The following is a 105314-nucleotide window of genomic DNA, read 5'->3' on the forward strand; positions in this document are numbered from 1 at the left end:
CTGACTAAACCTACTATCTTCAACAACACGCATAAAGAAGACTCTTAAAGTCCCGAGAAATGTATTGTGCTTAGATAACGCACACGACTAACTTGTTTTGTGAAGACAGTCAGAGACAGGAGGCGTTACTTGAATTCCTTCGACAGGCTGTTTGTTGTCTGAGGAGCAGAGGAGCAGAGGCCTCAACAGCACTACGACAGCTAACGCTCACCCAGATAGACACTCCCCCTTGTGTCGCAGGAGAGTAACTGCAACTTCAGAATTTGTACTCAAAATCATTGCACAACCTTTTTCCACAGACAAATATATGAAATAACTTAACAATTCTGACCCTACATTACATCACATAAACATTATTGTTGCTGCTGTAGATACAATAAATTGTCACAGGCCTATGTGAAATACAAAACAAATTTATAATTTAATAAAAATGTTAGAAATTTAGAATTTTTTTAAAATCCAGTTCTTTAGTGATGGAAAAGAACTAATAAGAGCATGGACAAGATTTTTTTTTTAAACAAATTTTCTATACCTGCCCCTACAGCTGGCTGGATAAAGACTGACTATGGGAGGATGAGAAAACTGCATTTCAAATTCATTCATACGCCTTGTTTTATCTGTGTTTTGTGATCTGTGTTTTTATGGGACGTTGTAAATATGTGAAAATGCATGACAACAACAGCCCGCCTCAGTACCAAATGCCCCCAGAAACACTTTTAAAATATTTCATACAAACTTACATTAAGGTTGTGTCTTTATTGTTGGTCTGTGATGGCAAACTGCACCTAAAGGATATCCACAAATATGTATATCTGAAGCCCTCTATTGGATAGTTAAGGAAATGCGGCAAATTGTCTCCACTATTTACACAAATCGTTCCTGTTTGCCCTTTGCACAGTTTTTTGCAATACATAACCTCTGGTACAGCAACAACATCTAATATAAAAATGCCTGTATGCCATAAATATGATCAACTTTACTCTAACAGCATCACACAAGACCTGAAAGGAGATCACTGGTTTCTAGATAACTTTGAGCAACAATCAGGAAGCCTTAACAAGACAAACCCAGATTCCTGCAGCTGGAAACTGTACAAACAAAAATGCAGTCTCACTTTAGCTATAGGTATTTAAAGAAACGCTAACCTTGAGGGGACCAGCTTTGTGTCCCCAGATGGGATGCGAGTCGTCATAATGTGAGTGTGAGAACACGTCCAATAAAACAACATGTATCATTATTATGACAGACCGTTATGCCACTGATAAAGTGGGCAATCTTGCAAGATTTTTTTTTTCTCAGGTAATTACAATGCGTGACACTTCTCACTTTGCTTTCCAGCCTTCATAACAACAAAGGCTGGAAAGGACATGTGCTCCTCCATGTGAGTCTTTGTCCTGCCTCTCTCTTGCACCCATCCATCCGTGTCACATGACAGGCTTCACCTCCCACAGAATAACCTGCATCAGCAGAACCTGGGGAGCGATAAAGCCCATCTGAATGCCCATCCTTTCACCTTCCATTGCCTTTGACTGTGTAACGCACATGCTTCTTGTCATACATAAAGTGCAAGCGTATCAGGAGGACCAATAGGTTTTGTCAGTGAACAGTATCAGCAGCGGCACGTGTGAGAGATCCTGTTCTATCTTAAGCATGATGGATGAATGGGACCGTAATCTGCGCTGGTGATCTTGACTGTATGCACTCAAATGTGATAGCACAATTATCCTTGGAATAAAAAAAAAAAAAAAGGTGAAAACTGATCCACTGCCGCTCCAATGAAGATAATAGTTGGTTTGACTGGATTTTTCTTATTATCTAAGGCACCACCTCATGCAACCAGCATTTGGGGGAAAAAAGACATTTGAAAAAGGGGGCACAGCTACATTTTGTCCAACCCTGGCTGCTCTCACTTGCTTGCAGGGGGACTGTGGAAATAGTTGATTTACATTTGCACATGCAGCAGAGAAAATCTGAACCAAAGACATACACGTGTGCTAAAAAAGGAAACAGATGGACAAATATAGCAGTCGAGAGTTGTGTGGTAATGATATTACATAAGCTAAGCCTATTTGTGGTGCAAACAAGAATATAACTGATCTATTTTTACTGTAGACATTAGTTCATGAAGGTTTTAGTTACATTCAGCAATTTGCTAAACAATAAAGTGGATTTGCTGAATTTAAAATATCTTAACAGTAATATTTCCTTCCTTCATTAACATGAAATCTTTCCCCTTTCTTTATTGCTGTCCCTCTTTTTTGTGCTGTTTTAAGTATTTGAATTATTCATTATTCTAATCTATTCTCTAACACATCTCTCTGCAGCTACAGTATCTCCTGATCTTTAATCCAGACAGTCCCGCTTGTTTCTTTTCCACTCTCCAGATGTGTGCAGTCTAACTCAGCCTGAATAATAGTTGTCGACAGAGTGGAGAAGCGGAGAGCATCAGGGCTCCTGATTCCATTCAAAGTGTCTGATTTTGAAATGTATTTTTAGTTTGAAACAAGGTGATATTAAAAAAAGTATTTTCTTACGAAAATATAAACTGAACAAGTAATGTGGTATCATGCAAGATAATCTGTAGGCCATGAAATACAAATAGTTGAATTAAAATCTGACACTTTCACTGTATTTACTTTTTTTTTTAACAATGACAATGAGTAGATTCAATTTTTAGATGTTTTCTTAAATTTTGTGAGACTGAAGATAGCAGAAAATACAACTGATGAAGAATCACACCCATATCAAATAGTCATATTTTCATATTTTTTCATATATTTTCATACTTTTATACATGCTTTTAATTTCAATGCCAATAAACAGGGAATGTTTTACCAAATCTCTGTATACCTGATGGAGCAGGTTGTTTCTGATTCTTTCCCTACACTGTACATGGTCATTTTGTGCTATAGAGAAAAAGGATTTTAAGGGAAAGACTGCTTTCTTGATGACATACAAAAAAGAAACCCCAGCCAGACCTGAGCTTGGATGTTGCTGAGTTTGACCCCTAGAAATCCCTTTTTATTTTAAGGTAAAATGTTTGGCGTTTTTGCCTTTATTTGTCCGTGCATAGTAAAGATAGAAGATGTTGGGAGAGCGAGTGAAGGAATGACATGCAGTAAATGTCTGGCCAACCATGGTCAGGTCAAGGTTTATACAGGCATTTTAGACCATGTGCTCTTCACCCTAATCACTCAGCCATATAGGACCACTCCAGAAAGACATTTTTTTAGGATATCAGTTTTACAGTAAGGTGTCAGTCAAACTCAACTCCAGATACAGAATATTTCACTGTAACCTAGTGTATTTGGTTTTTGAGTTTCCCCTGACTGGTTTCGATGACATCATATTACACCTCTCCTCACTTCAGTATCTCAGTTGTCAGACACTTTGTCAGGCGGATTTCACATCTCTCTCCTGGTGCATTGTATATCGAGCATGTTGAGCTCCTGCAGGCTACCGTCTGGCACTCCTTCCAACCTTTCCTCTCCATCATCCTTCCTGTCACTCTCAGCACTTTCACACTTTTCTCTTCCTCACAACAACTCCTTGTTCTAGCAACAACCTCTCAAAAGCTTGTGGGGAAATTATAATCACATGTTCGAAATAGGGCAGCACTTATTGCTGTTAAATTGCAATTTCCTTTTAATGTAATTGATGAAATGCTGTCTCTAATTTAAACTTTAAACTAATTTAGTTTTTCTAAAATTATTGTTACAAACTGGTTCTATCTTATATCCTTTAGACCAAATCCAAAAACTACGCAATACACTTCACTTTGGAAATAAAATTTGAAGTGGGTTAGAAAGTTGTAAAATGTATTGACAAAGTAACAAATCAATCAATAGTCGACTGAAGCAAGCCAAACGAGAAGAGCCAGGCTGTTATAGACTCCCCAAGGTGCAGGTTAGGGGTAATAAATTTGACTGATTACAGATCAGATTAAAATGTTTCCATCTGAAATGGTAAGTGACAGAAGAAGTATTTAATATAAATAATATTAAATACATATACTGTTGACTTCTTGGGTGCCTCATACATTTTTTTGTCTGTAGTGATTTTTGTGAAATGGTGTAACAAGGAGCAACCAGCAATTCAGTTGTTGAAAAATAGTGAACACTGACATGAGTAACATCTCCATTTTCCAGCTCTGTTTCCTGAGAGCACAAACCAAGTTCACCGCCATCCAATGTGACCCCTGAACCAGGACCCTTGATGGGCTCTCGCAACACTTGCTTCATAGATTTCATGTTGTACTTTGCAAAAGTCAATAAAAATAATTATTTTCCAAAACTATATTTAGATATCTATTGTATCTAGTGTATGTATCATACACTGTATATTTTTAGTTTTTATAATAAAGGCCTTGGTGTTGCTATAGCAACTCCAAGTTACTGCCTGGTGCTGCCACAGTCTTACATCAATGTCAGACCAGAATTAAGAGGCTAAAATTATTGTGGGACTGAAAGCTTTACTAAAAGCTCATTACCGTAATGTAGCGACATGTATTTGGACTTGGTCTGGCTCGTTAACATCAGCTCTGAAAAACGATATCTACGTCATGCAACTTCTGTTCTGCTCTCCTGCCCGGACCCTTTCTGTCATGCTGTTTCTCAGAACACCTAAATTGGTACTTCCTTCCTGCTGAATTTCGAACATGAGGTCTGTCCCACTCACAGGATCATGAGTCACACCACTTTGCAGGTCAATGTCTTGTAAAGTGGAGCTTTGTATAAGAGTCATCATCTGAAATATAACCATAAGAAGAAGACAAGTCCAATTTCTGTCTGCAAAAATATAAATTATGGGTGCAGCATTTCCTGTTACATCTAAATTTTTTGCATGGCTAAAGATGCACAAAATGGGGAATGAATTGGCCGCTACAGAGGCCTCCCTCGAGTGACTCATGGCCATTTTGAACATGTGTAAAGGAAAGTAAAAGTGGGCAAGTTTCCCTTTTACAATCCCTCTTTTTGATCCATTTGGAAAAAGGGGTGAATTAATTTGTTATGCCCTTCATCCCCTCCTTGATTACCCTCACTAAGATTAGGATGTGTGCCCACGCATGCTGTCAAACCTCTCCGGATGAGACACACAAGCCTGGAAGGTCAGCCATACACACTCTAAAACATTTAACTGATAAATTACATCAGTTCAGGTTTCTTTAACTGTCTGTATGCCAGACGGTAAACTGAATTCATAAGAAATGTGTTTTTGGCAAAGTGAGATGATCAGCTAATGTCACTCATCATCTTTTGGCAGGACATTTTAGATGAAGGCCAGATGGATGAAATCACTCTGCCAAAGTATCGGATAAATAAATGCCATTTCTGTTGCATACAAAGTCCGATGGTCTCACCAAAACATCACATCAAATTTCCATGGGGAAATTTAAGTGAAACTGCACTGAAAATGACATGTGCCAATGAATGAAATGTATGTTTGAAAAGACTTTCAAGTTTTTGGGTCACACGATTAATTTAATGTGGTAGTAATGCATTGAAAAAAATTAAGAGACTGTCATCCGATGAAAAACAACCCCACAGTTCATGTGGGCAAGCAACATATTATAACATAGCTTTGTTTTCATCGAGACGTCGTATCATTGGATCATTCACTGATTAACCAGTTATGCCTGTGCAATCTAGAATCAGTTTTCACAGTGTGTCAGTGAGGGGTTGTTTCTCACTGAGATTATCATCTTGTATTGGACTCTATTATATTTCAAAATCTTCGGATTATTTTTCAAACAACAGATTGCACTTCGCTGCCGTAACAGCCCCTTCCATATAAATCACTGATTGATTGCGTAACAACATGAGTGAATAGATTAATGAACCACACATATGGCAATGATACTTACAAAGTAAAATAAATAATTTAAAAATAGTGAGAATAAAAATCCCTGGTGATTCATCGTGCGTGGGAGATAACGATAGAGGGACGGGAAGATAGTGAGAGACAGACAAAAGACATAGCGGGGAGGTGGGCGGAGTGGGATGAGGTCACTTCCACCTTGAAGCAAAGCTCCATAACCACACGCGCACACACATCCACACACACTATAACATGCAATTTATATCTCTCCCTTTACTGACCTGCCTCCCTGGTTAATTTCTTGTGTGGTGCTGTCAGCGGGATCATTTTTTACTGGGTCCCATACACACTTGGACACACGTGACTGTGGCTCTGAGGTAGACATGCACAGGATGGAGACCTTGGGCTTCGGCATCCTACAACACGCTAGGAGTCAGTTACATAATAATGAATTCTGTCATTTAATTACCCAAAAGCTGCCTCAAGGCAAATTCACAGTGATAATGTGTATTTAAAAAGAAAAGGGCTCGGGAAGGCTTAAAAATACATTCAAATCTGCAGAGAAATGATGCTTTACTCCTGATGTGACTTGGTTTTGTTTCTGTCCTCATTCCCTTGATTTTTTTTTTTTAAAGGCAAAACTGTGAATAATACACTCTGGAGGAAAACTTTTTTTTTATTATTATTATTAACTGGCTTACTGGATGTACTGGAGTACGTGGTAGCACTAACAGTATCTACTGTACCTCAACTACATAAAATGCTAAAGTGTGTCACTCAACAATGGTTTTTTTGAAAGTATTTTACCAGGATACAATAGGTCAAATTTTACCATTTTCTAATTCAGTGGTTTTACAGGGACTGTAATTTCTAATGGGCACTTTACAGAATGAACCATGTTCCATATCAGAATCAGAATCAGTTGATTGGCCAGGTATGTTTACACATACAAGGAATTTGACTCCGGTTGCTACTTCACTCTCAGTCAAAGGATATATAGCCCACATTTATTATGTGAGGACTGAAAAAAGATGTTCTAAAAACACTCATCTTCATTGGCTTGTTTATGTGTGCCCAGAAATTTTGAAACAACAATGGGCAGTACACCAAAAATGAAAAGTAACACTCTCACTCGGTCAACCTGCATTCTGCAAGAGTAGGTGGCACACTGTTCACATTTTCACTATTTCTAAACTTATAAAAAAAAAAGAAGAGCGGATGTTGTGCAGTTAGGCTAGTTACCATGGCAGCTCTCATTCTTTGTTTTTGTGTAGTCTGGAGCCACTGAAGCTTTAGGTTTCATTGCTACAGTTATCAATAGAAATTCTGCTGAATGGTCACATTACATTAGAAGAGAAAGAAGTCTAAAGCCTTTGTCTTTGTTAATAGTATTTCAATTCTACTGTAATGTATGCACCTTCAATATGTTAATGAGGTTGTTATGTAGCCATTACCAACTTTGTTTTTGTTGTTGTCATGTTTATTACCTGGAAAAAGGCACTCACTACATTTACTGTGTTTTTTTTTCATAAAATAAACTGTACACAACAAACAGTCGCTCACAGGTCATGGTCATGGAAAGGTTATCAGATAAGCAGGTTACATATAGAACAATAAATGTGTGTGTATTTACCTCGAGAAATGCATTCAAAGCACGCCAGTGATACATTTAGTAATTCTGTAAAATTGAAAGTAGGCTTTGAGCAGTTGTGTCAGTACCTGTTGGTAAAATACAGAAAATGTTAAAAAGGTGTCAAACATTTTGTGAGTAAACCTCTAGGAGCAATGAGAAAAACACATTTCAGTGTAAGGATGTTTTTAACCACTTTCTTAGACTGTGTTTCAAATAAAAAATATTAAAAAGAAACATGAATTAGTTAATATTTTACAGTTCAATGGAAAATACAAGTGCCTGGCTGATAGAAAAAAGGAGGAAACAGATGCAAACATGCTCGGTGAGTACAAAATCAATAGCGTCACATTCATTAATCAATATTCATTTAAGTTGTCTCAACAGGTTTGTGATCACGTGGATGTCACATACAAAATTAAAAAAAAGCTCAAAACTTATTTGTGTTCGACATTAATGACAATCTTAGTATGCCTGTATTGAATGTATGCCTGTGTTGTTTCACAATTAAGAAAATGGTGCAATAATTACTTCTACTATGCATGAGCAGTGCAAAATATGAATGAAAGCTGTACATCTCAAACATTATTACAGCTGTAAATCCAAGGTTTCAAGTTAGTTTATGTCAATTAACAGTTAAAGGTTTAGTTTTAATAACCATGCACTGTGAATAGGGTTGTTATTTTCATAAGATCTGCAGCAGTTTTGATCTCAGGCTACATATTCAAAGCCACATTTGATGTAGGAATAGTTGTACATGTCATCTAGGTAAGTACTCACTTTGTCTATTGATCCTGAAAAGAAAAAAAGAAAAAAAAAAAACTCCCACGCTCCAGACATTAAACGTTGAAGTCCCTTTGTAGTGGCCTGCAGGGCTAAAAATAGCCACCACAGCACAGGATGAAAAACGTGATGATCGATAATGTTTCTGAAGATGAATGGCATAGCTCTCTGGCTGTCCTGCCCATATTGTTTAAAAAAAAATAAGATACAGCATGAACAGATGGTCATTGCCCAAGTGTCTCATAAGAACCTCAAGGGCTGAAAGACAACTGAGCTGAACAAGACAGCTCCTGTAGAAATGAAAGTTCTTAAGTAGCTCATTTTACAGCAACATCCATAATGAGGTATTTTAATACAGCCTCTTTTCAGTTTTATTTGTTTTTTGGCAACGCATTTTCTTCCCATAGCTATGGCACGACGACTGAATTTCTCGGGAGTGGTTCCAATCTAAGCACAGGAAACAGAAAGGCACATTTCTTGACATCTCAAAGGGCCGTGCACTCTAACTGTGACTCAGTCTGAGTATCTTTCACTCTCTCTGTCTCTACACTCCTTGTCTGTGGCTGTAGTGTTCCTCCATTCAATACCTAATCGTTCTCGCTGTCTTTGGCCTGGGCTGGTATGAACCCATTTAACTTGGTGCGCTCCGTCACGTACTGTGACAGGTTTGTCAGACTTGTGTTTCCCTCTTTCCTTTCTCTGGTTTCCTCATCTGGATCCTCATCTTCTTCTTCCTCCGTCCTCTCCTCCCCCAGCATGACACTGCCATTGTTTATGCCTACACTGGTCCGTCGAGCATCTTCAGGAATGTTCCTCCGCAGCTCACGGGTCTTGTTGCGCCTAGCCAGCTTGGTGAGGGATCCGAAACGAAGGTTGAAGAGATTCTCCTCCGAGGAAGATGCTGTTTGTGGTGTTTGCTCGCTCCCCTGGTGGTCGTACAGCTCACAGGCGCCCTTCAGCCTCAGGTTGTTGAGTTTGGTGTCGATGCTCTCCTGGGAGGAAGTCTTGAAACGGCCAGCATCCAGGCTGGCGAACATGGCCCGTTTCTCCGGTGACAGCATGTCGAGGGAGTGAGCACGTTGCTCCAGGCCCAGCTGACGGCGCTCCATGCTGCGGATGGTGGCGGCCCTCTGGAGTTTGTCATGGATCTCAACACTCAGACGCCGCCGCGTTTCACGGAACTCTGCTCGTACGTTTGCCTTCCACTCAGCTGCATGAGCTTTAAACTCCCCGACCTGTGACAACAGTGCCACACAAAGAGGGTCAGGAGAGAATTAGAAAAGAATATGGATTTGGTCCAGAGCAGTAACCTAAAGGGAACTGTCAGTATGGTTGAAAAATAGAATGTCACAAATATTTACCATTGGGTCTTAAAAAGGTAAGTTCACAGTTCACAAATATAATCACGAAAGTGTCACTATTTAAGCCTTTTTATGGTCCCATTGCCATTAATTCACCGTGCGAGCAGCTGGATGAGTGAGATCCTGAGATCATATCTGACTTGAAATTACAGTATGTGCTTGTGGCCGAATCTCAGTGGTTTAGACCAATCAGCATCCTATAAAGGCGTACTGGCGAATTTAGTCCGTGATAGACAAAGTTAGACAGATGGTTCAGCCAATCACCTGCCAAGCATTTTTTTTTTTTTAAACATCCTCAGCATCAGGTTTGACATTTACTATGTTGGATCATTTAAAAAATATATATATTTTAAACTAAAAGATAGTGATCAGTTATAAAATTTACACTTTTGTAAAAACAGGAAACTACTTTTACATGCTTTTTTACTCTAGAGGATGAATATGTGACTGTCTGTCTGGCATCTTGAACATATCAAGCAGCAGAACCTCCAGAAAAGGTCTACACATCAATTGATAATACAAATAAGAGAGTAAACAGAAGGGGCCACTGAGGCAGTGATTGAGTGACATTTTATTTTCTACTTTTCTAATATAATTCTGACCGGTGTAATGAACCCCACCTCCTCTTTGGTCTTTTTAGACAGCACTCGCAGCCAGTCTCCAATCATGCTGAGGATGGCCGCAAAGTACGCTAAACCCACAAGGATCCAGAACCACACCAGAGGTTTGTACCACTTCATGTAATCGATCCTACGGTTTCCACCTGGAGAGAGAAGGAAAAATATGGTCTGAAAAAAGTTACGATTGTTCAGCAAAACAGAACACGGTGACAATTCAGACAGCTCTACCTGCCACATAGTCTCCTATTCCCACCGTAGTGAGCGTGATCACTACAAAGTAGATGGCCTCCAGTGTGCTCCAGCCTTCGATGTGTTTGAAGATGACAGCAGGGATGGTGACGAAGACAATGCAGCCAGCCAGGATGAAGAGGATGGCGGACGTCACTCTTATCTTTGTCTGGCTGATCTGTTTGTGTTTTTGCTGAGAAAACCAAATTGGAGATGCTATTAGAACTAATATAAGCAATACAAAAGATCATACATGATGCAATGAAACAAAGTGGATATACGTTTAAATGTGATATGATTGAATTGTGAAGAAAAACAACAACAACTAATATTTGGAATAATACTTGAATGCAACAGGTCCAAGACCCACAAAGAACCACAACACACAAACAAAGAAAAAACAATACACTGTAATACTTGTAACTCACCCGGAATATCTTCTCAACTCTAAAGATGCTTTTCACAAAGATGGTCCCCAGCTGGTCTCCAATCCCCGCCAACAAGAAGCCAAAGAGTGGGATGCCAAATATGGCATAAAGGATGCAAAAGATTTTCCCGCCTTCCGTGCTTGGAGCTATGTTTCCATAACCTGTCAAAACATGGGAAGCAGGATGAGAAGATGGGGGAAGAAAAATAGTGAAGAAAATGAGTGAAGAAACATGACATTAAGGATAAGAAAAACAAAGACACAAAGCAGGGCAGAGAAGATGACAAGCAGAAGACAATCAAGACTTGCTTATGCAACATAATCAATTGCAGCCCTTATGTAATACCTTAGTTTCTGGAGTAGAGGTCTGTCTTAAATAAGCTCTTACAGAGACAATAATGAGGTTCCCTTTAGAGATAATTACATTAATAGTGACCCTATGGTGACAAACAATGAAGTACACAATAAAAAAGGGAAACAGGACACACAGCAGATTTTACTCAATTCCTCACATTTCAACTGATCTTCCACATCGAGCAAAGATGCCCCACAAATATTCCTCATAGATTTGTATTTAAACTAATTTCAGCATGTCTGATGAATATAATTTGTATGTATATTTCAATTCAGTGCTGGATGATTCTGCATTGTAACTTCTGATACTTCAAAATAATTATTTTTCTGGGAAGTGAAGTAAATGGAATCACCAGTAAATGCTACAGTTAATTAAATCTCTGGAGTGCACGGTAATAACCGGTCGTGGACACTATGTTTTTCCAGCCACTTAAATGACGGTATATGCACTCATTAGAGAGAATAGACATTTTAATACGCAGTTATGGCTCCTAAATGGAACGATATCTCCTTTGTCTCCTTTGATGGAAACTTCCAGGCAGCCAAAGTTTTTTCCACTTGTTGTACTTGTTGGGACCAAATTGCTTCTAAGACTGTTACTAATGATTCTGATTACTTGAAAGTAATGGGAGACGAGTGAGTTCAAAATGAATTTTGATACTTCAGCACATACAAGTCCTTTATTGGCCATTGTGTTGATGTGCCAACAGATGGTATTAGAGTATCAAAGAGGGTATAATTAAAAACCTTTACCGATGGTTGTGATGACAGTTCCAGCGAAGAAGAAGGCACTGCCCAGGTCCCAGTAACTGGAATTGTACGATGTGTCTCCAATAGGCCTCACTCCTGCGCTCACAGCATCTATGGCATGCTGGAAAAAGGAACATGTCTAAATTATAATGATCAGACCCACTCTGGAACAGACAAAAAAAACAGCCTTGCCAAAACATTTAACAGCACCTGGATCCAAATTTCCCATTGAATTCCTACAAACAGGACTATTCAGGGCTATGATTGAATGCCAACTCAGCAGATGGCAGCAGAACACACGTGCTTTGATTTCACTGTAAAAAGTCCTGATGGTGTGAACAGAGTGAGTAATTAACCCACCTCCTCCCAATGTTTCTGTGTACGAGAGTCTGTTACATGCGTTCATGTGTGACCCCTGCCAATGGTTGTGAAACTCGGGATAGATCAAGTGTGACTATCTCCAACAATGAAGACAGAATGAAAGAGGATAAGTAAAAAGCCCTGAGATGGTCCTGAAAATGGGGGAGGGGAATGTGAGGTTGAATGGGAGTTGAATTATTCCTATAAGGCTAAGAACACAGGCAGGGCAGCTACGTGGACTGAGTTACAATTAACTGAATCACTTCAGAGTTATTGTATCTCAGTTGGAGGTTTTTTTTCACATTCTGCTTTTGTTTTATAAAACTGCAATTATAACAAAACAACACAAGCGTTGATTATCTTATTAACAAACAGTTTGCCTACATTGATTATGGCATCTAGATAGTTTTAGCCATTTTGCTCAACCCATATCCAGAGCAGGAACCTTTTTGGCATAAAAATTTAAAGTTATCCTGTAATTTACAGATAATTATCTAATCTGGTCTACATTAGAAAGAAAATAGACGAGAGCACTGTCATTGATTTTTGCAGGCTCTTGTGGGGGCTTCTCAGTATGACCCCCACATTGATAACATCCTTCCCCCCAGAATGCATCATAATGACTCTCACTATTCCTGTGGACATCTGTGCACAAAAATGTTGCATAAAATGTGTTCAAATTATTCAGCATTTGGCTCATCACATTGAGCTGTTTCTCCACTCTCCCCAATTTGCATGTTTTTACAGTTCCCATAGACTAAATCCACACAGACTTTCATTTTCAGTTCAGAGTCCTTTATCTGCCTTTTCTTCATGGTCAGCCTTTTTCTTTAGTCCCTCAGCTTTTCTTCATCCCCAGCTTGTGTCTGCAAAACATTTACTGCATCATTATTCTCACTGATCGCCTCCTGCGCTCTATTATGTCGCCATGAAAAGTTAATCTACTGTCTTGTCTTCTTTCTAATTTCCTTGTTTATGGCATTTTATGAGAGAAGCATTTATTTTTCTCGTCTATATAGAAATAGTAGAATAGCAGCACAGAATTTTGCCTCTTCTGCTGACATGAAAGTCGCTGTGAGGAATGTCTTTGGTAAGGAACAGCTTGAGCGTCTTTCACCAACATTCCTGGGGGATTTAATGTCTATAATGTAGCATTTCATTCAGAGCAACCCCCCCAATCCATTCATGTAAGCTCTCAGTGGGATGCACATCCGGATAATAAAATATGTATTAACTCTCGTGACATACATTTCAAAGCAGAAAGAGTGCAGGACCACTTCTAAACACATCGCTGCACATGCCTACTCATAATCTCGTATGCAATTACCTCAGCTCCATCAGCCCCCTAATGAGACTGATTCTTGGACCTAAAATTAGCCAATTACAATAATGCCATTTCATAGGTTTTAGCAGACACAGCTACTTTATGGTGCCATATCAAAGTGGTAATTATATAATAAACCCCAAATAACCTAATTCTGGAGTCAAGGGGGAGCTATAAATAGCTGCATAATGTATCTGAATACTTTATGAGGGGGTTTATTTTTGTCTCGTGCCTTTTTCACAGCCAAGTTCATGCTGCATTAGAGAAGTGAAAAATCCTCTTGCATACGCACTTGTGAGGCACTAGGATGGTAACTTTGTGTTGCAGCACGTTAATTAGCGAGACAAATGTTGTTTTTGTTTGACACATCATGCTCGCTTCTAATTCCGATGAAGAATAAATGCACAGACAGTTTTGCAGACACACAATCGCCACCGAGTGCTCGTGATGGGCTCTTGACGTGCTAATGTGTCCAATTCTCCACTGCAGGATCATGAGAGAGCAGATAAACCCACTGCAGATTTTTATCCTCTCTGTGGATCTTTCTAGCCCACAGCAGGTGACGGCAGTGATCCAACCAGCATGGTGCCTCAATCTCTCCTTGACTCAACCTAATTGGGATACAGTGCCAAGCACTGTCCTCTGCAGTACCTCCACCATCACTAATATCTATAGCTTCACCGTGACCACCTTGAAGCCTTAAAGCTTATTGTCACACTGGAGGTACATCACAAAAAAGGCTGGTGTGACTTTTTTAGGACTAATAGGAGCAATAAGACGATGATAAATTGACAGGAAACAACCCTAAAGTTTCAAGGAGAGAGGAATTTTCAAAAGAAAAGAAGCGAAGTGGAGTGCAAAAAAAAGTAGTACAATCTTTAGTATTTTTCCTACTTGCATCTGCATGTTCCTGAGGAGCCAATCCCTCACTACTCAGTGTAGCATTTTAATAAAGCAGTCTCGTCTCTTGATAGTGATTCTCTCAAACAAATATGAATCCAACTGTGTTCCATTTGTTTAATAGAAAACCAAGTCATCTGTGCTGCTAAGAATGATGACAGTGTTGGTTGCATATCCTGATGTAGTTCTACAGCAGGTAGTTCAGCGAAAACAAAATAATAGATAAGTGACTCTTCAATACACAAGGCTTGCCTCGTGTCAATAACAGTGTGGCTTCCACATCATGCCACAGTGTGAGTCATCCAAATGACACCAGGAAAGACAATTAGGTCCGCTGTCGTTGTGGGTGCACAGTGGGTGTGTGCACAGACATGTGGAGGTCAACAGACGTGCATGGACACACACTCACACCTATTAGGTCAACACACGCTGTGTAGTGAGCCTTAACAAGAGTTTGCGACGTAACATACCGTCTCCTTCCGTCTCAGGCGCACGCTGCTGCCATTTGTCTGTCAACTCCTCCACCAGACAATTTGACAACAGTGAGTCGCCACTTCTGTGTCCCCACTGAGGATCTTTGGCTGAGTGACAGCCTTGACTCAGCATGAACAGACCGATAACGGAACCTGTTGGAGGACCAGACAGACCCTTTGATGGAGTACTTGTGAAGCAGCATGGCCTGAAGTCATTTTCTTGAGATGGCAGAAAGAAATTGCATCATTTGTCAGCTTGAGCTTCACACAAGGCTTCATATTCATTATTTGTGTAACACTTAGTTTAGGAATACCAGAACGATGATTTACAGAGATTGTTTGACATTTTTGGAAATATACCAATTCATTTTCTAAATGGGACTTAATGTAGCTAAGAAAATATCATATCACTATCATATCTGTACAGTGATTATGAAACTACCACCAGTCAGCACAGCTTAGCATAAAGACTGGAAATTTGAATCTGAACATTTGTCCAGGAGACTCTCTTGTCTGTGATTCAGCTGCTGCTACCAGTCCTTCTGCTCCAAGCTGCAGGAGATGTGGGACTGCTGGCCTGTGCGATGAATAATTGATTCCCTCCGGACCCCAGGCACACCATGATAAAGGTTTTAATTTCCACACTCATCCTTAGGAAATACTGTCAGTGATTTTTACAAACTCATGATAGTGCTTTTGTGGCTCAAAGGTTGAGAACCGTGAGGAAAGAAAAAAAAGAAGATGTCCACTGTGTAAGAATAAAAGAACAGCGGTGGGTGTGGAGAAAGAAGATGAAACAGATCGGTAGTCCAATATTCAGTGGAGCAGTGTTGAAGATGTTAACATCACACAGAGCCATTGTAGTGGAAAGTAGAGCACACCAAACACCATTTGTTTGGCTCTCTTTGGGGTTATTTCTAGTGAATCAAGAGAATGTGAGGGGCCCACTTTGGCACTAACGCGAGTCTTGTTTACTATTCTCAAACCACATGAGAGAAAAAAATGGAAAGCACATTATTCCTAAAAGGTCCTTTTTGCTCTCCTGACATCTGTAGCACATGCTCACAGCTATTTGCAGAGCTCTTTTGAGCTATGCTAATTAGATATTCCTGTAGATATTTTGACTCTTGTTATTGGTCCAGAATGTTTCTTTCTTTTCTTCTATAAAATTAACATACAGGAGTGTTTGATCAATCGTAGTTCCACTTTTTCACTGCAACCCCCTCACAAATCAAACTTTTTTTTCTCCGCCAACTGCACACCGGCACATCTCAAATCATTTTCCAATCCTGCTTCCAGTTGTACATGTCAGCATGATGTAGTGACCTTAAATCTCGACCCATAATTCACTGTGTGATGCCAGAGAGCAGTGTGAAGAAATGCCTTACACTGTGTTATAACGCAGCTGACAGCATCAAAAGACATTATAAAATGCGATAGGAATAGTTCTTCTTGGCGCTCTGCTTGTTTACTGGTCCGGTGCACACTAGTATTAACAAGCTGCGTCGGTGTGATGGGGAAGACTGTGAGGACAGCGCACTCCATGTCAGTTTAAATCAAACAATATGTCACAGTTTTATGGGTCACAGTATCAGTTATGTTTTTAACAACAAGTAATTGTGTCCAGGTTCATATACAAGATATTTAACTTCAATTAATTGACCCCTATGGATGCTGTATTTCATTTTATAAACTACAGTGGACTTTGATGGGGTTTCATGTAAAATTTTACATATTGAAATGTCTGCGTTTCTAAAATGTTGCTGGATCTTTAACAAGATTTTTGTTAAAACAGAAGCAACATCACACAGAAGAACTTGGCTTTGAATGTCTTTTACCGTTGCTGTTGTAGCCTTGAGCTTGTTTCCTTATTTAAAATGTGTGGGTGTTGTTAAAGCCGCACTCTGGAATTTGATACTGCTAATACATTTATTATAGAGGGTTTAGGTATTCAGATACAACTTAGCTATTTCTCAAAACAACTCATTATCTATAATAAGTCGATTACTCTCATTGCGATTTCTGTACACATGAATTTAACAACAAAAAATTAGCATAGACCTGTGAATACAACATGAAGGTCATGATGACTGACCTTATTGTCCATGAGGATAAACTTATTTGCTATTTTCTGGTGCCGCGTCTTCTCATGATGTTTTAGACCCTGTATAAGAAATGTATTGTCTTGGCAACGCTACTGGAAGAAACCTAATCAAACTGCTATTAAGAATGTTTTTAAATTAACATTATTAATAGTTTAAAAACAGTTTTTAGTGAAAGAGTTGTGACTGAGTTCAATATAAGGCAAAGTCAAATCTCAACTGGTTGCCTTGGATCTAGTGAGTAGATGGATGCTGCTCACTCACTTGCATACATATGTGGATAGTAAGTGGGGTTTTTTTATTGTTTTTTTTTTAAAAGGTAGGCTACGCGTAGTCCACTCTCTTGAAAGCAGAGGATGTTGTAGTCGTTGAATGTAGTCAGATTTGGGATGACTGTTGAGAAGCTGACTACAACACCTAAAAATATCCTGGTTGAGTGTCTCTTTTGTGGAGCGACATAACCAAAACTACTCCAACCTCAACACTTACAAAAAGTTTTAAGGACTTAACTAGCTTTTCTGGGCTTTCAACCACATCACATTTGAATGAAACTGGCTAAGGTTATGGTTACTAATATTCATAATCAATACACAAGAATTTATGGTTACATAGCTGAAAACTGCTGCACACATGTTACAAACCCTGAAATTGCAACTGAGCCGAAACGCAATACAAAGCTCCATTAAGCTGAGGGCAGCCCCAGATTCAGGTGATAATTCACCGTAGATTCATCACTATGAGTGACCCCTTTCACATTGTCTTTTGTTATATTGTTCATATAAAAATATACTGATTATAAGTTGCTTTAAGTTGTATTTGTCATTTATACAAATAATCTAAATTAGAGCAATTTTAAACTCATTATTAGATTCTCTATTTTGACTTCAAGGCTTAATTTGCTGAAGGACAACCTGAACATGAAAGGAAGTTACAATCAATCCTTAAAAGATCATGTGACTAGCTAATGAAACTCATAATCGTCATCTATAAAACTGTTGCACTAAAAGTCAGTCCTCTGACTTTCTGCCCTTATCTATCCAGTGAGCAGACTGGCACTCAGCATTGTTTATCAGATCCTTTTCATTTAATTATCCTCCTACAAGATAATCTGTTGATGATAAATGCATCACGTACATTATACGGTTCCAAAGCTGTCAAAACAGCTGGGAGAATAAAACAAGAACATGAATTCTCATCTCCACTTCCAAGCACTCACCTTGATGATGCCATCCAGCTCATCAGGAGTAACACATGGGTGTCTTTCCAGGAAGGAAGCCTTCTCCAGGGTGATGCTGGTCTTCCGGTTGCTCTCAAACGGCTGTTCCAGAGCCTTGAACGCCAGGCCTCCACAAACCAGGTAGAGGACGACCACGATGAACACAGCCAGCACCGTCTTCCACTTCATCACCGAGTGGAGCGCTGCGATCGAGCCGTCGCAGCTGGCGTCCATGCTGGCCACCACGCTGGCGGAGCGGGAGGAGATGGACAGACGTGGCAGGGGACAGTGACCATTGGTCTTTGGGTCGCAGCCCATAGGGTTCTGCATGGTGGCCACACTTGCCTGGACTATGCTTGACTTCACCATGCCAGACTGGGCCTTTTTGGGAGGGACCAAATTGGTCTGGACCGCCACTAGGAAAGAAGGGGAGAAGGAAGAGAAGCCTGGATTAATTAAAGTTTTGTTTACCTTTTTATTGGAGGGTACCAAAACAGAAACAGTAACTTTATAACCAATCGGATCCAAATTAAGTTAATATATAAGTTCAATTACAGTAATATCTCCCACAAATACATTTTCTTATGACCTACACTTCACATCTAAAAACAGGGGCACATTGGTTTATGCAAACATAAACACAAGCTCATTACAGCTATTTTAAACCTATTACCTCCTGTATAAAGCTTTAAAAAGCGGTTTCCTACTCTTACACTTGCTTATTAACAAAGCTATTAGGGAAAAAATGCTCGTTATCCAGCCTACTGCTCTGCCAGAGCTCAACTGCAGCAAGACTCTCTGTCCCCTCAACATGTCTGCCGTCATGAGAATATATTTTGGATTCTACACACTGAGATGGCTCCTGTGAAAAGCCCACACCCCCGCAGCTCCTGCCTTAATCACTAAAGCAGAAAGAGTGTCAATAGATGTCATTAATGACAAATCTGGAAAAACTGAATCAGCAGCCTTAATTAAATGACTGCCTGAAGATTACTCCGATGTACAGAACACAGTAAGATAAGCAGTTACAAAATATTTAAAAGACACACCACTGAAACCCTTACAGTGTTGTTAGGTGGAGGTGAATTGTGAGTTCATCTCTTTGCAGACAAGCAGGATTCCATTTTTGAGTAGACTATAATTGAGGGAGAAGTGCCACTTTCACGCATTGTCTTCTGGGAAGGTTTTATAATAAATGCATGTGTGCTGGAGCAGGTCCACCATGAAGCAAAGAGCATCAAGGAGGCTGCCAAATTTAGATTCCCTTTATGTATATAAAGCATTGTATAAGCTTTTCAGAGCGCCGGTCCTCACCCCTCACGCCCCCACTTCTCTCAGATGGGAGTGCATGGAGAGCCTCTGAGCCGTGGGCGGAGCCTATTGTATAATGATGCAACCCCTCAAAGGTGGGAATGAGACTTGAATCTGGTTGAGGGTGGGGGCCACTTTTTGTTTCATGGGATATGGTAAACAAAATGTACACACACATCACCCTGATGAGTCAAGGACGTCCAGGAAGTGTCTGATCTAGCAGCTATGAATCTTGTTAGTTAATCAATCTTAGAAACAGGGGCTAAACAATCACTTTCAATTTACACTCGGCTATATGGCTCCTAGGGCGGTGGCAGGTTATTTTTAGAACATGAAATGAATTAGAAAATTAAGACTGCAGTGAAACAGTTGAAAGGCTATGATCAGTATCTCATGTTGTATTTGGTGTAGATGTTTTTATGGATGCAGTAAAACATCTACTGGTAAATGAATTGCAAATTAAATCAAGTCCCTAACTAGTCTTATTGAAATGTTAACTGGGTTTCATTTCATCTTGTGAGTGAGTGAAATTGGATAAATGAGATATGCAGCAGGGCAGCTATAGGAAAGAAAGTCACTTCAGTCCATTTGAGTGAACAAAAAAACAGTTATCAGGATAAGAATATAAATCTATTATGTCTTTTAAAGCACAAAGTCAAAAGCAAAACTAATGAACATAATTTGGTTTGCATATCAAATTTCTGAGGCTGTGAGCCATTAATGTGAAATCCTTTTTCAAACCACTGAAACAGCTTCACATTGATTTTTGCAAATTAAATAAGGCCTGAGTGGAAAGCAGTGCCTTTTATCTGATAGTAGCTGATGCTCTCTGTCAGCCCTCACTCTGTGCTTCCAGTGTGTCTGGCTAAAGCAGAGGACACGTTCACAGGAGAGTCAGGTCCATAAAAGGGATGCTCCTCACTTAGCTCAGCTGCAAAAAGAATGAAAAACATATGCGGCTGAAGGGGATGAGTTTGGTGATGAAATGTTGCATCTTCAACATTCACCACAGGACTGAGGGCAGTGTGTAACTTGTGTCTGTCAAAATTTCAGCATGGCAGCTCCCATATCGCGTGTAAGCATTATTTACCCACTGATGAACACAACCCAAAACTAGTCATAGTAAACATAAAGGGAATCTTTGGGTCGGCTCAGGTCGGCTCTTCGCTCAGTTATTCCCTGAAGCACAGGACAGGTTGCAGGCGTTTTATTCACCAGCTGAGACCCAAAATCACGTATGAAGTCAGCCTGAATAAAAAGTAGAGAAGGCTTCCGGCAAAATTAATTTCAAAATAAAACTTTACTGCTGACGTAAATACCAGCATACAGAACATAGCAATTTAAATCAAATTTAGAACACCTCATTTCAAGAGAGACTGGACATCAAACAGGCAGTCTGTAAGATTTTTTTGGGGGGGAGGAATAGAAGAGAACTCAGGAGAATAAGGCAAAGCTTTGTGAAGGTAAATGTCTTAGGCAACATAGCCTACCTTTATTTTGACAACTCGGACGGTGTCACACTGAAGTTATTGAAGCTCTGTTTGCAGCAGCGCTGCCTCGCACAACCGAGCACACGGAGGAGGGAGACTAGAAATACCCAAACCGCTTTGGCTTGTATCGAGGGTCTTTGTGTAGTAAATAAACAAATAAGAGGAATCTCTCAAATAAATAAAAAAAATAATAATAATAATGAATAAGATATTGCGTAAAACTTAAAATCGGTGAATGTAGCCTACTGTGATTGTGTTTCAGATTTCACCATATCTGTAACACCATATATTTAAGAGTGTTTTGAAATGACAAAGCCTATAAGTAAAGTTATGACACAGTAAGAAAGCCGGATCTACCAACCTTGTTCTGGATCCCAGTTCACTTGTTTCCTCGGGGTTTCTATTGGAAATTTCATCTCTGCTTTTGTTCTCAATCAAAACGTTGGTAAATTCATTCAGCGCCAATGTAGAAACACAGGAATACAGAAAAATCACAATAAATTCCTCTTCCTCATCTTCGGCACATCCTCTTTTCGTGGAGGTGGATGTAAATCGCACAGCTGAATAAACGCATCGCGAAACCGCATTGTCTGCCTTTCTTGTAGCCTACCCCCTCCTTTTTTCTTCACGTCGTTTGGACGCTTGGTGTTCGGCGGACAGACTGAGATACTTATGACACCTTTCACTGAGCTGTTGCAACACTTGGTGGTCCAAACCACATCCCATCTCACACTCAAACACATATACCAATGATCATGCCCAGAATTTTACACCCGTAGTGTGTCCAACCAAACAACTTTACGCACACGTTACACTGGCAGCAAGAACAACGGGGAGGGATGCTCTCCTCCTATTAATTCCCAAAAGCGCACTATTCCACCTGTCTTTACTGTAAATAGGCACCAAGCTTTGCATCAGCTACATTTCCACTAATAAATCTAATCCGTTTTTCGATACTCACTCTTATATTTTGTCCTCAAAACAGGATTATCTTCTCATCGTTTGGCAACCGGCGACTGAGCACATGGCGCAGGACGGCAAGTCAGAAATGTACACCAAATCAGTGGCAGACTTAAACCATTACATCATTCACATATGAGGAACAGTGTATTATTTATGAACTTGGATAGTTACGGAAACGTCACCTTCTTCATCCAGTCAGAACCCCTAAAAAGTCAGCTGATAAGGCAGCCCATCCAGGGGAAACAGGCCAAACTAAACGGTTTCAGGAAATAATAAGTAAAACATATGTGACTTTGCATTTGTCTAAAAGGAAATGTAGCTGAATGGTCAGAGTTTTCAAGTTAGGTTGGGCAATAGTTAAAAGAGCATACACTTGTTTTTGCCATCGTCCTGTATTATTTACGTTAGTTTAATGAGTTTTCTAATGGATTCAATAAATAAAAACAGAAATAACAGGAAGATGAGGCAAAACTAAAATTACTTCAAAATATTGGACACCTGTTAAACACATCAATCACTGCTGTAGGCTACTTTGGAATAATTGCAGGAATGAAACGCTCGCTGCTGTTTTTTGTTCCACCTGTGCCTTTCCTGCTGTGAGTGTTTGAGAATTACCAGACCAAAACTCAGTTTTAACTCAGGCTATTTAGACAACAAAATTACATGTAAAGTCAGTGTTTTCAATTTATTTATCAAAACATTTTGTTTTACTCTGGGATAACCGAATTGTGTTTAAGTTTAACAACAATGTCTAAACTGCCAGTTTCAGGTTGCCTTTCACAGTAGCTTATTTTAACATTCTTTTGTTGGCAGATGACGCAAGGGGTTAAAAGGTCTATCAAACAATAAAAGGAACATAGCATAATTAACAATATGATGCTGACAGAATGTTCCTATGACCAACATTTACTTAGCTGAATCATAATTTATAACTGATGCATTGTGTTTTCCCACATTGGCCAGTTTTTCATACTCTCATGTTACTGAAAACGAGGCCACTGAGGGTTGTGGTTTCCATGATAACAGCACACTATTGTCAATTTTTGTTGCAGTAATAAAAAAGATAAGCTACCACTAATATCATGTATGGTGCCGCTAATGGGGATTTAAGACCCTGGTAAGCATGGATGAAACCGAACTTGAATTACTAACCATAGTTATAGCCACATACAGTGCATCCGGAAAGTATTCACAGCGCTTCACTTTTTACACATTTTGTTATGTTATAGCCTTATTCCAAAATGGATTAAATTCATTTTTTTCCTCAAAATTCTACATGCAATATCCCATAATGACAAAGTGAAAATAATTTGTTTAAAATTTTTGCAAATCTATTAAAAATAAAGAACGAAAATATAACACGTACATAAGTATTCACAGCCTTTGCTCAATACTTTGTTGAAGCACCTTTGGCAGAAATTACAGCCTCAAGTCTTTTTGAGTATGATGCTATAAGCTTGGCACACCTATTCTTGGGCAGTTTCTCGCATTCTTCTTTGCAGGACCTCTCAAGCTCCATCAGGTTGGATGAGGGGCGTCGGTGCACAGCCATTTTCAGATCTCTCCAGAGATGTTCAATCGGGTTCAAGTCTGGGCTCTGCCTGGGCCACTCAGGGACATTCACAGAGTTGTCCCGAAGCCATTCCTTTGTTATCTTGGCTGTGTGCTTCAGGTCGTTGTCCTGTTGGAAGATGAACCTTCGCCCCAGTCTGAGGTCCAGAGCGCTCTGGAGAAGGTTTTCATCAAGGATGTCTCTGTACATTGCTGCATTCATCTTTCCCTCCATCCTGACTAGTCTCCCAGTTCCTGCCGCTGAAAAACATCCCCACAGCATGATGCTGCCACCACCATGCTTCACTGTAGGGATGGTATTGGCCAGGTGATGAGCGGTGCCTGGTTTCCTCCAAACATGACGCTTGGCATTCAGGCCAAAGAGTTCAATCTTTGTTTCATCAGACCAGAGAATTTAGTTTCTCATGGTCTGACAGTCCTTCAGGTGCCTTTTGGTAAACTCCAGGTGGGCTGTCATGTGCCTTTTACTGAGGAGTGTCTTCTGTCTGGCCGCTCTACCATACAGGCCTGCTTGGTGGAGTGCTGCAGAGATTGGTTTGTGCTCTGACATGCACTGTCAACTGTGGGACCTTATATAGACGGTGTGTGTCTTTCCAAATCATGTCCAATCAACTGAATTTACCACAGGTGGACTCCAATCAAGTTGTAGAAACATCTCAAGGATGATCAGTGGAAACAGGATGCACCTGAGCTCAATTTTGAGTGTAATGGCAAAGGCTGTGAATACTTATGTACATGTGATTTTTTTTTTTTTTTTTTCGTTTTTGATTTTTAATGGATTTGCAAAAATTTCTAAAAAATCTATTTCACATTGTCATTATGGGGTATTGTGTGTAGAATGTTGAGAGAAAAAATGAATTTAATCCATTTTGGAATAAGGCTGTAATATAACAAAATGTGGAAAAAGTGAAGCGCTGTGAATACTTTCCGGATGCACTGTAGAGATCATCACTAAGTCTTGGCTGAGAATTTTCTCAACTGGCACAGTGCGGGTAACACAGATCTACGCAGTACAGGCCTTTTTCACATGGGACATTTTTAAATGTAACAGTGTGAAAGCAGGTGTCAGTAATCAAATTGATAATGGATGTAGTTCCTTTGGTTTCAGGGTCCTGGTTTTGTCCACGCTCGCTGTTACTGCTGTGGCTTACAAACCCAGGAATGGAGCCATTGTTGATGATATTAAATAGCACCTGTCCTTTTTCTACTATGATAAGATGAATCAAACGGCCAATAATTAGTGGGAATTGTCCACAATATGTCTCAAAGAGCAGTAATGCTCAATTCAACACTGGAATGAGAAATTTGACATCCTCTTTTATCTCTACACAGTTGTCCATAAGTCCCATTTTGTCGTGACAAAATGAAATTCCAGTAATAGTTGTTCTAATATTTTCTTTTATAGGTGCTGGATGGGAATTGGACATTTGATTCAGATAGCACCTGCAAAGCATGACTCACAGTACATCTACGGCTGATGCAAAAATAAACACCAAATATTTTCTGCTATTTTCAGAATATGTGCTGTATACTATTCATGTTTAATGCACGCCAAACATTTGGACTTGTTCTACTGCATTTTAGCGAATTCTGAGTTAAATACCTTTTCTAATGACATTATTTTCTTCTTCATTTTCCCCCTGATAAGAGGGAGTGTGTCCGTTTGTCCTTGTTTTAAGGCGTGTCTTTTCCTCACGCATTAACGCGATGACGTAGACGATCATAGCAACCAGCATGGCGACGGGGGAAGCGTCACTTCGCTCCTCATCTGCTTAAGCGACAATAGGTTGTTACGTTCCTTGATCTTTGTTAACATGTTTACAGTCAAGTACACTGAAGTTTCCGGATGTGTCCGAGCTCTGCCGTCGCTGTCCCGGAATATTTGTGTGGAAAATGGGATACGCTGAGTGTAACGCGACCATGGACTCGAGAATAGGTATGCAAATACTATTAGCACGGGCTATAGCTGTGTTGCTAATAAAGTAATCGGCAGAAGGGAAGCGCCTTCAATTTGTGCTTAGTTAGCGACCGAAAGATAAACTCCTGCTGACTGTGAACACTCACTAATGTGGCTTCAGATTTGCCAAGACAATAGTCACTGCTCACACGGCTTTGTACTCGAGACTTAAGTTGAAATTGAAATCTGAAACCATGTCATACGATGCTTCAGTTAAAGTCAGGATAGCATCACATACTTGGTGTTTTGTTGTTGTTGTTTTTAGGTAATAACATTCATAGATATCCCCCCCCAACATATTTTATGCATCCATGTTCGTTTTAGGGAGCGTATCATCTGGACTGGGGTGCAGCCCTGGTACGAGAGAGCAGACTTTGAAAAGTAGCCGTAAGTGTTGACATGTGCTCATGAGCGTGGGTCATTTGTTGGATAAAGAGCTTCGTGTCATATAATGTATTGTGTGTTTTGTCTTGTGTTTTTAGCTTTCTGTCCGCGCTCCTCCAGCAAGTTGACACAATCCATCATTAAAGACCACATGGTGTCTCATTACAAAAAGGTTTACTCCGCTAAAGGTGAGCAGGCAGGCATACATTATGATCCTGACAGTGACATGATACTGAAGTGTTTAAGCCATGTACTTGTGATACATAATAATAATATATATATATATATATATATATATATTTGTACTTTGCTCCACAGCTGCCATTGATGTCTCTGTCCCCAAAAGCTTGCTACATAGTGTGAAGTGTGAGTATCCAAATATTATAAGATATTAAAATCAGCTTGCATTTCAAGGCATATTATATGCTCTCTCTCTCTCTCTCTCTCTCTATATATATATATATATATATGCACTAGTTGCACTAGTAGTCAGGAAGACATGCATTATGGAACAGACAGAGGCCAATTGCTGCTCTGTCAGTAGCCTCAGTGGGCAGTAATGCAACGCAGTGACCCATCACACTTGAGTACAGGATGCAACTCACCCTCATCTTCATCTCTAATGGCGATCATATTCTCCTCTTATGACTGCAACCACGTTCGCTCTATTGACCCATACGTAGTCCACAGCTGAGTGCAGTAAATCTTTGCCTTGTATCTCGAGAGCACCCAGTGTATCCAGACAAATCAAGTGAATCACAAGGCCATTTGAGGAAATGTCAAAAACTAAATGACTGTAAATTACATTATTAGTTTACAGAACCACCCGTGGATGCTTTGAATAGGTGCATCTAGTAGTTTAAAAAAAAAAAGAAAAAAAAAAAGCAATTAAAATAAACTGCGTTGTTACCACAGTGCAGAGTAGTACATTATCTGTGCCTTTTCCCATTTTTAATACCTGCTTCCAGACAATGACCAGATCAGGCAGGAACGGCTGAGGAAAGGCGGTCGTCCTCAGTCGGCTCACTCGCTCTCCCAGAGCAACAGCGGAACCTCCTGCTCTTCATCCCAGGTAAGAAAACAAGGCACAGTCACTGATGTGTTTAGTCGGTGCTTTATGTAATGCTGAAATATCCCAAAGAAATTTCAGTACTCATTTTATGCCTGATAGAGAAAACTGCATTATTACAAGTATTTTGAAATTCCACATGACTTGCCATTCAGACTTTCTCATTTCAATATCATCTCATTAACTCATTTGCCTTTCAGAGTAGATTATCTGTGCAGTATGATGACAGTCCTTACCTCTGCTCGAGGAGCTCCATGCTGTCCAGCCCAAGGTTCAGCACCACCTTTAACGCCAAGGAGATTGTTTATCCATCGTATAAAGGCGGTTCTCATCACGCCCGCCCAGCGTCGGAAAGGAAGTACCGGAGCTCAGAGGCAGCTTTGCAGAGAAAGCAGTCAGCATGTTCACTGTTGGCTTCGGGGGAACAGGGTTGCTACAAGACCTTCCAGGACCCTGTGCAGAAGACATACAGCGGAGACTTGCTCCAGAAACACTCACAGCACTTTACAGACGACAAACCGTTCACTCCGAAGACCCTGAAATCAGATAAGAGCTCATACCTGTCCAAATATCGCTACTACAGAGCACCACAAAGGAAACCAACTCAGGACTGCAGTTACTCAAGACTGATGCGACAGGAGACATATCATGGAAGGTACTTAACTTAACTTGGTCTTAATGAGTCTTGCAATAGAGATGTGTCTTAAAAAAAAATAAGTAACTTGAATTATATTTTGTTCATGCAGCACAAAAAACAAGGAATACACGCAGGAGTTTGATGAGCCATCTCAGGTAATTTTGAGAATTTTCTCAGATTGTTGAGACATTTTTTTTTTTTTTTTTTTTTTTTACAATCATGACAAATTGTGATATCATAGTGATGTCTTCAAAGTTGCCTTCTGAGACAAATTGTGGCTCAGGGTGAGTAATTGCTCAGACCAAACGGAAGAATTGCACACAAGCTACAGTATGTTTTACAGGAATTCGTTACAGAGCATGAGTGGTCCGAGGATGAGTTCAACGGCACATATCTATCGTCATCAAGACAACAAAGTCGAGCAACCAAGAGCAGAGACCGTTGTTTCTTTGACTCCTCACCCAGGTGAAATCATGAAGTGGAAGTAGTGCACTTCTTTTTATACCTAATGTCATAACTTGTGTATTTTCTTGGATAAAATTGAAAAATAACCTCTGTCTCGTCTTCCAGGGTCCCATTAGAACGTGAGAAATCTCCCAACACGAGGGGTGTATCTGCAGAGTATGTTGTCTCTGATAATGTCTAATATCCACACAGCTTTTAATTGGTTCTAAAAAAAAAAAATTGTGTAAAGATTTGTCGCTGTGAGTGGGAAAACAATCCAGAGTAATGCATTCTATATTAAATGAATGACTTGCATCTGTTTTTTTAATAGGGAAGAAGAATTAATGTACCTGGAATTCATTTCTGCTGTAACAGAAGACATCTTGTCCAGGGGTCACATCTCCGACAGGTATTTTTCCTCTTTTTTTTTCCCCGGGCTATTTTAAATTAGCTACTTGAAATGTTAACATGGCTATGCCATGTTAGAGTGCAGATGTGCAGTTATTGGCATATGTGCAGCCTGGATATACTAGATGCTTTTTTTTGATAGCTTGCGGATAGCTATTTTGCATGCGTTTCATAATTGAGAATCCTTTTTGTCCACTGCAAGGGTCCTCGACCGGGTGATAAAGCAACATATTGACATGAATCTGCATCAACTTGACGTGGTCAGTATATGACGTGTTGAATACACGGCACATGTGGTGAAGAAGTCTTGTTTACAGTTTTTGAACTTCTTCTCATGCACCTGATGCATTGCTTGGTTTCAGGGTAAAATGCACCACCTTCTGGAAGTGCTGCGTAAAGACTTTGAGGAGCCAACCAACACATCCGCCTCCAGCACACGGACGGACAAAAAGGAGACTGATCTGCTCGATAGAATCCTACCACATCTGGAATCAGGGCCGAAACAAGTAAACACCGAAGAACACCATGACCTGTTTCCTTATGTGTCACTGATTAAATATGGCGATTCGCCAGATTTTACCGATCCCTTATTGGCTTCTACACCGTTATGCTCTCCCGGAGAAACTACTTTTCCAACTAGAACAAATGAAAACGACGAGGAGGGTGACAATGAGGAAAAGGGCTCTCCTTTGCTCAGTGAGCGTGTCACCCCTAACACAGGAACCAGCGAAGAGGACTTCCATCTGGCGGACGTAACTGCAACAAATGACGTCGGCAATGAAAAGCATGAACACAGCTCCGCAACCGGTGATCAGGACCAAGCTGACACCAGTTACGATGGCCAATCGAAAGAGCTCGAGGACCTGGGGAGAAATCTGTCCGAGTCGTTGCACGTGTCCGACGCACACTGTGAAAACGGAGAGACCGACAGTGAGCAACTTACAAAGACAGTTGCTTCTGTCAGTGATGATGAGTTCTAACTTTGCTGTATTCAGGGATTGAATGCCCTTTGATATTTTTCTTACCAAGTGAGTGTTGTTCCAGAGAGAAATACATGTTTTACAATTCTGAGAGTATAGTTTTGTAAAAGAAAAATTATTTCACACTGGTTGTGTTTTCCACATTTTACAAGCACCACAAAAGAACTGGTGTTTTTTTTTTTTTTTCCTCCAGAAAAGCACAATGAAAATGTTACAGAAGACTTAAATGTCTTGTTCGAGATTATTTCAAATGGGTCCATACTTGACCCATAGTGGTTGAGCTGTAATTGACCTCTAGAGGTATGACACCTTTTTTTGCTCTTTGGGAAATATCATGATTTGCAGTGTAGATGGGTGGTTTCCTTTAGTTTGAGTGGATTGTCACGTCAGTTTTAAGTATGATGTAGCTGAACTTTACATGTCCAGAGTTCTAGATAACAAGAAGAAAAAAAATATATATATATTTGGTGTGTTTGACTTGAGAAATGCCTCGGACATGTAGCTTTTAGGAGTTGACTGTCACCAGAAAGTGTCTTTATAATTGCAATAAAATTTTCTATTCTTCTGTTTCCTTGAACGCTTGAATGCAGTTACAAAGATTATATTACAAATTCATTGAGCCTTCGACCACCAGCAGCAAATATCACACACGTTATTACCACGTTTGATCGCGACTTGGGACACTTTCGCAGGCAAATAGAGGAGCCTCTAATCATTGCACAATAATACGTGTTTACGACTGCGGCTGTCGAGTGCGCTGTTAAAGGTAAACAAGATAGGTCCGTGGCCAGCAGTTCCTGACAGCTGTCCGCTTTCTGGCATTTTCACCGCTCGGCATTCCAGCTGTCTGATGTCATGGCCCTGAAAACATCCGCGTATCCCTCCGCCGCGGGAGGGACTACGACGACGTTTGAAACCCGTCTTGTCCCAACGAAAATTACGACTAACCCTATAACGGGTTGCATTAAATGCACAGCAGGCTTTGAAGTAAGAGTCCCGTGTGGTTTTTTTTGGGGGGGGGGGAACTCATCACTGCTGAAACACACACACACAAAAAAAATAGAGCCGCGGATGGAGACGGAATACACTTGTTGCTCTTCCAATCCCCAGGAAGCGAAACACGCTTTTGGGACTTGAGTGAACTGTCGGACGGAGAGGCACGATGTGAGCCGCGGTAGTTTTCATCCAGAAACAAACTACAAACAAATGGGCTGCCTCTTATTCCCGACCCATATCGGAAAAAAAAAGAAAAAAAAAAAGCAATAACAACCTATTGACCTTGATGGAGGAACCCTCCGGGACCGAATAATAATAATAATAGTTGGACCGCTACATCGCATCTTGGTGGCTAACGGTAACGTTATTTATTTATTTTTCTTCTTCCCAAAATATTTACCGGCGACGTCATCTTCCGAGGGTGTCGTCTATTTGCTGGACCGTAAGTTAGCGCGTTAGCGTTAAAAGCTAATTCAACGCCGATTTATTGTTAATTTTTTTTTGTCGTTCATGTTACGGTTTATATATTAAAAGTGGAGAAAAGTCGGAACAATTTGGATCAAACCTTTACGAACGCACGACTTCGGAAAGTTTCGATTTTAATGGGAGGTCATTTGAAATATGACGGGGAGGCATCGTTGGAAGTGGAAAGGAGCAGGGATTTTTTTTTTTTTTTTTTTTTTGGACCGTCTGCTTGCTGCGTATTGAATCAGGTCGCTCTTGTTTGTTTGGATCGGACTATTCACCGGAAGGGGATTAATTTAACACCCCCCCCCCACCCCCCCCCCCCCCCCCCCAAAAAAAAAAAAAAAAAAAAAAAAGACTCGCAAACCTTTATCGTATCCTATCGTATTGGACTACGTTTCCGCTCATACATCTTCTTTCGGGGATTTATGCAAAGTGTGAACTTTTAAAAGAAAAGCCTGCTGGAGAAGTTGGTCAAGTTAATGGGGACGAACTGCGACATTTAAGAGGATTACTGTACGACCGATCCCTGCGTTTGTCTCGTCTGTGACGTAAATTTCACGGTGGCAGACCAGGTGTGAAGACGTGCATTTCTTTTTTTTTTTTTTAGTGATGAATAAGACCGCACTGAAGTTAAACGCATCCCCTTCTCCAAAACTGTATTTACATTCCAGCTTTTGTTGTAAATTATGATCGTCTTTTGGATGTTGTTTTGAAGGATTTCTTTTGTCTTTTTGTCTCACTTTTCAGATCTTGTCTTCTGATGATGAACCTCATAACTAGTTATATACTCTCACAGCAAGGAGAAGACTTCCCTCTGGACTGAGTGAAAGACCCTCCTCTACTCCTGTTAAGAAGCAGTTGAAACATGCCCTTGCCATTCGGTCTAAAACTCAAAAGGACTCGGAGGTACACGGTTTCAAGCAAGAGCTGTCTCGTCACTCGGATTCAGCTTCTCAATGGGGAGTTTGTTGAGTTTACGCTCTCGGTGGAGAGCACCGGACAGGAATGCTTGGAGGCAGTTGCCCAGAGACTCGAGTTAAGAGAGGTATTTATCTTGTTTTCGTTCAATACAAGTGCTGATTGTTCTTGTGGACTCTTTTTTTTTTTTTTTTTTTTAAGAATTTCCATCTCGGCAAGAAAGTATTTTTGCCGTCAAGGTTGTCCTCTGGTCGCATTCTCGCTCGGACCTGGTGAGCAAGAAGACGGCGAGACAACCCGTTCGTCATCATTCGCCCCACCGTGGGATCGGTAAAGTCAAAATCCTATCCGTCTAACCAAAATTATCACACGGCTGAGCGAACACGTTGCGTACGTTTTCTACATTTTCATTTCAAACGGCCCTTCCCGAAACAGAGGATGGACGACGCGGTGAAGAAAAGTAGCTCCGAGTCGGCGTTGGAAAAAAAAAAAAATGTACCGACGGTCGTGTCTGCGTGAGGCCACTGCGGTCATCTCTCAGTCGTGAACCGTTAAGGATGGAAGTCTCAGAGCGCCCGGTTGTGCCTCAGATCAGCAGCAGAGACCGCTGAATATACATGTCAGCCGGCGTCGGCGTGAACGTGCGCGTCATTTAGCTCTGCGACGCGACGAGGCTTCATTCGTCGTCTCGTCTGGGGTTTGCAGTGGCGACAGCGGGCCTCCGCCCTCGTTCAGGCTGTCGCGTTGTTTGTTTTTCGTTTCAGCCGAGTTAATTGTGCAATCGTGTGGTCCTTTCAGATGTCAGTCTTTTGATAGAAAGGTTATTCAGGTGATGTCACTATAAATTATATAGGAATGAGGCTTTATATCTTTTTTTTTTTTACTGTCACTCGTGAAGCACTTCGAGCCGCGTTTTATGTACGAAAGGTGTCGTTTAAGTTGTGTTATTATTACTGCGGACATTTCTCTTCAGAGATCAGACAACCAAAGATTACTGTTACACTTCAACCGTGTTTCTGGGAGGGTTGTGCTACACGTGTTCCTGTGATCTATGTTAACTCGGCTTCAGCCTCATGTTGGAACATTTTTTTTTTTATCAGGGCCATAATTCTCTTTACATCAAACTGTAGGCAATTTATCTGGAAGATAAATCAAATGCCCTAACCACGGATCTAATCGCCTGTTTTTTCAGCTCTTACTTTTCCACATTATTATAATTAAAACACTCTTGACTGTTTACACGGTGTTTATTTATTGTCGCTAACCGATGCTGCCGTGGCCAAAACTGTTAGGTTGGCAAATCAATTTGTAATTGTGGTTTCCGAATGGCTGAAAATCATAATCGGTCTCTTTCGGCAAAGTTGTCCTTATAAACGACAAGCCTGCAGGGTTACTTCTCTTCCCAGTGTTCAGTGGGAGATTTCAGGCAGTCACAGGACAGAACTTTCTGGAGGAGTCGGCGAGTTAAACGTTTCAGCTCCACGTTGATTTTTGACCTTAATATAGAGGATTGGAAGAAGACCTGCAGATTTGCACATTTAAAATAAGCGACATCTCAAGCAGTCGCATACAATTTTTTTTTTTTTTTTTTAAAGTTCAATATGCATGAAATGTTTTGTTAAGTATGAATTTCTTAAATTGGTCTGTGTATAAGTTGCCCGAGACTATTCGTGATCGTAGTGGGGCGGAGGAATAACGTGTCGTTTTGCTTTCTTCGCCTGGCAGATAACATACTTCAGTCTGTGGTACTACAACAAGCAGAACCAGCAGAGATGGATTGACTTGGAGAAGCCGCTGAAGAAGCAGCTGGACAAGTATGGGCTGGAGCCCACCGTTTACTTTGGAGTCGTGTTTTACATACCCAGCGTGACCCTGCTGCAACAGGAGATCACGAGGTAATCCGTGACAGGGAGTGTCCTGACTGAGCCGCGAACCTTTATTGTCGTAACGACTTATCTTTAAAAAAAATATTGGTCACAAGAGACAATGGTCAATTCTGACGTGATCGTGAGTCAAAGTTTAGTGCGGCAACGTGAAGTGTTCGAACGGTTGTACGCCTTGAACTAGTTACAGTTTATCATGACTTTTTACCGCCCCCCCCCCCCCCCCCTCCTCGCCCCCCACCTACATATTTTGTTTAATATTTAACGCAAAGCCAAGATGTACCGGGCACAATCGTTTCAAAGTTGTCCTTTCCTTTCCAGTGTTTCAGCTTAACTGACCATCCCGTTCTCCACAGATATCAGTATTACCTCCAGCTGAAGAAGGATGTTCTGGAGGGCAGGATCTCATGCTCGCTGGAGCAAGCTGTACGATTAGCGAGCCTGGCAGTGCAAGGTAATAACGAACGTATTACGCCGGCGTTATGACAGACATTTCCGTTTGTCAAACCTGATGTCCCCTGGCACGAGTCTCTCCGCGGTTTAGGATCCCAGGCGAAGTAACTACTGGTGCGATTACAGAGAAATTGTCCTTTAGTCACGATAGCAGACAATTCCTGCTAAATTCCTCCTTTCCTACGGAAATACATTCCACTGAAAACACACGGGAATTATATGCTGCCATTTCTGGACAAGAGGTTTGTGCCAGTTCGTTGGGGCTTTTTGTCAAACTCTGCAAATTTGCTGGTCAATTACCAAACGATGACCTTTCACTCTTTTTCAGAGCAGCAGAAAACATATTTTTTTGCTCCCAAAACGTTAGTGTTTTCTCAAAGCACAGCTCAGAAAATGCAACTGTTAAGTTGAAAATGCCACATTAGATTAGCGCGCCGCGCACGTGGGTATGCGTGTTTGCGTGTGAACGTGAACGCTCCTCGCAGGAGCTGCAGACGGAAGAATCTCAAACGCTGCTGGCAAAGTTATATCAGGCGCCGCAACTTGGTGTCCTGGGCGTTAGCATAGCAGAGCCGCTGAGATCACTTACTGTTGCAGCCATGTTCGAATGCCTGACCAGCGCTCGGTATGCGTACTGGAGAAAAGCCCTGTCGGATTTCTCGCTGGTGCCTCTGATAACTTGTCGGGTGCTTCATTTGTTGTCAAAACGTGGAGGCCGTGCCGCAAAATAAAGTGGCGCAGCTCCCGTTTTGTGTCGCGGGCGGGAATAATCTGGAGCGACGGACGGTTGTAGCCTTTAAGCGCCGCCGATGGCCCGAGATGCTTGACGTAGCCGTGAACGTCGCCAGAAAGGCAGCCTGTAACAGTTTAGGACCTCTGAAGCAATAACAACTGTAAACCTCCCGATCCTAAAATTAGTCCCATCACGTCATCGTGCTGCGGCTTTCCAAAAGGCATTACGGCATTTTTGCAATTCACGAGTGTCTATTTTTGCCTCGTACTGAACGCAGAAATATGGTCACGTAATGGGATTCATTCGGAGAGCAGCGTTGTGGAGTTTGCTTTGATGCATTTAATGGCTGCAAGTGTTTCTTTTTGTCTACAGCCGACTTTGGAGACTTCAATCGATATGACTCCCAGGAGTTCCTTCAGAAGTTTGCACTGTTCCCTATTGTAAGCATTTGGTTTCGTGTTATTAACGTATATCACGAGAGGTTTCACAGCAGATGTTCTCGTTTTGTTGACGTTTCGACTCTTTTTTTTTTACCTTTGCAGGACTGGATTCAGGACGAGCGAGTGCTCGAAGAGGCCACTCAGAAAGTGGCACTTCTTTATCAGTCCTTCAGGTGAGCATGTTTCTAAGGTATTAAGCCTGCCTGCTTTGTCTGTGGATAAACAGTTCAACAGCTTCGCAAAGCGCAGACAAAGCACTTGTTTCTTTGTCGGCCTGACTGCTGGTCGTTTCTTCAAATGTTCCTCCCCGTTTTTTTTGTCCTGCCAGGGGTTTGTCGGCTCCGGAAGCGGAGATGTTATACATGCAGGAGGTCGAGAAAATGGAAGGCTACGGCCAGGAAAGCTATCAAGCCAAGGTATGTCTGCGAGGCCCTCAGCAGCTCAAAGCCCGAAGAAGAACACCAGCTCACTTGGCAAACCTAGAAAGCCTTCATCCTTCCCTTCTGTCTGAACAGGACAGCACAGGCACAGATGTTTCCCTGGGCTCCTGCCTCGACGGCATCTTTGTCAAGCACAAAAACACACGCCCGCTTCTTTTATTTAGGTAAGTCCAGGAAGAAATGTTTCGACTATTACGGGAACGCTTAAAACAGCTGATATATCATCTGCATCTAAATATGAATCACTGGGAGGTGTGGGAGGGTGGGGGGGGGGTGGGGGGGCGGCATTGTGTGGTCACTTGTGACTCTGAGCGGTAATGAAATAGAATCTGTCAGGACGAATAATGTGGCTCAGCTCGCAGCTATTCTTAGTTAAGGGTGTCTCGTCAAAGCTTTCTAGACTAGAATGGTGGCCCGAGAGGGAAATGAGTCACGCAGTGGGAACATCATCCGTCAGGTTAGTGAGTAAGTGGACATTATCGGAACAGTGCTCATCCACATGCCACGATTAGTTCCTGATAGCTTTTGAAAGCCTCCCACGTTTGCGTACTTTTTCACAATGCAATTACAAATCTGTTAAAAAATGCGCCGAGGTTCTGCGACCGCCCGTGACACCTCGTCTCTTTTCTGCCCTCTTTTCCTCTGTGTGCCGCGTAGGTGGCACGAAATTAACAACATGAGTCACAACAGGTCCTTCTTTGCCCTGGAGCTAGCGAACCGAGAGGAGAGTGTTCAGTTCCAGACCGTAAGTCTCCGCCACCATCGTTTTTTTTGTTTTGTTTTTTTTTAACCCACATTGCTGTTTGTTATTAGATTTAGCAGAATTGAAAAATGGCTTCGGTCACGAAGCTTACCATCAGCTTGTCTTAACAGTACACCAGTATGGGGGGGGGGGGGGGGGGGGGCAGTTTGGAAGCATTTGGGAGCAGACGCAGGAATGTCTTTATTTGTACATAACTAAGCCCTCTGTACCAACTATCTGGCCATCTAATGTTTGTTTTTTTTTTTTCCTTTTTCTTTCTTTTCATGTGTAGGAAGACATGGAAACCTCCAAATATGTGTGCCGGATGTGTCTGGCCAGACTCAAGTTTTATAAGATTAACAAGAGTAGCCTGTAAGTCTTTTTTTTTTTTTTTTTTAACACGTCTCGCCCAGTTCCTGTCTCTTTGTTCTTCGATGTCTCATGCCTCATGACTGTCTCCTCTCCGGTGTGGCCTCATGTCTGTCCCCCCCCCCACTGTCTCCTCCCTCTCTCCTCCTCTCTCTTCAGAGAGGAGTGTGACCCACTGCCTTCTGAGGGCTCCCAGAAGTCCCTTCTCACTCTATCCTTTCGTTTTCCAATGCTCTCTCGTCCCTCTCTGCCTTCTAATAAGGGGTGAGCCACACAGATTGGGTTGTGAGGCATATAATGAAGTAAAATACCTTTTTTTTTTTTTTTTTTTTTTAGATTTGATTTACAGCCTAAAGCCTATTGAACAGGTACCTTCATTTTTACTGACTTGCAGGTAAATTTCAGATTGACCATCTCTAATTCGGTGTCTGTTATAGTCCCTGTAATTCACAGGGGGGGTTAACCTGGTTGCATATCAACTGAAATGTGGCGGTAAAAACGGAGTCCAAAGCCGGCCCAAGTATTTAAAATTAGCACCAAAAGCTTGATCAGGGTCACGCTCTTTCACTCTTTCTTTGGTCCTGAATATTTTCAGGTGAAAATCACAACTATACTAAGTTTGGATTAGATGTGATTTAGGCCGAGTGTTTGTTCGACTTTGTGTGTTGAGAACTCTTGGGAACATTTTTTAAATGCAAGCAAATCAAAATTAAATCGCACAACTCTTCACCACCACATCACGCATGCCGCCATGTCGGGGAACTGCATTGTCTGGTGTTCAGGAGAATACTTGTTTGACATGTTTTGAATGTACTTCACTCTGTCTGCGCCTTGCCGTGTTTCCATTATCACCGTTAAAGGACAAAGTAAGGCATTGGAAAACATTATGAGCAGTAATGTTTGGTTAGATCACCTATTTTGACTGGCAGTTTTCTCCCCACCCCTTCCCCCCACTAGCCAAACTCAACCCACAGCTGTCAACCCAGTCAGACGGAGATCATCGACTAGGATATCTCTGGTAATGTCCGAACTCACTCAAAACACACTTGCACTATGCAAATAGGGGAGAGAAAAAAATATATATATTTCATTCTTTGCTCCTGGACAGTATGTGGATCATATAAGCAGTGACTACATCCCTCTGTTATTGATTTACAGCCAAAGCCACAGGCCTACATGATGCCTCCGCAAATGCACTACAATGGCCATTTCACAGAGCCTTACACATCCTCACAGGGTAAGTACTATATAGAAAAAAAGAATAACGCTTCCAATTTGATGCCTGCATCGTTTTCAGCCTAATGTAAACGTATAAATTCTCACGTCGTTGTAATTCTGTCTCGGGATGTTGTCGTTTTCTCACAGACAACCTGTACATGAACAGTCAGAACGGTTATTACTACCACTCTCAGACCAGCCTGGACTGCTCTCCTCTGGAATACAGCAGCGGAGGGCGTTTACGTAACGGCAGCGTGTACAGCGCCCACAGCACCAGCTCTCTAACCAATCCCCAGCACTACCTTCAGCCCTCGCCCGTGTCCTCCAACCCCTCCATTACCAGCGACATCACCAGGCCGGACTACGTCCCCTCTCACCGCCACAGCGCTCTCATCCCACCTTCCTATCGCTCCACTCCCGATTACGAGACGGTGATGCGCCAGAAGAGCCGAGGCGCCGGGGGAGGGATGGTCCTGTCTCAGGAGCACCGGCAGAGCCACTCCATGAGGAACCTGAACATCGGGAACTCGTTTGCCTACAGTAGACCAGACCCACTGGTTTACAGCCAACCGGAGATCAGGGGGGAGCACGGCGGAGCGGCCCAACACCACCACTACCCCTTCCATTTGGGCTCCAGTTTCCACAGCCCTTCTCCATACCCCTACCCGACAGAGAGGAGGCCCGTAGTGGGGGCCGTCAGCGTCCCGGAGCTCACAAACGTGCAGTTACAGCAGGCGCAAGAGTACCCGGCCCCCAACATCATGAGAACGCACGTCTACCGACCGCCACCGCCGTACCCGTACGCTCACCCCCGGCCCGCCAACAGCACGCCGGATCTGTCGCGTCACCTGTACGTCAGCAGCAGCAATCCAGACCTGATCATCACGAGACGCGTGCACCACTCGGTGCAGACCTTTCAAGAGGACAGCCTGCCCGTGGCGCACTCCCTGCAAGAGGTGTCCGAGCCCCTCTTCAGCGGACCCCCGCACCGGCAGCCGTACCACGCCCAGAAGCGGAACTCCATCGAGATCGCCGGCCTGGCGCACAGTCTGGAGGGGATGAGGGTGAAGGAGCGAGCCGCGTCCTCCTCGGCGGCCGACGCGGCCACGCCCCCCCCGGCGCTGCGCGGCGGCCGCTCTCAGGGCTCCCAGCTCAACGTGTTTCTGGAACGCACCAAGACCGAGGAGAGGGGAGACTTCAAGGAGGACGTGCGGTACGGACACAAGAAGTCGCTGTCCGACGCCACCATGCTCGTTCACAGCAGCGGCGAGGAAGAGGAGTTCGAGGACGACAGCGGGCGTCACACTCCGCTCTCTCAGGACGCAATCGCGGCCGGTGTTACAGAGCTGCCGCCGCAGCAGCAGCAGCAGCATCACAGCCTGACATCTCTCTCTTCTCTAAGGACGCCCACGGAGCCTCCTCCTGCATATCCAATAGGCTCCGCCCTCGACCCTTCCATAACCGGCCCCTTAGCCTACAAGGTGACCCCTCTGATCCAGGAAGGCGAGCCCCTGTACCTGCTGCCAGATTTACGACAGCCCAGGATCATGCCCTCGGTCTCAGAGGGAGACCTGAGTGGACAGGCCAAGCAGAAGACCAAGAAGGACTTTCAGAAGCGGCCCGTGTCTGATGTGCCTCCGGGGAAGAAAACGGTCGAAGGTTTACCTCCTCCGGTGAGTCCCGTCCTCAATCTCCTTCTTGGCTTGAAGCCGTGGATGCACCCATGTGGTCGTTGACAATAATAACACAAGACACATTTTTGGAAATATTCAAATCTGGCCCTGCTGGAGTTCTGGACACGCGTCTCTTCATATCTTCCACATTAAGGCAAGGTCAATCCTTTAAAAGCTCATTAGTTTCTGTGTCCAGCATTTTCAGTCACGTCACTGTCATTTATCGCTTACGTAACACAGCTGTCCACAAAAACTTCATCTCGGGGTCTAAAATCAAACTGCTTTAACCTCCATTCTAGTTCATTTTTACCCTGTCGTCCTCTTAAATGACAGATTTGTCTGCAGGAGGTTCTCTTGAACGCAGCTTTCCTCCCTTCCTTCCTCTTATTCTACACGCTAGTTCTGCCGTACGCGATAAGACAAAAGTTAACTGCCAATGAGCAAAGGTAGTTACCGTGTTTCCATCAACAAGTAAAGTTCAGGTATCGACCTGAAGACACAAGTCAGCCTTAAGGAAATAAAACAGACCAGAGAAAAGAGCCGGCCGGGGTCACATGACGTACACGAGACAAAATAAAACACAAACACTCGTGCTGACAAACCAACGATCGCCCGTGAGAACAGTCGTAGACGCGACTCCGAGGTTTTTCCACGACGCGAGCGGTCTCGCGTTCCAAAGAATGCGGCCCGGCCCTGCTCGGAGAACCGGAATAGCGACATTCTCCCCGGAAAAACACCCAGCGAGTCAGCGCCGTCCCTCCCGCGCGTTCATCCTCACTTCTTCCGCTGCTTTTCACTCCCGTTGTCACACCAGGGCATGAAGAAAGGAGCTAGGGCGGAGGTGAAGAAGATGGGCCCTCTGAAGGTGGCCCATCTCAACGGCCTGTCGGTGTCGAGGCAGCCGATGCACGACGAGGCCAAGGACGAGCCCGAACGAGCCTCCAACGACGAGAGGGTAGGGCGCTCCAGACTTGTTTTGATTTTTTTTTTTTCCCCTCTTTGAAAGCAGCTCCGTAAAGCCGACGGTTCCGTTTTGGAAACGTACGAGGTAAAAGGAAAAAAAAAAAAAAAAAAAAAAAAAAAAAGCTGTTCGGCGAGAAGGCCGTGTTACTGGAGGAGAAAGCCTTCCTTGTTCTCGTTTCCCGGCTTTAAAACGACCGAACCGGCTCGGCCTCGGATCGCCTCGCCGCTCCCGACGGTGAACTCGCCGCTCGCGTCGAGACGGTCGCCCCCCCCCCCCCCGTGAGCAAACCGGTCGGTGGTTTCTCAAACGCCTCAGGTTTAAAAGCCCCGGAGCTCGCCCGCCCGCCCGCTCCGCGGTTGTTTACGAGCTTCTCGAAGCCCCGCGGGCGCAACCGTCTCCCGACGTCGTCGGTGGATCTACGACGCGTCAAATTCCACCGCCGACGGGTTCCAAAGACGACCCGGCTCGAGCGACGCGCAGCGACGCCCGCACACCTCGTTTCAACAGGTTTCGACGAGGACGGGGTTCGTCGGTCGAAGCGATCGCTCGCGGATTTTATGTCCACGGCGCATCAAAAACGTAGGAGATACTCTCGCCACAGAGAAATATAAAGCGGAGTAGAAACAGCAGTCCGCTCGACAGGTTTTGTCTGCGAATGGATTTCGTTGACTACTTTTCACAGGGATTTGGTTTGTTTTTATAGATTTTGGTTTTTTTTTAAACATCCAATTTTCACCCGTTTAATAATGAACAAAATATAGCGGATGATACGTCTCATCGCGCCGCGTGTCTTTTTAAAATGAAAGCGATCGGCCCGGGGCGGTTTAAAAAAAAAAAAAAAAAAGGTGACGTTAAGCGCGGCGCGTCCACGGCGGTGACGTATTTTTCCGTTTGGGTGTCACGCCAGTGTAAAGTTCTGGAGCAGCACATGGACCGGGGGGAGCTGTTGAAGGAGTACGAGAGCATCCCGAAGCGTCGCCCCGGAGGGGAGTGCGCCGTCGCCCAGCTGCCCGAGAGCGGAGACAAAAACCGCTTCCAAGACGTCCTGCCTTACGACGACACCCGAGTGGAGCTGGTTCCCACCAAAGAGAACAACACGGGCTACATCAACGCATCGCACGTCAGAGTGAGTTGCAGCGAGATGTATAATAATAATATTCAACTCTTTCCAATTGTTTTATTAGGACAACAACAACAAAAGTCGCTCATGACGACCTCACCGGAGAAGCAAACAAATGTTTTTCTGCTGCTGCTGTTTTTAAAATGACGTCAAAATGTCTCGTCTCCCGTCTCGTTAGATATCAGTGGGTGGACAGGAGTGGAGTTACATCGCCACGCAGGGTCCCCTGTCGAACACGTGTCAGGACTTCTGGCAGCTGGTGTGGGAGCAGGGCGTCTCCATCATCGCCATGGTCACCGCGGAAGAGGTGCGCCCCGACGTCACATTCAAAGGCGTCGCGTCGCCTTTCGCTTTCTCGCCGCCGCCGCCGCCTACGCTGACGTTTGCGCGTCCTCTCTGCTTCCTCTAGGAGAGCGGGAGGGAAAAGAGCTTCCGGTACTGGCCTCGGCTCGGCTCGCGGCACAACACGGTGACGTACGGCCGCTTCAAGATCACCACGCGGTTCCGCACCGAGTCCGGCTGCTACGCCACCACGGGCCTGAAGATCAAACACCTCCTGACGGGACAAGAGAGGACCCTCTGGCACCTGCAGTACACAGACTGGCCCGACCACAGCTGCCCCGAGGACTTCAAAGGCTTCCTCAGTGAGTGGGCTCAGAGTCCGTCCGTCCTTTTAATGCTGCGGTTTCCGACAACGCGAGTTCCCTAGCCCGACAATCACTTCCGCAGCCTTCGGCAAAAAAACAAAAACAAAAAAAAGTTTCCTGCTAAAACCGCACTGTTCACCCAGCAATGAAATCTCGAGTAAGCCTTCTGAATCTGTTCCAGCCTACCTGGAGGAGATCCAGTCTGTGAGGAGACACACCAACAGCAGCAGTGCCGTCAGCGACCCAAAGAGCACCAACCTGCCCGTGCTGGTCCACTGCAGCGCCGGAGTGGGTCGGACCGGAGTCGTCATCCTGTCCGAGATCATGATCGCTTGCCTGGAGCACAATGAGGTAACTGCACTTTCGTTAAAGGGAAGCTCGAATTAAAACGGCCGTGCAGCTTTTTCAGAGTTATGACCGCATCCGGTGTCTTAAGAGTTTGAAACAAAAAAAAACCAAAAAAAAATGGGTGCCGTCTGTTTCAGCCGCTGGACGTCCCGAAGTACCTGTCGGAGCTGCGTGGTCAGAGGATGATGATGGTCCAGACCTTGTCTCAGTACACCTTCATCTACAAAGTCCTGGTCCAGTACCTGCGCAACTCCAGGCTGATCTGATCGCGGGCATCTTTCCGGCATCACGTCGAGAGGATTCCCGGGCGGGGATCGTTTGCGTTCGTGCCAAACTGCAGCAGCGCGACGACGCGGCCGCATGAATCTCGTAGGAAAAATTATAGCGGACAAAATTTGGACCTCGTTTCGGGAGAGTATTAAATCAGGTGAAGCCGAAGGTGCGGAATATATGGATATACAAGAAAGACGCGATGCTCCATGAAGGAGCATAAAGACCTGTGACCTGCCTCTAAACAGTATTATCTATATATATATATATACATATATATATGTATATATATATATTCTTTTTTACATACATTGTTGCTTAACGAAGCCCAGCACTTTGACAGTACCTTGCTGTACATAAAGAACCAATATTAAGCTGCATTAAAAATAAATCGTCTATTATGGACGCGTCTCGAAAACAGTCGATTTATTTTCATTTGGACACTTTTTAAAAGAGTATTTTTTTGGATTGCTGTCGTTTCATTGGATCTGATCATGAAGGAATTTCTTATAGTTTGGAAGGTTAGATTATGGAGCAAGACTGAGGCTCGCCCAGATTGATGCTTTTTTTTTTTAATTTTTTTTTTTTTTTTATATATATAAACGCGGTGATTCTGCAGTGCAACTTCCCCCCCCCCACAAAACATCTGTTCACCCGAAACGAGCGGGAGGGATACGGTGGACGGGCCTCCCTTGTAAAAACACTGGAATGACGAGAAGCGCAGTTGACAGGTTTGACGAATCTATTCTTGACGAAAAGAGAAATATCAGCCGGGGTTTTGGGGATTTTGGGTTAAAACTGGAAAAAGTCGATTTTTATACTTGTTTTTCATACTTTCTATCTTAAACTGTTGAAATCAAGAGTGCTGTATTTGAGAACAATATGCTTTCAAAAGTGCCTAAAATATCTGCACGGTTAAGACGGGGCTCTGCGAAATATGAAGGAATCGTTTCTCATTCGGTGTAATTAAACTGCCGCGGTCGACACGCGAAACCTCTTAATAATGAACGAATCGGGCTCCCGTTTTAAATAAGCGGCCCGGTGACTATTAAAACGAGCGATCGCGCGGAGTCGGTTTTTTTCCCCGCTGCGGCCGCGGAACGGACGTTTAACTGAAGATGTCCGTTTGCCTCGTTTTCATTTGAAGGTGCCAACTCGCCACGTGGCCAAAGTGAAGTGATCCTAATTTGACTTTTCCTGACGTGTTTGTTGACAATTCTTTTGACAAAACTTGAGGGGGGGGAAGAAAAAAAAAAGAATAAAAGATCCTAAGTGGTGCTGAGATTTATTTTTGACTGAATCTTTTAATCGCTTCAGTTTTTGTTTTTAGTCTGACGATGAGTCTTGGTTCGGAGACTGAAAGGAAAGATGTCTGTGCCCAAAGCTGTAAACGTTTTTTTTTTTTTGTCCACATATGTACAGGTACGTTGTTCATAATGTACACACTGTAAAATTCTGCTTTAATGAATATTGGTTATTGTACAAACGATGTATAAACTGTATCTATTGACCTAAACACGGTATGCCATTTTGAAAGAAAAAAAAAAAAAAAATGTGTTCATATTTTCAGCCAATAAATAAATATTTGGAACTAACTTGTGTCCTCTCTGTTCTTTTCAGCTTTACATCAGTTATAACATGGGTTCAGTACGCCGTCGTGGTAGGAACCGGCCTGTCCCCTCTGCTCCGAAGCTCAAACATCAACTTAAAGCGGCGTTTTAAACATTTATTCGTTGAAAAGTGAAAATGGGTCCCAATCCAGATTGTTACAGAATCTTAAAGGCGATATTTTCCAGTGCGAAATAAAAGATTACAGATTTAAAATGAGGAACTTCACTTGACGTCAACACTTGGTTACACCGTTGCCTTCGTTCGTCTCCTTCACATTCGCGGACGTCATCTCAGTCGTCCTTCAGTCTGTCCGTTCGCCCCCTTTAATGATCGAGCCGAGCCGTGTTCGCGGCAATGTCAGAACAGCTTTCAGTAGGATTTTAAAAAATGGTATTACTACGACGCTGCCGGCACGAGCGGAACGTGCACGTCAAGAAAGCGGAACGACTTCGGCAGTGGGAGTTTGTTTTGTTTACTAGAGATTAGATGCACAAGAAACCGTCGTAGTGTGTTAGTGTTTACTGAATCATTATGATGCTTTCTGTATTAGTCGCGCAGATCCAAAATGATGGGAAAATGAAACGGTCGTTATCAGGTAATGACGGCTACTTTCTTTCTAATTAACACTGATGACAATATTAAAAAAAAAAAAAAAACTGATTTAAAAAAAAAATAAAATAAAAAAAAATCTAAAATAGGAGCTTAATAATACAATCTAAAATGAGGAAGGTTTTCCACTGAATGCTGCCAGTCTGTCACAAGATAAAAAAAATAAAATAAAAAAAAAAGTGTCTTCTCGCTCCACAGAAAACACACACAAAAAAAAAAAATCAGTAGAAGCTAATTAATACTGGTACCGTCCTCTCTTCCCTCCGTGTCCTCCATGTCTACCGTTTCCTCCCTGGTTCCTCCAACCTCCTCCTCCTCCTCCACCTCGTCCTCCTCGTCCCGCACCGCCACCGCGTCCTCCCCACCCGCCTCCGCCTTGTCTTTTCTGCCAGGGCGGCATCTCGGGAGGCGGGGCTACTATCTCCGAGGGGCGTCCCCCTCTGTCCGGCACTCTTCCCATCAGGACCTGCGGAGGGGAGAGCGGGAGATGTCGACAAAGAAAGCGATCAAACCGCAGCCGATCATCTCGACGGGGGGGGGGGGGGGGGGGGGGGGGAACGGTTGTTTACTCGTTGACCGCACCTTGTTTACAGCACAGGTGGTCTTCTCCCTGCTGGAGCCGCTGCTGGTCTTCACCACGTTGCAGACGTCCTCTCTGGCAGCCAGCAGCCGGGCCACGTCCACCGAGGACTGCGGCTTCAGCGCGTGTCTCTTCGGCTGGTAGGCTTTCGCCATGCTGTCGACCTTCACCTAAAAAAAACAAAAACAAAAAACAAACGACGCGTTTCTTTAAAATCGGGTTTGTCACTCGGAAACGCTGCCGACGTCAGCGGGCGCCCGGGACGCGACGTGCCTTGGCTCTGTCGGACCAGCCGAACGACTGGACCGTGACGTCCAGCCGCTTGATCAGCATCTTGCGGCGGCACTCGTACTCCGACGACAGGACGGCGTTGATGCTCCGCAGCACCGCCTGCAAGAGGGGGGGGGGGGACAAACAAACAAACAAAAACAAAAAAGAGTCCAAAGTGACTTCGATGGAAACTAAACGAGACACCGAAGAGAAGCAGCCGTCGACGCGCGTACCCACTGTTCACCGTCCAGAGGCTTCTTCAGCGCCGGGTCTCCGACCGTGGCGTCGGGAAGATCTTCCAGTAGTTGTTCGGCCTATAAAATGACACGCAGGTTTGAATCCTTTTAACGCGGCGTTGATGTCGTTTTAAAACATTCAGGATCAAAATAACATGAGCCGGGGATGATAATAAAAACAACGACGACGACACTGCTTTCCTGGAAAAAGTATAAATAAGGGTTTAAAGGTGCAATGAAGAAGGACGTCTGTTGCCTCCAATTATTTTTCCTTGAAGTACTTTTTTTTTTTTTTTTTAAATATTAAAAATATTGCGGGGGGATGGGGCTCGGGCTTACAAGTCCCACAGCAAAAAAAAAAAAAAAAATACTCTTTCGATTTCTCACGTTAACAAGATCGCAATCTACAGATTTCTGCTCGGGACCGAGGGGGTCGGGCGTTCTCGGCTATTCAATTGCAAAAGAGCAAAAAAAATAAAATAAAAAAAGGCAGATCCTAAAACAAAACCTTTTTCTTTTGAGGAGTAGGAATCTTTGCAGATATTAGAAATATATATATATATATTTTTGTTGCCAAACAGTCTGATTACGCACAGCTTATCCTTTCATCCCCCAATTCTGACCTGGCTGGAGGAGGAGGAGGAGGAGGAGGAGGAGCCCGTGTGACTTACAAACGCCTCACCTTGCGTTGAACTTGAGCGAGAACTCCTGCCGCCTCCTGTCCTCTCGGCTCAGGCAGCTTCAGCGTTTCACAGATCGCTCGGAGCTCCCGGTACGCCGGGCTGGTGTGTTGTTGTTGTTGTTGTTGTTTCTCGGAGACTTGGCTGCTCCTCGCGATCTGAGCCGCCTGAAGCTCGGAGCTGAGAAACACTTCAAAAATAATAATAATAATTTAAAAAAAAAAGACATCATAAATCAGATTCTTTAGGGTCTTTTACAGGAGAGTTTGAAGCGCAACGGCTGCATTCAAGGACGGCTGGATTTACGCACGGAGGAACTGGAGATGCTCCTTCGCGCTTCGCGCGCCGCCGCCCTCGGGGACTCCTCCTCCGTAAGGACAGTGCAGCTCTGCGAGCAAACCGCTCATCTCCTCCCGGAGGCTTTCCGAGTCGTCTGCGAGGCCAAAAAAAACGGGACAGAAAACGGGTTGAGTGAAGAGTTTAAAAATAAATAAATAAATAAATAAATAAAAAGGAGACAAAGAGAGAGTTTCTGAGCGGCTCACCCGGACCCGACGTGACGCCCCCCTCCAGGCCGCAGAGCGGCTTCAACCTGGACGACAGCCACCTGCACAGGTCCACGTAGTCCGGCGAGGACAGGCCGCCCTCCGCGGCTCTGAGCAGCGGCTTCTCCTCCAGCAGCGGGCCGTCGTAGCTGCAGAAAGGGAGGCGGTCGCACACACAAAAGAGTCACACGAGCATCAGGAAAAAAATAAATAAAAAATAAAAATACAACCAGCCGGGCTGCTTTTTATTTTCTACGAAACGCGGAAGACCGACGCGGTGAATTGATCTTACCCGAGCTGCTCTAAACAGTCAAATATGTCACAATCCATGGCGGAGTCCGTCTGGCCTTTTTTTTTTTTTTTTTTTTTTACGGCGTTTATCCGCTTAAAAACATGACGTCGTTACGGAGACAGCTGCGTCGACATTAAAAGAGCTTTTTTTTGCGTCCATTCATTTTCTCAGGCGCTTGACATCAAATGTGACTCGCCGCATCGACGGGGGAGTGGGGGTTCCGGTTCGGTACGTAAAGCCGGAGTGAAACATGCGGCGTCGGAAACGGACGTTCCCGTATTTATGGTTCCGCGCTTGGTGTGTCGCAGAGGGGGGGGGGGGGGGGAAGTAAAAGTGACATTTTTTGCGCCAAAGAGGAAAAAAAAATAAATCTACATTTTCTACATTTCAGAAAGAATACCGAGTGGGATACCTTTCATTTAAGAAACATGGAATCAGAGAAGTATTGCATCTTTTCCATTAAAAAAAAATACCCAAAGTTATTACTTTTGTGTTGATCAATTTATCAATCAATATATATAAATATTTTATATAAATATATTTTAAAAAATATATATATAAAATATATAAATATTTTATATAAATATATTTAAAAAAAAAAATATATATATATATATATATTTTTTTTTTAAAGGAGCCTGTTAAAAAACAGCAGTTTCATCAATCTGTTCGCCTTGTGGTCACATTTACAGACAATTTACATCTTTATTGTTAAAATCTGATTAAAGCTGTAATGGGATTACACGTATACTGGTCTGAATAAAATGCAGATGTTTGGACTTCACAACTGATAGCTCCACTTTAAATACATTTATGAATGAGAAAGTAGGTCACTTAAATCCTCTCTTAATCACCTCAGAGCCTCTTGGTTTGGGCCTCACTTGTACCTCCGTAGGTCGAGCCGTTATTTCCAGTGTCAACTGCACCTGTGGACAACAATCAGCTCAAAGAAACACAATGAAGACTACGCCACAAAAGATTAAAACTCACCATTTTATTATGATAATGTTATTTGATATGTCAAATTACAAGTGTATGATGTAACATAAAAACAGTTACAAACATATGTATGCATATTTACATTATATATTTATGAAAAGTAACGAGCTACATCTGTATAAAGAAAATACAACTATGACATGAGTTATTGGTACTATAAATTTTACATCAGATACTTGGTATTCTCGAACTTTGATAAGAAATACCTAGACGTGTAGAAACCAATAAAACCAGAACGAGAGATGTTAAACTTCGTAAGATGGAAACTAGGATGGACGTGAGGCACTTTTTTGAGGTTGTCAGGATGTGAAAGCCGATGGCACGAAGAAACGTAAAGAAAAAAAAAGATGCAAAAGAAAAGAAATATGCACAGAGAGAGAGAGAGAGTGAAAGAAAACAGGCAGTGTTTACAGAATAGTTAAGAGTAGTACCATTTATACTGCAAGTTTCAAAACACAAATGTCTTCCACTATTTAGAACTAATCACGTAAATGTTACATCAAGCGCTGTAAGATGAAAAAAAGCTTACATATAGTATCATCAGTGCACCAAAGCATCGGAGAATTGAAACATAACCACTCAACTGCTGTGAAAAGTAACCTTTTAAAAAAAAAAAAAAAAAAAAAAAAAAAAACAATACACTGAAGAGAAACAGGTTTATATAGCTTTTTTCTTCTTTTTTTTTTCTTTTCTTTTTTAAATCTACACAATGTCAAGAATGTACACTTGTATGCATTCCCAAAGATATGCACAATTTTGCAAGATTGAAAGAGGATAAAAGACTAGCAGCAAAGTGGTTAAAACTGAAGTCTTATATAATGCAGGTCAAAAAAAAAATATATATATATTAAAGCGGACAGACACATGTTGCATATATAATACAGTACATGACAGGAAGTTGCACTGTGCTGGTTAATGCAGAATGAGAAGTGTTATTTCAGCATTCTCTACACTTTGTATAAATGCACGTCCTACATTTTGCTTCTCAGCCAGCAAGTTTTAATCAGGTTCATCAAACCTTGGTTCAGCTTGCAATAATGCAGGGCGATCCGATTCCAGATGGGAGAATATGACAACCAACCAAACATTTGGTTACACACCAACCCCGCACGCACGCACACTGCACATACAGTACACACACGTGGGCACACGGGAACGCACTCGCGCACCCACCTACACACACACCTACACACACACACGCACACGCACGCACACGCACACACATAAGTGTCCACTTCATCACAACAGAGCAATCAAACATTTAAAAACTGACCGTCGTTGTTATATGCTGTTGGAGAATTAGGATTTAACAGTCGTTCATAGCTGATTTTTCTCTGTCAACACAATAAAATTAGTGATTGTATCTAGCAGCTTTATATGTATGTATATATATATATTTATATATTTATATATCAAACTTTAGAAACGAGTGGACTGCCACTACTGTACCGTGTTAGCACTATCCTTCCTTCTACCGTACAAAACTAGAGAGAAACTCTATTAGAAGCTCAATAGTCGTTCTCCATCACAAACGCCCTCTACTTTTCAATGTGAAATAATACTAAAAGGTGACCTATGTACAAAATGCTGTCATTTGAAGCTACAGTATATGCTGACAGCAACGATAAATACAGCTCTATCTTTAAAATTTCAAAGACAAAACAAAACAAAACAAAAACAAAAACAAAAAACTGGGATTATTATCAGTACTTAAATATAGTATTACGTATTTACAGGTGTTTGGAGTTTGGTACCGGGGGGGGGGGGTTGGTCGTCTACCTAGCGTTAAAGTGTCCTGTCCCGTCACTGACTCAGTCTGCAGAGAGGTCAATGTGTTTTTTTCCCACGTTAGAAAGTTTGCATAGAAAGTAAAGGGAGCGTCGGCCACGGTGGAATTGGGAAAAGAAGCGTTTCTCCGCGTCGAGATCGAGACGTCACCCACGCCGGGTTGTTGAAACTGGGAGCGACAAGAGGTGAGGGAAGACGCGTATCCGTTAGGGACGCGGCATTCGGATGTTGTACCAAATCCGGCGTGTTCCAACTAATTCGGAACAAGTCAACGCCGTAGTGAGGGAGCGTCCCCGTTACTGGAGAAACCCTGAACTCGTATTCCCGGAGGGACTTCCGTTCCGATCCGAGTGTTGTTCGCGATCATTTAAAAATCAGCAATTTTCTGCTCTTCTGGGTGGGAGATGTGGTCCGAACACGGGGTGACGCTAACAAACAGTCTTCCTCGAACCCCGTTTCCCAAAGGACTTTAAAAGGAGCCGTTTGACTTTTTTTTTTTTTTTTTGGGGGAGGGGGGGGGAGAAATAAGCTTATTTACCAACAGTTAGATGGGAAGATTGACGCCGCTCTTATACCCATTTGTTAAATATGAAGCTGCAGCCGGCAGCGTTCCAGCTTAGTTTATCACAAAGACCGGAAACAGAAGGAAACGGTGAACCTGGCTCTGTTCAAAGGTGATAAAAATCCACCTGGCAGCGCCTCCGCAGCTCGCTAATTGACATGTTACAGCTTGTTTGTTCAATCATGTGTAAAAATGACAGCTTTTACAGGAGGTGAGATTTTTGCCGACTCCTCACGGCGACAAGAAGTCACTGCAAACATCCAAGAAATAGTCCCACACACAACCGTCTGCAATACTATTAAGTGTGTTTTTTTTTGTTTGTTTTTTTATTAATGGATAGCTATAACATGTTAGTTAATGAGCGTTTGAGCTATCAGTGGCTGGATTTGTTTGCGTTTGCGCAGAGCCAAGCCGGCTGCTTCCCCCTGCTTTCAGTTTTCACATCATTCGCGAGAGCGGCTTCAATTTTCTTCACCTGACTCGGCTGGGAAGCCAAATTTTCATTTCTTTGTGCACTTTGAAGCCGATACGCAAAAGATTCTCTGAGAAACAGGAAGCTGGTCAGTGCTGTTATGAGTCAAAGCCTTAATCACAAAGTCAGTGGCAACGTTACATGAAGACCTATGCACACACAAAATCCCCCACACACACACACACACACACACGCGCGCGCACACACACACACACACACACACACAATCAAGCAAACACACACACACACACACACATCTGTATGTTTTTAAGAGCTAAGACACTCATCATTCATTCAGGGCCTGTTAAATGACAACACATGGAAGGAGTGGACTGACTTTTGAGGAACAATGTAGTACTACATTTACACATCAAATGCAGGGAGGATAAAGAAAACAAAAAGAAACAGATTCATGGGACAAACATGGAAATTTAGAGAGGGTGTGCTGCAACCAAAGCTCGGAGAGCAGTGCTTTAAGGAGGGGGTTCCCCCCTCCCCCTAAAAATAAATTGGATGTTAAATGAGTTCAAATTTATGGACAGACTAATCCTGGAATCTGAGGGTTCGTCAATCAAAGCATAGCCTAATTTAAGTGCCTCATAATCTAATCAAGGAGCACTGGAACCCCTTACCTCACCAAAACAAAACTTGCTGGTTGAGCAACATTTCAACCTTTGAGTCAAAACTAATAATATAAAAAAAAATTCAAATGAAAAAAAAAAAAAAATGAGCAGGAAAACAACAAATGAAGAAACAAAAACACCAATTTCACTACAGCAGTAAATAACTGGACTAAAAGTGAGATTCACTGAAGTAAATTAAACTGTCATGTGTTGGTTTCAATTTAAATGATTCAAGAGGTTCTAGTCGGCTATTTTCTCGAGGTGGGGAAACTATTTGAGGGGACACGGTAAAGTTGAGAACATTTGTTTTCCCTTCTAATCGTGGAATCGATCCCTTTATTTTGGAATGCAATCAAATGGTCTAAACCACCTCAAGAAGGCAAGTTAATGTCAAAAGCTTTGTCGAGGTGTACTTTGAAAAAACAAATTTGATTTTTTTTTTTTTCTTTTTTTCTTCTTTTTAAACATTCGCCGGGTAGGAAAACAGGGAAACCAATTGGCCGTACATCCACCACAGCAACATCTCTCAAATGTTAAAATTACACTAAACATGGTGGTTAACGTACCACGAGAACTTGAGAGGGTTACCTTAACTCAAGGGAGGGAGGGGGGGGGGGAAATACCATTTCTAGTGCACTTTTCTCTGTCTAGTAATTACATTGTCAGCAAATGCTTAAGCCATGAAGGAAAGGCCACTGTTACCCAACTGTAAATTCACAAAAAAAAAAAAAAAAAAAGCAAGAACATATCCCTTTTAGCATACTCAAACAGCAAGTACTTTTTTTTTTTTTTTCTCAACGCAGAATAGTTTTCTTTTTTTTAGTCATGAAGTTGTCGCTCTCTGTACAAAAGACAATTTTCCTTCATAAAGTTACACATGACTTGTACGAGAGTTCGGATATTTGTGGCCTGGCTTTGTCAATGTACCAGTGTGAATGTGAGAGAGATGTGTGAGCGTGTCTGTGTGTACAGGTGTGTGTGTGTGTGTGTGTGTGTGTGTGTGTGTGTAGTAACATCTCCAAGTCTATTAGTCGCGACGTCTCCTCCGTCTCTTCCCCTCAGATTAAGCTCCTGAACGTAGCATGATGCTCAGAGCCCCCCTCCCCCTCCCCCGGAAAGCATATGGTTTGTCCTCCACTGCTGCTTGTCGGCGACAAACACAAACTGAAATCTCCAAAAGCCCTCAGAGCTGGGGATCAACAACACATCGCCCCCGTTCTGAGAGGGGAATGAAAAAAAGGATGCCGGCTTTTTAATTTTCCGCTTTTATTCACTTCCTTTGTTAGCTAGCTTTCAGGGTGTCCCAGAGTCCGGCGCCGAGTCACCCCGCGGCCTTGTGCTTGCCCCCGCAGCAGCGGCAGGCCTCGCCACAGTGGTGGCAGGCGCGCAGAGGCAGGTAGCAGCACATGCAGGGCGCGATGAACGAGAGCGCCACCAGGGCCAGCCAGCGCAGACAGAACTGCTCGTCGGACGTGTCGCACGAGCAGGGGTCCGAGAAGTCCCCCTCCGAGTCGGACATGCAGTGGTACAGCATGCTCTCGGCGCACAGCATGCAGCTGACTTTGTAGATGCACTGCTTGATGGGGTCGGGGGCGTCTTGGCACTGCCCCCGCCAGTTGTCTTCGTGGTTGAACATTTCCCGACAGTAGATGCAGCGCGAGCGCTCGCCGTCCTCCCGCCGCCGCCGGCCCCTCTTGGACTTCTGCAGGGGCGACGGCTGGGTCTTGATGGCCGTGTCCTTGCCCAGGCCCAGACCCATACCTGCTCCGAGGCCCATGCCGGGGCCGGAGTGCGAGTCCATGCCGGGGCCGTCGGGGAAGAGGTACTCGCACTTCTTACTGTCCAGTTTGTGAAAGGTGGAGGGGAAGTCCAGGTCCTCGCGGTCGGCCTCTGGTTTCCACATGACAGGGTGGCGGTAGTCCTCGTAGCCTCGGATGAGTACGTCTTTGCGTGGGTTGATGCGAACAATCTCCTCTTCGTCCATGCGAAAGCTGACGCGGCGAGTCGACTTTTAAGGGGAACGTTAAAAGAAGAAGAAGAAAAAAGAGAAAATTAGTCGGACTCGACATAAAAATGAAACTAGAATGAAATCTCGCGACGTAAACGCAGATAAAGTGTATTAATCCAAGTGTGCTTGGTTTGTGTGGAGAAGAGGCAGACCTGCGGAGGCAGGTAGCGGCGGTTGCTGCAGGGGAACTCGTCGAAGGGCTGCGCGCGGACGTAGCAGCCCCTGAACGGCTCGATGGAGACAACATTGTTCAGAGGAGAGAAGGGCTCTTTCATCGGGGTACAGAGGGAAGGAGGCTCGTCACACACCTGGAGGCACACAGAGTCGGGTAAGTATGCAAAAATAGTTCGCCTGATGTTGGAAGGAAACACAAATGCATCTTCGCTTTTCCTTCTTACGTGAAAAAGGCAGAGATCCTGAGAACACGCAGCGCCGGAGAGGGTAAAATGACAGACAAAAGTAACGGATTTAAATCCTGACGATGCTGATGTACTTTTAGGATTCTTGATAAGCAGTAAAAGCACCAGTCTGGGCTCCGATTATACGTGGTTTTTGGTGTTTTTTTTGGTCAATTTGTATATCAAAAAAGATAAAAGTGAAAAAGCCCGAAATATTTGTCAATCTCACGTTCTACATTATTATTTCGCTGTCAAAAACCCGAACGTCTGATCAATTCAGTTTTCATGACCACAACAGCTTTGACTGTGTAGGCTCTGTGTGTGTGTGTGTGTGTGTGTGTGTGTGTGTGTGTGTGTGTGTGTGCGTGTTCCACTTTAACCACCAGGGGGCATCCTGCCCCCACGCCTGGCCAGATAACTGTGCTGTGTGGTGATGACTCAAGGCCCTTCTGTTAAGAACGAGTTGCCTTGCATGTGTTCCCACAAACATTTGAACTGATGCAAAATCTACAAACACGAGCCTTAAAAAAAAAAAAAAAAAAAAAAAAAAAAAGGGCTCTTGATAAATGTGAAGAAGAGACATTTTGGAGAGCGTACACGGCAAAGTGAACACGGGGCGAACATTCGCCTTCCACCTCGTGCCAAATAATCTCATAATTACAAGAGGAAAGCTCACTGTTGAGATCAATCAGGACGAAAAGGCTATAAATAACATCTTGTGAATGCTACAGATGGCATCAAATATAGCAAAAATATTTCTACACATCTACAGAAATCAAACAAATAAGACACTCGAATAGAAATACTTCAGTATTCGTGTCAACGAAACCAAAAGCGATGGCGATTTCATGATTCATGCATGCAGAGGTGATGAGAGATGGGGGAGGATAGTCGGTTATTGCATCAAGAGCCTCATGATATTTTGTGCACCGTTATTTCAGTGCAACAATCTTCCCAACTTTCAGCTTGTTCATGTGCCGAACATGACATCATACGTGCGAGCTGCATGAAAAGAGGCAGAATTTTTTTGGGGGGGGAAGGGGAAACATTTCAAATTCAAAGAGGTGCCTGTTTCTAAACAGTCACTTGATGTCTGAAAATGATCCAAATAAACTGAAGGTCATCTCATCTCTTCATGTCCCACTCAAAAAAAAAAAAAACATGGACGAACACATGGCGAGGTGTCTTCGCACGAGTTCGATCCGACCGCGTTCGAGCCTCGAACACAACCGGCTCGCTGTCCCTCTTTTCCCACACACATCCCGACCTCATCAAGGCAGGGTTAGTCCTCCTCTCTTCTCCTTCTCCCACCCTCTCCCTCTATCTTCTCTGCCGTGTGGAGGAGGCTGCTGGCTCTGGTTAGTCAGTGCCGTGTGTAAAGTAGCCCACGCCAGTGCTTTAACGCACAGCGGAAATCTGGTTTGCTCCCAGCTGCTGCTACAGTAATTACTGTCCTGTGGTTGCTAAGAGATGCTTCCTTTGACTTCTTTTTTCTTTTTCTCCTTCTCTTTTTCTTCTTTTTTCCCCTCTCTCTCCTCCACTTGCCTTCACCCCCCCCCCCCCCACTCCCACCCCACCCCCCCAGACTGCTAGCACATGGTGTGTGTGTGTGTGTGTGTGTGTGTGTGTGTGTGTGTGTGTGTGTGTGTGTGCGCGTGCGCGCGCGAGCGACTTTGCTTCTACTTTGCCTCCAAACATACCGAGTGGTGTAACACACATCCACACCAGCGTCTGCAGGGGAATGTGAGGGAATAGGAGACAGTGGAGGGAGAGCGAAGAGAAAGAACAGAACAGGAAAAAATGAGATCGTGTTGTACACATGTGCGTGTGTGTGTGTGTGTGTGTGTGTGTGTGTGTGTGTGTGTGTGTGTGTGTGTGTGTGTGTGTGTGTTAGAGAGAGCGAGAGGCCAAAGAGTCTGCCCAGGGAATGTCATAAACCAGCTCCAGCTGGAGAAATGCAGCACAGAACTTAAAAAGCCAGATGACAGCTGTGTGTGTATGTGAGAGAAAGAGAGAAAGGAGCGCGGGGTGGAGAGGTGGGGGGCCAAATGGGAAACAGACTTGGGCTTCCTTTTAAAGCGCTTGCCTAAGCCCCGCCATTCAAAGGCATGCGTGGGGGCCAATCTGGAGCTGATCTGACCCTAGAGATGTGGCTGGGTGAGGGAGGAGAGGGAGAGGGAGAGGAGAGGGAAGAGAGGGGGCGGGTGGGGGGGAGGGGGGAGCCAGGGGCAACCTGGCTCCACACCAACATCAGGGATCCGTGCACTTCCGCCCTCAAAGGCACAGGGGGGTTCAGGACAGGGGAAGGCTGGGGTCGGCCCACATGCTGAAAAGGCCTCTCCGGACGTATTGGAGCTCCCTGCATCGGAGAGAATGCTGGAGAAGAAGATATGACGCGCATGTTCGGACGCCTCAACGTAAACACTTAAGGGTTTATGTCTGTAGCATGCTTATCTTCAAACAAAGAAGCACAGCCAAGTTGTAGGCATCTCCTCATCTATCCCTTAAAGGAGCGAGTTAATGAGCGCTATTTCCCAAAAGGTCAAACTTGTTTAAACGACTCTTCTTCTGAGCTTCAAGATACTTTAAAGGGAAGTATGAAGCCACAGCAAACCAGCTTCTGCTCTACGAGGGAGGCTGTAAAAGTCATCTGACCAACAAAACCTGTGGACAAAACTGATAAGAGGAAACTTCCTGCCAGTACTAAATTAGAAACGGATGTTTTCCTGTGGCATTGAAAAAAACACACACACACACACACACACACACATTTGACTTTGTACTAGCGGAAGGAGTGTGATGGTACGGCATAATTCCTGGCAGCGGGTCATCGCAGCTGAGTGGGGTGTTGTGCAACCACTTTACTTTATGGGTTAAATATGTTGCATGTGCATAATGTGTGTTTGTGTGTGTGTGTGCGTGTGTGCGTGCGTGCGTGCGTGCGTGCGTGTGTGTGTGTGTGTGTGTGTTGTGAGTGAGAGGAAGAATGTGGTGAGCTGGTGAAGGGCATACATGTGGGTGCTCAGCCTCAGTGGGCAGGATGTGGGTGGAGATGACCGTCTTTAACGCATGTACATTCACATTCACATTCACACGCACACGCACACGCACCAGTCAAATCTTTATAACAATGCAAGGCTATCGTGAATTCCAGTAAGTTGTAATACCTGCAGATTTTTTTCAGATGTCCGAGTGTAATTCAGGAGTGAAACAAGGCTTGACGATGACCTTCTATACTGATGAGACACTGGTATCTGTTTTCTCGACAAGGTCACAGCCACTCCAGACGGATCTGCTGCTTCTACAGGGGCCAACTAATAACAAAAACTACAGGCCTGATCACAGTAATTTCTCTGTTTTTGTGTTTGTATCCAGTTGTGGGACCTTGCGATGGAGCATGAAGCCACGCAGCCTCGCTGTGTGCTGGTATCCGCTGCTTCTCTGGCTGCAGCACTTGCCTCTGGTTCACTTCTCTTTCTCTGTAGCCCAGGTCTCCGACCGCAACATTCGGATGCCAAATCACCATGGTGACACCCTCGGTGGCTCACTGAACCTTGTGAACACCCCCCCATCTCCCATCTACCCCTCTCTGACTGCACCCCCCCCTCCACACCTAACCCCCCCCCCCCCCCCCCCCCCCCTGCTGCCTAGCAACAGTGGTGCCACTGGATTTCCTGTATGTTCGGGCTGATTCCTTAAAGAGGAACTTCCCCACAGGAACAGGAACAGGACCGCAGCTCTCCCGTTCTCTGCGCTGCTCCTCTAGTGCGCATCACGCAGGGCGTCAGATACCAGGCAGGTCGGAGGTAACGACAAGCCAACGAACGCACAGCTAGGAGGTACTGTAGGATATCGAAAATAAGCCCATGAGGAGTTTGTTGAACTGGTGGGACCTTTTCAATAAACAGAGTCAGCAAAAACTAGAATCACAATGCAATGCAATACAACAGCCCCGCAACAAATAGTTGTTAATGCTATTATTTTAGTTTTAGTTTCATCTCTGGTACAGTTTAAGGTTGTACCATAAACTACAGTATAAAACTGACCGAAGTTTAATCCACACATCTCAGTGTCATCAGTATTTACTTGTTTTAGAAAAGTAGCATTTATTACAGGACTGTTGTGTTGGATTGCTTAACAGCGTGCAGCCTTTTCTCTATTTCTTGCCACTACAAGAACTGCCCTTCCTTCCACTAACATGTCTTTTCACCTACTATGCAATCAGAAGGGGAACAAGTGACTAACAAGTGACGAAACAAATTACCATGGGTGTGTGGGCTTGTACTATATACCTGCTGCACACACATGACAAGTCAAGAACATACCACACGTCAGGTGCCGAGCACTGTTGGAGTACATTATTGTACATATATACAATAGTCTGCAAAGGTTCGATGGAATCACCACCAGGGAGGTGTCAGTTGGTCCCGAATGTATTCTGCAGCATGAGACAATAACCCCAAACACACAGCCTGAGTAATATAGACCTATCTTCACAGAAAAGAAGTAGGTGTGCAACAGATGGCCTGCCCCCGCCACTGCCCTGATCTCAGCTTCATGGAGTCAGTCTGGGGTTACGTGCCCCAAACAGAATCAACTAAGACAGCTTTAATGCACAGAAGAACTATGGCAAGTTGTCCAAGATTAATGGAACAACCGACCTGCCAACTACCCTAAAAAACATGTGCAAGTGTGCTGCTGTAAAGGATGGTCCCAAGGCTTAACTCTTTAAGTATGTTTCTTCGGGGTTAAGGGACATCAAAATCACAAAGTGTTTGAATGTTAACAACCACCTCCTGAGGCGATATTATATCAACATCAATCCTAACAAGACTGACAGCTACCAAGTTAGAGTCATTGAGACAGCTACGCTTGCTCTATCACATTCGCTGGCTGGCGCCCAGCTTCACCTCAGGGTCTGGCTGGCACTGGTTAAACACCTGTAAATCTCCTGGAACAACTGTTAGAAAACAAAGGCAGGTGTCAGCACTTGGCTGGAACACACCAGGCCTCAAACACATGGCTCGGGTTCTAGCCATGACCTGCCTTCTATTTAAAAGTGACGGACAAAACTTCACTCCTCAAAGTGAGCAAGACAAACAGGCCCTGGTATGCACGCACAGAACACACATTTTCTTCATGCTAAATGTGTTGTCCAGAAAGTCTCAGCTTTGATCTCACTCACCGGTATTCCGTCCTCAGGAATATCCCCTTCCCCAAACGGCCGACAGCCTGGAAGAGAGGAAGAACAAAAAAAGAAAACGATTAGAGGACTGACTTGCTCATTTTCTCTACTTTTACTTCTGTACATTACACCCCTGAGTAATAGCACATTCAGTTTGCACTCTTCTAGTGTCTGAGATAGCTAAACGTGATTGACAAAAGCATGGACAGGCTTGTTTTAGGAACTGAACCACTAGAGGTCGAAAAATCGTGGAAAGAAATCTTGTGACTGAATCTGACAGTCATCCAATTCCTTGTACATGTAAGCAGCTAAAATATATTTATTCAAAATCTGAGCTTCTTTTCTTAGAACGTGTGTTTTCTATATTTTTCAAAACTATTTCACGGTTGTTAAGCATGCTAAGCATGTTTTGAGATTACAACGCTGATTCTTGTCAGGAAAGAGTAGGTCAAGACTTCTGCTTTCCTCAGCCTGTCGCCTAATGGGGAAATGAAAGCTGCTTTGTGTTAGTGGGGCACACAGAAGTTAATGAAATATGCATGCCAAGAATAATGTAACCCCGACCTCGTCTAAAATGCCATGTGCCATTTCCGCATTGAAAACACCTCGCCTGCTGATGCTGAAGACGGAGCTTATGTTTCAGGTATCGGGCTGACCATGTCACAGCTTTTCATTACCATGCAGAATAAAACTGCTTCTGTGGATGGTGGAAGAAAGAAGGACTAATATTAATGTGTAACGGTTTACTCCTAATAAAGCAAGGTGAACATTTTCACAATCACAAGCCTACTGCATTAGAGATTTTATCGGAGGAAATATTATACTTTTGCTGTCCGAAATGAAACAGCTACCCGGAGATAGTTATACTGTATTAGATATTTTTTATTATTTTATAGTAAATTTCCCAGTGAAGTTTACTGTATCAGTGCACTGATGTCATTGTGGACAATAAACTGTGAAATATCCCGCCTCCATTACATATCTTTGCCACAAGTGTCAAAAGTGTAGCATAACCAGATTTAAGGGATCATTGCAAAAAATGTGTGGTTATATACACAGTATATGTAAGAAGAATATTGGCTGATATAATGATATTTTTTTACTCCTCAGTATCAGCTGTTTAAATAAATTTAAATATGATTATCACTTCACAGGTACATGTCTTCAGATTAATATCGTAGTTTAAGACAGCTTGACTTAACACACAGCATCACAACACCGCAGATAAAAGTAGCAGCAGCAGCAGCACAGTCATGATAAAAGAAAACTGTTAAAGAAAATTCACAGAAGAGAAAATGGTTGGGGCAACGTCGCAGAAGGCAGGGATAAAACTATTTCCATTGGGATAAGGGGGGAAACTGTTTGTACCTGGGGCATCAAGAGGTTCTTTTTAAACTTTGCTTCATTTAATTAGGATCACTGAGGCCTCATTTAAAGCGCCGAGGCGTCAGTCCTCCTGTCTGCATTCACAGAGAGAGAATACAGCAATACATGGTAATGCCGTCTCTGTCACGGCGAGGACAGCAGAATTCACCGGGCTTGAGTTAGACACACTCTGTCAATCAGTCTGTCTGTCTCTGAATCACATGGAGAAAAGTGTTTGTGTTTGTTTGTTTGTTTGTGTGTGTGTGTGCACGTGCGTGCGCATTTCTCCACAACTGAGAGAAAGAGGCCTCCTGCAGCACGACTCTGGCAGTGCTGGGCCGCGAAGCTGCCTGAGCCATGTGCCTGGCGTTGCCATGGCAACAGAGGACTGCAAGACTGATACACACACGTGCGCACGCACACACACACACACACACACACAGGCAAAAAAAAAAAAAACATATTCTCTCTTGCTGCCTCTTCTCTCCCCACACACACATTCACGCAGCAGTCCAGCAGCAGAACGATGCAACAGGAATACAGAAGAACCCGCCTGCCTGTGCTGAGGAGAGGCATTACACAACACTGGCAGAATACACAAGATGCCAGGAGAGAGAGGAGAACAGAGGGAGGAGAGGACAGCAGGGGAGGGAGAGAGAGAGAGAGAGAGAGAAAGGTGCAGGCACCAGGGAGTCGAATGCCACCGTCACCTGCTGTAGCTGACATTCACAGGAAAGAGTTGAAGCATTCACTGGCACACAGAAACTTTACAGTCAGCGAGTGAGGTGAATGAAATGTGCATCATCACACTGCCCTGCTACTAAAGATGTTCAACCTTCTTTGCCAAACATCCTGTTAACAAGGGCAGCAACTGCCTATCCTCATCAGTAATAATTATATTGACGATTATTTTCGTGAATGGTCCATAACGTTTTAGGAATTGTGGTAAATGGCCAGAACAGCTCCCCAGACGAAGCTTGTTTTGTCTCTGTGACAAAATAAAACATTTTATAATAAATAGTCTGCCATCATACAAGAAACTGGAAGCAGTGAAAAGTCGATATCAAAACAACAGCTGGTTCATTTTCTGTCGATTAATACGTTAAATTGATTGAAAACAGCCCAAGCCATCTTCCTCGGATACCAACCAATCTGCCCAGAAGAATGACCTTAATTATGGCATTGCTGTATAGTGTTATGTTTATACTAATCTATTACTCTTTGTTCTCTTTGGTTGATGCTAAATTCATAAGAAAAATCAAAGCCAGCCCCGCAGTTGCTGTGTGATTACCTTTTACCCAGACACTGTGTGGACTTGTGCCCAGGAAGTTAAAATCTCAGATAAACGCTTGTGGGCGAGAAGCGACTGATGCCCAGCAGTGATAAGCCTTTACGATATGTTCTGCTGTACCTCCTCTATGCTCCCCAGGGTTCCCAGGTCTAGAGAGTAAAGGAGATTATAGCTCCCCAGCCAGCCAGCCTCTTGCGTAACATGGGGCTGGGTGGCAGATTGCTGAGTTGGCGATTCTCTTGCTAATTGGATGACTTCGCAACCTCTGGCACTGTACAGGAAAATAATGCTTATCAGGACCCAAAGCTGCCAACTCGACTAAGAGACCCAACTCCACACAAGGGCAATATCTAGTTTAGCTTTAAAAAAAAAAAACAACAACAACAACAAAAAAACGTATAAATGCTACACTGTACACCGCAAGACCAAACCCTGCATCTTTTTAGACTAGTCTAGCCAGTCCTCAAACCTACTTGCGGAGACTGAAAAGCACAAAAGCCCATCCTAGTCAAGTTTCTTCTGACTAAAGCTCAGGTTGCCACCCATTTTACGAGTTTGTCCTCTTGCCCCCCCTCTCTTTCCCGCCGTCCTATATCTCCCACTGTCTGTTGCACTGCCAGTCTCTACAGGAAGTGGCAAGCTTATCTGGGCAGCTGGGAGTGATAAGATAACACAGGAGGGGTCACGCTTGGGTGAGTAAGCAGGTAGGAGGAGTCATCAGCCCTAATCAACGCAACGCATCTCTCCTCGAACAGATGCTAGGTCAGCCATTACAAGCCAAAGATAAACAAGCAGGAACACAGGCGGTTGATGCCCACCAACAGAACGCACGCCGCGTTCATACACATACGCCCATATTATTTTACATGCACTGAATGGCTGCCAATGCAGTTCAAATCTGATGTTTTGTTGATAGGGTGAGAGGGTTGACAAAAAGAATTCTGTGGGCTGCTGTGATAATAATAGCCGATGCTGGTTGATTGACTTTTAAGTTAAGGTACATTCTGCTGACGTGCTACTGACTTTGTTATCTGGTTTAACCTGCTCTAAACTCCAAAAACACATGCATGTTGACACGATGGCAACACTCAAACACACACCTTGGTTGATGTCCTCAATAGCCCGGCGTATGCCCCGGTCAAAGGCACGGGCGTCAGCGGGGCTCTGGAAGGTCAGTCCGAACTTCTTGTCATTGATCCTCCAGTGGTGGAAGATAGGGTTGACCTTGTTGTATATCAGGTCTTTCTGCAGAACGCACTCCAGTACCACCTGACAACACACACACATTCAATTTGAAAGTGAAACAAGACATATTCGCACTTCGTGATATTAGTATACAGCCTAGATGCACTATGAACCGTGTTGTTTAGTGGTTTGAGGATGAAACTTACTTGGGAACACACACAGAAATCCTTCATCTAACTCCCTAAGCCGTTTTAACGTGTCACATTCAATCATTCCAACACAACATGAGTAAGGCAAAGAGAAAGAGAGCTCGAGAGTTTCTAAAATAGAAAAAGGTTAAAAAAAAAAAAAATTCACCCTAAACCCAATAATTTCACGTACTTTTTGGGATAATTTGTAAAACACATTCTAAATAGTGGGATTTTCATTCCAGATGATGTTAAAGTTGAAGAGCGGTGGTGGCAGCAGGGTGGGGGTGTGTGGAGGTGTTTCGGAGCCAGGAAGCCCCAGTGTATGGCAGAGAGAGGCTGGTGTTTCCAAAGCCTATTATTAATCAGGGCTACTGGGCCGCCTCCCGGCCTTCCTCTAGGCAGATTAAATGAAATGAGAGACGGCCATTACAGTCTTTGAGGTTTTCACTGACGTGCACGAGAGGCGGCTTAATGGGGTGTGAATGTGTGAGCGTGCGCTGGGTGATCCGCGTGAGAGAATGCGTGAGCGCGGGAGCCGGTGTAGATGAAAAGCTCAATGACCCGAGCGCTACACTGTGCATCCTCGCAGCGCCAAAAAAAAAAAAAGCCTTGTCGAAAGATCACGGTCACAAACCAATACTCGATTGGCTGAAAGCAGATGGCACCGTTCCTCCTGGATCGGGACAACAGTCAGCATGTACTCTTAAGAGGCTGATACGTGGCAGCTGAAGAAGAGGTTGACGATATGCGATATGTGTGTGTCAGAGGAGGGAGTGCGCAGGTCTACATTTCATTCTGTTGCGAATTTGCTTTGTACACTCGGTGCAAGTGTGCCGCAACATAACTCACAGTATCTGTCCGCATGTCGCTATCACATGCCTCCAACAAGCAAAGGAGGGGCAAGGGTTAAGCCTGTGTGTTTACCCAGAGCCAGTGGATGAGGGGAGGGAAGAAGAGAAGAGGGATGGATGTGAGAGGATGGGGTGGCGAGGAGGGAGGGAGGGAGGAGGGAGGGAGGAGGGGTCCACTGTGCCTCTGGGGGTGATTGTGGAGGCGAGACTGAATGGAGCCGGAGCAGGTAAGGTGAGCGCTCGGCGAGGCCGACAGAGGAGGAAGTATCACAGTTGCATGGAAGGATGATATTTAACACCACATTCCACAATGTGCTCAGAGAAAAGAGAGGAGGAGGAGGAGGAGCCAGTCTGACAGAGAAAAATAAAAAAATAAAAAAATTTAAAAAAGAGACAGAAAGGGAACAGAGGCAGGAGATGTTAAAGAAGGAGAGGGACAAAGACAGACAGAGGTGTGACATGCAGAGAGCACAGAAGGCAGATGGAGGCTATGTTTACATGCAACACAAGAAACCAGATGAAAGAAAGAAGACTACAATCTATAAGCGGGGCCTTTGTTAAAAGAATTGTAATTACAACTTGGTAGTTATTTCAAGACTTCAATAAAAATGCACGGAACAAAAGGATGTATTATTATCTGAACTGCCTTGGAATACAACTGCATTTGTTTTGTAGTTACAAGAAATCTTCAAAAATGCATTAGCGTTCATATTTAAGTACTAAGGTTTGAAGGTTAAGTAGGAGGTATTGATTGAAATTGATACACATTTTTACCCTTCAACCATATTTTGCTTGCAAAGATGATTCAAAGCAACGAAATGACAAGGTTAACAGTGGAAACAAAATGTATCGAATAGGCCTTTTCCCCAAGGCAAAGCTATTTAGAGTAAGACTGGACGACACCACATCCACAGCTGTATCAATCAGAGGGAGTCGCAGACCTCGAATGACAGGAAGCGAGGTGGAGTGGCAGAGAGCTTAGCCAGAGATTTGTCATAATCCGAGAGCCAGTATGGTAAGTAATCACCAACCAATTAGATCTGTAGTTTTAAGAGAGTCAGAGAATCAGAGTGTGAGAGAGAGCGAGAGAGAGCGAGCGAGAGAGAGAGAGAGAGAGAGAGAGAGAGAGAGAGAGAGAGAGAGAGAGAGAGAGAGAGAGGGAGGGGGCAAGAAGGAAAGTGATTGGTAGCTATATGGAGAGCCAGCTGAGTCATCACCAGTACACTCTGTGCCGCATCACTGCGCTTATAGACAGATCCCCTCCACCTCTCTTCTTCCGTCTCCCATCTTTCTGGCTCCACCTCCATTTCCTGCTCTTTGACTACACACTACTCTTTCCCTAATTCCTCTCATATCTTATGCGACCGCAATCGGCGAATTTCTACCAGACAAAATTGTGTCTTTTGGATTTCAGAGCAGCTGCATCTCTGATTGGTTTTCCTCTCTCACTCAGGATCCTGTCAGGGATGGGAGATGTCATTGTTTTTTTGGTTTTTTTTTCCCTTTTCTGTCCATTTCTGGCTGGATTAAAACACTGAAACACTGAAAAGACAAATAATATACATCTAAAAAAAACAGCAGAGTAGTTTCCTTTTTTGTGTTTTAGACCTAACTCAAACCAAACAGCCTTTCAAACGTTCAAGGAGCTCTTCCCAAGGCCTCTTTTCAGCTTTCAACATCATTCATACAACATAATTATAGTCTTTCATTTACCTCTGAAATCCAAACACTGACGCTGCTGTTTTAAATGATACTTGGGTAACGAGTATTGATCTTGCCCTGTGTTTTTTCCTACTATAGCTAACATATTGTTATGTGGTTTTGTTTGTTGCTGTTGTTTTCTTGCAGTCATCACTCTGCCTCTTCCTCCGATGCCCTCAGACTGTCGGTAGCGCTGTGGTTAACGCCAACACCCTGGCACTGGGTGGCATCGCGACAGACCTACATATGGCTGGGTGTTTGTTGTGGTGACTGGGGACTCTGGTGGTGATAGGGGTGTTTTACCACATCCCAGAACAGTTGTATGAACCCTGTCTATGCCCTGTCTGAACAACAGCATTCCCGTCACGCCCTTTCCTTTGCCACACACATGCTCGGATAGCAACGCACAGAACACAAACAGGCCGTAAACACAAAACACACATAAAATGTGTTCGGTTGAAGGACATAAAAAGAAAAAAAAAAAAGGTCATTTAGGCGCCGTTGCTGTATGGAAGCCTTTTAATGTCGGATCGTCAGGAACCACCAGATTCTGCGCATCATGGTGGCCTCCTCTGTCTTCTGGCATGTGACAGACAGTCCTCTTTCTCACACAAATGGATTTCCACTCTCATTACCACAAACCCTGGATTATCCCAGTGCATCTACTGGATCTGGTTTACATCGACAGCATAGACTGAGTGTGTGACAAGAAGGTCATGAGCTTTACAGCAACTAATCCAAAAGCCACACTGATTAGAGTGTGACTTGATCTTTTGGAGCCTGATTGTTACTGTGATTGTGAAGAAGAAGGCTAAACTTCATAAGTTCATAGGTTCGTTAATTTTATGTATTCATTTTATGTTACGCAGGTTGCAAAGAAAGCGTGTTGTGAATAAGAAAGTATTTAATATGTCAGTGACACTGATTTATAAACCCTCTATATCCATACTTGCAGTGGAGGACAAAGTGCTGCCGATGAATGAAATATTATATCAAGTTCTATTTGTTCATTAGCCAATGATCATTAAAAGCAACACATCCGTCTTGTGTAGCTACATACACGGCTGCAGCCATATGGAAATACAGTAAATGTAAAGAGGTTTGGAAGAAAGACAGCAGAATTGTTGGAGTATGCTAATGGCCTAAATGATTTTGCAATAGAGCTGAAAATATTACCGGATTAATCAATTAGCTGATTGAAAAAAATAACATAACCGGCAGCCACTTTAATAATTAATTAATTATTTGAGTAATTTTTCCAAGTAAAATGTGAAACATTTGCTGGATCCTGCTTCTCAAATGTGAAATGGGTTTCTTTTCTTTGTCTTGCGAGATTATTAAATGTATTTCTTTGGTTGGAAAGAACATGTAATATGAATGTCGCTTTGGCTCTAGAAAACTATGTTGTGCATTAGTTTTATCTGATTGGAACATGAAAATAATCAGCATGTTAAACCTGCAGCGTGGAACGTTTGTCTCCCACTTCTGCCAGTGTGAGAAACTGCAAAAATCTTGTCGACAGGCGCTTCCATCACAGTCTTCGCCATCGCTACACCATCGCTACTTTGTGGCTGTAAAACGGTGGATAAATGAAATAAAAGGCGTCACGACCTCCACGAAATGACTCGATTCCGTGTTATAATTTGATCCATTCAGTTTGAGAACATTTTTGGCGAGTTTGCATTCATCCAGGCAGCACAGGAATGTTACACCAGACAACACATGTAAAAACCCTCTGAAATGCAGAAAGATTAATCCAGCGATCGTAAGTTTAATCAGCTCTGTGTGAACATTGGCATGTCTAAAAGCCTGTTTTCACCTTTACTATATTAACTATGGAGTGCTTCACATGCACACCCATTTAAGGTTGTTTTTTTTTCTAGTAATATCATCACCAGCGACATATTTTCCCTGACACATACAAGAAAAAGAAAATGCTTATTAAAAAAACGGTAGGCGAATACTTGTGTACACATGGAAAAGCGCAGTGAGTGTGAATTTCCAGCCCCTATTCTATCCTGCAGGTCCCTTCCATGCTCTCTGCATGTTTCCCACATCCCTCATCCCACATTCTCCTCTTTTGAGTAATCTGCCCTTCTCCCCGATGATGTCATTATGCATCACAGCATCACGCAGTTTGCTCCTATTTTCAGATACCTGCTCTATGGAGGAAAGCCAAACAAACACTTCCTGTGTGAGTGTGAGTGAGACAGAGAGAAGGGGTGCGGGCGGGTGCGGGGGGGTGGGGGGGGGGGGGGGGGGCTCGTGGTGATCTCATTCAAGAGAACACACCATTTCCGAGTTGTTTCACCTGCCTGTGCATTAGAGGAATTCACCCGTTTGTCACGTGCAGAGCACCAATTTGAAGGTATGCAGTGTAGCATAAAACAACACACACGTATGAGCTCGAGGTTTTCTTACCAATTTGTCTTTGAGCCTTTCGCCCTTGATGTGGAACTCCACTGCGGTGGGACTGGGTATGGGACTAGGACTGGGGCTACAGGGGCTGAGGTTGCTGCTGCTTCCTCCGCTGCCTCCACTGTGGGTGCTGCTGCTGTCCTCCGCCCGGCTGACCTTATAGACGGTGACACAGCTCAGGCCTCCGCCCCCCAGGGGAAGCCACCCACCACTGGAGTCATCCCGAGTCATGACCACTGCTCTCACACGCGCATAACTGTCACTGTGGAGGAAGATGGAGAGGGAGGAGGAGGAGGAGGAAGGAGTAAGAGGAGCAGGATAAAAGAAAAAAAAAAAAAAATTCTGTGAGTGAACATAATCCGCAGTAATCATATTCATAATCGTATTTCAAATTTTCTATGTTTTTTTTTATATAGCATATCACGTGCTACAAAAGCATCATCATACGGTTGAACCACAGCATAAACAAGTTGTAAAACAGTACATCTCGCGTAAATAAAATGGTTAGTAAATGTGAGGAACAGATTATTCAGAGATAAGCTCAAGTAAGGAGATGGGTCTTAAGGGTTTGTATCACATTTGTCCAACAATTTAAAAATTTAAAAGGAATTCAACACAACACATCACGTCACACTTTGATACCGGAAATAAAAAATAAAAAAAATTGGCAACTACGCTGAAATGTCGGCGGTGGTAAAGACTTTTACTAGTAACAAGCTAACCTAAAATCTGCAGCTAAAAATAGATTCTAAAGTCAGTTTTAACACAAAGTGGTTTTAATACATGATATAACAAACTGTTATCTGTCTGAAGCCATCAGTGTATGTTTAGCCCCAGCCAGGGGGTGACTGACCATGTGGCCAAGTTCAGTCTCTGGCCACTACTGATTTCCAACCTTGACAGGGGCTCTAGCTCATATCGCCCCCTTTTCTTTGAATCTGGGTAAACATTGTAAGACAGTATCTACATACCTGAAGGAAAAACATACTAATAAAGAGCAGGAGTGAAACATAGGGTGGATTATTCAACTGTGTTATAAAATGCTTGAAGTTTCAGATATTCAACGAGTTTACCGGCAGCCAACATGAGACAGTCTGTGCAAAAATGCAGAGAGCTTCAGGTGTTTTCAGACATACAGAATAAATGCAGCTCGTCCTCAAATATCAAACAGCTAAAGTTGATTATGCTATAAGAAGTAAAACTCTGAAAACTGGAGGATCACAGTGAAAAGAAATACTACGTTGTGCCAGTGTATCAATAATAAATTACAAAAAGACTTATCAATATATTTCATGTCATAATTCTGATTATCTCCTTCACACCACAATCGGCAGTCAGATCAGATTTAGCTGTTCAATACGAAGATTCGACGATTTGCTTTGTTTCCCTATAGACTATCTGGCAGTCAGAAAGTGTAAAGCACACTCTCCTTTGGGTCTCTTGCCATGCGGGTCTCCCGAGGCGTGCAGGTCTGCCGCCACCTGGGCCTCTTGTGGCGTGGTCAAAAACGCACCTAGTCTGGGGCTCACTCTCAATCACACAACACCGTGTCCCGCGACAACCCTCCGCGGCGCACTCATGAAGCCCTGCTCCGAGGGCTCGTGGACTCAATGTCAGGGGTCCGCGTTCGGTGGCACCCGGCTCTGGCCAGCTTTGACCTCAGCATGGTGCAACAGCTTCACCTCGGTCACCCGGTACCCGAGAGGCAAGGGGTTCAGTGTCTGTGCGTAAAATAACCCTAACCTAAAAAAAACACTGCTTCACTTGAAGAATCTAAGTTGATTGATGGGTCGCTGACTGACGATTCGACTTGTTGGCTTTCAGGATGCAGCCCTACATCATTTTAAATCTGTTCGTCCCCGATTCTATTTCACTTCTTGCGCCTTCACTGAGAATCAGATGTTTCCTTGATTAGATAACACTGCAATGGACCACCGGAAATGACAAAGGTCAGGGTGTGCTGAGGGCAGCATTTTGCACAAACTGCTGGTAACATATTAAAGGCTGAGAAGGATCAGAGCGCTGACAGATATGGGCACAGGACTAAAGAATGTGACTGCCGGATGTCTTCCTGGGACACATTGCTCCCCGGCCAACGTCCGGGTTAACCAATAAAGATGATGTCACAGAGTCTGAAAAAGTATGAGTTTGCAAAGAAGGTCTTCTCAACAAGTGGCCAAATCTGAAACACTGACTGACAAAAGAAATGTCACAAACAGCAACATGTTTTTATTAAAAAAAAGTTAAACTTGTAGCTGTTGAATCAAAAGAATAATAGCTGCATCCTCCCCCTCACTGCCTCTCCTCTTGGCCAACTCAATAAGGCTAACCTTTGGTCTCCTGCCTTCCACACCCTTGGCAAACCTCACTGTCTGGGCTATTGGTTAGTAATTAATCTAAGGGCCAGTGAGCATTAAATCTGAAGCTATCTTTTTCTCCATGTGAAAGCTCTTGATATCCTGGCACCTGGTAATCGTTGACTACAGTTCCCTCAAAGGATTGATGAGCTCGATAAAAATGCAAAACTCAAAAAATAAACGAACCTACAAAACAGATGGCTGTTTTCGAAAACCACACTTAAACCTCACCGCCCCACAACTTAACCCTATTTAACCGTCTTTAAAGCAACTATAATCAATCTTTTCTTTTTCAAAAACAATTTCAACAAGTTGATGATAATGTTGCAATGTGAAAGAGATCACTTGAGGTGATGAACCTGCAGAGACTTATCACGTGAACCAGTGGCTTCCCTTTACTAGAGAGCTGCAGCTCATTCTTTTGCTGTCCAGCTGCAACTTTACTGTTTGGCCCAACTCACTGTTGTTTTTGACCAAATATACATTACCTGGCCGACACCAAACAGCAGCCCGATACAGTTACTTGCCAGTGAACATAATGTTGAGTATCGAGTATCTAATGAGCCAAACACGTCCATCAAAAGTTGGTAGAAACGACTAAGGGAGCTAAAAGAAGAATGGATATTAGACTTAGATTCAGCAGGTGACCAAAAAAAGCAACTCCACATGAATGAAAATGTTTAGATGTGTAAATGAGTAACTGTTTGCTAAAAGAAAACATAAAAACCACAGGAAGAAAAGGAAAATATGACTAGCAGGATGAAATTAGCTACTAAATCTAACTGGCTTTCAAGTGCATCCTTTTTAGACAGTTTTATACGTCACGCTGCTGCATTAGTTCTGCTACTGCTGCTTGAGATCCAAGCAACACGATTTGGCGTGCTTCTCCCATTTGAGAAAGACAGGTTCTTACGATTATGGGCCTATCTAAAGGCTAGATAATAACTACACATCATGTTATCATTTATGAAATAGACTTTATATCCTTGATTATATTTCCTGTTTATGACCTTCCCGTAATTTGCTCACCAAGCGATACCGTCAGACAATCCCTTGGTCAGACTGAAAGGCTTTCAGATCCTTCAGTAGTGTTACATTTGGTAGAGGCTGTTGAAAGTTGATGGTATGCCAGTCTGTCTATATTCTCACCAAGCTTTGCCAACCAGGGTGAAAGAAATGGGTAACACGAGAAGACTTTAATTTTGGTATTATAATCACCACAATTCCAAGGACACTTTCAAATATTATGTTGTGAATTTCTCTGCCACATAATGATTCAAGAGATCCAAAAATAAGCAATCTAATAAATATGAGTAAGTAAAAAACAACAACACAGGGCTGGACAATAAGCGATTTTATGGATTCACTGACGACACGAATGTTTTGCGAACCTGAATGCACTGATGGCACAACTGTCTGTTTCCACTCTGATGTACAGTCGCGAGCTAATTGGACAGAAAGCTGCCATGGGAGACTGACAGAATAACACAACCACAACTAACTTCCTCCTTGCATCCACCCACAAACACCCATTCTGGTTACACCTTCGAACAGCAGTGTCACAAAAGTAGTGCATGAGAACGTCGACCACGCCAGAAATAATGTGTTTTTGAGCAGTAAAACCAGCAGTAAAAGAGGAAAATGCTGCTGCTGTTACACCCTCTATGGCCCCCAATAAAGGATGCGGGTGATGGGTGCAGAAGGGGCTGTCAGTCAGGCAGGGGTCCCTGGGGTGAACAGAAGGCAGGCGGTGGTGTCGCTCAGCCATGACCAGGGCACAATGACCAGGGCCTGACCCTTCAGACCTACCATCACACACATGCCAGCAACCATGACACTCACAGGGAGGGGGGCCGGGCCCAGAGAGGAAGTTAAGTGGAAAATGCATACGTGCATTTTTGCACCAAGCCTAAAGCACAGAAACGAGATTAAGAGATATGCCAAACAAAAAGTGTTCATTACTGTACTTATTTATTCAGGCATTACTATAAAATCTCGACAGTGCACGCCAAAAACCTGCAGACCAACATCTAATTTCAACTCAGTCAAAAAGTATTGCGGTCACTTCACAAAACCTTTACAACATGGGAATAAAAGGCCTCCTCTTCTTCCTCAAGATAAAAAAAAAACCGCTCTTTTCTCAAATTAAACAGAGGTCCAAAAAGATATTTCAGTAAAACTTACTTGAACACACACACACACACACACACACACACACACACACACACACACACACACACACACACACACACAGTTCAGAGTGGGCTGGTGGAGACAAAGGCTGGCCTCCACGCCCCTTGCTGGGAGCACACAGTCGACTGGACACACAATTGAGAGCGGAAGCAGATCAGCTGGCCTGGGCCTGCGGGGGAGGAGGGGAGGAGGGCAGAAAGAAAGGAGCCCCCAATTCCAAATTATTCCAAGTTATTCTGCTGGATGACTGACTTCATTTCCGACCAAAGCATTAGAGAAAAACAGAGGGAGGGGTGAGAGTGGAACAGAGGACTGTGGGGCGGGAGGGGGGCGGGGGCCGCGGATGGGAACAGGGTGGAGACCAAGGTGACAGTCAACAGCTTCCACCCAGATCTGAAGAAGAAGCCGCACTTGTGATTTCCACAAAAACTATGGGGAAAGGCTTTTAAAGAATCAAAATAATAAGACGTATAGAATAAGAGAATTATGAGCGTCTCACCTCTTCCAACGGTGTTTAAAACAAAAGAGCAATTTTCCCTTCAAATTAATTTTACAAAGAGATAAGTATTGTAGTATTATGTGAAATGTGCATGGAGAGTTGTGACAGTGGTTTTTTTTTTCAACCTGTATGTAATTTGTAAGTATGTGCATGAATCTGTAAATTGTAGTCTGATTTGTAAATGTGTAAAGGAGTGTGTAAATAAGTATTCAGGTTTGCAAGTGTACTAGATTTTTTGAATGTGTAAAACATTTTGTAAAAGTGTACACAAGTCTTCATATGCAAATAAGATGTGTACATGAGTTTGCAAACATGAATTTAAAAAAAATTACTGATTGAATTGAATTTTATAATGAATAAAAACTGAGCCTCATCTTACAGAGCTAGAAAAAACAGATGCATCTTTATTTCCACCTCAGGTGTGCCTCTCAATTGGTTAAACTTGCAGTTTTCACTCATAATAAAAGGCGATTTTCATCTCTTTTTTTTTCCGCCTGCATATGTTTGCAGATTCTTTGACAAATCTTTTTCACAAAGTCCAGATTCGTGTACAAATATTCACATCCCAATACACCTTCAAATCTGAGCACACATTTGAAGATGTGTTTACCCATTCACAAATCAGACTACACATTTACAGACTTTGTTTCAAATCCGAGAACACACGTGCAGGCCGAGATACAGTTTCACAATTCCCCGCACATATTCGCAAATAATTTTGCGACACTGAAGTCAAGAGAAGAGAAGAGAAGAGAAGAGAAGAGAAGAGAAGAGAAGAGAAGAGAAGAGAAGAGAAGAGAAGAGAAGAGAAGAGAAGAGAAGAGAAGAGAAGAGAAGAGAAGAGAAGAGAAGAGAAGAGAAGAGAAGAGAAGAGAAGGCGTGATGGGAGAGCACGTGCAGACCAGGCAGGCCTGGGCCTCGAGGCCGGCTGCTCCAGTGTGTGGTGGAGAAGGGGGATCCAGGGACAACCATTTCCTAAGTGGACAAAGTGGCCGTTTGTCTGCTGCTCCGGCCCATGGCTCACTGGGCTCCAGCATGCCATCATGCTTTGCTCCTGTCTCAGCCTTGGGCTTCCCACCCTAAAGGGGAGTGGTGGAGGAGGGCAGGGGCATGAGGGGGGTACTGCAATAAAGACAGGAGGGGGAGAAGAAGGGAAGGAGAAAGAAGAGAAGGAGAGCAGGAGGAGAGGGGAGAGCGAAAGGATGTGGCCTGAGCCCTGGGTGCTCGCCAAGTCACCCTCCCTTTCCTCCACTCTGTCTCCCCCTTCTACCCAACCCCTCCCCGGCTGCCTCTCTCTACACAATGGCCGCTTCTCTGCTGAAATTTCACGTTATTGGATCCCGGGCCTGGAGTTTTGTCCTCCCACAATGTCCAGGCAGCGGAGCATGCTGCAGGGGAGACACACTCTGCAAGCTAAAAGCTGGAAAACCATTCCTCCTTTCATTAGCATCAGAAAAGGGGAGAAAAGCCCCCCACCACCACCTCTTTTTTTTTTTTTTTTTTTTTTTTTTTTCCATCGCCCCTTTTCCTCCCCATCTCTCCCCTGTATCAAAACCGGAGGAAGGCTGTCAAGTTCGGTCAAGCTCCACTAGACCACTTTGGCTCGTAGGACTTTTTTTTTTCTTTTTTTTTTTGGAGGGGGGGGGGGGGGGGGTCATTAAAATATCATTGGGAAAATAAACACAAGCTACTTATCCCAATCCGATTCTATAGATTATCCTCTGAAAGTAAAGCAATCACAAGAAAAGTAGGAGGGAAGATGGCGTGAAAAGCTACTCGCTTTGCTGACTAAAATGTATGTCTATCTTCAACACCTGTTATCATACACAAAATATATATATTTATATATAATATATTTACATTTCTTAAAAGAAAGTCTTAATTCTTAGCTGTACATGAACCCAAGCAGAAAAGTATGTTATGTTTAACTGCAGTTAAGAATATCACAGAATTTTAGAAACCAAAATATTTCACTATTAGCAAATGGTGACTTAGAGCTAGTTTTAAGAGGATCAAGTGGTCCACGTTCTTTCACTGGGATCATGCCTCATTGAAGAAATAAGTAACATGCAATCTGGGACTCAGCCGTCGATTCCAGCAGTGCATCTAATCTGAACGGTGCAAACAAGCTAGCCAATTAGCCACGGTTCAAATCCCCTAAATAACCAGAGGCAAACTCAAGGGCACAGACATACACAAAACAAACACCAACATGGCCTAACATGGATGCAGTGCAAATTATGACATAAGGTCAGAGCAAGAATACTGTTCGGGCGGGCTGTCTGATAGCCATTAATAAAGCAGATATAATAATGGGACAATGCCCAGAGAAACACCAAGCCAACATCACAGGCCTGTTTACATTAGCTGCAGTGAAAACTAATACGCTGGCTATAGAAAGAGAAGTGAAAGAGAAATTTGCCCTATCTCCTCTCAACACCTCAGGCTGCTGGTGAGTCATCTCCCTCACAAGAACATTCAGCTTAGCTACCAACTGACTCAGGGAAAGAAAAAAAAAAAAAAACAGAACAGGCCTGCTCTGCTGCTACACCACACAGCGAATCTTGACTTCAAATGTACCACCATCCTTTTACGGAAATACTACCAAATATAACAACGAATGAACTGATCGGCGCCACTTCTGGTAGTGACAGCAGTCAGTGGGTCAAATTAGGCTGCAGCCTAAATCAAAGATAGACCTAACAAATACACGAGTGTCACAACTGCTCACTTAAACAGCGTTTCTAACATCGATTTTTATACCAACCCCTCTATTACTGGATTGGGCCTGCAACCCCAACAGCAATGTTTTAGGTGCCGCTGCGCTGGCTGTGGCACTATAAATCAAAAGAATTCCATATGCGTATCAAATGCCAAAAAACTATTCCCAAACATCAATCAAAGCCACATATTGAGATGATCTTAATTTGAACCACAAGCATTTGGAAAATTAAAACCTTGCGCTTGCCATTACCAAAAAAAAAAAAAAAAAAAAAAGAACCACAAATTTCGACTGCTGCGGCGTCTCTGGTCTGCTTTGATGTAAGAGTAGTCCCCAGGGACCCAGCCTCTACTCCTCATACCTACTCTGAAACTGAGGGGGAGGACAGGAAGCTGAGGGGACAAGGCAGCCGTCTAGCTGTGGGATAAAACCATCGATACATCTCAAGAGCGACTTGGGAAGGATAAACCACCAAACCAAGATGATGGCCCATAGATGTTACGAGAAACTGCTTTGACAAGTTGTAAACCATCACAACATACCCAGTTGCTGGGAGTACCATAGCATTATCATCACCATAAATGTCACGAACCGAACTATCACACCATCTTGAAAATCAATTACATTCTCATTCAAGTATATTTCCATTGAACCTCTTTCACTTGGAATTTAAGGAATCAAAAAAACACTTTTACCAACCAATAAAAGTCGGTTACAAGTTCTAAATATAGCAACTAGATAGGACCAAATGTGATCAAAAGTTTACTGACCGGATAAAAAATACATGTTCATACAGTCCTGAAATTTCAATCCTTTTTGAAAACTTCCCCCATTAAATAATTTATTTGATAATATAATGTTATGTTTGCTTAAATTCACTCATCTAAGATCTGGCCCTATCTCTCCCACAAACACATACACATGCCAAATGTTTCCAGAGAAATAAACACTCAAGTGTGTGTGTGTGTGTGTGTGTGTGTGTGCACAGACACACACACACACAGAAACCCCTTCCTGTTTTCAAAGCATTTGGAAACTCAATCAAAGACACAAGGTTTAGGATTTACATCTGTGCCCTTTTATGTCTGTGGCCTCACAGGAAAGAACCATCTTAGCCCAGCTGCAGCAAAGAGCTCACAACAAGGCCTGGCCTTCATGCTCCCGCATGCAGCCCAACTGAAAACAATGTCCACAATTCAGACACTTAGTGCTAAAAGCACTTCTTAGAGGCATTAAGATATGGTCTGTGAACATCAGAGGCCCTTCTTGACAAAGAAATAAAGACAAGCCCTGCTACATGGATGCTGTGATGCAGACGCACAAAATAATCGGCAAGTTTAACGCTGCTTTCACACTCTGCATACACGGCCACACTAAATCTTAGAAGTATGACATTTTGTTTGAAATATGCTGTAAACACACTGCTGACTTTTACGTCAGTTTATGTGTACTCTTAAAATACTTGAAGAGGAAATGAAAATCATAAGAGGGAAGTGGCTCAGGTTTAAAATACACAGAATCCAGGCCCAAATGTGGCCATGGGAATGGAGCGGCCCACCGTTATACAAGGCCTGTTCAGTTTGTTGGCTTGTCTCAGTTACAGAGTCCGAGCCCTCTGATAGCACAGAGGATCATTGTCATTAATGACACAAACAATACAACAGCTTCTCATAAAACAAGGGCAGAGTGGGGCATAAATACGTCGTACAGCAAAAAAAAAAAACTTTTCAAGATTACACAACATTTCACCCAAAATATGGTGAAACACATCTTTATTTCCACAATATATATGTATGTACATCTTAGACCTACACCAGAATTTAATAAAATAGGAGAAGACATCTAGCGACCAGTAAAGTGAAACGCTCTTACATATGCCCTTATGTATTCTCGTCAAATAACACATGTCATTGACCTCTGTAAACTGCGGCAGTAACTTCCCCAAAAGAATACAGAAGCAAAAGCAAATACGTTTTCATCTCAGCAGACTTTGTCAAAGGTGAGATGTGTCTGTAGCTTAGACTTGGCAGGCTAATAAAGCTAAAAGGTTCATGGAGGTCATAATCCAACAACTGGCAGTAAACCCAAATAATACTATCTATAAAAAGGTCCAGGAAATTATTTAGCTTAACATAAGGGCCACAGGATATAGGCAATTACCCAGGCCATAAAATACTAGCACTAACAGCTGAAGTAGCTGTCTCCCTTTGTCGTTTCAGGAGATGATGGGGGTTGTTTGGGAGGAATGTGTTTGGAAAGCTCCGCAACAGGAATGGGAGTGCAAAACAGCCCACAGGTGATAAGATCACGACACCCACATTGGCAGATAAAACGCTGAGCTGTCAAATCAATCACACAGCTAGGAAGAGGACACAGGGAGAGGAATCAAAGAGGATCACCTGACTGGCAACAGACAATACCACAGTACTGCAGGAATCTTAAACAATGAGGCCATACCCTACACATGTTCAGTGGAGTATAGAGGCGAATGACCTTCACTGATAAAAAATGAATTGGGGGTCTGAATAACTCTGGCAAAATCAACCCTGTTTGATAATTAAAATCTGGTGGAGGACGAAGAGGAATTGCTATCCAGCTAAGGAGGTGATTTAAGGTGTAAACAAACGACACCTTATTCCCACGTTGTGTACAATAACTACTAAAAAAAAAAAAAGAGTATGTACACTACACCCCAACAGGCTGCTGCCTTGGTTGAGATAAATATTTCAGATAAACGTGACATTCACGATTCATAAATCTCCCACTTCTCCCAGCACGACCGTAGTCCTTGTCGACAAAATTCCCATTAGCCTTAGATCACACCACACTCTCCGCGCCAGCACACATCCCAGACAGGACGCAAACCAAAATCTCACAAGGCTTTCTGTGCGTTCTTGTCATTTTCAGCCTTGCGAACATGGTTGCGCCAAGGCCAAGTAACACATGCTCTCAGGAAAGGGTGTGCTGTGTGTACACCAGCATGACTTACCACCTATCATTCAGACCAAAACCACTTTGGTGCTCGCACTTCACAAATTTTGTAGAGATTATCAAATTAAATGTTTAAATGCAAGCTACATGGGAACAAACACCCCACCCCCTTCCATAATTACATTTGTACATGGTTAGGTAACTGGAAATTACACACCATTTCTATACCAAACTCTAAAAAAAAAAAAAAAGCCTTTTTCTTTTTATTTAGCAAGTGACTCATCAAAGATGTTTCTTATCGATGTAAAGAGGCACAATGTGGAAATGGACACTTTACTGTGAACAACATCTTGATCATTATCCCGTGATGCTTAAAAAAAAAAAAAAAAAAAAGTCCAACAAGATACAAAACATCTGATTATTCCTGAATAGGTGTGTAATTATAAATAGCATATTAAAGCAACTCTCCAGCTAAACTAAATGGCTCAGGCAGCACTCAGTCTTCTGTTCACTCCATTGCTATGAATCACACAACAGCCAGAAAGGTGGTGGAATCATAGCAACAATGTTCGGATCACTTCGCCATCTTAGCTGCTGCCATCATGCAGTGTTGAACAAACCCAGCATATACTGTAGCCTACAAAACCACTGATGATATGTAGCCCGTGGCAGTGGTTCCCAAAGTGGGGCTTCGGGGCCTCGAGGAGTCCCTGAGGTTGTTGCAGGGAGCCACATCAAATTTAGGGATGCTTTGATTTCACTGTAATTTCTTTCTCTCCAGGTTAACACGATGACAAAATGCATTCAGCCGACTGCTCAAATTTAGAGGTTTCACGCTTTCTACTAGCATCGAGTATGCTTGTTTATTATACATTTTAAGCTGAATCAAGATTAAAAACAAGAATAAGATGAGCAGAATTCCCCTAAAACAAGATGGGTGTGAGTGGTTCAATTGTAATCTATTTGACATGGCTTGGTATGAGGAAAAATAACTTCATGACATATATTACATAAAAAAAAAATTAAAAATTAAAAAAAAAATTAAAAAAAAGAAGAAGTGTACTTCAAGGACAAAACCTCCATGCATTAAATCAATCATTCTCACAAAGGCCAGACAGGAATGGGGCAAAACATGGGTGTGTTTCAAACATTAAAGCGTGACACTATGAATGGCTGAAAAGGGCATATGACTTCCTCTGTGACAAATACATTATGAAAGAAAATTCTCGGAGATAGTGTCGCTTAAACACCACGCTTAAGTCAAATAAAGGATTAACACACGAGCACAGGCGCTTATATGCGACGTATTGTAGAGTAAATGCAGAAAATGTGACCATTGTGTGATCGTCGGTGCAATGCGAAACAGTGTACAGTGCTGTGAATGGGCAGGCAGGTACTTTATGAATGGAGGGGATCATGTGACCGCAGCACCTCCCGAAGCAGATATTTCTCACTGACTGTCAACAAGCGCACACAAGGGATCAGCCCATTAAAACCATACCCCTAAAACGCGATTTGAAATGGGCGCGACGTGTTTCAAAACCCCCACTACATGTCCAGATTACAGTTCATGTCCGCGGGGTTGTGAGGGATTAGGGCGTGAATGTGATGATTTTTTTTTTTTTTTTTTTTTTTTTTTTTATGAATGGAGATTGTGATATGTAAATGAGTGCGATTGAGAAAAAAAAAATGGCATCTTCAGCTTTTCAATGCCGCAATAAGCACGAAGGGCTTTCATTAAAGACAAACGTGATCTGCAGGATTTTAATCTACGATTCTGTGGCGAAATCATGGCGGACAGCAGTTTCACACAGATTGTCAATATAACGCTTGTGTGATCGCGATGTACTGAACGGGCGTTTGTGCAAAATTACATTTAGATTGAATTACTGCTGTCTTGAGTCTACTATAACTGCCACTCTTTACAGCAAACACAAAATATCATCGTGCAGTTGATTTAATCACACACAGGCAAACGTTACTACACCTACAATGCTGTGGCCGAATATGAATTGAAGCAGCATAAGAGAAAACATAGTTGGGATTACAGTATTTTTTTTGGAAGTATGGATCTATCAGATTGTTCCTTTTAACCTCATAGTGTTAGTCATTTTTTCATTAGCCTTCATATCCTAATAAAAAAAAAAAGAAGTCTGCGTTTCTTATTGTTGATATTAGTAAAGCAAAAAAAAAAAAAAAGATGAAATATAAGCGTTGCGCGGTTAGAAATGTCATTGAGGACTGCGTCTTGTTAATATCTGAAGATACGAGCGCTTATTATTGAAGCTGTAGGTGTAAATGGGGAGGAAAATGTAAAGAGAGATATATATCAACAGTACTCACTCGTTGTTTGGATTTGTTGAATCTTCACTCATTTTTTTCCTCACGGGGATCCAAATCCTAGCAATAGCATCGACGACGCAGCGACGGCGGGATAAAATACCACAAATATCACCATTTTCCTTCACACGCAGAAATTACCCCCCTCTTATTTCGGACAGAAAGTAAACGAGGTACGGAAAGGGGGCATGCCTGAACTTTAAGCGGTCCCTGCGAGCACCGAGCGGAGCTAGCGCAACGTTAGCTTTGCTGGCTTTTTTTTTTTTTTTTTTTGGGGACTAAGTGTTAAATCGCGAGGAGGAATGACAATCGTTGATTCATTTTATCCTCCCTGGAAGTAAAATCCGACCCCAACAACAAACGGGCCACCGCCATCATCATCATCATCATCATCATCTCTCTCTCCCCCACCACCCCACACACACACACACCCCCGTTTCAACAAAACACAAGATCCCCCCGGCTTGCAAAAAAAAAAAAAAAAAAAAAAAAAAAAAAAAAAAAAAAAATGTGAATAGATCCTCAAAAAATGTAGAAACGCTTGTAGGCTGTAAGGTTTGGCAGGTTATTTATGGCCGGCTGTCGAGCATCCATTCGCCAACTTCAGGGTCCGGGACAACACTTGAAAAAGCGCCGTGCAGCGTTGCTCCGTCAACGTGTCCGAGTTATTTTTTTTTTTTTTTTTTTTTTTTTGCAGTAAAGGCATCCAAAGCCCGAAAAAAAAAAAAAAGAAAAAAAAAAACAAGAAAAAAAAAAAAACGGGGGGTTCAACTGTTTTCAATATCAAATACTGACGCGCAGAGTAAAAAAAAAAAAAAAACCCAAAAAAACCAGCCAGACTTGAAATTGCCTTGAGAAGTTGGTGTACATCTGCTTTAATCGAACTCCATTTTCAACTCGGGGGGGAAATGAAACATCGGAAAACTGGGCGGATGTGTCGACCCTCGCTTGAGAAAATTAGATCCTTCCGCGACGTAGTAAAAACACAACACTCTTGCGATCAAATACTCTCGCCCGGCACTGCGTTTCTCGTATCTGTTTAAAGAGTATAGCGTATCGTGCAAAAAAAAAAAAAGTGCGTTCCTCTTCAGTCGTGTGCGGTAAATTAGTCATGTTTCTTTCCGTAAGTTGGCCTAAAGTAGTCCCCGCACTTCCCAAAAGAAGTTTCCCTTCAATCACGCATTGATACGAGAGGGAAGCGTCTGTGTGATAGTAGCACGCGAAGTAGAAAATAATCTGGAGGAAGGACTTGGGCTGACACACACACACACACACACACACACTCGGCCATTAACAATTTTCGCTCGTTTTCTTTCATAAAGCAGCTTTATGGTGATCGACCGCGACCGAACCACTTTTGAAAATGCCGATTCAAAATTGCGGGGAAGTGCTGTAAGATGTACACAAGCGAGACTGCTGCAGCACGTGGAATTACATCAGACCCTCTTCACGATTTATGTGGTTAAAGCCAAGGCAGTATTTCTATCTCAGACGACTGTGTATTCATTATTCAGCGATAGTACAAACAGGCGTAGCTCCACGCCATGGTGTAACATGAAAAGGCAGAGAAAAGGCAATTCATAAAAATGAGGATATTTTCTGAAATAATTATTGTGAGGGTTATTTGGGGATAGCGGTGTGTGTTTTGGTTCAGTACTGCAATTGCCTGTAGTGAATTAAAAAAAAAAAAATTATGAATGAGAGAGAGATAACCCTCTGTGCCCCCAAATAGGGGGTTTTAAACTATCACAAGCAAATTTGGTAAAGGGACTGAAACCGCATGCAAGTAGCCCCGGTTGTGTAGTTAAAGCTGCCCCACCTTGCACTTTCCAGGCGGCTGGAGCACCATCCAAAATAATAAGTTACCAGCAAAATCCATGTTTGCATCTATGAATCTTATTTGCAAATGTGTTAAAAGCCTTGCAGAGCGAATCGGAGGCCTGGTTGCGTAAGACTTAAATGCTATTGGATTTCTGTGCTGTGTGGAAAGGCAAGAGATCAGGCTAAATGATTCTGCCTGGTTGTCATAGTGACAGCATGTTGTGTGAGAAGTTTCTTTGTGTTTCCCTGGCTTTCATACAGCTTGTGCCACAGCCTTATGTTGCAGCCATATAAAACACCCCTCTGTGTCACTGTACATAGACAACCCATGCATGCACAACCCTCACATGGACTGCCTTGGCACATATTGTGGACTTCCTTTGGTATTCAATTAGATTTTCTGTCTGAGGTGTACACTGATGGCTGCCTGAGAGCAAAGGTGAGTTGTGTCAAAAATACCAATAACAGCCTGGTATGGATGTTTTATGCATTTATTTACAGAAATAGTCTGTATTTCTAGCCCTAAATTGGATAATCAAGTCACAGAATAATTTTTCTTTTTTTTTTTTCTTTTTTTTTACCAAACGTGGCCACTTGTTTTTGCTTCTTTTTCAAATTATCATGGTCATGATCAAGCATATGAATCCAATGAAGTGTCCCTTGTTTCAAATAGAGCGGGAAAAACCATGAGAATGAGTTTTCCCACCAGCATGCCTTTATCCTTTGGAGTATTTAAAGTTCAGGAAGTCAGCCTTCTTTCTCATCTCACAAATGTGGATGACCCTTGTGCATTTCCTGTGTTTTTCACACACTGAACACACAACATAGTGTACTTAAACAGGGCAACAGGATGTTTAGCTAACAGAGACGTCCCTTGACTCAACTCACCAAATGCAATTAGAGTCATCACAATTCTCTTTAAGGCAGCAAACAAGCCTAGCATTACTATTGCTGACAAGTCCCCGCAGAATAAAGGATGTGTTTAGTGCAACAAAAACCTCATTCAGCAGAACTTGACTTTGAAGAAGGGTGAAATGATTTGCATATCATAGTGTGATGTGACTTGTGTTATGTCATGTTTTGTCGTCATTCTTTGACTCTAGCACTGATACACATTTTGATAACTATTTATTTATTCGTTTGACTTGTCATACCACTTTGAACTTGAGACCTTTCTTTTCTGACTCGGTATATGAGGTACGACTTAAAATGTGTTTTATTGAAAAATACAGATGCGTCACAAGATATTTAGACAGCAAGACTGTCAGCAAATTTACATGATGTTCATATTTCATTTCATAAAACATCAGATCACCCGGCTTAATCCTTAAGAGCACAAATTTTCCACAACTCTAATGAAATATTTCCCACTGAAACAACTAAATCAGTTTGTCACATGAGAAAGCACGAACTAACCCTTTAAATGGGAACAAAAAAGAATTCGGATCGGTTCTGATTGTCAGATTTAAGCAACACATCCATTCTAAATGTGTTGAACTACACCTGTCGTTACTCTGGTGGCACCCATGTGGACCTAAGACCAACTAACTTTAGATATCCACTATAATCTATATTGAAAATTGTTGAAGCAACTGCACAAACGGCAAAGACAATAGAGCTTAGCGAAAGGATCAACCATATCCGCACTCATGTCTTGTTAGATCATCAAATAACTAAAACTATATGATATCAGAAAGTTGAAAAGTGAAGGACTTGGGAAGGAGAATATAAGCCGCACTTGCAAACCCAGAAAGACCAGCAGTAGATTGGACTGCATAATTGTGAGCGAAATCCGAAAAAAGGAAAACTTCAGAAATAAATTAGATACAAAACTCAGTTTACAACTCATTCAAAATGGATCACTGAGTTAGGATACAGATGGAGAGTGATTTGGTGGAAACTGGAAATAAGCCCAAAGGAATGAACTTGCAAAAAGACCCACACACAGACAGTTTTTAAAATGTGTGTCATTGTTGGATGAGTGTAAACATAACCTATATGGATGTAATGGTAAGGAGTTTGCAAAAAAAAAAGGTTAATTTCATGTCCAAACATTATAACTGTGTAAAGCCACGATTCAGTGTCCAAATACCTTTTATAGCATATGTTTGAACTGTACATCATTTTTTTTGTCATTCAAAACTTAACAAACTTATTTTTGTGGAACATTTTGCTTGGCATGTGTGCTTGTGCTATCCTTCTTTAAAATGAAAGCAATTTGTTTTGGTATTTTGGTATTTTGCAATGAAATTTATACATTTTAGGAGTGGCTTGGCTTGTGGACTCTGTATAGAGGAGAGTCATTCCTAGTTGTGGGCCCTAAAGACTGGAATCAGATGATGACCTCAGAACACAGGTGATGTGATCACCAGCTCCCAGCAGCATAGACAGCGGCTGGTCACAAGAGTGGAGAAGTGAAGGCCTCTCTTTGTACAGTCACTATGGAAAGGAAATTCAGTGTCTGTGTAGTTGCCACCATACAGCTCAGTCTGCAGAGACCCAAGGGCATCCAGAAAGAATGACTCAAGATAGCTGATGACAGCTCTTGGTTAACAACCTAATCTTCCTGTTGTACCTCCTTTTTTTCTGAGTTAATTACTTTGAACCATTCTGCAACTTTTGCTGAAACATATAGTTTCAAGAAAAGATCCTCTCCAGTTTATCTGTCAGCCCCATCGGACAACGACAGTGAACTCTTGGCAATCTGGGCCGGGAGGTGTGGCTTAAACAAGAGGTGCTGATTTTTAAAGGCCTGGCAGCTGAACACAACAATGCATACCTATGATTAGTGTGGGCCTGGCCTCGGAAGCCAGCAACTTTTAGGCAAGCTAATTGCAGGGTGGTGAGTAGAAAAGGTGTAGTGGCTAGAGGGGAAGGAAGTGTGAGGGCCTTCAGGCGTGTTTGATGTGCTTGTGAACTAGCTCTCTCTCTTTTTCTGACTGTATGAACAGCATAGAACCGGATGCAAAGTTTTATTATCTTGTTTAATTGTCTTCAGAATACTCATTCTGAAATCTCTCTTTTAAGCAGCAGGAGGGGATTCTCTTTCTTTTTGTTTCAAGAATGAGACAAATCCATCCCTCTTTCAAGAGAGATGAGTTAAGTATGTCAAGCTTAAAGAGCCAGTCTTGTTACCGTGCACAAGGATGTTGGTTCAGATGGAAGGTCATAAAGGCTGCAAAGCCCTTGACAGAAACATATCTCTAGAACAATCAAAATACTTTAAACTGCCAGAATTTGAGCTATGTGAACAAAGAGTAAAGTCATAAGAGTCTGTTTCATACTTTACATTGAACATCTCTTTACATGTTGCAGATTATATACTTTGGGGCTAACATAGTCTTTCACTCCACTTTAGACGTTTATCAGATTAAAAACTTGGAATACGGTTGAACACTCTGCTGTACAGTAGACTACATTTAAACCAGTCGCTAATGTCTCAACTAAAAAAAATGGCAAACTAAATTGGTTTCAGCCACAGTTAGCTTTTTCTGTGCTCGAGACTCTGTTACTTCCTATTGTTTGCATGTTGTGCGTGGGCTTGATTGAAACCTGATCTAGCTGGGGAAGCTGTGTTTAGGGTGAGGTGGACAGGCCTTTCTTCCTGCCTGAGGGGTGTTTATTTGGGCGGCTTCAGTTGGCTTCCCTGTAATCATCATCCAGCCCCACAGGATAGAGGGAATTAATGAATGTGTTGGAGGGGAAGTTACAGATGACTATTTACCATTCTCAAGGGGATGAGAGGGAATAGCATGAGAGACAGAAGAAGCTTGGTGTGTGTGTGGGCACGTGCATGCGTGTGTGTGTGTGTGTGTGTGTGTGTGTGTGTGTGTGTGTGTGTGTGTGTGTGTGTGTGTGTGTGCCTGTGTGTGTGCATTTATGTATATAACATAAAAGACAGCAGAAAGAGACTACAAAGACAGAATTTTTCTATTATAATCTCTAATTGGTATTTTTTTTTACAATGACCATAAAGTAATAGTTGGAGTTTTTAATATGCTTATTGGTTTTCTGACCAAGTTAAAGCTAAATGAGAAGATTAATACCACTATCATGACTGTATGTTTCATACAAAGCTACCACCAGCAGTCAGTGAGCCCAAAAAATATCGGGCACATAACCCTGTAACCACAGCACGATATTAACGTTTAGACTTGTTGCATCACCTTCCAGCTTTAGTGTTGCTAATAGGTTATGTTCACAGGGCCATATCTTTCAGTGTTTTGAGTATCAGTGTATTAAGGGCAAACTGGATACTTGATTAAAATATTGCGCATCATTCAATTGAATTAAAGCTGCTCAGTGGTGCATTTGCTCAAAAGGTTTCCCCCCTTGTTGTAATCAGACGTTCCACATGCTTCTCCAGTTTTGGGACTAGAAAGCATAAAGCTTGATTTATGGTTGTATGTAAGCTCTATGCAGAGGCTGCACTGTAGCCTACGCAAGTGACCTGTGCTGTTTTGAGTATTTATGCTTGTGCATTTGTGTGTCTATCGATCTGCAATGACACCACCAAAACACTGGACAGCAGTGGGGTTTCTATGCCACTGTGTTGAGTTTTCTTCTTTCAAACAATTGCGATGTGGAGTTGGCCCAGTTAAATGTCGAACAACATTTACTTTTACCTAAATTGCAGCAATGCAGAAAAGACAGAAGTCATCTGAGGACATGACCGTTGAACCGCTAGAGGCAGAATCAGGGTAAATTTTCTGTGTTTGGCTGCCAACATTTGTTTATCATAGATAAACAAATGCAAAGCCACCAAGCGGACCAAACTTGTTGCAGTATGTGGTGCTGCAACTTCTAGTTATATTTCTGTGGAGGTGCGCATCAGGCTACAGCGTAGGTTGTAGGGATATGCCGTATAGGTTCTACACAGAAATAAAAAGTGTCCTTCCCCCTGCTGAACCAGCATAGCATGCACAACAGAGACTCCTGCTGGAAAGTATGGCTGACTTTCTGTTGACTCTATGCATGAATGGGGAAAATGGGATTTGTAACACTCAAACAAACCCGCTACAATTATTGTGTGTAGAGAAAAATGCTCTTTAGGCCAGTGGAAATCAGGAGATGAATATGGAAGTTGTAGTAGCACAGTCTGGCCACTGTGACAAACGCCCAACGTCATTCAGGGGCTTGGTTTCCGGTGTTTATGCTAAGCAGAGCTAAATTGGTGCTTGCAGTGTCTTCATATTATTAGCTATGCCTGACGTCATTTTCTCTCAAAAATGAATTAAAGTAACTTATTTCCCAAAAGTTTGAACTGTTATTGTAGGCCTTTAATTGAATATGCAAAAATTGGAAAGAAAGTTTTTCTTTTCTGTGAAAAAAATATGAAAGAATTATGATTTCACCTCTACTGTTTCCATTTAACATCAAATCAGAAGGAAGCAATGACTGAAATACTCTGAGTCACACATGACTCCTCATATTACTCTTCGGAGGAGTGTGTTCAGGCATCTTGTCTGTTCCTAAAACTTCCCTTCCCTCAAAATATCTACACACACACACACACACACACACACACACACACACACACACACACACACACACACGTGTTTTGCTATGAAACTCTTGTAACAATTTATTCCCCCCCCCCCCCCCCCCCCCTTTTCAGCTGTGTAGCCCCCCCATCTCCATCTTTCTCTCCCCTGTGGCCTCCTCCACTTAATCCTCCCGCTCATCTGGGAACCACCAGCACCCCTCCATAAAGAGAAGCATTGTGCCCAGATTATTTGATTGTTTTCAGATGTTGGAGCATTCCTACACAAAAGGGGAAGAACAGGGTTTGTCCAAAAGCCCTAGGCTACTTGGCCAATGGATGGACACACAGGGAGGGAGATGGGGGGGGGGGGGGGGTATCGGCGCGGGGCTCGGGGAGCGGACACACGAGTCAGGAAGTGACCCCTGCAATGCCAGATTACAAACAATGTGCTCTCTCAATTTCTGCAGTCCTCGCTGTGGAACATACCACTTCAGCGACAGCCAAAGGGGTGGCGCTTGAAGGAAGAAGGAAGGACGGTTTCAGCCCTCTCTCTCTCTCTCTCTCTGCTTAATGCTGCATCCATTCAGTGAGTAGCAGTGGGAGTAGGTGGGGTGGGGGTAGTCGGGGCCAGGAAGCCACTTCACTGATGAAAAGTCGCCACATGGAAATGGATGAGAAGTGGGCTGAGCAGGGGGGTAGAGGGTGAGTGGGAGAAGGGCGGGAATTGGCTTGCAACCAGCAGACATGAACTGGGATGTAAAGGGGAAGAAAGGGAGGGAGGGAGGTGAAGGATGAGAGATGAGGAAGGAGAAAAAGGGTAAGGATAGTGATGGGGAATGCAAGAATAGGGGAAGTAAGCGGAACGGTGACAAAGAGTGGTGGTCTGATTAAGGACTTTGTAAAGCTTTGGAGTCCTGTGCCTGTCAAACAGTAACCAAGAGGCCTTTTCTCTGTCTGATGGAGGAATATTGTGGAAGGGAAGCAGTCGGTTATCATTGAATAGAGCTTTTGTTCTGGGGTTGTTGGGCCATTACACTGGTCCAAGCCTATAGATGAAACTAGACTTTACATAAGGCGAACATCAATATAAGGACTCTAGTTCTTCTGTCTATCTGTACATCCCATTTAATCATTATTACCTGCTTCACTTGTGTACCTCACCCGAGTCACATCCTTCCTATCTGCGCTGGTTTCCTTCCCTCAAAGACAACCTGGCATTTTCCATTTTATTCTTGTCAAGTATAGAGAGAACAGAAGTGAAGCAAATCTCCACCCCCGTCTGCACTGTCATGAGTGACTCACAGTGCAGCACCGTATGAACTTCAAAAAGAAGCTGGCTGTACATTCACAGTGTATTCAGCCCCTGCTCTTTAAATAGCTCAACCTCCTCCAAAGAGAAAAAAAAAAAAATCCATGCATTAAAAATGATTGAATCATACAAGAATTAAAGCGGCAGAGATCATGTTTTCACACCATGTAGCCAACAACAGCAACACTGCATTGATAGTGTCGTGGTCTTGCTTAAAGTACACCTTTATGCAAGCAAGGCGGCATATGGATGTACAGTATACACAGAGTTATGTCATGTTGTCATGCAGCTCTATTCAAAAATATCAAAATATAGACATAACTCTACCCTATCACCTGTAAGTGTTTGTATGCACACATACAGGCCTTCACATGCTGTATTTGTGATTGAACATAAATGTGTGTTGTCGAGCTGCATTTGTCTAACTGTGAGAGAGAGAGAGAGTGTGTGTGTGTGTGTGTGTGTGTGTGTGTGTGTGTGTGTGTGTGTGTGTGTGTGTGTGTGTGTGTGTGTGTGTGTGTGTGTGTGTGTGTGTCTTATGGAATGCACCTGGCCTGATAGGCAGGCAGAGGAATGCTGAACACTGTCTCTCACCCAGGGAGGCAGGGCTGGAATGTGGCCCAGGCCCTAATTCTTCTCTTCACTGCACAGCACAGGAGAGCTGCAGGTTCACACACACACACACACACACACACACACACACACACAAGAGCAAATGGATTCACATCCAATGCTAAGGCCTGGTTTTGCTCACAGCCAAGGTTCCAGGTGCACCTCTGTGTCTGCATGCCCATGAGTGTGTGTTGGGGGGTGTAAATGTGCTTTCTTGCTTGCCCATGAGAGTGTGTGTGTGTGTGTGTGTGTGTGTGTGTGTTTGTGTGTGTGCACGCAAGTGCTTGAATGAACAAACTTCTCTTCCAAGTGCAACCTGAGAGCAATTAATTTTTCCTTGCGAGCAGGAGCTGTGTAATTTTCATTGCTTCACGCATTGTTATTAAGTCGTTCCATGGTGCTGCAAATTCCAACCAACAAAGCAAGCTTACTGCTCCTTTTAAAACTTGCCAGATCTGCTGCCCCTTCATTTCAACCCCCTCAAATCGAAGTCTACTTCACGGAGGGTCAAGTCCTTTACAAATAGCGTGTGAGTGACCCAGTCAGTGTCATGTCGTTTTAATACATGGCACAGAAATTTGGATGAGATGCAACACAATGCAGATTTTGCTGTAGAGATAAAAAAAAACACAAAAAAACACACAAAAAAACCCACTATAAATATGCACTGAGCTGAGCACTGTGCTAGCATCAAACAGTGTAAACCATTCCAGGATTTACACAATACCAAACTAAAATGAAAGTAAACAAATCTAAACTTTAATTTTAGTCCAAATAAGTAAGTCAGCATTTCCCTCTCTTCCTGCTGTGGTGTGCTCTATATAAAACCCCATCCATTCTCTCCCTGGCCCTCCAAGCTGCCTCTGGCCTGAGCTCACAACATAGCACTCAGATCAAAGAGTTAATTAAAGAGCTTTGGAAGTATGGGGGAAGTTGGTCTTCATGGTTTATATGTCTGTCACCCGCCAGCACACAAGCAGACTGAAAAACTGGGTCTCTTAATTGACCGGGACTAATTAGTCTGCTTCCTACAGGTTTCTCACAAATTCGACAATCATGATGAAGTTTGTTCGTATAAAGAGTCAAAATGTATGAAAACATCTTTTGGTGGAATTTTCCAGAAAATGGGTTCAGTTAACGCAACTATTATTTATTCCCATAAGCATTATCAAAAAACACAAAAGCTTTGTTTTCTATCATTTTAGCCATTAATACCACAAAGCCAATCACATGCTTTCTGTCAAAAGTCCCCTGACATTATTTTAGAGAAAGGAAAACATCTGTTGTGCACTCCAGATTCACCAACGTTTGTTTTTTATTTTCTTTTTTCAAAAAAGAGGAAGTATGTAAAAAAAAAAAAAAAAGACAGTCCACATAATGCTGTCATTCAGGGCCAATTTACTGCATGGCGGTCTTAAGACTTGCAGAGCCAACTGATTTTTGCATTGCCTTTTTAATTTCGTACACAGCACCGGAATCTCTGGCCTGCTTTTTTAAACGGGAAAATAAACAGGGTGGGAGAAAAACCAGAGACGTGAGTGAGGGTGAATGGAGGAAAGTAGGAGACATAGGGATGAAAGTGGCGGGAGTAATTCTACTATTAAGGACTGTTGCACTGACTCTGACCGGCCTGAAAGCTAAATCAAAGTGTTTCCATTCACTGTGAAAGTGGCTTTATGTGGGCTGACAGTAGCACTGGGCTGTATGACAAGGCTCTGGTGTCACATGGACACGGCTTTTTCTTACTGCTGCCTGCTCTGCTAGTGTATTATGATTTTCACTTGTTTGATTTGATTTCATTAATATATATGCGTGTACAGACCAACTGCTCATCCAAATACATCATACATCATAGTTTTGTAGATGAATAAGGGCTTTTTAATAATCAGCCTGTACATAGCCTATTTATATCCAGGTGTACCTGAGCTACTTTGCTTGTATGCACTTGTGATGGATTGTTTGTACATGTGAAAGTGGAAGGGGATCACGTGTAACCATGTAGGTGTGTGAATGAACAAGCAGCAACCCTGTTGCTAGGTGAAATTTGAACCTCTTCATTGCCAGTCTTTATCTTTTGGCCTATACTGCCACTAAGTGGCTGCAGATTTTAGTGCAATGTTGTTGATTATGTGCAACAAAATGCAATGCTTAAGTAAAGGCCGTGATCCAGACGGATTCAGTCCAGTTTTTTTTGAGGGAGGTGACGTAAAGACTCCAAACGAAGGTGGTGGTCAAGTGAAGACAAGATCCTGCAATGTACCGTGAGACAGTAATGTAACTGTAATCTCTTCATCAGGTTATTGGTATGGGGTTGAAGAGCATAATTTGACACACATATATTCACGTTAACACAAGGTCAATGCAAGTCTGGAACGAGGCCTCAAAGCAACAAGTCCGAGTTTAACAAAAGGTTTTATCAGCCCTCAAAGACAATGCTCAGCGGACAGTTAAACAGGCAGTATAATTGTCATTAGCACCCCCCTGTGGCTGAAGGTGTTTTGTTCAAAAACTGTTCAAAATATAATGAATTATTGCATTTACGTTAATATCATTTCCGCAATGTACTGCAGCACAAGAAGCCAATGTGCCAGATAATTTATTAAATATACACAAGACATAGAATAAAACTTTTATTCGTGTAAAAGTAATGTCTGGGGAAATTATGAAATAGAGAATTCACACTTTGGCTTAAACCTGCAACTATTACAATTGTTTCGTTGAGTAATTGATTTATTATTCACCAATAATCAAAAACGACTTTGAAAATCAATTGATTATTGATTGATGCAAAACATTCTTTAGTTCCATCTCTTTAGGGATAAAGATTTGGATGTCTTTGTCATTTTGAAAGCATATCTTCAAAGACTTTGGCTCTAGGAAAGTGTATTGGGCATTTCCTACTGATTTCTAACTTAGACTTATATACCAGTATAGATTCAAGAAGTATTTGTCAGTTTACTTTATGAAGCAAATAATCATCAGCTGCAGATGGGAATGTGCTTTCTGCTCATTCCAAATGACCAAACAGCTGTTGCTGATTACAAAAATGATTGATTCTGAACCCTTTTACCGACTGGCTATTTCCCCAGATGAATGGAAATGTGATCATATGATGACCAAATGCAAACTTTTATGATCCAAACCACACATTACACAAACATAGTACTTTTTTTTTTTACAGTTCTATCTATGTACAGCTCTACATACTATGATAGAAAAAATGTCACATCTACAAATACAATAGTAGGCTACATAATTCATTAAAAAAATACCAACACATGACCATAGAATACCCAAGCAGGTTATTAATAACATCTGGTTTATTCTCATTAATGCATACAATGTATTTTAGTCTTTGAGACACATTTTAGGGGAGAGGTTAAAATACATATTTTATGTTGCAGATTGTGCTTCATCATTGGTTGTTTGGAATTCTATATTGTTAATATACTTTACTGCTCCATTGAGTTTTGACAATGGATATATCCATCCATCCATCCATCCATCATCCTGAACAGGGTCACGGGGGGCTGGAGCCTATCCTAGCTCACATTGGGTGAAGGCAGGGTACACCCTGGACAACTCGCCAGTCCATCACAGGGCCAACACATAGAGACAGATGGAAACAAAGACCATTCACACCTAAGGACAATTTGTAGAACCACCAATTAACCTGAGGTGCATGTTTTTGGATGGTGGGAGGAAGCCGGAGTACCCGGAGAGAACCCACGCAGGCACAGGGAGAACATGCAAACTCTGCACAGAAGGGCCCAGGCCCAGATTTGAACCCAGAGCCTTTTTTGCTGTGAGGCGACAATGCTAACCACTGCACCACTGTGCCGCCACAATGGATATATCGCTTTGCATAAAAGCAAAATAATGCATGACAGAAACTTTTCACTTTGAAACTCCCTCATGCTTTTATATCTCTCAAAGAGCTGGTTCCTGGACTCACCATTTTGCAACAGTATTCAACAATAATAAAAAAAAAGCAGCATGCACAACAGCAGCATGACTTTTTAAACACACTCTATTTACAGAATTAGTGTTCGAAACACTTTTTCAATCCTTCTATAGAACTTTTTCAGCACAGGCATTTTGACTTGGTAGGAAAGCCACAGGTGTGACTCTCTGGTCCATTTACGTGGGCTGTTAGTCATGCTAAAGAGCCAACATGCACAATAGCAAAACAGTAGCACTGCAACACCTAAATTGCAGTTACTTATTGTTATTTCACTTGTGAGTCCACTGTAAAACAAAGGCTACTCCCATCCTTCACCTTTGCCTAATTTGCATAAATGCAATTACACTTCAGTTTGTGTCTTTGGCAGGCTACCATATGTCTAAATGATTTTAATCTTAATGTGAATAGGATTTGAGGCCTTTGTCTAAAATAGCATCTCCAAAGTGAGGCCATTTCTCTCACTGAGCAGCATAGAGCGACTTGTGCTTTTATGACTACCAAGCTGGACTATTGTGACACTCTACTTTCTAGTCAAAGCATGCAACACATCAGCTTCTATGAATTCAAAATGTTTCTGCACGAGTGCTCATTAAGACCGAAAGGAGAGCACACATTACGCCCATTTTAAAGTCTTACTGACTACCTGTTCATTTTTGTACTGATTTTAAAATAATTTGATTCGTTTATGGGACTCTAAAATGCCTTGCACCAGACCACCTCTCAGGAATGCTATCGGTTTATGAACCAAGATGGCCCATTCTCTTTTAGCTTGTCCCCAAAGCAGAACAAAAACATTTGGTAATGCTTTCCAACATTACGCTTCAGGCTGCTGCTGCAAGAACCTCCCAGGGAAGATTGGAAAAGCTGACGATAGCGATATCTGTTTGAAAGGCAGGAGCCAAGTTTGATTGGTTGATTGACGGTCCGACTTCCGCGTCACGCGCACGGTGCAACCCTTTAAATACAGGAGTGGGTCTGCGTCAGGCCCGTATATTATTAAGGAAACAAGTATACAAAAAAAAAAAAAAAAAAAAAAAGTAATTTTACCTTCTCAGAGGCAACAAGTGCGTCTCTCCCTTGGCTTCGTTGCGCGGCAAGCGAAGTCAAACACAGCCACAAGAAAACCAACGAGTGCAGGGTGTGAAACAAACTTAGAAAATAGCTTGTAGGAACTATTTATTATTTATTTATTTATTTTTTTTATAATAAAGTGGTAGTACAAACAAAACAAACAAAAATATTCTGGAGGGCGAAATTTGCAAACGAAAGAAACGGGATTTTATTTCAGGAATATCTTCAGCAGAGGAAGAGCCGGCCGGTTAACAGGATCTGACATTTCGCGGTAAGTTTAATTTACAGGCGCTCCTCGCCTCGTTTTTGTTTTATTTCTGTTGTCTGCGTGCTCAGCTGCTGTCGCGTTGTTTTTGTCTTGCACCCGCCGCGGCCGTCCGCTTCGACGGTATTGATGAAACGTCGGTAAATGTTTGTGAACGCTGATTGTTCGGGAGCATGTTGTGTCTTTGAGGATTGCGAGTTGCTCCTCTGCAAGTGTAAACTTGGCTGCATTCAAATATGCGCGCACGTGAATTGATGGGAAAACTCGAGGTTATATCAAAATGTAAGGGTTGCGTAGAGAACGAAGCCTGGTGCTAATTGGGAAATCCACAAGGTTCCCGATCAAAGAAAGGCTGTTTAAGCTTGAAGGAGTTTCGTCAGGATTCTTCATGTTTGGAGCAGTGTGGTCCAAAATGTAGCTTTAGCTTTAGCTTCTGGTTTGATTGAATGCATTTATCAGTTTGGGTAACAGTCAATTTTGGCGTGCAGTGTAAAGTTGAATAAGTTGTATTTAGATATTTAAGTGAGCTTTGCTTGGAAAAAAAAAAAAGTCTAAAGTTTCATTGGCAGCCTTATTTGCATACTTTTTGAATGTTAGAAAAAAAAAAAAATCTGAGGTCATGGTCTTAACATGCATTTTCTATACTCACCTGACTAATGATTGATGATCAAGAAATTATATCAAAACATCCAGTAAAATGGTCAGATTTTATTTTCGATGCAAGATAGTATGTGTAGAGCTGCTTGAAAATAAATTGCTATCTGTTGTGATAATCAATTAATTGCTTTGAGTTATTGTTGTGATAATCAATTAATTGCTTTGAGTTATTTTTTGATGAAAACAATAATAAAATATCCTGATTCCAGCTTCTTAGATGTGAGATCATTTCCTGTTTTCTGTTCTTAGCAGTCAGGCATAATTGCTTAATTCAGAAAACAATCACCAGATTATATATATATATATATATATATATATATATACAAAAAGCCAATCAAAATGCCAATTTCCAAACAAGAAAGGAGCAGGCCCTAAACATTTTCAAATCCACTTTTCAAACTCACAGGAAGCAAGGATTGACTCGGCCCATCAAAAGATAGATTTTTGGTGGAGTTTTCCTTCAAAGTCACGAGAAAGTTAAATTTGAACCGTTGTGGCAGCATTTTCCTTAATTTTAAGATAAACATAAATCATTTTATATTCAATCGCTGCCTTATTGGTGGCTGTGGGCCCAGCGAAGAGCTCTCAACATACAGTAGCGACACACAGATAAGAAAGAGTGTGTAAGAGATGACTTTATCAGAGACAAACACATGTTTATAGATGGTGAGGAAAAAGTTTGTTTGAATTGTTGTATGGATACTAAGCCCACACCCTGACGTGTAAAACGCACGTCTGTCTCCTCAAGGCGTGTCACCCGTTGCTTTGATCATTGTGATGTGTTCATCCTGTCGCTATGAAGGGATGAGTGTCACTGTCATTTAACACACCTCCTTGGAAAGGGGCACGGCGGTGTGTATCACAGATATACAGTATCTGCAAGCACGCACAGGAACTGATTCCACCGTCAGTTTGTGGCATCTTCTTGGCAAAACATTTGTCCGTTGCTTTAATATTTGGCATCAAAATTATGCCAAAGAACATTCAAACTTCTCCCATAGTGTCATGTATGTATGTTTGTTTGTTTGTGTACTTAATAGTTTGGCGAGTGAGCCTTGGTAACTTTCTTTGCATTTGATAACCTTGGTGTTGAGGAGGGCGAAGAGCTAGAGCTCCAACAATTAGTTGCACATAAATTGAATGTCTGGGGGTGTTCCTTGCCTTTGCCTAAAATCTGCTGCGATAGGCTGCAGCTCTCCAGGGAAAAGCAGGTATAGATAAAGAATGGCTGTTCAATTCGGCATCCAAAAGCTGAACAAGCAATTTTTTAGTGACAGTAGTAGTAGGAGAAACTAAGAACAGAGTAGCTTGATCAATCTAGTGTATATAAGTCACAGTTTGGTGATTTGGAGAGTTTTTGTTACACAGTTTGTCCACCAGAGAGCACTGACCAATTGATTTTTACTTTATAAGAACAAGTCTAAAGGATTGATGATTGTTGTTTATGTTTCTTTAAAAAAAAAAGAAAAAAAAAAAGTACTATTGGCCAATATAATGTGGGAACATTTTTATTTTTTCATATCTTGGTCCGGTGTGGTTCTGGGTACGACAGTTCTTGTTGCTTAGTGAGTCGCACCATGCCAGCAGGCCTGCGTCGAACCTGCCATTTTCAACATGTGGCAGCTTTGAGGTTGTTGTGTTTTTTTTTTTTACTGTTGCGATAGTTATTTTGAAAATGGTAACGCATATAGTGGAAGGGGAGGAGAACTAGTAAATGACTGAAATAGTTGTCCGATGGGAGGCTTCTACCCACATTGTACATTCAGAGTCAGTTTTTGTGACTGATGAGAAGCAATATTTACATCCTGTGGTTAAATGCAAGCTTGAATTTTTTTTTCCCCCCCAGCTGACATTAATGAACATTGTAAAACTGTACAAGTGACTGTGCTCCCTAACTTTCTAACTTGTTTTTATTTACATATTTTTCTGATAATACCAAAAATACAGGTTAATGACAGTAGCATTGGTGTGAGATCAGCTATACTGATATTTCAAATGAAGGATAGCAAAGAAAGTGAGCCCCCTGCTATCCTCTGTCTGCCTGCAGGCGATTGATCTGCCTGTTGGCGATCTCTGGCAATGACTTGAAAATTCGGCGTAATTGTGCAACTTCACAAGAATGTTATTTACACAATTATCACCTAAAGATACTGACTGACTGAACAGCAGCCCATGAAAGAGAAGATAAAAGCCCATAAACATTCAGAGTGCTGCCACACAGGTGCCTTCACTTATTTCGACAAACTGTGCTGTGAACTGTGTGGGGGTGCACACAGTGAGCCTGATTGACATCTGTCTCGCCTCCCTGTTAGTTTGTTAAACTTGTCGGGGTGGAGCAGCTCGCTGTTTTTTTTTTTTTTTTTTTTCCCTATTGGTACATAGATTGGTGACATCATGCACTTTCCTGTGTAACTCGGTGTACCTTTAACCTGAGCAGAGGTCCAATCAGCCACAATGATTAGAAACACCTGGGTGTCTCTGCAGGGCCTCTGAAGTGAAGCAAAACTGAGAAAGTGGCTCACTTGCTGTCCAACATGTTGAAGTACAAATATTGGTCTGAGAGGGCGGGACGGGACGCGGGGGGGAGGTCACGAGTGAACTGTCGTACACGAGTCTGCACAGGTTCAGTTTAGAAATGCTTGCGGCTGACCAGCCCTGTTTATTATTGACATTCAAAAAAAAAACATGAAATCAGTTTATACGCAACAAAAAATTTTTTACTTAGAAGTATGACGAATGAAATGTAGCATCTTTCAGCGTCTGCGGAAGGAATCGTTGTGATTTCAGTTAGATTATGTCAGAAATGCAGTTGCCAAAAAAATACGCAAACATCAAACACGTCTGGCTTCAGAGTTCAGACGGGCTTCTTTGAATGGGCAAATCTTTGTTTACCAGAAGAGAGATATGGAATCAAGAGGCCAAATATTGTTTTGTTTACCCCTGGGGCATCAAGACTTTAAAGCTGACATATGTCACAAGGTCTGTGAATATTTTTGAACACTTTTTAAGCCTTTAAAATTAGGTTGGACAGTTTTTCTTTGTTATTTTTTTTCCCCCTCTTTGTGTAAAACTGTAATGTGAACTCTTGTTTCGCCAGCAAATGTTAATACACGAGTGATGACTGACTGGTTGTATATTGCAGTCATTTCTGACTCATGTTGTTTATCTTGTTTGTATGTTAAATTAAGATTGATCTAGTTTTTGATCTCTGTGGAGGAATCTGTCCCAAATATTTGACCTACCCGAAATACTACAGCTGCAGGGAACTCGGTGCTCCATGCCTGTTCACCATAGTTGTAATTTACTTCAAACAAGCTTGAGGACTGAATATACAAGCTGGCTGATCTGCGCTGCTCACAGAAAAACATTTCACGGGATAGTCCATAGGAAAACTCCAAAAATAGCGCAGGAGCAAACTGGCAGCAGCCCTAATGGATTCACACTGCACAGCCAGCACTTTGGTTTCCAGTGTGGATTTTGAAATAGGTATTGAAATACTATAGTTCTCACTCAGTAACACCGTGAGGTATCTAATGCAGGAAGACAACAAAACTGACACAGGGTGATGAAAAATAATATAAAAAAAAAAAAAAATCTGTAAATTCCATTAGCTTCGTCTATATCGTATGATGTCTGGAGTCAAAACATCTGAACTTGCCTGTTTTTTAAAAAAAAAAAAAAAAATTTTTTTTTATACATCTGGCCTCATTAGTGCATAAAGACCAACATAACCAGAAGGTTCTTGAATTTCAGTAGGATAACCAAAAAACCCAAAACAAAACCAAAAAGCAATGTGCTCAAGGGACTAATGCTGAGATCAGTTCCATTAGTTGCAGTGATGGAAAATGTCCACTAGAGAGCGCCATTGAAATTGGATTGCAATTGCACACTTATGGGTTTTACATTCTCGTGGTGATATTTGTAGAAACATTTCATTATCCTGTAAATTCGTATATATATCCATTGTTAAAATATTTAGTTTGCCGATATAAAACGGATATGATGTGTGTATTGGGTGATCAAATAATAACAAAGAAGCAATGGCTTAATCCAAAATCCACCCCTTGTTCACCCATTCACCCACTGCCTGTGCTCCATAATGGACACTCAACTGTGAGCAGTAAGTTCAGATTTCAAATGCTTACATCATTTTACAACATCTCTGAGCGCTTTAGAGATGCACAAGTAAGAAGTAATTTAATACGAAAATTGACACCAATAAAACAGAACATTGAATTATGGGATTTTGTATGAGATATAAATGGGCATACAATATAGGAAGCAGGGAGTGACCTAATGACTACTAAAGGATAACCGTACTCAAGCTTTCCTTTAAAAATGAGGTTTTAACACAAGTATTCAAGTCATTTGTTTTTCAATTTACTAACTTCCATTAAGTGGTAGGAGATGTCGATCGAGTGGGTTGAAACCTATTTAACCACACCAGTACAGATTATGCTGTTTAATATAATATGTAAGCAATATTGTCATTCACAGTGGAAGAGGGGTGTCCTATCAGGATGTAATAAGATTTAGGGAAGATGGTGCAGGTGTAAATGTAGCTTGGTTATACTGTAAGTGTGTAGGATTCAATTTATTAAAGTTTAACTCTTATACGGGAAAAACAAGTCAACAACAACAATTATTGCGGCGCTCGTTTACCAGGTCTTCCTACTGCATCGTTTAACAGGTTGATTCAGAACTCTGCTGCTTGGCTTTTAACCCAAATCAGAAGAGAGGCCACATAACACCAGTTCTAGCTTGATTACATTGTCTCTCAGAATTTTTAAGGTCCTTTTTATTTGTTTAAAAAGCCTTATGCCCAGGCTGCTTTAACCAAACTTTTAAATCCATATATTTTCTGCATGAGCCTTTAGGTTGACAAATACCCAGCTGTTCTCCTACATCTCCTTTTTTATAGTCTTTTATTACTTTTTTTATGTGAAGCACTTTGAATTACCTCCTCTGTATGAATAGCGCCATATAAAAAAATTTGATTGATCCAGCGATTGATAAAAGCAATTAATTTGCCCCAGTCTGCATATGTGTAGACCTAAAATTTTTAGCTGTGAAGTCTTTTTTTTTAAATGTTTTTCAGCAAAGGTGCTGTTGTAAGGTTGCCATCACGTTTTCTAGTTGTAATACACAAAGAATAACATTCATGATCTGCAGCTGTCTATTTCCGAGTATGATTAAAGCCTTAGCATGATCGTGACTTTAATTAATTTTAAGATTTTATTTATCGTGTTGGAAGAAAAATATCAAAATCGTGTAAAATGTTTGTAGTTGAGTTGCCACGCACAGATATTATGTAGGCCACGATCACATGAACTCTATATTCTCCATTCTCACTCCTGTAAGTGTGCCACAGCGTCTACACAGGGACAAAAACCCTGAGCTCCCAAAGAGCAGAGCTCTGTGACGCAGGCGACGGTTGCTCTTCTTGCTCTCTGAACTCTGGAGCTTCACGTTCAACTACAGTCTGAGAGGAATCGAAGGAAGGGAGGGAGGGAGAGGAAGGAACAAGGAAAGGAAGGAGTAGATAATGGAGGAGGGAGGGGGGGGGGGAAACGTGCCACATTAAAAGAGGAAGTTCATCCTCTGATAAACACATAGCTACACATCCCACTGGACCCACTGTCTGAGATGGCAGCCAGTGCTAAATGTGAGCTTGTCTGAGCTGCACCACTACAAGGAGAGAAACCGCGTGGAATTCATGTTTTGTCCCTAGGTTGTTCGTTTGAGAGCGTTAGAGGATTTTAATGTGCCTCTCTGTACCTCACGGTTTCCATTCAAGGGGCTCTCCAGACGCAGTGCAGCTCTTCACAGAAGACATGCATAATCATGGCGAAGGGGAGGAGATGAAACAAAGGAGAGATGTGTAAAGCATCATATACATATGGCTCTTTAGATTGTACCCCTTTCAGGTATTCTTATGGGTGTTTTGGTTTTAGGTTTGATTTTTAGAGTTGTTACACACAAAGGAAACAGCCGCAGCTCAGTACTTCAAAGGGGCCCCTGCAATCCCACATAGACAGACCACATTTCAGCAGAGCACGCTGTGCTGTGCTGTGCTGCACTGTGCTACAGACAGACAAGAGCTGTTATTGAGAAGAGGAGACCACGGCTTCTCATTAAAAAACACTACGGTTTCCTCCACAGATTGCACTGCTATGGGAAAACTACACAGGGAAGACACCCCTGCCACATTTACAGCCGAAAGATGCAGTGTTACATGATTGGAACTGTCAAATAAAGCATACAGTTGGAGGAGTCTCAAAACAAGTGTTCACAAAAAAAAAAATGACAAAACATTTTTAATGGAAGTGATTGACAGGTTGTTTACAGAGAAATCCGAGTTTTCTTGATGTTTAGAAATGTCTAGCCTTTTTGTGAGGGCTTCTATTGTGGTGCCTTCCACTTGGTCAAGGCCTCTGAGCAGATCCTAAGGCTTAAAAGGCCAGAGAAATCAACAGTTTTGTATACACTAGGTGTTGCACACGTATGTAGCTGCCAACCCAAGGTGGCATGACAAAAATGTGTGTTGAGGGGGTTGTGTTTGTAAATCAACACAATTGCATGCTCATGTACACCTAAATTTAACATTTTCTACATATAGATTTGCTATAACAACTGTATTGACTGCAGGTAAAGTGGTTGCAAATAGATGTAAGGACCTTCAAATCCGCATGTTCAGTCTCCACTTGGTACAGCTTACTTCTTGTTTTAAGGCCTACATATCATCTGGCACAGTTTACATGAAGCTGTTTTTGTTGCATCACTTTAGGGGGGACACCAGACTTAACAGGGCAACAGTGTACATTGTGGCAAGGGGTTCTTTGGAAAGTGCAGAGACATTTATTAGTGGAGCCAGGGGTGGTGCACTTTCATTTCCTGCTTCTAATGGAGAAAGTCTTTGGGTCCACACGAGGGTCAAAATGAGACTATATTTAATGTTTTTTTTTTTTTTCTGTAGCTTTTGAGGACAGCACCTAGAGAAAGAGAGAGAGAGGGGACTGAAATCCTTATTTTTTCACTTATTCTTAGTTGGAGTTGACAGTTGCTGTGTTATTGTTTAAAGGTGTAATTTCAGGGATTTATTTTGTGTCATTTTTCACTGTCAGTGAGGATCAGATATTATCATCTGATGGGGATTAAACCATGGAAAGATGACGGTTTCTTAGATTGATTCTTTGTTAAAATGGACAGATAGCAGACAGTGTCCTAATCCCTTTGGTTATAGTGCGGGCTCGCTGCATGTGAGCAGGTTACTAATCGCCGTTTTCGCCTCTACCCGGTTACGTGAGCGAGCAAAGGTTTTCTCCTGACACTCAGGGATGAGTTGTATGCATAAATAAAATACTGTACTCTACCGTGACATTATGTAGGGCAGCTCCTCTCTCCAGCCAATGTCCAATTCCAGTCACAGTGGTGCCTGCAAGTCGGTGTCACACAGTGACCTGATTTGGAGGGCTGCGTGTGATAGTGAGGTTAGCTGTCAGCCACACAGGAGCATAAACTCACTGTTGCAATTAAGGCAGATCACACTTATAAACACACACAGTCCGGAGAGTCCGCACGCATGCACGCTCTTAACTGCCGCATCATTGGGCACTTTTATCAAATAAATCAGCAGTTAATTGTTTGTGTATAATGTCTTTTTTTTTTTTTTTTTTAACTTTTAAGCCTGATTTAAATCAAGGCTCTCTGATTATCTGTAAGACATTGTAATTTAGTGCACTGTCGAAGAATCGCAGAAGTGGAACAAGTGTAAACATGGTAATTGACCGTCTTGCTATACCAACTGCGTCCTCTGGATGGCAGTGTCAGGCTGTGCTACTGACTGCCAGCCCCAGCTCTCTCATTAGTGAGGTCTAGCAGGCCCCCTCCGACATGTCTCATAAATGTCAACACCAATACGGCAGGGGACAGTGGGCCTGGATGTAACAAACACAGACGCCATGAAAGTCCACTCTGTCTGTCAAA

General features: G+C 42.6%; 5 protein-coding genes across 10 annotated transcripts; 2 read left to right on the forward strand and 3 right to left on the reverse strand.

Annotated features, from left to right (window-relative positions):
- Positions 1–5469: 5469 nt before the first annotated feature.
- Positions 5470–27535, reverse strand: kcnk10b (potassium channel, subfamily K, member 10b). Of its 4 annotated transcripts, none has more exons than XM_069152482.1 (8): positions 27328–27535; positions 26981–27078; positions 18346–18761; positions 11974–12091; positions 10868–11028; positions 10440–10632; positions 10212–10354; positions 5470–9465 (listed from the first exon to the last, which is right to left on the reverse strand). In XM_069152482.1, the coding sequence occupies exons 3-8, from the start codon at positions 18712–18714 to the stop codon at positions 8818–8820; spliced, it is 1632 nt and encodes a 543-aa protein (XP_069008583.1). In that variant the 5' UTR covers positions 18715–18761; positions 26981–27078; positions 27328–27535; the 3' UTR covers positions 5470–8817. The 4 variants fall into 4 exon arrangements, with proteins under 4 accessions (XP_069008583.1, XP_069008582.1, XP_069008581.1 ...); XM_069152481.1 differs by having other exon boundaries at positions 26981–27083; XM_069152480.1 differs by lacking the exons at positions 26981–27078; positions 27328–27535 and adding an exon at positions 22108–22198.
- spata7 (spermatogenesis associated 7) lies at positions 25427–30127 on the forward strand. The gene is made up of 12 exons (XM_069152477.1): positions 25427–25617; positions 25963–26025; positions 26121–26210; positions 26341–26388; positions 26991–27094; positions 27292–27746; positions 27838–27883; positions 28072–28193; positions 28299–28349; positions 28504–28581; positions 28783–28840; positions 28943–30127. Exons 1-12 carry the CDS (start codon positions 25575–25577, stop codon positions 29558–29560), a joined length of 1776 nt encoding a protein of 591 aa, XP_069008578.1. The 5' UTR covers positions 25427–25574; the 3' UTR covers positions 29561–30127.
- Positions 30128–30672: 545 nt separating this feature from the next.
- ptpn21 (protein tyrosine phosphatase non-receptor type 21) lies at positions 30673–44837 on the forward strand. Of its 3 annotated transcripts, XM_069152474.1 has the most exons (20): positions 30823–30914; positions 31772–32069; positions 33668–33837; positions 34182–34279; positions 35384–35451; positions 35554–35624; positions 35780–35867; positions 35967–36055; positions 36549–36636; positions 36926–37005; positions 37162–37266; positions 37960–38020; positions 38161–38239; positions 38368–39893; positions 40708–40848; positions 41765–41983; positions 42156–42284; positions 42387–42621; positions 42806–42975; positions 43110–44837. In XM_069152474.1, exons 2-20 carry the CDS (start codon positions 31890–31892, stop codon positions 43236–43238), a joined length of 3726 nt encoding a protein of 1241 aa, XP_069008575.1. In that variant the 5' UTR covers positions 30823–30914; positions 31772–31889; the 3' UTR covers positions 43239–44837. The 3 variants fall into 3 exon arrangements, with proteins under 3 accessions (XP_069008576.1, XP_069008575.1, XP_069008577.1); XM_069152475.1 differs by lacking the exon at positions 37162–37266 and having other exon boundaries at positions 30673–30914; XM_069152476.1 differs by lacking the exon at positions 40708–40848.
- Positions 44838–44954: 117 nt separating this feature from the next.
- Positions 44955–48289, reverse strand: fam98b (family with sequence similarity 98 member B). The gene is made up of 8 exons (XM_069152483.1): positions 48066–48289; positions 47774–47922; positions 47539–47661; positions 47231–47418; positions 46546–46626; positions 46316–46432; positions 46045–46212; positions 44955–45928 (listed from the first exon to the last, which is right to left on the reverse strand). The coding sequence occupies exons 1-8, from the start codon at positions 48101–48103 to the stop codon at positions 45698–45700; spliced, it is 1095 nt and encodes a 364-aa protein (XP_069008584.1). The 5' UTR covers positions 48104–48289; the 3' UTR covers positions 44955–45697.
- A 750-nt stretch (positions 48290–49039) lies between these two features.
- Positions 49040–82572, reverse strand: spred1 (sprouty related EVH1 domain containing 1). The gene is made up of 6 exons (XM_069152484.1): positions 82148–82572; positions 69106–69364; positions 63857–64025; positions 60101–60147; positions 54670–54825; positions 49040–54517 (listed from the first exon to the last, which is right to left on the reverse strand). The coding sequence occupies exons 1-6, from the start codon at positions 82177–82179 to the stop codon at positions 53831–53833; spliced, it is 1350 nt and encodes a 449-aa protein (XP_069008585.1). The 5' UTR covers positions 82180–82572; the 3' UTR covers positions 49040–53830.
- Between the last annotated feature and the right edge of the window lie 22742 nt (positions 82573–105314).

Source organism: Embiotoca jacksoni, unplaced genomic scaffold, assembly GCF_022577435.1.
Source record: "Embiotoca jacksoni isolate LCO1_2020_lvr unplaced genomic scaffold, fEmbJac1.0.p SCAF_18, whole genome shotgun sequence".
Lineage (NCBI taxonomy): Eukaryota > Metazoa > Chordata > Actinopteri > Embiotocidae > Embiotoca > Embiotoca jacksoni.

Bases quoted from the DNA above. Each gene is read 5' to 3' on its own strand.
- spata7 (XM_069152477.1), top strand. From the start codon at position 25,575: ATGGGATACGCTGAGTGTAACGCGACCATGGACTCGAGAATAG. The intron at 27,095-27,291 runs GTAAGAAAACAA...TTTGCCTTTCAG, and splicing joins CCTCCTGCTCTTCATCCCAG to AGTAGATTATCTGTGCAGTA. The intron at 28,350-28,503 runs GTATGTTGTCTC...TTTTTTTAATAG, and splicing joins ACGAGGGGTGTATCTGCAGA to GGAAGAAGAATTAATGTACC.
- kcnk10b (XM_069152478.1), bottom strand. From the start codon at position 21,562: ATGAAATTTCCAATAGAAACCCCGAGGAAACAAGTGAACTGGGATCCA. The intron at 18,762-21,507 runs GTTGGTAGATCC...CTTCTTTCCTAG, and splicing joins GAACTGGGATCCAGAACAAG to TGGCGGTCCAGACCAATTTG. The intron at 10,355-10,439 runs GTAGAGCTGTCT...TTCTCTCTCCAG, and splicing joins AATAGGAGACTATGTGGCAG to GTGGAAACCGTAGGATCGAT.
- ptpn21 (XM_069152474.1), top strand. From the start codon at position 31,890: ATGCCCTTGCCATTCGGTCTAAAACTCAAAAGGACTCGGAGGTACACG. The intron at 35,452-35,553 runs GTAAGCATTTGG...TTACCTTTGCAG, and splicing joins AGTTTGCACTGTTCCCTATT to GACTGGATTCAGGACGAGCG. The intron at 40,849-41,764 runs GTAGGGCGCTCC...GTGTCACGCCAG, and splicing joins GAGCCTCCAACGACGAGAGG to TGTAAAGTTCTGGAGCAGCA.
- spred1 (XM_069152484.1), bottom strand. From the start codon at position 82,179: ATGAGTGAAGATTCAACAAATCCAAACAACGA. The intron at 60,148-63,856 runs GTGTGTGTTTGA...CCTCTCTTCCAG, and splicing joins TATTGAGGACATCAACCAAG to GCTGTCGGCCGTTTGGGGAA. The intron at 54,518-54,669 runs GTCTGCCTCTTC...TCCCCTTAAAAG, and splicing joins GCCGCTACCTGCCTCCGCAG to TCGACTCGCCGCGTCAGCTT.
- fam98b (XM_069152483.1), bottom strand. From the start codon at position 48,103: ATGGATTGTGACATATTTGACTGTTTAGAGCAGCTCGG. The intron at 47,419-47,538 runs GTGCGTAAATCC...TTATTTTTGAAG, and splicing joins GGAGCATCTCCAGTTCCTCC to TGTTTCTCAGCTCCGAGCTT. The intron at 46,213-46,315 runs GCACGTCGCGTC...TGTTTTTTTTAG, and splicing joins GCTGGTCCGACAGAGCCAAG to GTGAAGGTCGACAGCATGGC.